Below are 141460 nucleotides of genomic sequence, written 5' to 3' on the forward strand. Positions count from 1 at the left end.
ATTTAGAACACCAGAAATGTAATTCATCCCAAAAACTACATAACATCAAAAAACAAATGGTCAATTGTTTCAATGTTTTCAACACGGGCCTGGGTGCATCCGGGACCACCACTGGAACAGGCTGTGGTGCGTCCAGGACCATCTCCGGAACAGGAACGGGGCGTTGAAGGGGACGGCGGCGGGAACGACAACCCCCCTTCATGGCGAGACGACTCCCCTCTAAGCAGGAGCGGAGAACTGGAGTAGGTCAAAATCCCAATATGGCCTGGTCCTCTCTGCTTCCAGGCACTAGGTCTCCAGCAACTGCATGTTCCGCTCTGCTGGGTCCAGGAAAAAGTATGGCTGGTCCATTCTGTCAGGTGGGAAGGGCTGGTCCATACCGTCTCTTCCCTTCTGCCATGTGTTCATGTTTTGCCCACAATAAGTTTATCTTTGTTTTCCTGCTCTGCAGCGCTTTTTGTTAGGTTAATGAACCCCTTGCCCTGGAACCGTGTGCCTCCCGTCTCTGCATTTTGGGTCCTTCATGGTCACGAGCCCTCCCAACCTGACACCCTCCCTTGGCATTCCATCATCCACCTCAGCAGAGCATAAACACCCATCTGAGCACAGGTGTCATCTTTGCACAAATATGTGTGACAGAATGAAATACTTTACATGTACTGGTTTGTACTGTATGCATACGTGTTTGTGAACTGTAGTTGTGCTGAGGACATGATGACATGACTGTAAGTGAAGTTTTTTGGAGCCAACAGGTATGTTTGTAACACTTGAGTATACAGTGGTGGACAAAATAGTTGGTACCCCTCAGTTAAAGAAAGAAAGTCCACAATGCTCACTGAAATGACTTGAAACTTTCAAAAGTAACAATAAATTAAAATTTATTGAAAATTAAATAATTAAAATCAGCCATTACTTTTGAGTTGTTGATTAACAGAATGATTTAAAAAAACAAACTAATGAAATAGGGCTGGACAAAAATGATGGTACCTCCATAAAAAACTGTGAACTAATTGCCCAGGGGGTCATGATGAACTCAGGTATGTCCTTTCATTGACATCACAGCTGTTTTCAAACCCATAATCAGTCAGTCTGACTATATAAAGGGAGTCAAATAGTCACGTTGTTCGGTGAAAAGGTGTGAACCACACTGAACATGGACAACAGAAAGCAAAGGAGAGAATTCTCCCAGGACATTAGAAACAAAATTATAGACGAACATCGTAAAGATAAAGGCTATTAAACCATCTCAAAGCAGCTTGAAGTTCCTGTGACTACAGTGGTACGTATTATTCAGAAGTTTAAGACCCACGGGACAGTAGCCAACCTCCCTGGACGAAGAGGAAGAGGAACATAGATGACAAATTGAGGAGACGAATAGTTGGAACTGTATCCAAAGAGCCCAGAACAACCTCCAAAGACATTAAAGGTGAACTCCTAGATCAAGGTACATCAGTGTCAGATCGCATCATTCGTGGTTGTTTGAGCCAGAGTGGAATTCATGGGAGACGACCAAGGAGAACACCACTGTTGAGACTGGAATTTGCGAAAGTGCATGTTGACAAGCCGCAAAGCTTCTGGGAAAATGTCCTTTGGACAGATGAGACAAAGCTGGAGCATTTTGGTAAGGCACATCAGCTCTATGTTGGTAGACTCCAAAATGAAGCATACAACCAAAAGAACACTGTCCCTACTGTGAAACATGGAGGAGGCTCAGTTCTGTTTTGGGGCTGCTTTGCTGCATCTGGCAAAGGGTGTCTTGAAGTTGTGCAAGGTCAAATGAAATCTCAAGATTATCAAGGCATTCTGGGTAGAAATGTGCTGCCTAGTGTCAGAAAGCTTGGTCTCAGTCGCAGGTCATGGGTCTTCCAACAGGACAAGGATCCAAAACACACAGCCAAAAAACCCCAAGAATGGCTCAGAGAAAAGCGTTGGACTATTCTGAAGTGGCCTCTATGAGCCCAGATCTGAATCCCATTGAACATCAGTGGAAGGAGCTGAAACATTTGGAGAAGACACCCGTAAAACCTGAGACAACTGGAGCAGTTTCTCATGAGGAGTGGGCCAAAAATACCCGTGGACAGGTGCAGAAGGCTCATTGACAAATACAGAAACCGTTTATTGCAGTGATTGCTTCAAAAGGTTGTACAACAAAATATTAAGTTATGGGTACCAACAATTTTGTCCACAACTGTGTGTGGAGAGGCCCCGCCCCTATTGACTAACATTTACACCAGACAGTAATGATGATATTCATCCAGCATCTTGTTGCCTCATGATTGTACCCCCTCCTCCCACCACCTCTGTAACCACCCTCCAGATTTCCTTAACTCCCCTGTTCCCCCTTTCTTCTGTACCCTTGCCCCCCATCTCCAACTCCCCTCCCTTCTTTCCTCTTCCTCCTTTCCGTCCAGTCCAACAACAAAAAAATTACAAAAGGGAGTTTATACAAATACACACCTTGTGTGACTGAAGATCCAGAACTCCCTGTTGTAAAAGTGAAATATGTCCAACACGAGAGGCCTTCAGCTCTTATCTGTCTGTTCAGCTGTTGGACAGGACAAGTAAAAAAAAATAAAAAATAAAAAAACAAGCTTTTTTCTGCTCTGGAACATCAAAAACGTGTTAATTCAAAAGAAAAAGTGTCTTTACACTTCCTTTTTTTTAAATTACTGAATTCCTTTGACCTTAATCCCAGCTCAGCATCTCTCATGTTTGCAGCTTGTTGATAAACTGAATGCTTCCACACAGAAAGACCACATCAGCCTCATCCCTGCATCTGACCTAGACATTAAAAACTTAATTGTGCATTTTTTGTTGTTGTTTTTAAACTCTTACTTCATTTGGCTCTTTTATGCACTGGGTTTTAGAGACTGTCTATTCATCTTGGTCTGCTAACTAAAAGTTCCTGATTAGTTCAAGGATCAGACTAAAGCTTGTGAGTTTTTGTCAGTTTGCTTCTCCCAAGCAGCAGACTGTCATCCCTTTTTCTGTTCCATCAAATTAGATTCTAAAAACTGAACTTAAACACTATGGTCCTTTAGTTAATGTGTTTTTATTGCTTCCTCTGTAAGTTGTAAAGCATCTGGTTATCATCGATTGGGTTCAGATGTCAGGTAAAAAGTACATATTGACTTGACTGCCAGTGCAGTATGCCTGTGGAAAATATGTGATCCAGATCATGTTATTCTGATCTTTAAAGGTTGATCTAGATTCCAGATCTAGATTCCAGATCAACCAATGCAGCATTTCTCTGAGTTTGGGTTTTACACGAGGTACTTCAAATGGCTCTAAAATGAGAACAAAAGCCAGTTTTGAAATAAAAACTCAAGCATGTTCTGTTTTAAAATCTATATATTCATTTTCAATCAAAACGTTTTCGTCCAGATTCACTGTTACTTCTTTCTCTTATTAGGTGGATTCCCAAAACACTCCACACATCTGCTCCTGGTTCAGCCCTTCAATCAAATTTTAGAACCCTTTGTGGCCCACAAGTCGAAAAGTTTGCCCACCGCTGATGGCTGTTTCAAGCTATTTTTATGAGGTGTGGTAACGCAAACAGATGTCAACAATCCATCGATGATCACTAGTTTCCTAAATTTCAGCCCACTGTTGCATTTCCACATCCCATTAATCCAAAGGGAACATTCTTAGAACATTCCAGCACATTGTGTGATCACGTCTTTGCTAAATTCAAAGTGTTTCCACACATTGGACTGGGATGACGGACTGATCTTTTTTTTTTTGCTGCCATTGTCATCACGTGTCGTCATCGTCTGTGATGCACTTGGTTATTTTTACAGTAAAATAAACCTACAGTGTCTCAATCCGAATGGTATTTTCCAATTTCAGTTATAATCGGTTCATTTCATTTTGACATTATTTTATAATGGTATAGTCGGATTTGATTCAACTAACAACTTGCATCAGACAGATCAATCTGGTTGGATTAATTAATTAATTGATTAATATTTAAACCTCTAATCTGCCTTTACTGTATTAGAAAGATTTACGTTTAAGTAATTTATCGTAACGTCATAGACAAAAATCTATTTTCACCCCTGAGTTTAGCCGATGAAGTATTACAGGAATCAGTTTTCTATTCCTTATTTTTACAGATTGCCTATGGCATCACTGGTGCTGCAAGTTCAACAAAAAATTACCTTTAATAATAAATAATAATAATACATTTTATTTATATGGCGCCATTCTGGACACTCAAGGTCGCCTCACAGTACAAAAGATAAGTAAAACCATAAAAACACAACAACAATAAACACAAATAAGTTAACAGTTGATGGAAAAGGTGAGCTTCGAGATGTTTGGAGAGCTGAGAAAGTCCACATTTTGTAGATCAGAGGGGAGGGAGTTCCAGAGCTGCTGAATGCTCTGCCCCCCCATGGAAATGATACGTGATCGTTGAGCAGCCAGTCGAAGGGAGGAAGAGGATCTGAGGGAACGAGTGGGGGCAGCAACAGTTAAGAGCTCTACGTCAGACATGTAACAGAAGAGCCGTTTACTCTCTTGGCTGTTGCTTCTCCTCACCTACTGCAGTTCAATCCAGTAGAAGACGAGAAACCTTGCAGAGTGGGTTTAATGTGATGCATTGATGATAACAGAGAAGACAGTTAACACCACTTTCTCCTCTGAGGTAATGTGTCTTTGTTTCAAAATGGAGTGGTTTAAAATTCTCAAAGACTTTATTGGAAATTTAATGAACTGAAACTTGACAACTGCAGATATTTGTGCCACAGATGGATGTGGACTGAATTTAGGATGGATTGGTTTGACCTGGTTTCACTGCTAACTTGTTTCATTATTCCTTTTCTGAATATTTTACTATTCTGAATTTTAACTCACAAAATTTACTCCAACATTAACTCTACATAAAAAAATTACAGGTATTTGAATTCTTGAATGATATTTTTCTGAATCTTTACTTTTTATGGTTCTGGTATGAAGCAGGTTGTTATAAAACCCCCTTTTTCTGGGAAAAGGGCTCCAAAACAGACGAACAGAGTTTGTTTCAATCTAACCCGATGCTGTTGCTCCTGTTTGCACACATGCTGACTCATACTCCACCCTGGGGACCTCAATGTTTAGAAGACGGACCACCTCAGGATCAGGTCTGGACTGCAGGTCTTTGTCATAAACACTCCTGCATGGATTATCTGGCATGTGACTCATGGACTCACTAAGCCAGAACATAAGTTCCAGACTTTTTGAACCTGGTCTAATGTTGTAGCTCACAGTCAAGGAGCAGCTCAGGGTTCTAGCTTTGCTTCGTAACGAACTTCTTGGCACAGACGTACTTGCAGGTAACAGACCACAGTCCGAGTTCTGCATCTTCACATCTCGGTGTGAGATTCTCCTGACGGTTCCATCAGGTGCAGGCCCTCGTTGAAATGTCTCACTGCCTTCGGTACAGGATGTCCCAGCTGTCCCTCCACTTTAACCTCTGCAGCTGACTGGCTGACAGCTCCGGGGTGCCGTAGGTCAGAGGGCAGAAGGTCCAGAAGCACAAGAAGACGTACAGGAGCACACCTATCACGCACACATGAAGCAGGCGGCGGTGTGTGGGGCTGCTGCAGGAGGAGAAAGAATCACAAGTTTGGCACAGATTGCACAGTAGGAATGATTGTAATTTCACATTTGTTAAAAAGTAGTAACACCGCTTGTTTGCTTATATTTGTCGAGAAAACTAAGATCCGTGTTGGGAAGTTGCTCTAAAGACTGGACTAGATTCTGATCATCTTTTAGTAGAAGTTGTGTAACTGTGAAAGTTTCCTGCAGTATGTACAGACCAATGGTTGTAATGCGTGTATACGGCTTTACTATCCCCACACACTGATATACCGTATTTTCACGACCATAGGGAGCACTTAAAAGTCTTACATTTTCACCAAAATGTACGGAGCGCCCTATGGGGCGCCTAATGTGCTGTTGTTTGATTTCTGTTAAGTATGGAAGTTTTTCTGGAGCATAATTAAAAATAAAAGTCAAAACCAGAAATGCCTTATTTATTTTCAAAATGAAGCTGCATTTTTTGACTCAAAATAAAAATAAAAAAGCAAGCAGCCAAACCGCTTTTTCTTTTTAAACATCGCTTATTCTGTCACTTAATTAAAATGATAAAGAAAATGATATTTGACATTTCATTTCAAAAAGTTCTCTAGTAAATGTTTAGCAAAATTCATTTAGAAATATCTAATTTGATCATTAAAATTGATTAATAAAAATGCTTTTTCATTTTCACAATGTAACTGCATTAAATGACTCAAAAATAAAATTATCATTTCATTTTGAAAATGAAAAAGCATTTCTGGTATTGACTTTTATTTTTAATTATGCTCCAGAAAAACGTCCAAAGTAAATAGGACGTAGGAGAGGACAGCATGAAAACGGTTTGGAGGGAAGTGTGGAAGTGAAAGAAGACACACCCACTGTGAAACAACAAGTGAAGCAAATTAACTTGGAGCTTGCTGTCATTCCGGGAGGCTTGATGAAGGAACTCCAACCGATGGACATCGGTGGGAACAGGGCGTTCAAAGTAAGGTTGCGAGCGGCGTGGGAGCAATGAATGACGGATAGCGAGTTATGCCAAAATTTGTGAATGGATTGTAGATGCTTGGGCTAAGGTGTATGCTTGCACTGTTCTTCGAGCTTTTGGCAAAGCCGGCATCTTTCACGAGGAGCCGCACGGCAACGAGACGGACTCCGACGATGACGAAAGAGAACCTGGCAGGTTCGATAGCCCAGCTGCTTATTTCAGATACAGAAGATGAGGACTTTGATGGATTTTTAGATGCTGATCGATGACTGAAAAAATAAATACTTAATCACAACCTACTCAATTTTGCTCCCGCTGCGTTTTTTAAAACACACACCAGCATGCATGTTTTCCTGGTATGTTTTATCTGCCTACGCCTTAAAACCCGGTGCACCTTATGTATTTGTTAAATACAGAAAAAACACCCAAAACTGAAACTGTGCCCTCTTAATCCAGTGCATCTTAGGGTTGTGAAAACACAGCAGTATATAAAGAAGCCAAAAGTTGCTCAAAGATTCAAACAGTGGTTGAGGGGGTTAAAATTTCAGAGTACCTGTAGTAACTTTATTTCAAAGTCCCACTCTGATCATCTTCTGATTTATTGTCAAGGTTTTCCCAGCGGTCATTTAAGCAAGATTATGCTTTTTTTAGACAAATTCAAAAAACCTGTGTCGTTTTCCAGGACATAGCCTCTGCAGAGCGGCAGGACTTCATTAGAAATTCGCCTCTGTACCTGAGCAGGTGAGTGTGCACATGCTCCAGCAGGGTGGGGGTCAGCAGGTGGAGGTAGCACAGGGCAGGCAGGTAGTGATACAGGAAAATCGTTTTTTCCATCAGCAGGAAGGGCACGAAGTTCACCAGCCAGCTGCCGACACACACACAGCCAAGACGCACAAACTGCTCCCACGCACCTGAGAACACCCCCCACGCACATGGAAATAACACCATCAGTACCACTTCAGGGGGAGACACCTGGACATTGACTCATCACCACATACCATCAGAAATGTCTTTGAAGCCCCGCCTCCTTCTCAGCAGGTAAATCACAGCCAGAAGCTGATAGGCCAGCATGCTCAGGTGGGCCACGCCCCAGGACACCAGGTTTCCAATAAGATGGATTTGAGCCTGAAAAGTGACAGCCATTCACTGAGAAAAGCAACAAACAGTGTTTTTGTGTTGGTGTGCTAGAGTGTGTGTTACATTGGTGGAAGTGTGCAGCCAGTATGCAATGTTCGTCTTCATGGTGATCCACTCCACAGGGCTGGAGCTGTATTTGTGCTCGGACTCCTCTTGTTTCAGAGTCAGCATCTTCCACTGCAACCCAATCACAGCAGGAGTTCATGAGTGTGAGCGTCCAGGACGCGTTACGTCAATCCTATTGGGCTTTGACGGAACCACCTTCACTCTAAACGCACCTGCAGCTCCACAAACTTTGCCCAGAAAGAAATTTTTCTGTCAACATCAATGTGAGTGGGAGAGTGAAGCTCTACTTCCCGGTCCTTCTGCTCCTGACCTGAGAAAATGAAGCATCATGGGAACATAAAACTTTAGCAGTTGATTGCCGCGATGCGTTTTTCTCTGGGTGAGGCCACCAAACTGTCATGGCTACATCTTCTAGGTGTGAGGGTGTATGTGTGAAGGTGTGGGACCCCTCAGAAGGGACAAAGTCACTCAGAGTTAAACCTTTCCAGTGTGTGATGTCTGTAATTTTTCTGTGCACTCGAGCACACACTTGCGTCACTCCAGTTTCAGATGAGATTCCTCAAACCAGGTATGATTCCGGTTCTGACATGACAGAAAAGACAAGAAGACGGCGGCGATCAGAGTCGTACTGGTTCCATATCTGTGTTCCTCCACCGTCCATCCCAAACTGCTGCTGTGAACTTTAAACGCTTTCTCTGCCACCACCTCCAACTGTCGGAAGCCCCACTCAGGAAGAGACACGCCACTCAGCTGCACACATGCAAACACACGTTAACATGGAAGCACGAGGATGAGGTCAGATGAGCGATGTCTCTTTCTGTGAGCACCTTGAGAACAGCAGACGTGTTGACATGGACCAGTCGCACATCAGACACGATCGTCTTCCACACTTCGGACTTTGCCTCTCTGTTAGTGATGTCCTGAGTTCACAGAAACAAACATGGTACAAAAATGGTAGCTTGTAAACAATGATTTCATTGATTAAGATAAAAGGGTGTCCAAACCTGCTTGCCTTTATTTCAATCAACATCAAACCAAAAAATAATCTTCACATCTACAACATTATTTCTGGGTGTTCAGGAACAACCTCTCCTGGTTTACTTGAGCTACCATCACAGAAAAAAAAGGTTAGCTAATTTTGTGAATATTACTGACGGAACCAAGAGCAGTGTGAGTGTGTCCACAGCGATGTCATAGTCACATAATAATAATACTAATAATAATAATAATAATCCATTTCATTTAAAGCACCTTTCACAACACCCAAGGACACTTTTCAAAACAAAGGTTAAAAACAAACATTAAAAGCACAATAAATATGGAAAAAAAAAAAAAAAAGTGAATCAGGATGGGAAGGCAGAAATAATCAGATGAGTTTTGAGTTTAGATTTGAAAGTTGGTAGAGAGTCTGTGTTATGGAGGTAGGAGGGAGGAATTCCAGAGTTTGGGAGCTGAGCAGCTGAAGGCTCGGCTCCCCATGGTGACGAGTCGGGCCGAAGGAACAGAGAGCTGAACAGAGGAGGAGAACCGAAGAGAACGAGAGGAGGTTTTAATATGGAAGAGGTCGGAGAGATAAGGAGGAGCCAGGTTATGGAGAGCCTTAAAGGTGAACAGGAGGAGTTTGAATTTAATTCTGGAGATTATGGGAAGCCAGTGCAGCTGGTGGAGAACCGGGGTGATATGACTGAAGGAGGGGTTCTGGAGATGATGCGGGGAGCTGAGTTCTGGAGCAGTTGGAGTTGGACATAAAGACATAGTGACTGATCTAATCGGGTGTAAACGAAGACAGACAGGCCTGTACAGCTCCCATGAAACGTGGGAAGTGTTCGTCCACCTTTCACAGGTAAACCTTTAGAAACCAGATGGACTCACCACCCTCCACAGGTTCTGAGCAGGCATGGAGACGTTGAAGTCGATGTACCCGGACACCTCCTGGGCGTGAGGGCTCATGGGAGCTGCCACATCATGACTGAAACAAACAGCAGGATGACTGATTACCTTGTAAATACAACAGCACAAGGAGGATGCACTGCTAACTCCACACAGAAAAGGTCCCAGCTGAGACGCAAAGCAGGGCCTTCTCCCTGTGGGGCAGGAGTGCTATCCACTGTGCCACCCTGCATCGTGCTGTAGACGACAACATTAGAAGTGGTGGATTGCAGTGTGATTACTTCAAATCCTGCAGAGAAATGAATACTGCTGAGTGGCATCTTTGAAAACTGAAGTTTCTCCATTAAGTCAGACACAAAAGAGGATGATTCTTGCTAATTCTGGGTTCGATTGCTTTGCAGGCCAACAGATGAAGGTGTTGAAGCCATTTGACTACCTCTGTGCTAACACCTCACCATCTGACCGGAGGAAAAAAACAAAAACCTCATCATGAAGAACACGCAGCCAACACACATTTGGTGGAATGCCAGGTGATCAACTTACCTGTTGAGGAAGCGAGACGTCATCCCGTGAACTAGCTGGATGACATCACCATGATGGACAGGTTTAGGAGGTGTGTCAACCACCAAGTCTTGTCTACAAAGGAGAGACATCTGTTAGGCAGAGATGGCGTCCCAGCAGGTCACGGATCAGGCAGGAGACAAACCTGTTGGGGTCTTTGATGATCCACCAGTTGTTGACATCCTTAAAAGGATAACAGGTCACCTGCTGCTGGTGAGAGCTGCCCCTCCCATTTTCGTACCTGAACGCAGCAACAAACAGACTTCAAGTCCATAAAGTTAAAGTCTAAACCTCAAAGTTTCAGATTTGGAGTGAGCGGACAGCACCTGACTGGATAGTTAGCTTTGTGTGAGTGGAGCCAACATGGGACTGGATGGGAGGCGGAGCTTCTCAAAGTAACTTGACTCCCAAAAGCCACTTCCAAAGGCTGACCCTTCGTGATTCTAGAGAGACCACCCTGACACACACAATCCATGAACAGATTCATCAGAAATCAATCGGTTCAGCCCAGCTTAAACTCATATTTATATATCATGAGAGAAATTAAAAACACGATTCAATGTGAATGTGACCAGAAAAAAATACCTCAACCAAAATGAACTTTATGATCTATTTATCTGCAATACCATTTAGATTTATAGATTGTTTTATTTCAAAATAACAGATTTCAGATTTTAAGACGTCAAAATATTGTATCAAAAAAAGAGTCAATAGTAACTTTGTCACCAAGTTACTGTAGAAAGCCAACAAGCACATTTAAGAGCGTCTAACTTGGATGGTGGGCGTGGTTATGTTAGGTCAATAAAGCCGTTCAACCCTGTAACAAACTCAGTGTTTTAAGCTGTTCTAGACTTAATTCTAATGTTAATTCTGGGTTTTTGCTGAACAGGATTTGGACATTGAAGGCGTTCAGTTCCAACCCCAGTAAAGATAGAGTGATGCTATATATCATAGCTAAAAATACTAGTGATTCGAGTGACCAGTGCAGCACCATTTGCTAATGGCAGTGAATTTTGGGCATAAATTCAACCTGGCCTCCTGACCTCGGGGCAAATATTTGTATGAACCAACCAGGAGGATGAGCTTGGCAAGCGACATGTTGATGATCAGTGGCTGGATCCCAAATCCACCATGGAGGAAAGAAGGCAAGGTGATTTTTACTTACTTTCCAGAAAGACTCTACACAATTCATATGCTAACTAGGTCATGATGTCATACAGCAACTCCTAGGTCAGTCAATAGCTACTGTTCTTACTGAAAAGTAAGCTAAACTGGTTGGTGTGTGGTTATGAAAGCACTAATGGATAGGCGAGTGAAAACCAGAGGCAGAGGAGGTTAATTTGACTCATGAATCACATGAATCGCCAACCAAAAACCCTCTAGATACCTTCATCATGACCTTTTAGCCTGCTGGCTGAATACTTGTATCTACAGATGGAAATTTTTGTTGCCAACAAACCCAGAACTGTTACGGTTTACGTTTCTTTGCTTTTGTGTTTTGTTCTGTCATGTTTTGAGTTTCGGTTTCCTGTTTTATTTTGAAAGGTTTCCTGTTTTGTTGTTGTATCGAGTTTTACTTTGGTCCCCATCTGCCCTCATTGTTGTCACCCGTGTCTCGTTTGTCTGCATTTAAGTCCTGTCCTTCCCCTTCCTCCTGTGCTGCTCCATAGTCTGTTGTAGGCTGATGTAGTCTCGTGTTAGTTTGATGTTCCCCAGTTCTTGTGTTTTTCGAGTTTCTAGTTTGTCTTGTCTGCTCAGCAGTGGTTATTTGGTTTTTAGTAGGGATGGGAATAGAAGCCTCATGAAGCCTCATTGGGGTTCTTGTAATTGTGTCGGAAAAATGAACCACCTATTCAGGGCTTTGAAACCACACAGTACAGCGGCATCTGGTGGCGGACTGGACGTATATCGACATGTGTTTCAAACAACACAGCATTTGATGTTTTCTGTGAGAGGTGCTTGACACTGCAAAATACACATCACATGAAGAAAATAAACGCAAAAGAAAAAAATAAGAATTGTAAAAGACAGGTCTTGAACTCAGGACCTCTGGATGCAAACCCCACAGACTGTTCCACTGAGCTGTCTTTACTGATACTTATTTGCCATGCCATCATAGATTCATTGAAGTATTTATTTATACACAACATTCATAGTGTAATGTTTTATTCGGAGAAATCGAATTGAAACGATCCTGAGCCACAGTACTTTTTTTTTTTTTACAAGGAGTCATGGTAAAGTGCAAAGAACTGACGCTGATTACAATTCTTGGGGAAACAACAGAACTGGTCGGGAAACGTTCGGATTCATTTCGTATTTCTGGAGAACAGCGCTCCCAACTGTATAAAACACAAGTGACATCTGAACTGTGGTTCGACCAAACGATGCATTCGGCGCGTCATACGTCATCAACCACGTGATCTGCGCTAGTTGACACACGCCCCGAAACATTGTGCCGAACCACTCTATTTCATGAAGGTGAACCGCGCGCCGAATCGTCCGTGTCAAACGGCCCATCCCTAGTTTTTAGTTTTTGTTTATTAAAGTTCTTGTTCACCTGGAACCTCTCGCCTCCTTTCCCTCCTGGGTACTCCCTCCCTCAACACAAGACAAGAACACAAATCAGACATTTTTTTTTTAGGCGGACAGGAGGTTGTGGGTTCTCCGCTTCATCAGAGCAAGAAACGCCTGTGGCAGGTATAAATACCTGGCTACTGACCCCTGAGAGACTGCGACTGGAAGATGTTCTGTTGTTTTTGCTTCCGTCTTCAACAAATAGTATGTTCAAACACAATAAGGCAAAGCAACTCATACTTCTAAAGTTCACTAAGAGGGTGTGGTTACCTTCAGACTGGCCTGAAAGGCGGAGCTCATCAGCTGGTCATGTGGTCCACTGTGATTCAGGACACTCAGGTGAATGTAGAACCAGAAGATGTAAAGCAGTGCAGGAACAACCAGGAGGCACATGAATCTACAAAAACACTGCACGCACACACTCAGCTACACAAGACACACACATTCAGACCACGCTGTAGTTAGACGTTCATGAGCGCAGTCAGCCTGATGAGGACAAACACACATGCTGAGAGGTCCCTGAATGCACCAACAGACACACCTTCACGGGTAAATACTGGTCGTCTACTGGCTAAAACTGGATAAATCCTCAATAAACCAGTTTTCAGTGTTTTGTGGAACTTACATGACTAGCAGCTCGATCTCCAATCACATTCCATGTGTCCACAGAAGCCACACCCAGCAGCAGCAGATAAGAGACCAGTCCCATGTACTTCACCCTAGTGACACACGTCAAACAGCTGAGGCTTCCGCCAGACAACACGCACAGACAGGGAGCCTGAGATTAGGGCTCACCCGACAGCGGCAGCACAGGAGACGCCACAGAGGAGCAGCCAGCCATATCTGGACCAGGAGCTGAAGAGGGGGAAACGGAGGGGAGGTGCAGACGAGAGCTTGATCTCCTCGCATTATCATGAATTTTTGGCGTAGTAAATAACCCCGACCCAATTATTGATGACATCACAGTAGGAGAAACCGTCAGAAAATGGAATCGGTCCAAAATCTCTTACGATACTCAAAATCAATATTTTGATTCCTGGCCATTTAGTGGCAAAGTGTGAAATTTGGCAATCTTTGCAGAATTTTGGGAAGGTAAACCTTTGTTCGAGCGATCTTCATGTAGTTTCACACACACGCTACCAGGTTAAGTCTACAACCACAATTGACCTTTGACCTCGGGAAGAGGCCACCAAAAAAACACTATTAGGCCCAGCTACATATATAAACCCTTTCCAAGGATTTCAACCCCCGAGATTCATTCGAAAGAGACTTAAGAAAAATGTTGCTTTTAGATTTTAAAAGGCGTTAGCGTGGCGAGCTAGCAAAAGTGGGGTTTTTTTCTGTTGCTGAAACATTTTTACTGGAATATTCAAAAAATGTAACACATGAAATCTTGGCTCAAGCCTAAGAAAACCATATAACATACTTATGCACATATTATGAAGGTGGGCGTGGTTATCAGAAATCCTCTGTTGCTAAATCGAAAAGGTTACTTGAGCCGATTCTTCTAAATGTTAAATAGACCTGATTGTCACCCCTAGGTGATGAAAACCAAAAATGGTTGCTATAGATAAAATAAAATAAAATAGCCGCCATTTTCAGGGCAAAGTGAGGAGCGTGTGGTAGCCGCTCAGACACTGAGGACAGGTCAACAGAGGTCGGCAAGAGCGAGGTTGGGTAGCGCCTGCGGGGAATACAACACCGCTTCCTGTTTTAATCTATGTCGACTTAAAAAAAAAAACTATTGCAGTGAAATGGAAATCATGTGCTAGTTGTGTTTTTTCCCCACTACTTGTTCATGTATTGTATAAACAATGCATGCAATATTGATCACTATCATCGCACATCTCAAGTTTTCCTTATATCGCACAGCTCTAGTCAGGAATCTTTGTTTGATTAAGTTCTTCTCACGGAACATTTTGTTCAGAAATGCTTCACAAAATAAATGATCACATTTTCAAACAGATGTGCTTTTTTTAAGCGCGCCACAACAAACTCAAAGAGCCTCACCTGCTGGTGGAGTTCTGGAAACGCAGGTATGACAGGAGAGCCAACAGCACAAAGAAGATGAGGACCGACTCCAGCAACAGGAACCGGGACTGGACGATCAAGGAGTTTTCTGAAGTCAAACACAGAAGAAACAAAAAACCCTCAAGTAGTGCGAGTTCTCCAGAACCACAGGCTCACTGGTTCTGTTGGTTCAAGCAGCAAACACTCTCTCTAAAATCTTAGGCTTGATTTTAAAACAGAACATTAAATTGCCCCACACTCAAACGAGTCCTTGAATGCTCCAAATCCCAGGTTTATTCATGCTGGTGTTTTTGTCTCACCTAGCAGGAGCAGCACTGCGGCTCCGAGAGCCGAAACATGAGAGAACTTCAGCTCCAGAGCCAGCAGGTAACCCAGAGGAACACAGAGCGCCCCGCAGAGAGCTGGCAGCAGCCGCAAACTCCACACGTTCATGCCCATGGGATACTCTGCACAGAAAAACACAGACTGGCATTCATTCAATTAACAACTGTTAAATTTCAAGCTATTCTTAACCATCAAAACTCAACGGTCTCACTGGTGTTCACACATAGATCTATGTTGATCTGAAAGAGACGGATCGGATACCTGCTCCGATTCGGTTCCACACAAAGTTGCCGTCGAATCCTCCCAGGTAGGCTGGAAGAGTCAGAACACAGCAGATGAAGGAACAAGCCAGCTGGAGAGTCAGAAAAGATGTCGCTCGATTCACCTCCAAGAGCCAGAATGATGTGTCCGAGGGGGGGACCGCTGTCATCGATGAAAAAGATCCTTTTCATGTACAGAGACACGAACTGGCCATAATACACTTCATCGAACCTGCACGGACAGTTTGGACAGAAGCAGTCAGAACCTGGTGGAGTCTGCTGCAGCACGGCTCAAAGAAAACAAACACTCACACCACCGCGTTGGGGTAGCTCAGGCAGCTGAGTCGGGTCAGGAAGGCCAGCGAGCTGATCAGAACCAGAACCAGGTCCACCTGAACTGTGACCACAAGGGGGAGCTGCAGCATCTCTGGAAGCGGCTGAGAGAGAAAACAACAAGGAAGAACACAACACAGCAAATAAAGATGGACTCCAACCAAAACATGTTTGCTTTGGTCTGTATTTGTATAGTCTTTGCCTAAATGCTGTGATTATTTTCCTAAGTACAATTAGTGAAGTTGAGACGACTGAGCTGTAATGTTGGACTTAGGGGTGTGACGACAACCGCATCACCGTGGTGATGAGGTCATCACCGCAAGTTTTTTTTTCTTTAAAGTTCTGCACATGGTGCGTGATCGGAACTATAATAAACACATTAAACACATTCATCTTTGCTGATAATTTACTTTTCCTGCAAGTCCTATGTTCAGACTTCAAGGGCTTCTGGGGGAAACCTTTTATTACTGTTCTCCTTCACTCCCTCCTGCGCTGCGCGCGCTCCCTCTTCTTACACACACGCGCACGGTTCTAGCAGCACACACACATCCTCATTCTACAACAGAAGTTTCCGTCTCGCTAGGAAATACACAAATTTACTGCGTTGTAATTATTCATTTCCATTGTATTCATTTCCATTACAAGCTGCGTGCGTTCTTCAGTGCGCGACGCAACAGAGAATTTTGTGTTGCGGGGGGGAGGTCGGAAGAGTCCTGACACCACGACTCTTGCTGCTTCATCAGAATCACACACCGTCACAGCTCTACTCCAGAACGGTTTAATAAAGAATCAGTCAGTGTTATTCTGGGGGAAACCTTTTATTACTGTTCTCCTTCACTCTGTAACACCAAACATGAACGCGCACTGTTGGAGTGCAATGAATATCACTACATGTTTTGTTTGGGAACTATTTTGTGCAGCGCAAAGTTACGTGTCTGTATAGACAAAGGCGGAGCCTCCTTCCCCGTGTTCTTCATGGGTGTCAGGCTTCATCGCTACCGGAAAGGTGACAAAGTGTCTGCAGTCTGTTTATTACTGGGCAAAATATAATATTCTGAGAAGATGTCTGTGCTAGAGAGCACAGGTGAAGGCTCGTGTGCAGCTTGAGAGCTGATCAACAATCCCACACCGTCACAGCTGTAGTTGGACTACACAAATAAAACTGGATTGAATTGAGTCTGAAAGCAGTAACGTTTGTCTCGGTTGAGCAGAGATTTTTTCCTCTCCTGCGACTGCTGCAGGCTGTGTGGACACGTGGTTGGACGGAAGCTTCCTCTTCTTAAAGCGAGCTTTACACTAACTGCAGTTTGAAGGAAAAACTTATTCCCCAGAAAACACAGTACTAACAGCTCCTCTGCAAAAAGTGACCAATCGGATCTGAAGGACCTAGCTTAATGCTCTTGTTGTCAAAGGTAGTATTTTCCGGACTATAAGTCACTGCGGAGTATAAGTTGCACCAGCCCAAAAATGCCCAAAAATTATAAAGTAGACACGGATAAGTCGCACTGGACTATAAGTCGCATTTTGACGGGAAATTTATTTGACAAAATCTGAGACCAAGATATAATAACTTGCACGAACTGATATGACACAATCATAGCAGACTGTTTATCTCATAATTTCACAGTAATTCTTTCTCAAACTTATTTATTTATTCCTTTCATGAAGCATCATTGGCCAACTAATACTCTGCTTTCATCCTGTATTTGTAGAAACAGTTGTCATTTTTATTGCATTTCTGAATCTATGAAATCATTGGAATATAGAATATTATGTTGTTAGCCTTCAAGATCTTACTGTAAAAAAAAGTTTGCTGATTCTCTGAGTCACTTAACATACTCTTAACACTTAACATACCTCATACATCAAATTGACCCAGGAACATCATCTCTGTTCCTCACAAATGAACATAACAGGAGGGTTAACAATGTATTTATTTCAATTTATTTCTAATTTAAGTCGCTGCGGAGTATAAGTCGCACCCCTTGCCAAACTATGAAAAAAAGGGCGACTTATGGTCCGGAAAATACGGTATTAAATATTTTAATGACCTCATGGGGCAGCATGGTGGCGGTGTGGTTAGCGCTCTTACCTCACCTGGTTCAGATCCTGGCTGGGACCTGTTATGTGTAGAGTTTGCATGTTCTCCCCTTACATGTGTGGGTTTCTTTTCCAGGCACTCTGGCTTCCCCCCACAGTCCAAAAACATGCTTCACAGGTTAACTGGTCACTCTAAAATGTCCCTACTTGAGCATGTGTGAGAGTGTGTGCATGTGTGGCCCTGCGACAGACTGGCGACCTGTCCAGGGTGTAGCACGCCTTTGCCCAACAGTAGCAGTAACTGTAACAGGTTCCTGCAACCCACCAACTCCAAAAATGATACAATAAGCTATGAAAATGAATGACAGGATGGATATTATCTCAACCCAGAAAACCTAGCATTTCTTTAAGGAATCAATGCATCCATCAACTGACCAAAATGGAGAGTTATCTCATTGTTCCTCTTGTGTCCCATCAGATGTTGTGTTGTACTTCCACAAGAATTATAAAGACATTAATTTAGAACAGGATTTATGTAATGCATCATAGTTCTAAGACAGTAATATTGTAAAGCAGGGATTACTTCCAAATAACAACTACAAGTAATCTGTAATGTATTCTGGAGTTAGTTATTCAGCAGGCACTTTTATTTAAAAATATCAAACAAAACAAGCTCACAAAAAAACAGGTCACAAACTACGCTGAAGTGCTTTTAGAAAAATGTCTTGGTCATCGCAGACAGAGCTTGTCTTTTAATGTCTGGGAGGATAAACAAATGATTTCGTTTTCTGTCTTTTCTTGATAATTGAGGCTGCTGTGTGCAGGGAGATGGGCAGGTTATTCCACTAATATGACTGGAGTCACGTGACCCCCCATATGAATGTTTAATCAGGAGCTGTCAGCTAAATCTATCATTTAATATTTCACATAGATTTCATCCATCAAATTCATTCATGCAACGGTTTAAAAGATCTCAATAAAAACGATATGTTAGTGGATATATTTTGGACCTGTAAGCTTGCTGAATTAGTTTGGACCAAATTGTCATAATGGTAACCACATTTCTTTTGGACGTTAAATAAACACCCAATTTGGTTTAATTGGTTATGGAAATAAGTTATATTCACAATTCTATTTATAATAATAGTTATTATTATTTTTGATAAATATCCTGATCTTATTAAAAAAATATCATATTCATTAAACATTTAGAAATAAAAATCAGACCACATCAGACATTATTTATCCAGAGTATAAATAAATAATGCAACAGACCTGTTTAATCAAGTACTAATAAAAAAAAAACAGTTAAAATCTCTTTTTTTTTTTAGCTTCTATGGATTAACATAATTTCCTTGTATCTATTTATTTTATATCATGTAAAATTGATGAACAGTTTATTGTTCTGTTCCTTACTTTGTCTTTTTTGTTTTAAATAAAGATTTACTTTAAGAAATTCTTGTAATGAGTTGGGAATACCTTCACAGCAAAAACGGACCTGCAGCAGTACGCATACCTGTCCGCGTGACATCTGTGCATGCTCGCTGTTTGTTTTGTTCTGGAAGCCGTTTACATAAAGTTCTACAGAACACAGGAGTATTTCTGCATGCTACGACACACCTGCTGTGTTGTTTCTCGATCCGCCCAGTTCCATTCGGTTCCCCCCTTCAAGTTTAGTGGGAGGGTACCGCCACGTACCGTACCGGAGAGTAAAATCTCTCGTCACAAATGATTTATGCCCAATATGATGATTGTTTCCTGAATGTGTTGCTCGGTTCCGAAATTCTCCCACTTTTTTTCCTTTCGTTTCTTCTTTTGCTATTTTTTTTTACATCTGCAGCTTCAATTCAAATTCTTTATAACAGTGCCCTCCTCTGGAGTTCCGAGGTACTACAGTTGGGTGTCACGTTCAATTTCTGAGTTGACTTTAATTGTGCTATCTTAGATGACCCCACCCTTACAGTGACGTGTTCTCCCTACCATGACAAATGTGGATAAAGGTTGAAAGATTTAATGTAATCCATGGACACCAGTGAAGATCACAAATCATTGAAGAAAAAAGGTTCAGTGCACTGTCTAGTGGGTCTAGATGACCCAACTCCCAATGTTAAAGTGCCTAGGATAGCACAAGGGTTAAATACATTCCTGCATTCCTGACGCTATAAATATATATTCTGCCTCAAAAGTTTTCTATAAAAATCTGATTGTTTTCCCCTGTGAGATTTATTTATTTGTCTGTAATTTGATCCCTAGTCTGCATCCCTGAGCACCTTGAGTCAGGCTTACTGAAATATTCTGCTTTGTGACAGGTAAAAAGTTCTCAGTAATGGGGAGGACTCCACGCCGAAAAGACCTGCCAACAACTCAGAAGTAAATTTATAATGAACTCCTGCCGCTTTGCAGAAACTGTGTCTTCTGGAAAATGACCACTGGGAACGATTTTAAAATAGATCCAAAGATTTATCTTAGTGGGACTTTAAAAATGTCATTTTTCTTTTAGGCCATTCTCTTTGAAACATCTTCTAGTTGCTTTACAAAGACAGATGACTGTTTCTATTTATTTTACGTCTTGTTTTGCACACTTTTCATAATAAAGGCACATTATGCAAAAACCTGTCGAACACCACCTGGCTCCTCGATATTTCTGGCTAGCTTTAAGCTAACCTGTGATTTCTATTAAATACAAATAATAATCATGATATTGCACCATTAAAAAATACACACATCAGAAGTCACAATATTTTTTGCTCTCATTTTCTTTGTGTCAGATTTTGACCAGTTTGAGCCTTAGTCACATGCACCCACACCTAACCTGTACGGCTAGTGCAGGTTTTTGGGTTGTCTGGGTCCATGACTGCCAGATGAGCACCCATAGTACCACATATTGTCTAATTTCCTCATCTCTAACAGTCAGGCTGCACTTATGAGATGAACAGCACTAACGGGCTCCTTGTGCAGTCCGCAAGATTTGAAAAAATGATAAATTCGTATGGCGTGCCTGCGTCATCTCTACTTCATATATGCTAAACACAGCGGGCATGTAATGCGCCTTCAAAAATGCACTGAACACGGGTTATTTAAGCATTCGGTGTTCACACTTGACTGTTGCTACCCCATAGTGCACAAACTCACAGCTGGAAAAGGCTTGGTGCAAAATGTCAAAACAGTGCAAATCTGATGAATCATGCCCGCAGGCTTTTTCCTTCACAGCTCTACTATGATATATAAAAGACTTGGTGTCGTAAAATTCCAGCCGGCTTCAAAACACATAATTAATTTCTCCTCCATGATCAATTTTCAAACAGTTGGCACTTCCGTGACTTGAATAGGACATCATCCATACATCCCTACCAAGCCCGAGTCCCTGACTGGTCAAAGTTCAGCCTGGTTTAACTTTCAACATGTATTCAATGGTCGCACATTTTGCATGTAGAACCTGAAAGCGATTGTAAAAACTTGCATAGCTACAAGGGAAAATGAGAGTTCTGAGTGCGGAAGCCTGAAACGTGCACATACGTGCGTTGCCGAGGACCGTGTGAAGGTAGCTTTACCTTACACTTGCTTGGTGTTTAAATGTTTGCTTCTACTTGATACCCGCAGCATGCTCGTGGAAAAAAATGTGGATGCCGATTTTGCTCACTGAGCAGTCTACAACCTTGATGTTTTGTGCAGGCCACCTGTGTGACTTGTACAGATTTGCTCATTTTTTCACCCGCAGAAAGCCATTTTCCACCCCTGGGGGCACTTGTGACTAAGGCTTTAGTCAGGAGCAAGTAGAGTTCAGGGTGGCACGAGGCAGAATTCTAACTTTTTTTTTTACAAGCTGTTGTTTTCTATGATGACTGTCCGTGTAAACCAGTTTGACAGTGTGGTCAATTCCCGCTTCCCCTTGGATTGGCCGATAGCAGAACATCAGCGTTCCACATCACGACCACTCATCTCTGGTTGGTCCGAGGAGCATTTCTGGGGCGGATCCTGAGGGACAGCTCCCACAGAGCCTCCTCTGCCAGGTGGTCATTAAAGTCATTGAAAAATGAAATGATGTCATTGTCAGGCTGCAGAGAGTAGGCCCTGGAGAGGAAGATACACATTCAGCACACAGGAAAACTCCAAACAAGCATAAAAGTACGACTCCAACAGGAATCTTACACTTGCTGGTAGCTTCTGAGAGTGTCGAGGATGTTAAACTGCTGCCAGCGTTTACAAAAGTTCACTTTTGAACCTTGAGATGTCATCACATTATCAGGGTTCCCCAGGTGAACGAAGGTCAAGTCCTGAAGAATCAGCCCTCTGCACACAGAGACAGGTGAGGTGACAGCACCACACCCATACAGGCTTTGAAGTTAAAGAATTTCTCAAAAAAAAAAAGAAAAAGCACACTAAAAAGAGGGGTATAGACCTACAGGTATGGTATGCAGGGAGGTTCCACCTCAGCTAGAGCTGCTCGGTAGACCCTAAAAGAAGACGAGCTGTCAATCAAGGAGCTCAACTCCTCCAGGCTCTGGGGCAAAACAAACAAAAAAAAAATGATGAAAAGTCATTTGGAGAACAACAACAAAAAAAAAATAGAAAATGATAACATTCTTGAATGGACCTCTGTGGTATTTTTCTGCCAGTCAAGACGTCTCAGGGGAGCAGAGTCCAGCGCGGATAAGATGGCCAGGTATGAGTTGAAATTATTCAGTTTCCTCAAGTGCTGAAGGAAGACATACGATTTAACAGCCGTAAGTAAGCAATTCAAACAGCTCTAATTCATTGTCACATTAGAAGAAATTAGGGAGGAAATGATTGAACAACTTAATTCATACATTTGTTATTTTTCTACATTTCAACCAGATCGAACTGTTTGTGGCAAGTTGTTAATCGAATCGAGTTAAACCACTAGGAAATTGTTTCAAAATGAAATCAATTGATTGTATCGATATTGGGAAATACCATCTGAATGGAGCTTACCTTCATGATCTTCAGGAACTTTAGCAGCAGCTTCTCTCTGTCCTGAGGTTTTTCTTGAAGGATGATGACTGAACGAACCCTGAAAGTCACACATCATTTAACATCAATGTACATCAATAACCAGATTACTTCAAATTTAAATCATATGCTTCTTGTCTGAAAACAGGTTTTATAACTGATAGTGTAGAACAGGGGTCTGCTACCTGCAACCGCATGTGGCTCTTTTACCACTCCATTGAGGCTCTTTGGTTAAAGAAAAATACAAATGTTTTCAATAAAAAAAAAAAGAGATGTGCTTTTTGGACTAAAAGCCACATCAAGGTAAACAAATCAGCCAGGTCACTTTATTCAACTCTTTTGCAAACAGTTGAAGGATAGAACTTATCACTTCGTGAAGCTCCTGACTGCAGTACCCATCAACCGGTGCAGCATTGTAATTTACCAAACTCATAATAAAACATGTGTACCACTGAAAATCAATTGGAGATCAGTAAGCACAGGCAGAATTACTGCACAAGATGCACCAGGATAATAAGGCAGATTGTTGGAAAAATTCAAGGGTTTAAATGTGTCTCACTGTCTGAAAAATACTGTAAGGGTCACTTAATTAGTTCTGATTTATGAATTTTTAGCTAAGATGCACCAACAACAGTAAAACTAATTGTGCGTATTGTTTTTTCACTGCTGACTTCAAACTACCTATTGCTAAATTTGCTGCATTGAGATGATGCTATGTAGCACAGGGTGTCTTTTATTTTGAAAGGAAGTCATGTAAACTATTTCATATTTAAAAATAAGAGCTATTTTGTTTTTAAGTTTTCTTCATGTCAAAACATAGTTCATTTATATTTATCATAATAGTAACAGTAACATAAATACAAATCAGTTTCTTTTTTTTTTTTCAAAGGGTGAAGTAAGACTTCAAGGCTCTTAGTAGGTTATAGTCAGTAAGAAATCAACTCGAGTGGCGCTTCAGATGTCAAAGGTTGCAGACCCCTGGATCAGAGTTCGGTGGTTAAAAGCAGAAGAAAATAGTGGACTTGTCCTTGTTTTTTTTACCAGAAGGAGACATTGTTGAAGTGTTGAGTAAACTTCGTCAAGTTGGGACTCTTCTCCTCATTCTGCTCTTTGGACCACAACAATACCTCTGGAAGCTGGACAGAAGAGGCAAGCATGTGACGGGCAGGTGACAATCATAGAGGTGAGACAGACAAAGAATGGTGTAAACCTCGATCCTGAAGAAGAGCTGAGAGTCCAGCAGAGTCAGCTGCTCGGCTAAATCCTGACTCCTGTAATCCAACAGCGTTCCTGGTCTGTGGAACATGAACATGGACGAGGTGATGTGACCAATGACAGCCCAACATTTGCTACTGACATCCAATCAGGAGAGACTTCTTACCTGGCAGCAACACCTTTGGAAGCGAGGGGGCAGAAGGAACGAGGAGAACCGGTTAGCTTCCAACGCTTGTCTATTATGGACAGGAATTTGGAGTGCAGGAGGTGAGCCAAGTCCAGCTTTCCATCCGTCAGAAGACTGAACACCAGGTCCACCAAGAGAAGCAGCAAATCAGGCTCGAGCTCTACAGGACTGGACAGACACAGCGTTATTTATGAAACCAAAGCTCCAACAGCTTCAATTTTATTGTTCTTTTGTCTTCTCTTGGCATTAAACCTGACAGTCAAGAGCAGACGTCTGAATGGAGGGAGATTTAGCCGTCTGCTCTTTTGGTGTTTGAGTATTGACTTTTTCCAAAATGTTTATTTAAATTTGTCTTTTAAGCATTTCTTTTTTAATCTGACTTCTATGTTCCAAATATGTACAACTGGTCTCATGAAAGTTTTGGATTTCACCAATTATTCAAAATGGAATTTGGTTCCCCTTTAATGCTCTTACCTCATACTGTATAAGTAGTTGTCCAGAAGGTTCACTTTTTTTCATTAGTCTAGTTGTCATAGCAACTGGATTTAAATTTCCAATTTGAAAAATTTGGCAAGATTTTAAGTCCAGTCCACAATGCAACTTTAATATAAACTTCACATGGATGAATGAGAACCTTCACTGACCTTAGAATAATTGTAAAAGGTAAATATCCACGCTCATCTTCTGATTCTACATTTACATTTACTACATTTTCGTCGCCCTAGACAACATGCTTTTAAGCGACCACTTCCAACGAAAAGTCTATGTAAATGCAAGTAAATGCACGTTTTGGGCTTCTGCGTTCAAAACTCCTGTGTTCACATGTGACTACACACATTTTAGGACAGTTTTTGGGCTCTAGGAACAAAACGTCCATAGAACGCACATTGAAAATAAACCAGGTTGAATTTTGACCAATCAGGGAATTGGATTTGGTAGTAATGAAAAGTTGCATCCCATAGCGCCGAGAAAGGAAAAACCTCACAAGATTAGCACCGCTTTGACATTTCGCATAAAGGCTCTTCCAATTATAGGTACAGTAGATGCAATAGTATCTGTTAGTGACAGTCCGGTGTGAACACCATGCTAAACACTCAGGAATGGGCATTCGGCACATGCCTGATGTGAAAGTAGCATGGCTGGTATTTAAAGCCCTTTTACACTCTTTTCTTTTTAATCGATTTACACACTGATAGAGGAGTTGCCATGCCACCCAACGTAACCCTCATTAAGGTAAGGGTTCAGGGTTTTGTCCAAAGACACTTCCACATGAGACAATTGAAGCCAGGAATAAACCTGGGAGATGACTATTCCAAGCCACAGCCACCCACTGTCTCGCTGTAATCAACAAGCTAACGAAACAAAAGCTTCTGATGAGTTCAGAGGTGCATGTGAGTGTCTCACCTGAGTTCATCTACCACTCTGACCAGGAGATGGAAAGTGTTTTTAGCCGCCTCCCCGTTTCCAGGCTCCTCTTCCTGACAAAGGTGATTGTATGTGCTTCAAGTTAAGAGTTCATAGCAATTCATTCAGACTGAAACTGTAGTTTCAAAATGCAAAAACAAACACAAGTTCTCAGATTGGTGTGTAAAGTAACAGAAGAGTGTGAGTCACTGCTTAAGGATATCTGTGCTGCAGTTTGCGGATGACTTTGTCAGGACTGATGAAGCTTCGGTATGTGCAGAGGAAGGCCTCGCAAAACAGCTCGTCCTCTGAAAACACATATATGTTTAGAAGCATTTTATCAGGTTATTATGGGCTGGTCACAGAAAAAAAGTCCAGGATCGATCTTCAAGGAGCTGTTTTTTCCTTACTGCCCTCAGAATTCTGACCCGTTCTGTTTGTTCATAGTTCTGTTCTTGCATAACCATTTCAGTCTTACAAGAAACTACAGTGCTTTGCAAATCACACTTCCTTCACCCTCTTCACACACACAGCTCCTTGCTGCAATGCAAGGCACCAAACAGGCCCCAGGAAGCTGTGCGGGCAGCGTCTTGCCCAAGGACACAAATAGGCAGACAGAACGAAATTACAAACCTGCACATCAGAAGTTGACTGCAGAGGTAGAGCCAGTTGGTGCTGATCAAGGCCAAATTTTGTATAAATTTAGAAGTGGAGACTTGAACTTGAGACATAAGCTGTTTCCCCATCTACCAATAAATTATAGCCTGGGACTATCTAGTGACCTGGATTTTAAAAACAATTCGGACACCACGCTCACTTCCTTTTTTTTTTTAAATGCTAAAAATGACACCATTGATTTCTCTTAGTAAAATCCTTATAAATATGAACATTTCATGAAGACTATTTATGAATCCACTGGGTTCTGATGATGAAAAGTTGGATAAATTATTGAGGGGGGAAAAAAAGAAAATTATTTAAATGCATTTTTTTCTGACGTAATGCATTGTTGTCTATATTTCCCAATCTAGTGAGCATCAATGCACACTTGTTTTTTGCAGAGACTTGTGGGAAATTATCAGGCCACTGGACTTGTAGATTTGGACAGCTCTACAAAATAGTGTAGCCTATGCCCTATAAAGTGGACTAAGGAATTTGGACACAAACTTAAACTTGTTCTCCACCATTATTTGAGACTTGATTTCCAACCCAACCTCAACAACTTAAGTCTTGGGACTCCAGAGATGTTAAGTTCTTCTTGTTGAATTTTACCAAAGGACACGCCTGTCAGAGCTAATAAAGCTATTTCTTTCTAGTATTTCCCATTCCACCGACAAACTGGACTGTTTGAAAGCACCAAAGCCAGATTTGTGACACTACTCTGTCTGTAGCTCCACATTCTCTCTGCTGGGTGCCAGTAATAATGTTTGTGTTGGTTCAAAAGCAGCTTTTTTTTCTCCAAGCAGAAAAAGTTCCAACTGATGGTACCAGGACTTTTTTAGTCATTCATTCATATTCTTCTGTTTATCCTTTTCGGGGAGAACATGCAGGACTGTTTAAACGGTGTATTTCCCTGATATTGTGGAGTAGAGGTCATTAGGGGTGTAGGAAAGTATTAAAAATGATTGTATTGTTTAATTCAGAAACAAAGTCTTTTATAATTTGACTTTTGACCATGATTGACCCCTTTATGCCTGATGTTGTTTCCAATGATATACCATTAATGTACATCTTCAGTGTTCAATGCATGAGGGGAACCGAGCAGTATATCTGGACCTAAGCTTCCTTCTGTCTTCTGACCCTGTTTGACTGCTGCAAGCGTCGCCTGTATTTTGACCATGCTGTCTCTCCTCTGATGGACTTATGCCTGTTATCGACTCTTGCCTGCCTGACCCTGATTTAGCTTTGTGGACTTTTAACTGAGCTAATAAACCTGCTTCACTCAGATCCAGCCATCTGCCTATTATTGTTAAAGAGACTGGATTTCTGAGACACTGGCATTTGCTCTTTGTGGGTGCCGCTTGCAGCGCAGACTCTTCCTGGAAGGGGCTGTTCCTCACTTATCTTTGTCACAATGTGAGGAACAACTTGTTTTTGTGGATTGGAAGAGGGTTTTTTTGTGGTTTTCTTTGCATGATATAGGTCCTTTAATGAAACATTGCAAATTTGCAACATGCAGCAAAAGGACGTTAAAGTTCATGCACAACATTACAGAAATATATTTAAGTCTGCTTCTTGTGTTCTTAATGTCTGCATGATCTTTCATTTACAATCTAGCTAAACAATGATAGTCTTCGGTAAAAACCCTGAGATAGTGGTAATTTGTTGTTGTAACTGACCGCTGCTGCTGAGCTCTGAGGCATAGACCAACAATATTTCAGGAGAGGCAGCCTTCACCTCTGGTCCATCTTCATCCTGAAGAGGTGGAAAATACAGTCAGGCCACAACAAGGTTTATAAAACAAGAGAAATACAAAAAGGGTTCAAATTTACCTCAGTTTTCATTGTGATCCTACAGTAGATCTTTTCCTGGTTGGTCAGGAGCATCTCCTCCACCTGTTCTCCCTCACTGCTCTGGGGGCGGAGCTCAATCTCCTGCATTACACTTTCTTTACTGTAAAGCAAAGAGAAGGTTTGAGGCTCTGAGCATCAACAACTCCAGTGTTGTAGCCTAGCTAAGGATAATTAGATCTGTGTGGGTGTTTGTACACGCGTGAAGCATCTCACATGTGTCTGCTCCTATTGTCGTCACTCTCTGTATCAGAAGAATCCTGGAAATGAAAACATAGACGTGATCGATACATGTGGCCAAAGAGCATGAGCGCACAGAACATGTTGCTTTACCCCCTGCTGCTTCTTCTTTGGTGGTAGTGCAGGAGCAGGGAGGGGTTGGACTTGGGGTGTAAAGTCATTGCACAGCTGTTGGGTAGTGTCCATGTCTGGCTGCCTGCTGTTGTGTCTCTGATAGAACATGGCCGCAGAGTCATCGTTGTACGGTAGACAGAGCTGCAGGTACTGATGGACTGAAAGCACAAAAAGACACATAGATGAATAGATGACTTCTTAAAATAAATGAAACTACACCAGCTTTGTCTCTATACTCACTATGATGTTTCTTTTCAGGAAGGGGCGGAGGTGTCTTGGTGGAGGACAGAGGTGAAGACTCAAGCTCCTCAGGACCTGGAACAGGGTTACAGGGTGTGCAGTCAAATCCAGAAGAGAACCAAGGACCAAAGACAGAAGCAGATTAGAAGAACTAACAGGTGTTTTCTCACCTGTGCTGCTCTGATGCCTCTTTTCTGGAAGGGCGGGACACAAAGTAGCCAGAGGAAGATTGGGAAGTTGCTCAGAGAGGGACAGGTCCGTGTGGAGAAACTCGTAATCAGGGTCGTCATCTGAAGTCAAGACAGTGAAGGTCAAGGCCTGGTTTGAGCTATAGACTGAATCAGACACCTGAACCCACTACAGTCAAAACTCAATTTCAGTGTTTGAGAAGCTCCAACGTGGATATGTTAAATTTAACACTTAAACTCTCTAAATTCCCCATGGATGAGTGTAAGACGGCTTTAGCTATGAGGAACAGCCTGACTGGAATGATGAGGCTGTCCTCACATCTAGCTCTTAGTGCAGGGGTCCCCAAATCCAGGCCTCGAGGGCCGGTGTCCTACATGTTTTCCCATCAACATGCCATTAAAGCTCCTTATTGGCCAAACACACCTGATCAAGGTAATCAGCAGCAAATAAGGCAGGGTTTCTGGAAAACCAGCAGGACACCGGCCCTCGAGGCCTGGATTTGGGGACCCCTGTCTTAGTGTCTTCTTGTGAGTGTGAAGATGTGTGTGAAAGGCAGTCCAGCAGGGGGAACCTATGAGCAACATCTTGAAGCAGACAGGAAGTTGGAGCAGGAAATGACCTCACTCCTCCCCTGCTGCTAACATGTAGGTCTTTTTGTGTGCCTGTGAGTGAGTGTGTGTTACCACAGTAAGTTCCACACACCAGAGTTTGCAGAGGAAGAGAGGCGTTTCAGGCAGCTGTCATCCTGCAACACATGTCAGATCAGAGCTGATTATCATCATGGCCTCTGGATTTTGTTTTCGTTGTTAAACGATGCTTCTATTTTCTTCTCTTGTTTCTGTTTTGTACAATGATTTCGACATTACCTCAATGTTTTGCTTTATAGACTGCAAAAACAGGATTCCTTAAAATAAGCTGAAAATTCTTAAAATTTGAAGAACTTTCTTCAAATAAGAAAAAAAAAATGCCAGGGGGGTAAGAACTGAGAATTCTTCTTTAAGAAAAACATTTAGGCTACTAAGAAATGTTTTCTCAAACTAAAATTATTTTGGTATAGAAAAACCTTTGTATTCAATTCGTTTTAGTGAAGGGCAGAAAACAAGACAATTTTTCTTGAAATAAGAGTCTTCTTACTTTCTAAAGATTGTGTTTATGCAGAGTATTAAACAACTGTGCTCAAGCAAGTGCACCATTTGTTATGAACATGTTTCTGTTGAATTCATAAGCCTTAAGCTTCGTCCACAGCGCCATCGGCAACGCATAAGCAACCACCTCTAACGAAAAGTCTATGTAAACATGTGTAGACGCGCGTTTCAAGCTTCTGCGTTTAAATTCGTCATGCTAACAAGTCGCCACACACGTTTCCACTACAGTTTTTGGGCTCTATACAAAATGCGAGTCAAACCATTTGAACTTTGACCAATCAGGGACTCGGATTTTGTAGAGGCGCATGGATGGCGTCCCTTTCAGTTCACGGAAGGGCCAACCGTTTGAAAATTGATGAAGGACAAATTAATAATTGTGGTTTTGCTCCTAGTGGGAATTCTATGACACCAAGTCTTTCATATATCGGAATGGAGCTGTGAAATAAAAAGCCTGAAGCCAGATTTATACATTTCCCACCAAACCTCTTCTAACTGTAAGAGGCAGACATACGGTTTTAGTCCGTTCTTAAATGCGTGTCACATGCCCGGCGTGAACGTAGCATTATTGGGCATGTTTTGCCTTTTTGAGCGTTTTTGAAAAGGGCGGGCTTTGAGCCTTAGCTATCTTAAAATTTGAAGATCGTGGAGCCAATACCCTGGTTCCAAAGTAGCTCAGCAGAAACCAGTGAGTCATGTGACCACTTGTTTTGTCCAAATCTTTTAATACTTATCAGACTGATGTATTTGCAGACCAGTTTAAGAATAAGTCTGTTGGATAGGCCACACTTCCTAACCCTGATCACTTGTGTGCCTAAATGTAAATCAATGACCTTATCAAATTTGTCTCATTTGTCAAGAAAAGTACTTTTTACAAAAAGAGTAATGAAGGTTCCCAAAATTAAACTGAGGACAGGCTGATGGAAACTCACGGCACCCAAACTGTGAGCAAAAATTAACTTCTATCTAAAAATGTGCTGATCTGTCACACTCACAAAGAGGGCAATAAATACATCTTTAATGAAAATTTTCCATTTCTGAATAATCACAGTATAATCCCCAAAAAAGTTAAGCTTAATCAAACCCCAGTCTATGAAAATGTTTAAATATAAATAGAAGGTTTCCTGTCAATGTGGTGTTTTTTTTGTTGCTTCAAGTTACTATTTTCCACATCTGGGATGTTAAAGTAGCTTTCCAACATTCTTCTATCTTTGCAGAACCATTTCCTTGTGCTGCTTCCTCAAAAGTATAAATAGGTGCAGTAATTGCAGCAGACGGCCCATATTGACAGGATCTGCCAATCTTCTCCATTTTACAAATCTGATGACTCTCATAATCGTGTACTATACATTCACAGGCATCCTTTCAGGTAATGTCATGACAGATTGCTCATTGGTCAATGAGAGAACCGATGAGTCAGAAGATTTTTACAAAACAACTGTGGTTTTTCTGTGCGCTGGGAAAGAGAAAACAACAAAAAGTTTTACATCGATACATAGAAATTTAATTTATGTTTTACCTTTATCACTCATTTAACATTTTAACAAACCCATTGCATTTTACTTTTAAAAACATTTGATAATAATCACAATCACATTACCTTTAAATGTTTCTAGAATTTTGAATTTTAAAAACGTTTGTATACATTGTTTTGATTTTGGCTGCACCTCCAAAGCCGAATGCACCACTCCACCTGCCTGTAAAAAGAGATTTTGGCCTCTCTCAGTCAGTGCTGTTCACTGCAAAAGCAGGCCATCTGGAAATAAGTCAAAAATTCTTACATTTTGAAAAAATTACTTTGCGTAAGCAAAAGAACAAATCTGCCAATTGGGTATGAAAAATGGTCTTACTAATCTCATTTTAAGAAAAGTTTTCTACTCACTAAGGTTCTTGATATGACTTTTTTTTCCTGTAATACAGAAAATGAAACATTTTCATTGTCTTAGGATTCAGTGTTTGCAGTGGCACTGTTCCTACGCGATCTGGACGGATCTCTTTTAACTCATTGGCCTGAGGAGCATCATTTGGGTCTGCTGAACCCTGAAGGACGTCCAACTCAAACCGACTTTCGAGTCACCTTTGTGGAAAGAATCTTTCAGCCTGCAAACACTAGCTTCACTGTTGTGAAGAGGATAAGAAACCTCCATGTTTTTGCTCTAACATACGTGCTGCTCCAAGTCAGTCTTCTTTGCCGTCCATTTTTTATGTCTTAATTTCAAGCCAAGTTTTTAATGTACTTCACTTTTGTTGCAATTTTATGTACTTTTTACGTACTGTGTGCATTTATTTTGATTCTGTAATTGTACAGGCTTTTGGGTTTACGTAAAATGATGCTAAAAACTGAGAGTGTGTTGTGCAGGTGATCATACCAAGTCCTGGTCTGCGTGTTTGGCTTTTCTGTTATTATTTTTATGCTATCGCCGTGTGTTTTGTTTCTTCCTCATGGCTGAACTCTATGTTTATTGTAGTGTCCAGAGTATTAAGATCAGAATATTTCATGACTTAATAGACACTGACTTTAAAATGTTATATGTGGTTTAGTTTAATACTGCATTTCTTTTTGTTTGCTTATCTTTAGTTCTTCCTCTTAGAATCTGTTTTGTTTTTTTATTACATCAACCTGCTATAGGGGACCGCAGATGGAAATTAGCTAATAGCTCAAATCTGGCATATTTACATTGGTTGTTAATGTTCAGGGATATGTCCCTGTCTTTATAAATAAATTTTCAAATGTTAAGATGACCAATGAGTTCCTGTGTCCTTGTTTTTTTTCTTTTATTGTCCCACATATCTTTTCCACAGTGTGAGCCTGCATTGTGTTGGTGCTGTTCTGGTCGTGCTTGTTTCAGGTTTTTCTAGAGAAGCTCCTCATTACAGCTCAGAGAGGATTGTGAAGCTTTCTTATTGTCTCTAGATGTTGTTTTTTTTGTGGGGGATTTTGAAACAGCCCTTAAAACAAAGATTATGCCATCTACTGTGAGGTTAGTGTTGTTTTTGGTTTTTTTGTGACTTGTCCTTTTGAGGTTTTTTCTGAGCAATCTGCAGTGTGAAGACAGCTGAGGTTTTAGTAAATGGTGTGAAAATAGGATTTCATCTTTTTCAGCTGTTGTGGGTTTGGGTTCTTGCAGTTGTTCGAAGGTTCTGTTTCTCCAAATATTGTTTTTATCAAACAGATAATTAAATCAGATACAGAATTGCAGAATTTCTTGAAAAGAAATATAAAAATCCAACAAAAACATGGCAAAATAAGTTAAGTTAAAAAAATAAAATAAAATATTAAAAATCTTATTTCATAGTTTTACCTCATGCTTCTACATAGATTTACTCCCTGCTCCGCTCCATTCTCATGCATCTACTTGCAGACAAATAGATCCGTGTTTGTCTTTGTTTTCCTTGTCTGAGCTGGCATCTGTACAGCTGGATAGCTCCAATTCAGATGTCAAAGTATGGGAATGGGGTCAAAGTAATTCAGCTGTGTCCGCTCTGATAATTGCTGCGATACAATGAAAAAAGCGCTGAAGTAAAACCAGATTTTGTACCTGCTCCAATGCTGCATCAGTCTCTCGTCTCATTGGTGCCACTACAGCTACCCTGCATGGAGATGGGCAAGGCACTGTCGGTGTTTGACGCTTTTTAGGCGGGAGAGCTGGTGGACTATGGAAGACAAAAAATACACAAAACTGAGTTTTTTCTGTTTAAAAAAAAAGGCATTGAGATATATCCAAGCTAAGCACTAAAGCTTCTCTTAAAACACTCAGGAGCATTTTTTTTCTTTTGTTATAAAATACCTCTAAAGACCTCTGTAGAATCTAAAGCAGATAAATATGTCACATTGCTCTATAAAAAAAAGCTCAGTCTTACATTATTTGCAGTTTCACAACCTGAATTAGGTGAAATTTTGTTTTCATGTCAGCAGCTGGTAAACAGATCATCATTCACAAGGCTGCTGACGAAACAAGCTCTAAAAAGAAATGCTGATAATGACCGAAACCTTCTGTTGTTTTCTGTCTATTTTCTTCTCTCCCACTTCTTCTTGTGCTTCTTCAGTTGCAACAGTTTTAGAGGCAGGAAATTGTGGCCGTTGTGATGTGTTCTTCTTTCTGTTTCACATGTTGTTCTGTGCGTGGTCACATTTATTCTCATAATTCTCCTAAGGATGTTTTTGTCTGACAGTAAATCCCAAAGAAGATCATAAATGGGTCAGACTGAAACCTGGTCTAAAACCAGACTTTTTTGGGGGCCAGACTGGTCAAAGTTGATGTGGAAAACCTTGGCTGACCCAACTTTTAAACCAGACTGGCCCAGAGAATTCTTTATTGGATGGACTAGAGTGGTCAAACTGACTCAGAGCAGTTTAGAGACACTGATAGTGGCCATCTCTGTAGCAGAATTATACAAACTCAGACAAATCAAGCTGATTGATCTACACATCCCACAATAACATTTATATTACACCTCTCAGCTCAGTTAGTCAAAAAAACTCACCTCTGTAGTTCTGGTGTAACTGCATGGAGGACAGGCATGGGTGGTTTAGGAGGAGCTAAAGCAAGATGCTCCTCCTCCTTTCTTATTTTCATTTTAGATATCCCATCATGCTCTGCAGGATTCTTGCAGGTCAACTTGAGGTCTGATTTGTCCTTATCATCCAGCCATTTTGATTCGGATTGGACTGGGGAGATTGGGGCAGAACCTTCTAATCTTACTGTAGCCAATTTGACCAGTTCCTAGAAATTGCACAGAGGTTAAATACCAACATAGCAGAAGACATGAATAATGTTCAAGAAGGACATCATTAAATCACATCTTTAACTCATCAAAGGTTATGATTGTGTTGGAGTACACAGTGGGGTTGCATATGTAGGTTCTTATATTATTAATGACAGTATTCCTATTTTCCAAAGCAACAAGACTTATGGGAGAACAGAAGGTTGAATATAAAACAAAACACTGAAACACCATTTATAAACATAACAAAAAGAAGATAAAACACCTCAATAGGGCAGCACCATTGACTGTATATGAGAACTGGACTGAGTGAATGTGACGTCACCCATAGAAAATGACTAGCTTCCGGTTCTAACCAAATGAAATCAATTCAGTTGCCATTGTTTTGCGATACAGATCCATGTTGGAGCCAGACAACATGTTACAGAAATCAAATTCATAGGGGTTATCAATGACAGACTAAATTGAAAGCAACACATCAGACACATACAAACTAAAGTCTCAAAAAGTATTTCAATCATCTAAACTTATATTAGAATACAACAGTAGATATTTATTGTACTGCTCCTTAATATTACCATATTTCACCTACTGTATAGAAATTTGGGGGTATAATTATAAAAGTTCACTACATCCTCTCTTTTCACTTCAAAAACGAGCCGTCAGAATTGTACATACAGCCGGTTATCTTGATCATACAAGTAATTTATTTGATCAATCTAGACTTTTTAAACTGTATGACCTTGTGGATTTTTACACTGCGCAACTTTTATACAGAGTCAGTGGAAAATCGTTACCATTCAACTTCCAAAAACAGTTCTTAGAAAATGAAGGAGGAAGAAACTGAGGGGATGTAGGAACTTCAAGATCCAACTTATAAGAATCACAAAGAAAAGTTTCTGTGTGTCGGTGTGTGGCACTAAGCTTTGGAATGGGTTAAGTAATGAGCTCAAACAATGTTCAAATAAAAAATATAAAAAAATAAAATAAAAAAAGGGTGTAAAGAAACTCTGATTTCACAATATGAAGATGAGACGAGTTAAGGATCAACAGATGTTTAAATAATTCCAAATACATGTATGAACTTGATTGTGGTGAAATAATCAAAGCTCTTTGAATTACAATCAATGAGTATTAAACTGTAATATGCAATAATGAGTATTGAAATGTTTAAATTACAATTAATAAGCTATTGATTTTCTTTACTTGATCTGCAATATGTAGCAATAATTACTGGTTTATTGTGGTAATGTGTTCTAATAATAATCAACGTCCAACGCGGGGGTCACCACATGCTTTTATTAAGGCATCTGATTGTTTATCTTCTTCCTCTTTCGGCTTTTCCCATCAGGGGTCGCCACAGCGAACAAGTCGCATGGTAAACTTGGCAATGTTTTACGCTGGATGCCCTTCCTGACGCAACCTTCTCAAAGCAACCGGCCTCAGGACCGGCACAGACGTAGAGAAGGGAACAGGGAGCCGCCCGGATTTGAACCCTGGTTTCACGGACGGAAGGCGCCGCAAACAAGCATGAGCTAAACCGGCTCCCCAAGGCATCTGATTTTTTATAATTTAAATAATTTGCACTACAAAAAACACATTTCATAAAATAATTTGATTTGCACGAATGTGTTTTAAAAAAGGTAGCAGAACCAGAAGGGTTATTTTGACGAATGGAATGACTGAGTAATAGCGGTTTCTCTATTGAAGTCAGTGTTAATTTGGCTTCTTGGAGCCAGCAGGTACTTCCTGTTTGTAACGCCAGGGGGGAGGTGTCACACAGTCCAGTTGTCATATACAGTCACAAGGGCAGCAATATGAAGTAAACAGCTCGTACGCTTGCTAATTGTTTGTGCTTTCTGCTGTCAGTGTCATCTCAACAAGGTTGGAAGTAATCATTTACCCTCACCTTTACACTGTCCAGCACAGCCCTGATCACAGTGGTAACACTCTCTGTGGAGTCTTTGTTGTTGCAGGAGAAACTCTGCAACATCACCTGATCCACCCATTGAATCAGCTTAGCAAGAGAGTGATTGAGACGAGTGAGACAGCCAGAGATGGACTTACTGCAGAAAACAGTCAAGAAATGAGGCCACAGCAGACACGGGCATTAAAAATGACTAGCAACGTAGTTGGACATACTTATCGTGCAGATGTGGGTCCAGCTGGGCCAGAACTTGAACTGCCTCCAGGACTCGACTAGATGCCCCCCCCAGGAGGCCACCCACTACCGAATGGTCCAGACACCTTTTGTCCCCTCCAGATTTTTCCACACCCAGTTTGTCCACCAGAGCTTTGAAATACTGCAGAGAGCTGATGACAGCCTGCTGTTGGCCTGCTAACATACCAACAGACTCAACACACAAACACACGCATTCCCATGAGCCTGTACACCGATGATGATGTCACACTACACCCAGCACTTCATAGAAGTCCCACTGCAATTATCTTTTGATCTATTCTAAATGCATTCCCAGTGGTATTTTAATTATGATTGTGTTGTTTCAACTTAATTTAAAAAAAAAACTCCTTTGTTTTCTAGGACATAGTTTCTGCAGAGCGGCAGTAGTTCATTAGAAATTCGACTGAATTGTGGGCGGAACTGGATTAAGCCAGCCCTCTTATCTCCCACCAGCTTACAGACCCTCATAAACTCAACCTAACATTAGGGGTTCAAACAAATGGTGAGAAGTACTGGAACTCTCCAGATGTACAGTTTTGGGCCGGATGCCTGCTTAGACAAGGAAAATAAAGACTTACATGGATATATTTGTCTACAAGTGGAAGTTTCAGAATAGAGCAGAGCAGGGAGCGTGTGGCTGGTAGATTGTAGTTTTTATGCAAATACAACAACAACAAACTTTTTCAACTAGCATTTTTTTCTCTACTCCTGATTAAAGCAATACTGAGAAGCACAGTTTTAGTCCTAATCTTCTTTATATATGTGTCAATGAGAAAATGCTGCAAGAACATGTTAAGAACACCAAAAACACAATTTGTATCAGAGTGGGTCTTTAAAGATCTGGTAAGGTAAAGTCATCTCATCAGATGTTTACATGGGTAACCGATCTTTGAGTTAGATAAGCTCTTTGGTTGGAGATGACCCAAACCACAGGCCATAACATTTCAGAGGTTTAGTTTAATTCCATGATGCCAAAAAATATGCCAATGGACAAACCAAGCAGCCAATCCTGACCAACTTTTCTGCCCATGACACTAAGATTTGCATCCATCTCTAACCAACAGATCTTGAGCCATATTTGCTATTGTGGGCTCAAAACTTCCAAAAAGTAAATACAGGCAGTGCTATGGTGCAAGGAGTAGATGGTTCCTGTTTCTGTCCCTCTGGACTAAAAATGGTCGGTTCCGTTTCATCTTTGAATTGCTCGGTAAGGACTCAGAGCTGCTTTCTTGTTCAAAGAGAACCTGGCTTAAAGTCAGAGCCCTGGTGTAACACCAGAGATAAAACCACCTATACCAAAGTCCTATATTGACTCAACTACAGTTCTAAAGACCAGTAAGTACTGTATGACAATAAAGTAAGGGAGGTCAAATGTCCTGAGAAGGGCAAACCAATTAAAAACATGTAGTGTTTGTATAAATGTTTGTGTATCGGTACCTGGTTCTGATGTAAGTCATCTTCCGACGGTTTTATACTTTCAGATGAAATGTGTTTGATGTGCTCTGGCCGCTTTATCCACTGAGTATGGAGTCTCCCCATCAACTTAGTAGTTAGATTCACAAACTGTGAGGCTGTATTTGAAAACATTTTTGATGTGTTTGTCAGAAATTAGGAAAAGAAATCCTAACTAAAAAAGTAAGGTTATTAAACTCAGTAAGGAGACAAAGCCAGATATTTTGAAAAAGTGGTGGATTAGATTTGTCAGGACATTGACAGAGAAAAAAGCAGTCTCACCTGGTCTGCTGTCGGAGCGGGAGGACATGTCCACAGGTAGACAGCCGACAAATTAGATGAAATTCAAGGTTTTAGCACAACTCTTCCAATTTCAATCGTTTTGGCCTCTCTGCCTTCTGCCTTCCTTCCTCCTTCTCTTCTTCCTTTTTCTGTCTCAATGTGCTCAGACTCACAATGCACTAAAGTTACAATGACGGAATGCAGCGACACCTGCTCGCAGACAGGAAGCATCACATACAGCGGGGTGAAACGTTTTTGGCATTCAATGATTCTACAAGCTGTCCCACCTAAACAGATGAGTTTGCTCTGTACTGTTTACCATAGATACACTTCAACTGTGAGAGACAGAATGTCAAAAAAAGAATCCAGGAAATCCCATTGTTTGATTTATTAAAGTATTTATTATCAAATCAAACTTTATTTATATAGCACTTTGCATTTAGAACATAACACAAAGTGCTTAACACCAGAACAAAAACATAAAACAAGCATAACAGTATAAACATTAAAATAAAGCCCCCATTCCCATCCCCACCCCCTACCCACAAGGAACCCCTGATCCCATTCATGCCTCCCACACTTTAAATGATGGAAATACACATTTGGGAAAGAGGCTCGGAAAAAGTTTGTTAGTGTAAAAAATGGATATTTGGAACCCCCCTCTCTGTGAAAAGCTGCATAGACAGCCAGATGCAGCATCACAGGCAGGGGACCCAGCGACACCACAGCAAGGTGGCAATGCAGGTTCCCATCTAGAGCCGCAGCGACTGAACAGCAGCTGACCCAGAGGGAAAGGATCCAACTGAAGAAGCACCAGAAATAAAAATGAAAATAAAAGTGACAATAAAATTAAACATAATTGGTAAAAGACATAAATAATTAAAAATAAAATTTGAAATGAAAAACGTTAAAGAAATTATTAATAGTCCCGTGTAAAATCACAAAATATGTTAAGGTGGGTAAATAATTAAATAAATAAAAACTATTTAAAATGGTAAAATTAGTTAAAACCCCGGTTAAAACGATGGGTCTTGAGTCTTTTCTCAAAGGCAACCATGCTCTCCAGGGCTCTCTGTCAGACTGTTCAACAAACGAGGGCCATGGTGCTGAAAAGATGCCTCTCCGTAAGAGGATCTCAGGGTCCGCGATGGTTCATATTTGAATAAGAGATCTGATAAATAAGAAGGCATAAGACCATTAAGACATTTAAAAACCATTAAAAGTATCTTAAAACGTATAATAGAGCAACAAACAAACATTTATCGCAAACAAACGAGCAAAAATTCTGTTCTTTGTAGGCCTGTTACTTCCTTTTTAGGAAGCTTTTCCATCCTCCAGTGATTACTTCTTTAACCCTTGTGCTATCCTATGACCCCACCCTTACTTTGACGTGTTCTCCCTACCAGGACAAAGGTGGATAAAGGTGGAAAGATTTCATGTAATCCATGGACACCAGTGAAGATCACAAATCATTGAAGAAAAAAGACAGCGCACTGTCTAGTGGGTCTAGATGACCCAACTCCCAATGGTGAAGTGCCTAGGAAAGCACAAGGGTTACATCAGTGGATACATGTGTAACCCTTGTGCTATCCTAGGCGCTTTAACATTGGGAGTTGGGTCATCTAGACCCACAGTGCTCTGAACCTTTCTTCAATGATTTGTGATCTTCACTGGTGTCCATGGATTACATGAAATCTTTCCACCATTATCCGCCTTTGTCATGGTAGGGAGAACACGTCAAAGTAAGGGTGGGGTCATCCAAGATAGCACAAGGGTTAAACTGGTTACCTCTATAATCTCTAATGTCATTTGTAATGCACTACTGCAGCTCTGCAGAAATTATGTCCTAGGTTGTGTCCGAATTGCTTCACTACTCACTACATAGTGCACTATATAGTGCGTTTGCCACTTTTTAGTGCTGTCTGAATCTACAATTCCAAAATTGAGTGCCCTAGAACCAGAAGTCTCTGCGGGAAACCAGTGTGCATCGATGCTCACTAGATCGGAGAATATAGACCACAATGTCTGAACAATGTTTTTCAAAAAATGTATTTAAAATTAATTTTAATTCGATTTTAAATTCATTAAAATCAATGACGTCATATCTGGCGTTAAAAATAAAAGTTGTGAGAATGGTGTCCAACTTGCTTTTTCCAGGGCACTAAATAGTTAGGGGTTAGGGTGGGAATTTGGACACAGCCCTAGAAAAAGACAGATTGGGACTTTACAATCAGGGTTACATTAGATGTATTTGCAATGATAGCAGAAAATGCAACATCGCATTGATGTGTTGTTGTAAAGCTGAGCTAAAAAGCAAAGCTCATAATTTACTGGTGAGTTTTAACAGATTTAGCCCTGGATCATGACCAAATTGACAAGATCCTGAATTCAAAAGGATCAAAAGAACAATACATTTTTATAAGCAAAACTTTCGGAATGGCTAATGAACTTCTAGACCAATAAACAAACTGACTAAAGTTTTTTGCTAGCAAAATTAAAGAAGAGTTGGCCAATAAGGGAATGAATTGAGAGAGGGCCACCAAATTAATGATATGTCCACCCAAAAAATATGTTTTTAACCCTTGTGCTATCCTAGGCACTTTAACATTGGGAGTTGGGTCATTTAGACCCACTGGACAGTGCTCTGAACCTTTTTTCTTCAATGATTTGTGATCTTCACTGGTGTCCATGGATTACATGAAATCTTTCCACCTTTATCCACCTTTGTCATGGTAGGGAGAACACGTCAATGTAAGGGTGGGGTCATCTAAGATAGCACAAGGGTTAAAGAAGGCGCCAAGAGTGTTGTCCAAATCCATTGACTGGATAAGAGAACTGGACTGAGTGACCTCACCCCCTTGCAATCTAAAAAGGCAGTACCCGCTGACTCATAGAAGGTAGAATCTCATAGACTTCCATTGAGAAATAAACAGCTAAAAGTCAGTATATTTGCCAGAATACCCATTCTTGCTCTGATACTTTTTTATCATGTTTTGGATAATCCTAATTTTTGTATGATATTTCTTCTGTAGTTATTCAAGTTATACACTGACTTATCAGATGCCTCAACAAAAGTATGTAGTCTCACGTCATGTTTTTATGATTGACAGATTCTACATAGCCCGCTTTTATTGGTCTTCCAACAAGTTCACTCTTGACTGGCGAGAGTGGCTGCCATAGAAATGTCGACTCAGACTGACTGGGACCTATCACTGCTTACCGACATCATCTGGCTCCAACATGGTGTTTTGTGAAAAAATGGTGACTGAATTTACCTCAATTTGCTGCGGAACCAGAAATAACCAATTTTCTATGTGTGACGTCACACTCACTCAGTCCAGTTGTCATATACAGTCTTTGGTGTGGTCTACAAGCTGGATCTTTCAAGGATCAGTTCTGCTTTATGGAGCGTGCCTTGTTGCATTTTGTTGAAGAATACCATTCCCATCCATGTGAATATATGTAGACTTTATGTATGCATAAGAAGACTTTCTTTCTTATTTGTTTTACCTCTGCTTCTACCTTTCAAGGTGAGAGGGAGGGATATTGTCATGTTACGCTGATATACAGTAAATAGTTCATGAATGAATGTAAGTCGATACCAAGATATGTGAAGAGAAGAGGGAGGTGAAAAAAGGTAGGGTTTATAGAGAGATGGGGGGAGTACCAGGGGGTGGAAGGAGATGACTTACATTGAGGATTCAGTTAAGTTTCAGCTGTCAGGACATTTCTCTCTAATTCGCTGAGAAGAGGAGGAGTGAGCGGATTAAAAGTAGATGGAGATTAGAGGGAGAAAGAAACGGAGGACAACAGAAGCGATAAAAGCTGGAGAAGAAGGCAAACAAAAGAAGAAAGAGTGTTTAATTAACCTTTATTCAGGACTCTACGGGGGACAAGCAAGGGAGTAGATGAGACCTGGATGAGACAGAGACTGATGCAAAGGTCAGCATAAATTTGTGTGTCCTTTAGCATTAAGTAGTTCACTTAAGGTTTATTTTATTAAGTATACGCATGGCAAGTATACTATACACAAATTATGTGTAGAAAGTATACTGACTAAATACTTCTTCAGACTTAATTGCAGTAGATGTTTTATGAAAAGTAAACTTCAAGTATACTGCCTCACTTTTTGTAAAGTACACTTAAATTGACTACCTTTTAATTAGTGTCGATTGCAAAACTGAATAACAGTAGAACAGCAAACTCTTGTTAATTCTCAGCAAAGCTGACATTTAATTATCTTTATCAATATTTTTAACCAATAATTTATTGAAATTCTTAATTTTTTCCAGATATAGATACAACAATGGTAGTTTAAAAAAAAGAAATACTCAATTTATGTGGTAAACAAATAATGGAAGGCATTAAAAGTATTTTAAGCTGTCCCCATGCCTAAATTTTAGTCAACCAATGGTTCAGGATTTACTTTCTTGACAGTTTTAAAGTTTTTTCTAACTTTTTAACTTGACTTTGAAGAATTATTTAGTTATTATTTGCAGGAGAAAAAGCTCAGAAGTGCCATCAGAATATTTAAAAGAGAACAAAGTAACTGCAGCTCTAAGCAAATACAGAAAAAAACATTGGTATATTCTTGTGCCTTGGTCGGAAAGGTCTAAAACAAAAATGTATTTCGTAGACCACGTCGTCACCAAACATGTAGGGAACTGATACAAACAGCTGATTTGGTCTGTGCAGTAGTGTAGTGATCTGGCTCTGCTGTGATTTTCTGCCGACTGCTAAGTCCGATTTTTCTTTTTTCTTTTTTACAGATTGGAAGTGGGCAGGACATTTCACAGATTTACACCTGGTTGTCATGACAACCACCCACATAAAATTAGTAACCATGGCAGCCACTTGTTTGCAGTAGGTTTGGTGAGAGTAAAAGTGAGATGAAGGAGACGTCTGAATGTCTAAAATGACTCTTCGCTGCGAGTCCCACCCTCTCCTAGCCCTCATTCTCGTCCTCTCGTCTCCGCTGAGTCGGTCTCAGTTCAGTGGCCAGTATGACGTGTGTCGCTCCAACTTGGGAGCAGTGCCCGGATGGGAGCTATATCCATGTCAGCCCCCCCCAATGAACATGAAAGAGTTCATGCAGATCAGAGTTGACCCGCCAGGGATCACCTGTGGAAACCCACCAGAGAGGTTTTGCACTCTGGTGAGTAAACAACCAACAAGTAAACAAGCAAAATCTCTCTAATGTGCATTTGACAAATAATATTCCTGCTGATTTTAGACTTTTCATGTTTCTTATTTATAATATTTATTTTTTTCTTGTTTTTGACAAAACTCTTGGACTGTTAAATGTTGATTCTGTTGTGTAGTTGAACGACTTTACTGGAGTCCACCAGAACCCAACAGAGTTAGGAATGTTTCCACTGTTTATACAGAAAGTGCATCAACTTATGCTGCGTTAAAATACAAGGTTATGGCTTCTAAAACTTAGGATAACAACATCTAAACACTAAACATGAATAATTATGTGAAACTCTGAAAGAGAATAACCGTACAGCTGACTACTGCCCTTACAGGTGGATAGGGGCTACCCTGGTGGTGGCCCCGCAGCAAAATTTTAAGATCGCAGACCAGTCGGTGAACCCATAGGACAAAAATGTTCATGCACATTTTTCTCTATGGACATGCTGCAGGTTACACGTCATGGTAAACACTTAAACAATACATAAGGGTGAGTTAAGGTTAAGTAGATGCAGACACGTGGTTCGGATTTTTCAATTTTTTTCAACCCCTCTGAAACCTGTGTAAATGGTAAATGATAAATACTTTTATAACCCTTCTTCTACCTTCCTCGAACCTCTAAAATGCTTTACAGTCACAGTCCTATTTACTCATTCACACACATTCACACACTTATGCCGAACACTGGCGCCAACCTACCACCAGAGTCATGGTGGGGTTTAATGTCTTTCCCAAGGACACTTCAACACATAGGAAGGCAAGGCGGGAATTGAACCTGCAATTTTCTAATCAGAGGTCAATTCCCCTACTGCCCGTGGTCTGCAAGGAGCCTGGTAATGCTGTCCAAGTGTTCAGTGCATGCTCCACACTTGCAGCCAGACAGAAATGAGCAAATTAGTCGATCACAGTATAGCTTGTGTGGACATCCTACGGGATCTTAAATATCACCTGCTAACCCTGTGTGTGCAGCATTTGCATGCAGACAGTAAAAAGTCGGTATATGTATCTTAATAATAACCAGAGTGTGCATAAGGACACCGCATGACAGGATCACTTGATGTCATGGGTTACTTACCATTCACACAACATTGGGATTTCCCATTTGCACGACGTCCCTTAAGGTGGCCCCACAAGCCCCAAGGAAACTGTAAGACACATCTGAGTTCATCTCAAGATGCGATTGCACCTGTCTAAAACCCTCCATTGGCCTGGGCAACCCAAAAACTCGCAGCACTGGAGCATTTGACTAAGGCATGACAGGCAGAAAGGCTGAACAGCACGTTTACAAAATGTAAACGGCAAACCCAATAATGAAAAAAAGCTTCATATGTAACACATATCTGTGCCTCATGACCATTATAGATGGCTGCTACTATGGAACACCAGGGTGGATCATCTGTCTACATGGAGTCTATCTTCTCTTGTCACATGTTTATGCATCAGGTCCTCTTTCATTGAAATCATAACTTTCTCTGGTTCTGTTCCTCTTCTTCTGTCTTGAAGCTCCATTTTCAGTGAAAAAGCAAAATGCTGTCAGTCACCTGGTGACCTTCTGCGCGGCCACAGATAGTGAGTCCCAACCAGCACTTAATGAGTGACAGTGTCCTGCTGCCAGTCTAATTGCTCCTTTGAGAAAGCCCATTGAATCCTGAATTATTGATTAGTGAAATTGATAATGAAGCAAAACAAAACTGACATAAATAATTGATTTGTTTCTTAAATATACTGAAGGTCCAAAACAGCAAGAGATGCCTGACCTACAATAACAAGCACACAACAGTTCGTCCCTGTGGACCCATTCATGATGAGGCTTAGCTCCATCAGACCGTTAATATTGCTAGGAAATTGTGAGGATGTGGATCTTGGCTCTTAGAGACACAGACTGTCAGCCGAGTAATCAGATTACATTGATGCTGAACAGAGGTCGCTCCACAAAACTGTCGGCAGAGTAATCAGATTAGCGTGGAGGTCTCCGGCAGCACAGGTGTGAACAGCTACAAAGGGGCCACATTAAAGCATGGTATTGTGAAGTGACAATATTTAACTTCATTAACAGGTACAAGCATGAGGTCTGCTTTAGAATTAGCTTGGACTGTGTCCAGTCCTCATTGGATGAAGACTGCTGATTTAAAAGTTGGTAGGTTGACCGCGGGTAAACTGTGTGGCTGTGATGTGACAGTTGGCAGGGGCAGATGAACTTACGGGATAAACCTCCAACACTCAGAATGGATTAGCGCCAGCAATACTTCATCACTTTGTCGCAGGGGCTGCATGAGATCCTGCTCCACAGTCTTAGAGCAGTTACCACCTGACAAAAATTCTTACAGGTCTGCTTTAGTCTCACAATTAAAACCAAATTTTGGGCAATTGTCAACTAAAGTAATGATGAAAGTTCTTTTAACTATGAGTAATGTAAAAAATAAACACTAAAAGAAACGTGACTATGAGACTATGGCTAAAGAAAATCCATACGATTATAATCTTTTTTTTTTTTTTTTTTTTTAACTTGTCCTGTCCAACAGCTAGGCAAACAGATGAGAGCTGAGGGCATCTTGTGTTGGACATATTTTATTTTAACAAGAGGGGTTATTCATCTTCAGACAAACCAAAGGTATGTCTGAATAAACCCCTTTTGTAATTGAGGCCAAACTTTATTAATTTCAATCATGTTTGAAAATCTTTGGTGTTGGACCGGACGGAAAAGGAAAGAGGGGAAGAAGAGAGAGGGACGTTAGAGAGAGGGGGGGTAGGGGGGTGATAATAGGAGGGGAAGGGGGGTAAGACCATGAAGCAGCATAGAGCAGACAGGTTTACTGGTTGTTTATCGTTACGGTACGGTTCAAATGTAGTACAAAAAGGGCGGAGCCTGTTCACACACACTCAAATATTATCAACACACCTGCTAGCCGCAAAAATGTCCACATGTCAACATGCACACAAAACAGATAGTGTTCACGAACGCATACCTATGCCTTTAAACCAACTAGTGTGAAATCTTTCATTCATTCAATCATGCAAACTATTAGTGCAAAGGTGAGCTAACACCTGTGCTCAGGTGAGTGTTTATGTTCTTCTAAAATGGATGGTGGAATGTGAAAAGAAGGAGGAGGAGCGCCCAGCCACCCCCACACCCATACCCCCGCCGCAGCAGCAGCGGCAGCCGGAATTCCCCCAACGCCACACGGGAACAGGCAGGGAACAACCGCCCCCCGGGCGACCAAGACCGCCACCCATGCCAGGGCCAGCAGGACCGCCGCGAGGCCCCCAGAGCCAGAGAGCAGGGAGGCGCAGAGGGAAAGAGAGCGCCGCCCCAGCCCAGCCAGGAAAGCAGCCCCCCGCCGCGCCGGAAGAGCCCAACGCAGGGCCCCACCGGAGAGGGACGCCCACAGCCCCAGACGAGCACCCCACCACCACCCAGGAGTTCCGGGCATCCCCCCGCCCCGACCCCAGGTACGAGCCAGGACCCCCCAAGGGAGACCCGCTCCGCACTCCAGGCAGCCACCCACCCGGCCCACGGTTGGTCCAGGTAGGAGCAAGGCAGGGGCCCGCCGCCCCCGCCCAGGAGGGGGGAACCCCGGGGAAAAAAGGGTGGCCCACAAGGGATGTTATAAATATGGCCCGACCAGGCTCGGCCATGTTGGAAGTTTGGCGGGGCCCAGCGCCCAGGGGCAAGGACCAGGACCCACCCCCCAGGGACACGAACACCCCCGGCTCAGGTGTAATATGAACCCCCCCACCGTGCGGAGAGAGCACCGCCGGGCCCAAGGAGCCGGCACCCAAGGGACACGGCCGCCATCGCCAAGGGGCCCGCACCCCCCACCAGGGAAGGGGTAGGGGACAGATGGACCCAGGTCCCACCTTCCTTGTAAAATGTGTGTGCGTGTATGGGTGTTTGAGAGGGTGTTTGTGTGCATGTGTGTGTGTTTATGTTTGAATGTATATATTGAAGGGGGAGGGGTGTGTGTACTAAGGGGGGTGCAGTTAAAATTGGCGAGTAGGGAACTAAGGGGACATCTCCTGATTACTCACAGTGATGTCCCCTCACCGTCCACACCAAGGGGCCCTAAATGTCTAAGGTGCGGTTAAAATTGGCGGGTAGGGTGCCAGGAGGACATCTGCTGCTTGCTTGCAGTGATGTCCAAGCACCCCCCCTACCAAGGACCCTACATGTCTAAGGTGCAAATAAAACCGAAAGAGGGGGGGCCCACTCCATACGGCAACCATAGGAGGGGGGCCACTCCCAAGTAGCCCCCCCCCAAGGCGCATCGCAGGCTAGACCCCCCACCCCCTCACCCTAATATGAGGTTATATAAGGAAGGGGGTAAGTTGGGGACAGCTGGTAGACTGTCCCCCGGTGGTCAAACAGCCGTCCCCCCATACGATTATAATCTAATAAAATGAGGGTTACTTGGTTTGCATTGTCCTAATTGTAATTAGACTCATCGATTTATCACTGAGGTGATTTTATCCTGCAAAGAAAGGAGGGAAATAAAGTGTTGTACATAGCTGACATCCCACTTAATCACGGTGTCTTGATCTACCATTCCTTGTGAGTGCTCCTTAATTTGCTTGAACTGTCTGTGACTGTGACAAAGGGACAGCTCAGAACAGAACTTGACTAAAGCCAAGAAACCCATCACAGAAAAAAGCAAACTAAGGTGCACAGCCCTCACTTATCTATACAGAATGAACACATTTCAAATACTGAACTACACGGAATTTTGGTAAAAAGTCTGATCTTGTAAAAGCTCTGATTATTATTAAAGATAAAAACTCAAAGCACATGTAATCTTGTGTGGCACAACAATATTTAGCTGTTGTTCAGAGGAGTGGGGCTAAAGATGATATATTTATACTTTATTTGCTCTTTCTATAGGATCATAGACAATACTGTTCATACTGGGCTAACAGCATAAGTAAGTATAAACCTACAAAAGCAGACTTTTGCTGCAGCAGAATGATCTTTGTTTGACAGGATGCCTCATTTCAATGGGTACTCGTATATGCTATATCAAAGATAAAACCCAATATCAAAAATAGAAAAAAACAAAATATCTTTCTACTTTTTTTTTATTCACGCAAAAAATAGCTAATTTATATATTTCATATTAGTAATGACGGAAATACAAAGCAGTGTTTTAGGTGTTGTGGCTCCTACTGGGTTTTGGTTGCAGAGAAACAAGACAGAATTGTTTTTTTTATTGTTGAAGGTTGCAGATACTGGATCTGGTGGATAAAATATGATAGTTTTCTTCGTCTTCCTACTTTTAATTTTCTGGTCAGCTCTTGTTTGCTGCCCCCAAGTAAGCTGTTGTTAGGACTCCCGCATTTTTCAAATGGTCCTAGAGGTGAAGTCTTTCAATTAGATTCTAGAGCAGGCATGTCCAAAGTTCAAATGTGGACCGCATTCAGGAGTCCGCCGAGCCACAGGCTCCTTTCCTAAAATTAATAATATGCGGCCTTCAGCATCAGTGTATACAATTTCTTTATTGTGTTTGGCTAAATTACGTCTTAAGTCATGGTAAACCGGTGGCAACAATGTTGTGCGATCCTTCTGTGACGCTTTCTAGTTCATCTCTATAATGTCAACTCAAAATAAAAAAGAAACATTGACAGTGAGGGCCATCACGTTCTGGATAAGTGGAAATCTTTTTCAGATATATAAGTCAAAGGACTGCCTAATATGTCAAGAGACTGTGGCTGTTTTCAATTTCAGTTCAATTTGAGAGACTACCAGCCAAGACGTGCTTTCTACGACAAGCTAACTGGGAATGAACGGTGCGAAAAATTGACAGTAATTTTGGTAAAGATGTATTTAGATGTATTTGTTTTCAATGTGAAGACATGATAGTGGCCCGTGTCATTGCAATAAAATGTTTAACAAATAGTTGATTGTAGTTTAATGTTATTAAAATAGTTCGAAGAATGTAAGACCAAATACTTGGTCCTCATACATTTTCCTCCCTCCACACTCTTTACCTCTCACCTGGCCCTGTTTGCTAAAGGTTTGGATTCCCCTGTCTTAGAGCAAACGCAACCTTTCAAATATGGTACACATCATGGTCCGGTGGCTTCCAGCCCTAATAAACCCTTTAGCTAAACCTATTTTTGTTATGTCGTCATCTCCACAAATGTTGCAGAACAATATTCGTCCTAAAACACCACCAAACATTCAGAGAAGTGCAGTAATTATGTGATATTTGGTTGGGACAACCTCTAACTCTCTTTGTTTAAATTCAATGTGAGTATTTGTGAAGGTCTTTCAAAATAAAACTAACGTTTTTTCCGAATAAAGTTTATAACATATTATTGACAAAGGAGTGTATGTATTTAAAACTTTGCATATTTGCTAAAATAAGGGACAGAGCATTCATTTAGGGCAGAGGTCTGCAACCTATAACATTAAAAGAGCCATTTAGGTCAGTTTTTTACGGACTGAAACCCAGCTAGAGCCAAAAACTCCCACGTTATTATTTAGAAAAATACACTCAACTTGTGCTATTTACAATAGTATATCAATGTTATATTTTTCCTAACTATAAATATTTTATTTGACTCTTAACGGCAAGTTCCTTTCAAAATAAAATACACCCTGTGTCAAAAATCTGCTGCAGCAGATTTACTTGAATTAAGAATGCAGGAAAGTCAAAGATAGCATTTTCTATCATTATAACTTTGTTGGATCTTCATCCTTATTCTCCTTTTATTATTAAATATAAGCAGGTCAAAATTAAGTTAAAATTCCACTTTTAGAAACAAATCTAAATAAATATAAATCCCATTCTACACTTCAAGTACAGCAACTATACTGTTGTGCTGCAGAACATCCTGTGTGTTTTAAGCATATTCTAATAATATTCCACCACAAAAACTACAAAAAAATAATGTATTTAATATTTGTCTTCAAAGCCAAAGAGCCACAGTGGAGGAATAAAAGAGCCATGTGTGGCTCCCGAGCCTCAGGTTGCAGACCCCTGATTTAGGGGATGTGTCAAAAGTATTACAACAGCAGGCTCGCTGGTCATCCATTAGTCACATTTATTGTAGTTCTGTAGGAAGGTAGCAACCAAAATGATGAGACACAGCAAGGATTATAATTATTTTAATTTATTTATTAATTTACATTACTTCTTATAATGTTTTCTCGACAATCTATACGTCATAAACACTCATCAGCATACCTTCTTAGCCATCGTTTCCTCAGTAACTGGCTTGCAGCATGCCTCCAAAGTAGCAAGTGAAAAGTGTGACGTGGATACAGACGTTCCAAATTGGTTAGCGAAATATAAAGTTGGAAAAAGGGAACTATCTCAACAAGAATTGCTAAGTGGAGGACTTCAATTATTCTTTCTCTTGTTGCTTTCCCCCGCCCTCGCAATTCCTGGCTAATGAGAGAAAAGATCTTAATTCACGTAGTTTAGTTTGCAATCTTTGATCCAAAACAGAACAGTCCTGTTCAAAGGAAGTCTGAATACAGACTGAGCGTAAGGTTCAGGACTTGATCCGGACCAAATTCAGCAGACTCCATCTTGACCAACTGACTTTTTCAGTCTGAATAAACCTTCAGTCAAAGATGATTACAGGAAACATTTCCAATACTCTGTTTGAGGAGTTACCTACTGCAGCCAACAACACAATAATTCAGTCATGGTTTTTTGTTTTTTACAGGAGAATCCATACATGTGCAGCGATGAGTGTGATGCATCCAGCCCTGACCTATCTCACCCTCCTCAGCTAATGGGAGACAAAGAAAGGGGCGGTCTTATTACCTACTGGCAGACGGTCACTTGGTCTCGGTATCCTGAACCACTACAGGCCAATGTCACTCTGTCCTGGAACAAAAGTCTGGAGGTGGTCGATGACATTGTTATCACCTTTGAGTATGGCCGACCAACAAGTATGGTTTTGGAGAAGTCACTGGACAAAGGTAAAGATGGCAAAGACTAGTTGAAAGGGGCAGATCGAACAGTCTGCCATAAGTGATTAAATTGCCAGCACTTGTACTTGAAGATAAATTTTGTGTGGTTGAAAAAAGCATTGGCAGAGTGGCTGAGGTACACTATAGAGGTACTCTGTAGAGGTACACTACATTTGATCTAGAATACAATCACCCATCCATACATCAGTCCATCTTCCATTGCTAATTTGGAGTCAAGTCAGTGGACAACAGCCTAAGCAGAGATGCTCAGACATCCTTCTCCATTTGTGCCCTGGGTTTTCCTTGGGGGCCTCATCCCAGTGGGACATGCCCAAAATACCTGCTCTGGGACTTTTCCAAAAGACAAAGCTCTCAGTTTACTTTTCATGTTGTCAAGTAAGAAGTTTTGAGGAGGAAGGTTTTGGGTTTTTTAGGAGTTGGGCTGGACGTGGCAGTTCCAGTAAAATTAACTAATTTTTTACGCATACTAAGATATTTTAGACTTTAATCTTTGGGTAAATAGTCTGGTGATGGCATCTTTTTGTTCCAACATGACTCCTGAACAGTGCTCAAAGCAACGTTCATAAAGATATGAATGAATGAGTTTTGTCTGGAGTAATTTGGCTGACCTACACATTAATCCCACCCAAGACAGACATTCGTGTCCTTTTGCCAAGAGGAAACACAACATTGTAAAAAATGTAAATTGTAAATTAAAAATTGTAACTAACGGGTAGGTTGCTTTAGATTATTAAAAAAAAAAACTTTGATAAACTACTACTAATTGAACACCAGATAAAATGAGGAGCACTTTCACCTACTTACTTTACTTTGTCAATGGAATTTATGAACATAAAATATTAAAGGCAACAGCATCTCCACAAAAGTGTCACTTGAGCTCTGTGTGTGTTTCTGGAACAGCTTTGGAGTCAATGAGTTGTAAAACAATGGTATCACTTTGCTTTTATGTTGCAGGTGTGACTTGGCAACCATATCAATACTATGCTGACGACTGTTTAGAGACCTTTGGCATGTCGCCAAAACGAGTGTCTGAATTAGCGCCAAGTAACTTAACACGTGTAATCTGCACAGAGCAGTACTCCCGATGGGTCGGAGCCAAAGTGAGTATCTGGTCCCCGCAAGGGTTTTTCTGGAAACCTGTAACATTCTTATGCTTTCCTAAATGTTTTTTTTTTAGATTTTTTATACTGCCTCTAATTCAACTTTTGTTGCCTTTTAGGAGGAAAAGAATGTAGTGTTTGAAGTGCGCGCTCGTTTTGGTGTGTTTGCTGGTGCAAAGCTCATTAACATGGATGCTCTGTACACCCGCATGGAGACCATGATGGGGCTTCGGGACTTCTTCACTTTCACTAACCTTCGTCTGCGACTTCTCCGCCCAGCATTGGGAGGAACCTATGTTCAGAGAGATAACTTGCTTAAGTACTTCTATGCTATTTCTAACATCGACATACCAGCCAGGTAACGACTACATCCAACTACACTAACTGACACATTTACACATACACAAAAAGACAAACCTGAAAATGATTTGCTTTTCTTATCAAAATTTCTGGTGGATATTTAACTATGACATTCTGCATTCTGCATTACCCAAATAACTAAAACCATCAAGCACTATAAAAGTCTCCTGGTGTCTTTCTACTCTCTTAACTCTTAGCCAATTCATAGTTTGTGTTACAAATAAGGACATATTCCACAGGGGGAAAAATACAATCACTTTAAACTCTAGCAATCTTTAAACCACACAAAACTAAACAAAAACCTAACAACACTTTGGTCAAATTCTGTCTTAAAACCTTTATTAACAAAACTGAAGTTCAGCAAAATGTTTGAAACTTTCAGTTAGATTACTTCTACTGTAAGTAGCTGGGTTGGCTTCAAAACCCGGTGACCACATAAGGCATATAGTGGATTCTGAAAATGAATGATTGAGGTTTGGGACAACACTGATTTTTAGAACAGGTTGTGTACAAGCGATCAGTTGTACTACAGGTGGGCATGTCATTAAAGATCAGTCAAATTGCTCATTATGTGCGTTTGTGCGTTTCTTTCCTCAGGTGTAAGTGTAATTTACATGCATCTCAGTGTGTGCTTCGTGATGCAACACTGCAGTGTGAATGTGACCACAATACAACAGGCCAGGACTGTGAACGCTGCAGAGGAGGTTTCACATCCAACAGCTGGAGACCAGGATCATACCTGCCCCTGCCCTGGGGCTCTGCCAATATCTGTACGCATCGACATACATTCACAAGGCACACACAAATAAAAACTCACGTTTGTAACCATGCATGTTTTTCCAGGTAATCAAGCTGAAACTGGAGTCAGTAAGTCATGTTAAGCTATTTATTTGTCTGTTTAGTATCCATCTACCTGTGTGAACCCTCCACCCCCACCCCCACCCCCCCAGTGTTGCATAATGGGACAAATTTTAATTGCCTTAGATTCTTTACCCACACTTATTTACTTTTGGTTCCTTTAGGTGTTATTCTCTGTGCGTCATAGCTTTTCTTCTGTCAAGTTAAATTAGTTTGGCTCTTCACAATTGATTTGGTGAACATTTCCAAACAGTGAGTGGTATTAGCATCACAACTTTTCAGATAGTTTCCAGAATATGTCATTTGATCGGTTGCCTGGCATCAAAACGTGCTTACTGTGCTGTGGGAGAGTGGTGTGGACATCACTCTCACCATTCCATCACATGGTGTGCTGCTGAGTCTGACATTATTTGCTTGTTATGCATCTAAAGCAAGCTTTTACAAAAATCCTTCCTCTAAACAATTTATCCTAAACTGAATCTCAAAATCCCAAACCATGTTCTTAAAAACCTTTAAACATTTAAGATACTTATAGAATAAATGTTTTGGGGGCTTTAGAATATACATTTCAGCTAAACAAAGAAAATATGAGGCTACAGAGAACTCTAGCTAGATGCAACCATAGCAAAAACTCATTGAAATAAAAGAGTAGAAATCCAATATTTTTGGCTGATAAGTACTTGTGTTGTGCAAGTGTGACAACAGCTGAATACCCACAACTTGCTGGACACAGATCCCGTCAAAGTGTTGGGATTTGTCTACAAGTGTGTGGCTTCAGCTGGAAGTAGACCTATGTTGGATTCCACCGAAGGCCTCTGTAGAGCACAGACTGGGGGTTTTACTCAATTTTGATTGGATAATTTGGCTCCTAAATATTATTTAAAAGTGATGGGTTACTCATATCACTCATCACAAAAGTTTAGAACACAAATCCTGCTATTTCATTTCTAGCCTGCCTCTTTCTTGTCTGCCATTGAATAACCGGCCACTAAGAATTTATTGCACAATATCACAACAAAACAGTTGTTGATACTGTATGTTTTGAAAAACCTAAGCTGCTGTCATTGTTTGAGTTCATAATTGTAATACTAGCAAACTAGGATAATCACAACATGAATTCATAAGTAGTTATTTGTTAACTTTAAATTAAAACAAAAGAAAAAGGGTGTGAAAACCAGACCTTTTCATTTAACAGGGCATGACAAAGGAAAGCTACAGCCAGGTGGTGCTGACCAATTTCATAAACTAATCAGCATTTGGTGTGTAGATGTCTGTAAACAAAAAACACGGTCAGTGAGCAGAAAATATGTGTGTGTGTACGCTACCACAGTGCCAGGATGGAAGAACAGCAGTATTGACTTTTAGTAAAGCACCTCTCACTGCACCAGAGTCTGGGAAGTGCAACACATACAGTACATCAACAAACAGTTTCCATAAGTCTACCATGAGAAATGAGATAGTGACAAAGCACGGGCAAACTGTTACAAAACTACTTCTGAATGAACCAAGAGTTCAACAACAGTTTCAATGAATGAGATATAGCACAACGTGAATGGTTTTAAAAACTAAAAACAGCCTAATAATGCAGCTGTCAAGCTCATGTGTGGACAATGACTATCTTAAACCATGTTCACACCAAATTTGATTCACGCAACAGGGATGCTAAGTTTCTATTTTCAGTCAATGTACAGATGCGATCAGAGGTGTAGCCCTTTATGGGTGTCGCCATGCAATGTTTCCATATTTCAAATATTTGAACTTTGGCAAAGATTTTGTGCTGCATAAACCAACTAGGGATTCAGCTTTGACGTGTTGATAATGTACCAGTGGATAGAGTCCTAAACCAACATGGAGGAGAATCTGATTGTTCTCCTCTTGAACTTTATGATATTTTATTTATTTGTATCGCGACAATTATAAAAAGGCCTTCTAATTTTATTTCTATTTTTATATTTTCACCCTCTGACTAATGTGGAACAGCAAGACGTCAAGCTTGGTCATAAGGAGAAGGAAGTATTGGTGAAAGCAGCCATCATTTAGATGCAGCTCCTGCAGTGGATGGTGAACCTCACTGTACTGGGACAGTCTCTAAATGATCTCATGAACCTAGACATTGGAGACATTTTTATCAATGTTTTTGTATAGATCTTGAAAAAAATAACTGATCTCTCAACATTATCTGTGATTTTCATGCATTGTCTGTATATAAGATGCAGATATACAGTCAAGTTTACGAACAACAGAGGCGGCAGTTGCAAATTTGTCATGTGAATCATCTTTGGTGTGAATGCAAAATTTGTCTTTATTTGTCATTATAGGACTAATACATTTTGCTGTCATTGAGTCAAGTATAACTCCTCTGCATATAAAGTGCGGCAAAAAAGAGTATTTGCATGTCACTGATCCTACAAGATGTCCCACTTGAAAAAATGATCTGTAAAGTTTGTCATATGCACACTTCCACTGTGAGAGAAAGAATTTAAAAAATGAAACCTGGAATCCCATTGTAAACAATCTATTCAAATAATTTCTCTAGAAAACAGATTATTTTACCAGTTGAGGTTAAAGAGTACACTAAATTCAATGGAGTCAGGGAATTACAACTTAACATGACTGATAACAGCTGCCCACTGTAGCGTTCTCTTTTTGTATTATTTTATTTTTTTTTGTAGAAGAGGTACTTCTCTACAATAATTAAATAAGATGTATGATGCAGTAAAGTGTCTTGCAATATATAAAAAAATCCATATAAAAATGTTGCCAGCCAAACAGATGGTATGTAAGACGATGATAAAATATATTAAGCTGAAAAGCCCCCATTTTTGTGCTCTACACAGCTCTGTCAGTATATGAAGAGAAGATTAACTAAAGAGACCTAACTCTTCTTCTCTGACAGCGGCTGATGACTCTAACTCAGCAGCATCTGATGGACCTTCTGCCTCATCAGATGGAATGACTGACTCTACTCCCACCACCACTGACTTTATTAGGTCACCTTCATCTGTAACTGATGGCAATACCCCAATGACTGACGCAGACACTGCTGCTGGGCCCATCACTGCAGTAACTGACAGTACAACTACTTCCCCCTCACGAACTACAGATAGTGTTTCAGCTATTTCTATGTATGCAATGACTACTGATACAAACCAAGCAGGCTCTTCTACAGAATTAGCCAGTACTTTTACCATGACTGACCTGTGGAGTACTGATGCTGCAGAAACAAAAAGTCCCCTTGATGACATTGACATGTCTAACACTGAGGATAGTAGGGATACCGGTACATCCACACCTGTTTATAGTTCCACTAAATATTTAAGTAGTACTACTGCTGAAGATCAAATTTCTGACAATGGCTTATCCCCAGACTCTTTTACAAGTTCTGATAGTGGCAATGCAGCCTCTACTAGTATCAGCAGTACTTTAAGTGTTGAAAATTCCACTCCATTTCCCGATCCAAGCAATGAAAACAGACCTTCATTGAACCCAGTTACATCAAGTAGTCCAACTCTGGGTACTGGGAACACCCTTGATCCCAGTCTTACCACTAGTATCTCCACCTTAGTAATAAAAATCCCCCAAATCCCAGGAAGTAGCATAGATGAGGGGGCACCCATGTCTGATCCAGTGACACTGGCCAATTCTGACCTTGCCTTCTCTGGGACTGAAAAAGCCATTCTGGTGATAACTGTCACTCCACCTTCTGTTGATTTAGTATCAACAGCTACTATTCCAGATCAATTAAAAACTCTAGTAGCTACCACAACTGGTATCAAGGTTTCATCTGAAGATATTCCCCTCACTGGAACTGTTTCAACTAGTCAAGTAGAAGATGCTCCACCTACAGCAGGAGCTGACCCCACTTCTGTTCTTGTTGACTTTGGCATCGATATACCTCGTACAGATTTACCACTGGGAGAACCATCCCTGGAATTACCTCCTCTGGATGGATCAACTCCTGATGTATCATCTTCAGATGCACCTTCTGATATACCTCCTCTTAGTACATTACCTCCAGACACAGCATTTCTAGACACATCTCGTCCAGGTGTTGTATTGACAGAACCAGCTCTGGATATGATTTCTCCTGATGTACCATCAATTGTTGTACCATTCCCTGATGAACCACCACCAGAGATGCCGTTGCCTGATGTTCCACTGGAAGTACAATCTACTGATACACCAGCTTTTAGTTCACCGTCTCCAAAAGAATCTGGGACAAATGTCACTTTGGTAGACAAGCTTCCATCTGAGTCATCTTCTGTTATTCCAAATCCTTCAGTGGACCTTTCTTTATTGGAAGTCCCTCAAGAGGGGCTACAGCCAAAGACAGAAGACACTTCAACAAATGCACCTTTTTCCAGTGACCCTGTTTCTGAGGCACCCCCATTGGATGTACTTCCACAGCTACCACCCTCCAGAATTCCAGAAACTTTAGCCGCCGTTCCTGAATCTGATGTGTCGGTTCTCAATGCGCCCCCTCCTGTCAAGTCTTCTCTTGATGCAGAGTTGTCCTCTAGAGCCCTTGATGCCTCAACAGATTCTGATTTACTTCCTGTCGCTGGGGTTCCTCCAGTAGTAGCCTCCCCTGACAGTGTCCCTAAAGCCCCAATGGAAACGGAAGAGCCTTTATTACCTCCCTCTGGAGTTGATGATGTGGCAACAGGTACAGTTCCTGCCATGACAGAGCCTTCTAACCCTGCGAAAAAACCTGAACAGATATCAGAATCAAAAAATTCCGAACAAGTGCCTGATGGCAATCTAGAACCTGATAGGAAAGGAGATTCTTCTAAGGAGGAATTAGCTGGAGAAGCAACAAAAGAAAAGCCTGAAGAAAAGAAAGATTCCAGTGAAAAGAGAACAGGAGAGCAAAAGAAGGAAAAAGGTACTGAAAAATGTTTTAAAGTAAAAGACTCAGCCGTTTTGAAAAGTTTTATGATGGAAATACATTCTAAACCTGATGAACTAAACTGTCAATGTTTCTGAAGAGAAAACTAAGGAGAAAAAGGAAGAAAAAAGCAAGACGAAGGAAGACAAGGACTTAGAGAAAAAAGGTACAAAAGTTAGCAACAAAAAATGGCTATACTCCACTGAGAATAGTGTTTATTTGGTTCTAGCTGTGGTAAGAATATTAGTTAGCAGTGGTAAGTCACATGAATTAGTTATAGTATAGTTCTTTTTAACATTTTTGCCCTTATGCCTTGTTACTTTTACGACTACCCAACTTGCTTTGTGTCTAAAGCAACCCAGAAGATTCTGATTCCAGGAGGACCAAAGTTTAGTCAGCTTTCAAAAATCATTTATGTCAACTTTCAGGGTAAGTCATCCCACACTCTAGCTCCAGTATACCAGAGCCCCCCTATTAAAGACCTCTAAAGAAAATAGGCTTCAAATTGAGAACATGTTCATTTTCTTTACTCAGTTAATCATACCCAACAGAAACAGTTTCCTGCTTTGTCTGAATTGAAACCTTGCCTCCCATCCTTTAGAATACTCTATAGCCCGCAGTAACACAAACATAACAGCATTAACAGGTTTAGAATAAAAAGAAAAACAGTTAAGTAAGTTGCTTTTCACTTCAGTGTTTATGTTGTTTTTTGTAAGGTGGAGCCTAGTTATTATACAGGAGTACTTTGGGATCTGTTATAGCTTCTAATTGTGTGTTTATTTGTGACAGATTGTGAGTGTAATGGTCACTCAAACCGATGCAGCTACATTGACTTTGTCAACGTGGTCACATGTGTGAGCTGTAAGCACAACACGCGAGGGCAGAACTGTCAGTTTTGTCGCCTTGGTTACTACAGAAACATAGAATTGCCGTTGGAGGATGAAAACATCTGTCTGGGTTAGTACTGCTCATGCTACACACAAACCCACTCTTCAGTGTTGGAATATAATCTGTGTAGATCTTATGGAAAAAAAGGAAAAAAACAGATTGGAAAAAACAAATCATTAACATTAGGTCAAGAACTAATGCCACTTTTTGTCTTTTGTTAAGGTTTGCCAATTTGAGGAAGCAGCAGATAATCATAGAATCCCTTAGATCTGGTTTGTGGATGATTCTTGTTCACTTTGTCTCTGAAACCACAAAATGCTTCATAAATCATTAAGACAGCCAAGTACATTTATTGTTTTGCTCTTTTAAAAGATAGAATCTAATGTGTTTCAACTGCAAAATGTTTTACATGGTTATCAATTTTTTTTTTTCAGTTTAATACATACAGACCTTAAAGTCCCACTCCAATCATCTTTTTGACAATTTGTAAAAGTATTCCTAGTGGACTTTTAATCATGAGTCCTTTTAATCATAGCCAAAATTGAAAAAAATCTGTGTCGTTTTCCAGGACATAGTTTCTGCAGAGCGGCAGTAGTTAACTAGAAATTCACCCCCTGAGTTGTGGGCGGTACTGTTGCCGCAAAGTAAGCCAGCCTCCCCTTCCCATCACCCTTTTTTTAAATCCTTTTCCATTTGTCTACAGCTCTCACAATCCCAACCTGACATTAAAGCTGCAACACAATGGCGAGCAATATTAAAGTTATCCAGCCGTAGAGTTTTGACCCAGATGTCAGCTCAGAAAAGGAAAACAAAGACAAACATGAATCTATTTGTCTACAAGCGGATGCGTCAGAATGGAGCAGAGCAGGGAGCTTGTGCCCTGCCAAATGTAGCACCTACTGTATGTCATTGCAATGGGCTTTTTCTAACAGCATTTTTTCGTCTGCTCCTGATTTATGTTTTGAAAAAAGACAAACTCAGAAATCTCATTTTAGGCTTAATTTTCTGTATTAATGTCCTCCATCATAGTAAAAAAGCTACAAGAACATGTTGAAAACACCAAAAACACAATTTTCATTGCTTTAAGGCAAAGCAGGTTCTGAGGAAATCACATAAGCAGGTTTAAATTGGTCAGAAAGGCTTAGAATGTTTTTGGGAGGAAGTAGAAAGCCTTGGTTAAAGTTCTGCACAGAATTAATATGTCAAGGTGGAGAGGGATCTGATAAAAACAACTTCCATTATATTGGTGACGAACCATACCACCAAAACACACTGCAAAGAGCAGAAATCCTAAAAGTTTACATCACTTAATGAAACTTGACCTATTTCACATTTCATTTTAATACATATAAAAGCAACTTACTACCATTGCATTTACAAAAAACTTATAGTACATTATGAAATTTAAAAAGTTAAAAGTGTGCAAAGACAAGGTACAGCCTCTGTGTTTGCATTGCATTTTGATTTTGGCTCATGTGTTTTTACGAAATGTATTTGTCATACATTATATTATATTTATTTTTTTAAAGATTTTTAAACATTTTACTTTCCTGCAGATTCATTTCTGATTCACAAAACCCTAAAAAAACAATAATGATTTTCCGTTATGGATGAAATATTGAGGTTCTGATGATAATTTGGTTACAATTTAATTTCCCTTGAACAACGCTTTCATTGAGGTTGAAATAAATCTGGGACCAAATAATTTCTTTGTGAATATATTATATTACTAAAAGTAAAAGTAAACAACATTGTGCCGGCAGTGCCGTAAGAAGCCGTTTGATCGACAATGCTCTTCAAAAGGAGTGAAATCTCCTCCTCTTTTCCCACACCTGTTGAAGATGATGGAGAAACAGACGTGTGTGTTTGTTCTCAGAATGCGAGTGCAGCACAGTGGGCAGCACGTCTCCATACTGCTCAGAGTCCGGTCTCTGCAGCTGTAAGAGTGGAACCACAGGGAGGAGCTGTGACTCCTGTTTATCTGGCTACACCTGGAGAGGAGACGGAGCTGGATGCACAGGTAAGAAAGTGGGAGGAGCAGAACTCCTTAAAAGAACAATTGTTAGCTACCACTATGACAAATCTGAATACAATTTCTAACTGTCTTCCTTCCCTCAGAGAACTTGTGTGACTCAGAACAGTTGATTTGTCAGAACGGTGGGACCTGCATAGACTTCCAGCGCTGCGTCTGTCCAGAAAAGTTCACAGGTAAAAAGGATGTGTGGATGATGATGTGGGAAATGTTAGTTGTCATGGTGATGCTTTGTGTCTGCAGGTCCGTTCTGTGAGCGCAGCGTCTGTCTGAAGAACAACAAATGCCAAGAAAATGCTAAAGGCTCCTCTTCCTCACTGACATCACAGCTATACCTGCTAAGTCTTGGTCTGATCACCTGCCTCCGTTGATCCTCTGCCTTTGACTTTAAGTCACACCTACTGGTTGGATCACAGATTAATAAAATTCTAGACAGAATGAACCTGAAAAGAGTTTCTGATTTATTTTCTACATTCTAAACTCTTCCTATAATAAAAAAAAAAAAATCCTAATAATAGTTTTTCATTTACACCACCAGTCAGGTGCTCTCCATAACAAAGATTTGGTCTTAATCTGTTTGATTTGCTACAAAAAGCATGAATAAAAGTCATAAATGTGCAAAGCAGAATTGTTATATGGAAGTGAACGTAAAGAGACAAAGATAATAAACGTTTGACCAGGTGTTTGGTAAATGGCGAAAGAAAAGAAGCTATAACTGAACGGAGCAAAAATTGAGCAAATTGAGCAAATGAGTGCGTTCAAATATTCTGTTTTCCTACTATTTCCACAACTAAGGCAACCATGAAGGAGATGATGTAAAGATGATGCTGCAGAACGGTTAGTTTTATACAAGTTTTATTCAGTTTTTTACAGGTCCACAAATGTAAAATAAAATAGGTTGAAGTGCAACTTGAAAGAAATAAGATACATTGAATCAAATGCAGCTGAATGACAGAATATAAGTCATTTGTTCCTTTTTTTTTGTTTGTTTTTTAACTTGTCCTGTCCAACAGCTAGGCAGACAGATGAGAGCTGAGGGCCTCTTGGGTTGGACATATTTTACTTTAACAAGAGGGGTTATTAATCTTCAGACAAACCAAAGGTATGTCTGAATAAACCACTTTTGTAATTGAGGCCAAACTTTATTAATTTCAAACATGTCTGAAAATCTTTGGTGTTGGACCGGACGGAAAAGGAAAGAGGGGAAGAAGAGGGAGGGACGTTAGAGAGAGGGGGGGTAGGGGGTGATAATAGGAGGGGAAGGGGGATAAGACCATGAAGCAGCATAAAGCAACAAGTTTACTGGTTGTTAATCATTATGGTAAGGTTTAAATGTAAAAAAAAACAAACAAAAAAAAAAAGGGCGTCCACACACACACTCAAATGTTATAAACACACCTGTTAGTTGCAAAAATGTCCACCTGTCGACATGTACACAAAAGAGATAGTGTTCACACGCATACTTATCCTTAAAACCAACTAGTGTGAAATATTTCAGTCATTCAGTCTGTTGAGCTAACACCTGTGCTCAGGTGAGTGTTTATGTTCTTCTAAAATGGATGGTGGAACGTGAAAAGAAGGAGGGAGAGTGCCCAGCCATCCCCACCCCAAGACCCCCACCGCACCAGCAGCGGCAGCCGGAATCCCCCCAACGCCACACGGGAACCGGCAGGGAACAACCGCCGCCCGGGCGACCAAGCCCGCCACCCAGGCCAGGGCCAGCAGGGCCGCCGCAAGGCCCCCAGAGCCAGAGAGCAGGGAGGCACGGAGGGAAAGAGGGCGCCGCCCCAGCCCAACCAGGAGAGCAGCCCCCCCGCCGCGCCGGGAGAACCCAACGCAGGGCCCCACCGGAGAAGGACGCCCACAGCCCCAGACGAGCACCCCACCACCACCCAGGAGTTCCGGGCATCCCCCCGCCCCAACCCCAGGTACGAGCCAGGACCCCCCAAGGGAGACCCACTCCGCACTCCAGGCAGCCATCCGCCCGGCCCACGGTTGGTCCAGGGAGGAGCGAGGCAGGGGCCCGCCGCCCCCGCCCAGGAAGGGGGAACCCCGGGGAAAAGAGGGCCCACAAGGGGTGTTGTAAATATGGCCCGACCAGGCTCGGCCACAGTTGGAAATTTGGCGGGGCCCAGCACTCAGGAGCAAGGACCAGAACCCACCCCCCAGGGACACGAACACCCCCGGCTCAGATGTAATGTGAACCCCCCCACCGCGCGGAGAGAGCACCGCCGGGCCCAGGAAGCCGGCACCCCGGGGACACAGCCGCCGTTGCAAAGGGGCCCGTACCCCCCACCAGGGAAGAGGCAGGGGACAGATGGACCCAGGTCCCACCTTCCTTGCAAAATGTGTGTGCGTGTATGTGTGTTTGAGAGAGTGTGTGTGTGCATGTGTGTGTGTTTATGTTGGGATGTATATATTGAGGGGGGAGGGGTGTGTGTACTAAGGGGGGTGCGGTTAAAATTGGCAGGTAGGGCACTAAGGGGACATCTCCTGATTACTCACAGTGACGTCCCCTCACCCTCCCCACCAAGGGGCCCTAAATGTCTAAGGTGCGGTTAAAATTGGCGGGTAGGGTGCTAGGAGGACATCTGCTGCTTGCTGGCAGTGATGTCCAAGCACCCCCCCTACCAAGGGCCCTACATGTCTAAGGTGCAAATAAAACCGAAAGAGGGGGGGCCCACTCCATACGGCAACCACAGGAGGGGGGCCACTGCCTAGTAAACCCCCCCCCCCAAGGCTCATCGCAGGCTAAGCCCCCCACCCCCTCACCCTATTATGAGGTTATATGAGGAAGGGGGTAAGTTGGGGACAGATGATAGACTGTCCCCCGGTGGTCAAACAGCCCCCCCCCGCCCCCCCCCCCCCCAGCAAGGGGGCCAGGCCCACCCAGCCCCGGGGCCCCACCCCCGGAGGCGCAGACACCCCAGGCCCAGCACCACCACCCCCACACAGAGAGAGGGGAGCCAGAAAGCGCCGCCCCCCCCCGGAGCAAGCCCAGGCCCCCACCCCCAAACGCCGGCCCTAGAAGAGCTCTGGTCAGGCCTCGACGGGACCGAGGCAGCCAACCGGCCGGGGAAACCGCCGACGGCCTCAGGGGAGACCGCGACCCGTCAACCCCCCCTGCCCCGTACCAATAGTGCCCCCCCCCCTCCCCCAGAATGCCCCCCCACAAGACAGGGCCGACAAGACCCCCACCCCACCCCACCCCCAGACCCTGCAGCCGAAGCGGATGACACCCAGAGCGACCGGGGGCCCCAAGAGGGTTGTCCCGTCCCGCCCCAGAGCCAGGGAAGGGCCGATCCCAGCCCCAGGTGTAGACGGGAAGCCCATCCAGCGCCGCTGGGCCCCCCCCTCGAGCAGCGCCCTCCGCCAACCCCCCCCCAGCACAGGCAAAGGGACCACCCCCCCAAGCCAAGCCAGACCACCACCCCGCCCCACCCAGGCGCCGGACCCGACCCCCCGACCAACGGAGCCCCCACCACCCCCGGCCAGGCACCGGAGGCCCCGACCCCCACCCCGGCCCATGGCAGAAGGGCAAGGAGCAGCGACGACCATGTCCCCCCCACCCCCTAAGTCACGGAGTTAGCTATGGGAGACCAGAGAGACCGAATTCTTTCAAAGTTACTTGAACTTTGGGCTGACATTTTTTCCAAGCTGATATGATCAAGCAGCAGATTTCTGTGTTGACTTATATTTATATTTTTTTTGCTTTTCCAATTTATTAAAATAGTTTTTTTAGCAATGCAAAGAGTTATGAAAATGATAGAGCCTAAAGGCCTGTTCACACCGGGACGAATTTCGCCGGCGATTTTCGCCGACGTTTAACGCCTCGTGACTAAACAAAGGGCACCAACGAGAGTGTGCACGCCGACGCGAAAAAACGCCACGCGTTAAAGCGTCAAAAAAAAAAAACGCCTCGGGTTCGTTTTTTTTTTTCGACGCGTCGCATCGAAATCTACTCGACCAATGAGAATGGCGCTTTTGCTCACGTGTCTGGAGCTTCTGAAGTTACAGTAAAACACAACTTGGGGGCGCTCAAACACAAAACTGCCTTGCTGAGCACACATACCAGCGAAGAAGATAGACGCCAAGTAGCGTCTACACAGCCGCGAAGCAATAATGACGGATATTCTAAAATATGCCCGAACCAAGCACCAGTTGGAGCTACTTGTGCTTGAAATATTCATGTTTTCTTTGTTTGATTATGACAAGCGTGTAAATACTTGCTCTCTTCTTCTGAGTGAAAAGCGACTTTAAGAAGTGTAAAGTTGCGCAGCGCCACCTTGTGTACAGGAGTATTTCTGTTTTACATTAAGCGCCATCTAATGTCAGGGAATGAAATTGCATGTTCACTCCACTCATCGTCAGCGAAAATCGCCTGGGTGTGAACACAAAAAACGTGGCGAAAAACGCTGGCGAATAACGCCTGGCGAATATTCGTCCCGGTGTGTATGGGCCTTAATCCTCCTTCTACATCGATGGAATTCATGTCAGCAAGCACACAAAGTGACGGTGAAGCTGTGATTGAAACCTTAAGCCAGACTGATAGATCGGCACATACCTGCTGCCAGAGAGCCTGGACAGGCGTGCAGAACCATAGTGCATGCATGTAATTGTCGGGTAGATTACTGTCACAGTGCTGACAAATGTCTGAGTTACTGAGACCCATCTTGAACATCCTCTGTCCAGTGTAGTAAATTCTGTGAAGAGTTTTGAAATGGATTAGCTGCAGATTTGGACTTTTTGTCATTTTAAAGGTGTTTAGACAAAGTTCTGACCAAAAACTTTCATCTGTGCTGATGCTCAAATCCGCATCCCATTTTGTTGTCGGAAGTGAAATATTGTTATCTAAATTACATAAAAGTTTGTATATTTTGGAGAGAGTTTTATTCATTGAGAAATTGATCAGAGTGGTAACTACATCTGGTAGCTTTAAATCGTTGTCTCTGTATTTAAACTTTTTAGTAATAATTGATTTAAGTTGCTGATATTCCAAGAAGTTATATATTCCATGTTTGTCTTGAAGTTCCTGGGGAGTTATGAATCTTCTATCAATAATTATGTGCTCTAGTTGTTTTATGCCCCCTGCTTGCCAAGCTGGGAAGTGGATAATTTTTTTGTTTATGAGGATGTCTGGGTTGTTCCAGATGGGTGTCATTTTGCACGGTTGAATTGATGATTTTGATATTTTGAGAAATTCCCACCAGGCTGTTAAAGTGGCATTTATATTAATACTTTTGAAACAATCCTGTTTTATTAACTATTTGACTAATAAATGGAAGATCTGACAGGTTGATCTTTCCACATAACGCCTGTTCCAAGTCTAACCATGAGTTGGTTTCTGGATTATTTTTTAACCATTTTAAGATGTGTTGTAATCTATTTGCAAGAAAGTAATTGTGGAAGTTAGGTAATTCTAATCCTCCACAGCTTTTTGCAGATTTTAAAGTTTTTAGACTAATTCTTGCAGGTTTATTGTTCCATAGAAAGCTTGATATGGATGAGTCTAATATTTTGAACCATTTTAATGGCGGTTGTGTGGGAATCATTGAGAAGAGATAATTAACTTTGGGTAAGATTTTCATTTTAACCGTGGCTACCTTGCCCATAAGGGACAAAGGCAGGTTGGTCCAGCGTGTTAGATCGTCCTGTATGTTTTTCAGTAATGGGGTGTAGTTTAGCTGCACCAGTTCTGATATTTTGGGGGAAAAATAAATACCTAGATATTTTATATTGCCTGATTTAACTGGTATTGTGAGTCCTTGCTCCGCATTACTGTTCAGTGGTAATAAAACAGATTTATTCCAATTAATGGAATAGTCTGATATAGAAGAGAATTCATTAATGATTGTTGCCGTTTCATTTACAGAATGTATATTACTTAAAAACAGTAATATGTCATCTGCATAGAGACTAATTTTATGATGGCTGTGTTTGGTTTTAATTCCTTTAATACTCTCATTCTGTCTTATTGCTGCAGCTAGAGGCTCAATAAATATTGCAAAAAGAGAGGGGGAGAGTGGGCAACCCTGTCTAGTTCCTCTTCCAAGAAAAAACCTGTTGGAAGTCTGTTTATTAGTTCTAACTGATGCATTGGGGTTGTGATATAATATTTTGATCCAATTGATGAATGATTCTCCAAACCCAAACTTATGGAGGGCAGCAATGAGGAACTTCCAATTTACTCTATCAAAGGCTTTTTCAGCATCCAGTGATAGTATAGTCATTTCCTGGTTTTTGATGGTGGCAAAGTCTATTATGTTAACGAGTCTGCGGACATTGTCATCCGAGTGTCTGCCTTTGATGAATCCAGTTTGATCAAAGTCAATTATGTGAGGAGTGACTTTTTCTATTCTCTGTGCTAGTGCTTTGCAGATAATTTTTACATCTGCATTAATTAAAGAAATGGGGCGATAGCTTGATGGACTCGTGGGGTCTTTGTCTGGTTTTAGAAGAAGGATAATGTTGGCAGAGTTCATGTTAGGTGGTAGAGATTGGCTTTCATTGATAAATTTTACCGTTTTATAAAACGTTGGTGCCAGTTGTTCCCAGAATTCCTTATAAAACTCTGCCGGAAAGCCGTCAGGCCCTGGTGCTTTACCATTAGGCATAAGTAACAGAGCTTCATGAAGCTCAGACAACGAGAGCGGAGAGTCTAAATTTGTGATTTGATCTTCGTTTAACTTGGGCAGGTTTATATTGTTGAGAAATGAGTTGATGCTTTGTTCTGATGGATTGATCTGTGGAGTGTATAAGTTTTGATAAAAGTCTTTAAACGCATTATTAATTTTTACCGGGTCATGGGTGACATTCCCTGTTTGGTCCATAATCGAAGTGATTGTTGATTTTTCTTTATTAATTTTAAGCTGATTAGCTAGAAATTTGCCAGATTTATTTGAGTTTTCATATCTTTCCAGTCGAAGCCTTTGTATCTGGAATTGTGTTTGTTTATTGATGATGTCATTTAACTGCAGCTTTAAATTTTTCAGGTCCCCCAGTATGTGTTCCTGTCCAGAAGCAGCATAAGCAGTCTCCAGAGTTTTTATTTTATTTTCTAATTCTAATAAATCTGCTTTCTCTTTGCGTTTTTTATGCGTTGAATAAGAAATGATTTTCCCTCTCATGACTGCCTTTGCTGCTTCCCAAAGAATACTTGGTGATATTTCAGAAGTATCGTTGAATTCTAAGAAGGTTGCCCACTCTTTTTTAAAGAATTCAATAAATTCCTGGTCTTTTAACAGAGACGTATTAAACCTCCAGGTTGAACCCGAGGGTCTGGGTACTTCCCTTGAAATAGTAACAGAAACTGGTGCATGGTCACTGATAATAATTGGATGAATGTTGGAACTTTTAATTTCTTTCAAAAGGGAGTTACTGACTAATAAATAATCTAAACGAGATTGTGAATGGTGAACTGGAGAAAAAAAGGTGAACCCCTTAGTGCTTGGATGACATGAGCGCCACGCGTCGCAGAGACCCAGATCATTCATGTACTGCTTTAGAATACTTGCAGACTGCCATGTACGCTGGTTTGCTGCTGTGCTGAGTCTGTCAAGTTCGGGGTCCAAAACAAGGTTGACGTCTCCTCCTATAATGATTGTGGAGTCAGAGTGAACTGAGAGTGAGGTGAAGAATCTGTGAAAGAAGGAAGAGTCGTCAAAATTAGGACCGTATACACTCGCTATACAAAAGTCCTTGTTCTGAATGGATATATTAATGATTACAAATCTGCCTTCTGGGTCAGTAACTGTATCCTTATGAGTAAATGTAACATTTTTATTAATCAAAACTGCAACCCCTCTTTGTTTGGAGTTGAAACTGGCAGAATACATAGCTGGATACTGGGAACAGCACAGGAGATGACCAGCTGATAAAGATAAATGGGTCTCCTGCAGCAGAGCTATATCTGCTTTAAGATCATTCAGGTGATTTAACACTTTCAATCTCTTTGGCCCAGAACCAAGTCCACGCACATTCCAGCTAACGATGTTAAGACTGTTCATAGCTGTTCTAACCGGGAGAGTGCAAGGCTAAATAGTGCGTGTGCCCGTCCGTGTGCGCGTGCACGCTGTGCGTTCCTGCTACACTGACAAGCGCTGTGCGTTGTGGGTGAACGTGTCTTGGCTATGAGCTGCATGTTACGTGCGTCCTGTGTGAGCCTAAGTGAGGTTTTTGCAGTTTATCAACGTGTGTGTGCGGGATCGCGTGTGCATGCTCTTATGCGCGCTAGTATGCGCGCGCGCCCGTTCCGTGCATAAATAAATACTCACCGTGGTTGCGTTGACTTTACCTGATTCACATATGAGGACATGGGAAGGGGGGGGGACAAGAGAAAAGAGAGAGGGAAAGAGAAAGAACAAAAAACAAAAAGAACGAAACAACAGAAACATGAATGTGAGAGAAAGAAAAAACACTTTTCCTGAGAGGTCTGGATTATTGATGATCCGATTATTTCCTATTTAATTAAATAAGTTTGCGGGTTTCTTCTGGGCAGCGCAGATGTCAGTGCGCCTCTGAAAGCCTTCAGCACAGCCAGGGTGTTACCTCTGGGTCCCGGAACAGCTTGCCATTCACAAAAAGTTTATCAACGGCAACCACCGCACGGGCTCCAGCAGACAGGTGCTTCCTCCTCAGCGGGAAGAGGATTTTCCGCCGGCGGAGGATCTCGCCTGGAAACTGATCATTCACGCTGTAATGTGTGTCTTTCAGCTCTCGCCCTCTGCTTTTTACCTGCTCCTTTTGTTTATAATGTTCAAATTTAGCAACAATAGGACGGGGACGCTGATTGTCCGGCCTTTTTCCTCCGAGCCGGTGAACCCTGTGGAAGGAGATCTTCTGGACTTCTTCCTTGGGGAGTTTCAGGTGGACCTCTATAAAGGACTTAACAATGTTCTCCGGGACTTCCCCTGCCTCTTCTGGAATCCCTGCGAACACTAGATTGTCCCTCATGCTCCTCGCCTGAAGATCCAGGAGGGTTTCCTTGATGGATCCGTTTTCCTCAGAGAGACGGGCGGTGTCGTGGCCCAAGGTCTTCACGGTCTCTCTGAGGGCCTGGTTCTCCGCTGCGAGCTCCTGCACCTGCTGTTGGCTGAACTCCAGAGACTCTCGCAGACCTTGGAATTCCTTATGGAGGATCTCCAGCAGATTTAAACGGCAATCAAGGCTGGAGAGCCTTTTATCAATTGAATCCAGGATATCACTCATGTTGCTGCCTGGGGAGGAGGCAGCCCCCGGGGAGTCTTCGGGACGGTTGCGTTTGGTGGACGGAGTGGCGGTGTTGGATTTCTTCATGAGGCAGGTATTGAAACACTCGTCGATGTAATTCTCCAGATCCTCCAGGTCCTCCAGGTCATCCAGGCTGGCAAATGCTTGACAAACTTTTTCAGATTTTTATTTTTTAAACTTTCTGGATTATTTAAATATGGCGGTGTAATTAAATAAATCAAAAATGTTTGTTCACAACTTACGCGCCGCCAAGTAAACTCACCACACTCCTCTCGTCGGCTCTCGCGATACTACAGCATCACGTGCTCTACCACCTCCTACCCTGCTACTGTTGGCTGAAGGCAGGGTACACCCTGGACAGTTTGCCAATCCATCTAAGTCATTTGTTCCTGTTAGGAGCAGAAAACACAAAATAAACTGGACAGCACTTGTCATGGATAAGAAGAAGATGAAGAAGAAGAAGAGAAGAAGAAGGTGAAGAAGAGCGCTAACCACTGAACCACCGTGCAGCCATATTCAGTTCCGTTTTATTTATATAGCCAAATATTACAATAGTTGCCTCCAGCTAGTTTGACGCCATGACGCACTGGATGGTGTCCAGCCACACCCTCAATAACTCAAAGCCTGCATACATACAAACACAAGGACAGAATATCATTTATTTTACTTTTACTTAATCATAAGTAAAATACAATTTTAGAGTTGAATTCACAATTAAGATATGTACGTAATTTTACACTTAACACGCATGAGTTTGTGTTTTCTTTGTGAAGGCTGGCTTCTGGTAAAAATTCCCACATTTTTCTGTTTTTTTCTTGAGCTGAATACAACCCTGTCATGAATTATGAACTAATATTCTGGTCGTTTCCGTTGGCTTCATGAATAAACATCAATGGAAACTAAAGAACATATTCTTCTGTTTTTGTGCTTAAGTGTCATAAAACTGAACAAAAAAAGACAAACAATTGTGGACTCACAAACACACGTGTTTCACACATGCAAACTAAATGTTTCACACATACACAATGTTTCTCACAACTGTGCACACTGTCCTTCACAAAAACACCAATAAATGTTTAAGAAATTTACAATAAATGTTTCAGAAATTCACAACAGATGCTTCTCAAACATAATTTTTAGGTGCACTTGTAATGTGAACTCACAGATGATGCAAATTGCAGAATGTGCATTGACAAACCCCCCCTCATTTGTGAATGTCCCCACATTTCTGAGGGAAATTCCTGCGGTCAATTTTGAGACTCTCCTGATGCTGCAGACCAACTAATGTCATCATTGGCTAATGAATCTGTTAATCAAACTCATCAGCAAAGCAGGCGTTTTCGCTTTCAGCCAATGGAACTATGGGCAGCACACAGATGGGTTTAGACTATTATTTCAGACATTAAATAAGTTTACTTTAAATCGTCAAAAATTTAATTTGGCAAGGACCCACAGTCAGAATTATTTTTAATTATTTCAATTTTACTGGATGAATATTAAGAAAGGACGATTAAGCCAGACAATGCTTTGATCTGCCAAAAAGTTTATTTTTTATCTTCTTTACCATGTACATCAGATTTTATTAGCTCTTTCAACGCTTGGAGACAGGCAGTCCTGCATTTTCCTAAATTCCTAAAGTTTTAAACTGAGTAAGTTTGTCAAATTAAGTTAATTAAATTCAGCTTTTTTTTTTAAATTAACCTTCGGGGGGCTTAACTATGTGTGCTAACATAAGTTAATAATATTTGATCGAATAAAAATTTAAATAAAACGTTTTTTAGAATATAGCTCGCCATAAATAAAGAAGCAGCATTAAACAAGTTACCAATAGATTATAGAACTATAGAACCAATATATTATCCAGTAAAAAGATCATGATGATTTTTCCCTGACTGCTAAGTGCTCTTTCTGTTAAGCAGATGGAGAAAGAACCAAATATATTTTTGTTTTTTTGTCTTCATATTTTGGAATGATTTACAAACAAATCTCACAGGCATGAATAGAAAAAAGTATTATATTGTGCAAACATGAAATATTATGTATCATTGTTGACTTTGAGGTTAGTTGATTCTTTTCACCCCACATGCGTATGGTTAACTACTTTGTGTTTCCAAACTATTATTTAATACATTTCATAAAGAAATCTGCTTATATTTCAAATCGCAGAAATTAAATTAAAAAAAATGCCATAAAACTGTCCATTTTCATAGAAGATCACTTGTTGTATGACAATCCCTAGCATTGTAGACTACAATTCTAATTTCATTTTATTGAACTTATTTCATTCTTTTTTTCTGTTATATTTATGTGAACGTGTGTCTCTTCTTTTGAAGTTATGATGAAAAAATAAAATAAAAAAATAAAACAGAAAAGGTTTGTGTTTCCCGTCTTCGGGTGACAAAGCTGACGACAACCCCAACCCTGGAAACCATACACGCATAGCAACACATATTATTAATTGTTGTCAAACAAGAATTTTTAGGAAAAAGTGTTTACAGTTTATAAAAAAAAAAAAAAAATTCATCCCCACTTTAATTTGAAATTTGAACAGATAAGTTTGGGCTTTCATAATAAAAATTTGGACTCGATTAAAAAAAACCTCATAATTAATCTTATTATTATATTTGGCAAAAATTATATTCATAAATGCAAATTCTCTTCGTATTCGATTTCCCCCCCATAATAATCAAACAAATTTAAATGTATCTCAGTACCATCTCTGAAAGCCTTGATCAGAAAGCTGTCTGTTTTATATGAGAGTTGAAGCACCTTGAAAGTTTTTCTGTAAAATACATGTAAAATATGTGCTCCCCTGGCATATTTTAAGTTTATTTTGTGAAGTTGTGATTTGTACCGTACTTACGTTGTGTACAATAAAGTTTTTTTTTTTTTTGAAACAGGGTAACATAGCAACCGAGAAGTAAACTGGTTTGTCATCGGCCTGTCTGTCGCGCGCAGCACGGCTGTAGCGGGGAAACTCTTTCTCTTTCATCCTGCCACATTCATCTCGATTCAAACGCAGATTTGAACTTTTAAAACGGTAAGTTTAAAAGCGGAAGTGCAATTCAGGAAAAGGTTAGGTAGTATTAATTTGACGTTTTTGTTATTTATGCGACGTGCAACAATCAATGACGGGTTACAAGGATTTCTGCTGTTACAACTATGTAATAATTTTGAAAGTTGTAGAACCTTTAATGTTTTTGTGTAAAATACACGTAATATGTATGCTCCCCTAGCATATTTGAGTTTTATTTTGTAAAATTGTGTTTTGTACTGTACTTCCGTTTTGTACAATAAAGTTAACAAAAACTATGTTATAATTCGGTTCGATGATAATTATTTTTGATAAATTGTCGGCACTTAGATTTATGAAGTACAGATAACTTTAAATAGTTGTTAGGAACTGAATTATGGAGAATTAAGTAAAGTTAAGAAATTTTCTCTAAATTCACTTATTCCCACTATTTTTAAGCAATTATTCCAATTTAATATTTAATGGATTCAGTGTGTCATGTGGGTGTACTGTAAGTACAAATATGAGCAAATATATTGTTAAAAGGATGACAACCTTTTGTTTTATTTAATTTCTATTGAATGTATAAATTCATATCCTAACTTTATTTAATATTTTTTTGTTGTTGTCTTGACTGCTTATAATTAACAACAAAATCAGGTAATCAAACATTCATTAGTCTGTTTACATCTGACAGTGTCTGAGCGGTCGTACTTTGCTTCTTTTGACCACATAAAACAAAACAAAAAATACAAACAAACAGACAATTTCAGAAATTCAAAGTTATACAGTTTTTTTAGAAGTAAATCTTCTGGTCTTTGCCATGATTTAAACCTCTTGTATAAATTTTCACTCTTTCCTGCAGCTCTAACATTCAGTATGTTTAAATCTAAGTTAAAGAAGGCGGTATCAGCATCCACACATTGCAGAATTATAACAACCAGGACTAGGTTTACAACCTTTTTGTCTTAAGCAAGTATGTGTTTGTGGCTCTTAAAGTGATGCATTCATGGTCCCTCAGGGAAACATTTGATGGATGAAACGGTGAAACCTTTGAGGATTCCTCCTCAGATGAGGAACTATGCAGAAAAGCACGAGTTGACCCATCTGGCCCAGGTAAAAGAGAGCAGAACAGGGGGAGTGTGCAGCCCATAAAGCTCTAATAATAATGCTGTGTGTGTTCCAGGGCTTGGTGTCCAACCTGCTGATTGATCAGCCCGATGATCCCATCTCCTACCTAATCGATCTGCTGCAGGGGAGCAGCCTGGACAGTAAGTCTGCAGGAGTCGGTTCTGATTAGGTTTGGCACAATTCTCGGTTTAAAACCAAATCGTATGTGACACCATTGAACCGAAACGTGGGGAAAGTGAGCCGTCGCACCCCTGCAGATTTTTGATTTTTATTATTTTATTCTTATCCTTAGAACACTGATCACAATGGGGCAGGCCTTTCCTGATGATGCCATTGGTTTCCCAGTCCCTTGGGCCCAGTGCAACTCTATATTCAAATCATCCAAACACACCAGTATGTTTGCGTTAAAAGTGTCAAACGCATGTTAGGCTAAATTGAATAGATTTAATATTTTTTTATTACATTACACCAGACTTAGTATACGTTAACTGAAAGCTGTTTCTTTGTTGTTACGTCCTTATTAGTAGATTAAAAAAAGGATTTTCAGAATTTTTATTTTTTTGTTGTTGTTTTATAATACACAAATAATATGTTGAACCAAAACAAAACCGTGATCCAAGAATGGAGGGTTGAACAGAATCAGGAGGAAAGTGAATCATGTCATCCCTAGTTCTAATGAATAGTTCTGTCTGTAGAACTGCTGTAGATGTGCAGCGATACACCTGTACTTGCAGCTGCCACACGATGGCGCTGTGACTCCACACAATCACTGTGGGGAACGGGATGGCGGCACTGTAGAACCGCCATGTAGAACCGTATGGTCTATTTGTTGGTGTGTGTATGTGAGAACTAATTTACTGGAATTTACTTATGACACTCATGTTATGACTCTGTATTATCCTCTCCTCATCTTAACCCCTTATCCCCCATGTCGAACATCCCACTCGCTTTCTCTTTTCTTTTTTTGATCCAACAAGTAATCCATATAAATATTATTATTATAAATAAAGCTTAGCGTTAAATACAAAAGGGGTTTATACAAATATGCACTGTCTGAAGCATAAACCCCTAACAGTAAAATCCATCCAACACAAGAGGCCTTCAGCTCTGATCTGCTTGCTCAACTTTTGGACAGGACAATTAAAAAAAAACACACAAATTCAAACCTAATTGATCATTTTTATTTTAAAAAGCAAATCTATGACCCCTTTGACTTAAGCAGGTGGACTCTTCCAGGTACTCGTCTGTCTGTATTTACATTTTGTGTTTTTTATTTTGCGATGAAATTGAAGTCTATACACTAATTTTTTCTCATGATTTAGAATGCTAAATATCATGTATTCTTAAAACTTCCAAAAAGAAAATGCATAGAATTTGAAAGACGATGATTATAAAGTATGCTCCAGCAAAAGATTTTAACATAAAATAAAAATGTTATTGATAAATCCTAAATCAATTACTGAGAGTTTAGGACCATCAAAGAAAAATGTGATATAACTACCGTATTTTCCGGACTATAAGTCGCACCGGAGTATAAGTCGCACCAGCCCAAAAATGCATTATAAAGTAGAAAAAAACACAGATAAGTCGCACTGGACTATAAGTCGCATTTTAACTTTCACAACCTCATATGACACAATCATAGCAGACTGTTTATCTCATAATTTCACAGTAATTCTTTCTCAAACTTATTTATTTATTCTTTTCATGAAGCATCATTGGCCAAATAATACTCTGTTTTCATCCTGTATTTGTAGAAACAGTTGTCATTTTTATTGCATTTCTGAATCTGTGAAATCATTGGAAAATAGAATATTATGTTGTTAGCCTTCAAGATCTTACTGTAAAAAAAGTTTGCTGATTCTCTGAGTCACTTAACATACTCTTAACACTTAACATACCTCATACATCAAATTGACCCAGGAACATCATCTCTGTTCCTCACAAATGAACATAACAGGAGGGTTAACAATGTATTTATTTCAATTTATTTCTAATATAAGTCGCTGAAGAGTATAAGTCGAACCCCTTGGCAAACTATGAAAAAAAGGGCGACTTATAGTCCGGAAAATACGGTAAATGAAATAAGAATGACGGCTAAATAATCGTAAAAAGTAAAGGCGGGTGACAGAAGCCTAGTTATGTTATTTATTGTAACAAATACTCACTGCATTATGGCTTATTAAAATAACACAAAAATAATATCTATAAAAAACAGAATTTAACAATGCTAAAGAGGCTTTCTAACATCCAAGATTACGCAATTATGAGCAAAGTACCAGATTAAATAAAAGTGCAAAAAATCAGAAAACTATTAGATGTTCATCATGTCTTGACTGATGTAGTGACTCTTTAACCTGTGATCAGCGCCCAGGGTGATGGTGCTCGGACCTCCTGCCGTCGGCAAATACACTCTGGTGAGTTGAAAGTGAGAACTGACCTTCTGCGGCGCCTGCCTTTCACTTCTTTGCGTTCTTATGTGGTTTCGTTTTTGTAGTGCAAACGGCTAAGCGCAGAGCTGCAGGCTGTCCACGTGACCACAGAGAGTTTGCTGCAGGGCCAATCAGAGCTGAGCGCGCTCAGTGAGAAGGTAACCTTCTTGTTACACTCCAACTTTGTGTGTCGGCCTCCTCAATGTGACATGGCTGTCCTGTTCGCTGCTTTCTCGTGAGATCAAGTCTTCAAATGCTAATCAAGTTTGATCAGAAAATGACAATAAACAATGATTTTTAGAAACCTAAAGATCAGAGTTCCCATGAATTCCTGGTCAGCTCTCCAGTCTTAGTGGATTTGCTTTACCTTGTATGACTGTTGGTTTTTTTATTTCAGGATCTTCCCTCTGAGCTGCTGGTCCGAATACTTCAACAGAGACTCAAAGAGGTGGACTGCTTGAAAAAGGTGAGTGCATTGAGACTTCAGCCAGCAGATTGTAGTTCAATCTCTTAGTGCACTTCGACCATTGACTGTATATGAACACTGGAGCGAGCGAGTGTGACGTCACCCACAGAAAAAGGTTAACTTCCAATTCTAACTAAATGTGGTCGATCCTGTCGCCATGGACACCACCATGTTCAAAACAGAAATCATTAGTGAGCAGTGATTTGTCCGAGTCGGTCTGAGTCAACGTTTCTATGGCAACCTCTCTCACCAATCTGGGGTGAGCTTGTTGGACGGCCACACCCCTACCGCTTGACACAATATCCGTCAATCAAGGCTGTGTCCGAATTCCCACCCTAATCTCTAACTACCAAAAAACTATATAGTGTGGGACCATGTGGTTTTGTTTTGTTTTTAAACGGCGGATATGACATAATCGATTTCACAAAGTTAAAATCTAATTGATATGGGCGTTTTGTGACAATTATTTATGAGTCCTTTCTTTGAAGACCAAAACGTTGATGCTTTGTTAAAAAAATACATTTATATACATTTTTTTCACAAAGAATTTCCCCTCGCAATGCATTGTGGTCTATATTTACCGACTTAGTGAGCATCGATGCACACTGGTTTTTTGCAGAGACTTCTGGGAAATTTCTAGGGCACTACTTTTTTTAAATTGTAGATTCGGATAGCACTACAAAATGGCGAACGCGCTATATAGTGCACTATGTGAGTAGGGAAGGAATTCGGACTCGACCCAATTGTTTCGAATGTTGTACGTGAAACCACATGCTTTTATTGAGGCATCTGATTGGTCAATTCATAACTTGAATTACGTTTACTTAAGAAAAAAACATTAAAAAAATTACAATGAACAAAAACATGTTAAAAAAGGTAGCAGAGCAAGAATGGTTATTCTGACCAATAGAATGACAAAGTAACATTTGTTTATTACTCCATAGACGTCTATGGGATTTTGGTTTCTTGGAGCCAGAAGTTACTTCCTGTTTAGAACACTTGGGGGGAGGGGTCACTGTGTCCAGTTATCTTACACAGTCAATGGCTTCAGCACCAGATGGAAGGATGTTTCTTTCCAGGTTTAAGGAGCCAAAGGTTTCTTAATCCTTTAACAAGAAAGAAGAACAAGAAACAAACCATGAAAATTTTTTATGTGTAACATCTTTGATGAGAAATACACACAATCATCCATCTTCCTGACCCACTGATTCCCTTTTGGGGTCATGGCGTTGCTGGAACCAACAGCTCGCCAGTTTGATGCAGGGCCACATAACCACACATACAGTACCTAAAGACAATTTAGAGACACCAGTTAACCGATGAAGCATGTTTTTGGACTGTGGGAGGAAACCCAGACATACACCAGGAGAACATGCAAACTCCAGCTGGGATTTGAACCAGGGTTTTCTCACTGTAAGGCTCGAGTGCTAACTGCTACACCGGCATGCAGCCCCACACAATGAATGTTTTTTAAATGTTCTCTGCTGTTTGTTTGAACAGGCATTTAAAGGGTTAAAGAGTCACATTTTAGGATTAAGTTGTCAGTCTGGTGTTTGATGAAGAATCAGATAAGGGAACATCGCAGGGGAGGCTGACCTCTCTGATGGAGTGTTTCTACTGTCTGTCTCTGAGTGTTTGCTCTTCTCTGACGCACAGTTCTGATGATTATAATGAGTTGCCGCCGTGTCATACTACGATTCCCAGCAGGCCGAGCAGCATGCAGGCACGCTTCCCCTGGGGATCAGCTGATCAAAGCGAGTGCCTGCTGTCACATCAGGAGAACCGCTTTCAGTCGGACGCCGCTTCTCTTTAGCATCATGTCCCGCTTACAGAGAGCTGCTCTGTGATCACTTTCAAACAGTCAAAGCTGAGAAGTTTCTGTCACAAAAAACAACAACAACAACAACAACAGCACAAACGCCCGAGTGCACTCCAACACAAAGCTGTGTGCTTGAACGTTTGACCTCCGATTGAGCTGCTTCACCCACAAAGTTCTGCACTTGGACGACAAATGCATGCAGACAGCTGACACTTGAGATGAACATCAGACTCATCGAAATGACTGTTCAACAAAATTTCACGGAGGAATGTTTGTCTTCAATAGTTTCTGCAGCAGGTCTTTGTTGTAACCTTGAGACCAGAGCTGCTCCACACTGGACCGCCATCATCCTCCCTACTCTCCACTGGTTATGTGTTGTTCTGACTGAACAGGTAACCCGTAGGACAAACCAAACATGTTGGTAAAGGTGAAGATTCAGATCCTGCATTTCACCACCAGAGGGCTTCTACATCTCTCACTGACTGCAGCTCTATGTGGTGAGCCGCCTCTATTCCAGGTTGTTGGTCAGGGGTTCATGTCGCAAACAGGGTGGAATCTTCCAGACCAGGACTCCCCAGAACTGCTGCTCTGAAATGAAATGAACTCCATTAAAGGTTCCATCTGGAATCCTCCTCTCTGCTTGTCTGAGTACGATCCAGGCTCATCTTCCTTCCAAACTCCACAAACCAGCGCTTCCTCAAAGCTTTAGCGCCCAGCTTCTCTGTGTGTGTCACTAACAGTTACTTTGACTTGCTAATAGCTGCTTTTGGCCTGGGGCTAAACTCATCACACACATCAGGGACTGTCAAACGTCCGCGTGTTTGCTTGAGATGTTTTCATCTGCTGGGATTGACAGCTCCTGTCAGGCCGCCTCCTGCTCCCGTCACATCAAACACAGGGCCCATCTGTCTGTCTCCATCCATCTCACTTCCACTCTGCCTTCCTCCTCTTCCTAATCAGAGTCCTGACAAAACACTTCAGCACACATCTGAAAAGAAGCAGAAGAGGAGCTGAGGAAACCGGAGGGCCTGTTGTCACCTGAGCTCCTCTGTATGAAAGCTTTACGGTTCATTTGGTGACCGAAATCAAAACATTGAACGAGCATTTCATTGAGAGTACTGTCTTTAAAGACCCACTCTGACAAAAAACTGGTGTTTTTGGTGTTTTAAGCTTATTCTCGTTTGCCATTTTTCTCAAGATGGAGGACATATTTAAAGAAAATTAAGTTTAAAATGGCATTTTTTGCACATTTTTTTATTCAAAGTGCGATTAATCTGGAGCAGACAAAAAATTGCTGTTGAAAAAAGAGCTTCTTTGTGACGAAGTTAAAAGCTTTATTCGGAGGGGCCACAAGCTTCCTGCTCCGCTCCATTCTGATGCATCCACCTGCAGACAAATAGATCCACGAACGCCTTTGTTTTCCTCTTCTGAGTTGGATCTAAACTGTACGTCTGTATAGCTCCAATGTTGCTCATCATTTTGGTTGCATCGCTAATGTTAGGTTGGGTGTGTAAGGGGCTGTTAGCTAGCAGGAGAGAGTGTAAACAGAGAGCTCTCAGCAACAGTGAGGGGAATGGGGGGCGGAGTTACTCTCCACCAATAGTCCCGCCTGCAACACAGAGGTGAATTTCTAATGAAGTACTACTGCTCTGCAGAAACTACGTTCTAGAAAACAACAGGATTTTTTATTCTTGTTAAAAATGGCATAATCATAATTAAAAACCACTGAAAACGCTTTGCAATGAATCCATAAAAAGATGATCAGAATGGGTATTTAACCAACCTGAATTGCAGCCCTGCTACTCTCCAGATCATCCCTGGTGTAACTGATGATGCCTTTTAGGATTTGGGATCAGATTAGATCCACTTTTGGCTTGGTAATGAATAAAATGCATCTGAAAATGAGTAATTCAAATATTTATACCAAAAGTAAACTTCCTGGATGTCCTGACTGCTGGTTTTGATGGGCATTTTTTCAGAGGAGAAACAGACATTATTCCACCTTTTGTTTTGAAAGAGTCGCTGGTGCATTCTGGGTGGAGGTTAAGCTGTTCTTTGTTGTGTTTGTGTGGCAGGGCTGGGTGTTGCAAGGAATCCCTAAAACTCGTCTGCAGGCTCTGAACCTGCAGCAGGTTGGAGTCCTCCCCAAGCACGTTGGTAAGAGTGCACGCACACGCTTCCTGTTCTCTCTCTGCACGCACACACTCCGTGTTCACCTCTGCAGTGATGCTGGAGGCCCCAGACGACGTGCTACAGGAAAGGAACCAAGGACGGATGGTTGACCCACAGACAAAAGGTGAGTTCTGCTCGTCTCCACAGTGCCTGCTGCTTAAACGGGGGGCACGTTAACATTCAGTCACCTTAACCAGGTGTCTGATTTACTGGAAGAAGCAGATTGTAGCCAGCTCACTCAAACACACCAGCTGACTGGTCATGACCTCACTTCCTGTCAGCAGATACCTACCACCAGATCCTCAACTGGCCGAGCGACGACACCATTGCTGGGCGTCTGCAGAAGGGGCGGAGCCTGTCAAACGAGCAGCTGTCGGAGGAGCTGCAGCATCACAGCTGTGAGGTCTCAGGGCTGAGATCGGCCTATCAGCACGTCCTAAAGGTCATCAGTGGTGACCAATCACACGCTGACATTTACCAGCAAGGTACAGACACACCAGGAAGCAGCATCTGTCAGGGGGGCATGATGAGCACATAAACCAGCTGACATAAATATGGACCAATAAACAAGCCTCAGTGACTGAGAACACACAAAAACCGTAACACATCAAGTGTTTGGAAGAATTTCTGAACTCTCACAGGCGTTTGCTTTTAAAACACGTAATAAAAATGAGATGAAAAACTACTCGACTCTTGAAACTCTTATTTCTAAATAGGACATATTTGGTTTTTTGTCATTTTTAAATCATAAAATATAAATTTCAATGCCAGGTATTTGCTGTCCGGATTGTTCAACACATTTGTGAATAAAACCTTAATAAAGTCTCACTCTAATCATCTTTAGATGTATTATAAAAGGGTTCCCAGTGCTCTTGTCATTTCGCTTATGCTGTTTTTAGCCAAATTTAAAAACCTGTGTCATTTTCTAGAACCTAGTCTCTGCAGAGCAGCAGTAGTTCATTAGAAATTCACCTCTGAGTTCAGGGAGGGACAGTTGGCGTGGAGTAAGCCTGTCTCCGTTTCTTCTCACCCATCTGTTTACATACTCTCCTGCTAGCTTACAGCCCCTCACACCCCCAACCTAACAATATTGGTGCAAAAGGAATGGTGAGCAACATTGGAGCTATTCAGTCGTACAGTTTTGAGCCAGATACCAACTCAGACGAGGAAAACAAAGACGTACATGGATCTTGTTGTCTGAATGGAGATCACGAAGATTCATCAGTATGGAGCGCAGCAGGAACCTTGTGGCCTGTCCAGCTACACTATATTACCAAAAGTACTGGCTCACCTGCCTTGACCCACATATTAACTAAAGTACCATCCTATTCCGAGAATTCAATATAATGCTGGTCCACCTTTTGCAGCAATTACAACTTTAACTCTTTTTGGAAGGCTGTCCACAAGGTTGAGGACTGCGTTTCTAGGAATTTTGACCATTTTCCCAAAAGCACATTGGAGAAGTCACACTGATGTTGATGGAGAAGGCCTGGATGTCCTTCATCCCAAAGGTGTTCTATGGGGTTCGGGTCAGGACTCTGTGCAGACCAGTCCAGTTCATCCACACCAGACTCTGTCATCCATGTCTTTATGGACCTCGCTTTCTGCACAGTCATGTTGGAAGAGGAAGGGTCCGCTCCAAACTGTTCCCACAAGGTTGGGAGCATGGAATTGTCCAAAATGTTTTGGTATCCTGGAGCATTCAGAGCTCTGTTCACTGGAACTAAGGGGCCAAGCCCGAGTCCTAAAAAACAACCCCACACCATAATTCCTCCTCAACCAAATTTCACAGTTGGCACAATTTAGTCTGAAATATTCTGTTCTCCTGGCAAACCCAGACTCGTCCATCAGATTGCCAGATGGAAAAGCGTGATTCTTCCCTTCAGAGAAGGCGTCTCCACTGCTCTAGAGTCCAGTGGGGTCAGGTTTTACACCACTGCGTCCAACGCCTTGCCATACTTGGTGATGCGTGGCTTGGATGCAGCTGCTCGGCCATGGAAACCCATTCCATGAAGCCCTCTGTGTGCTGGACTTGGACTAATCTGAAGGTCACATGACGTTTGGAGCTCTGGAGCAATTGACTGAGCAGAAAGTTAGTGACCTCTTTCCACTATGGGCTTCAGCATTCGCTGAAGCACAGTTTATGTGACCTACCATTTGGTGGCTGAGTTGCTGTTGTTCCCAAACTCTTCCATTTTGTTCTGATAGAGCTTACAGTTGACTGTGGAAAATTTAGAAGCCAGGAAATTTCAGGACTGGATTTGTTGCACAGGTGGCGTCAGTTCCAGGCTGGAATTCACTGAGCTCCTGAGAGCGGCTTATTCTTTCACAAATGTTTGTAAAAACAGTCTGCATGCCTGAAAGCTATTTTTTTTACACCTGTAAAAAAAGTAATTAAGACACTGGATTCTGATCATTTGGATGGGTGAGCCAATACTTATGATAATATAGTGTACGTCACAAATAAGCACAGTTTTCATTGGAGTGTGTCTTTAAGGCTTTCTGTAAAAACCCATTTTTACCTCAGTAATGGCTCTGGAGAGGGTTCACAGTCCATCTCTCCTGTCTGTGTCTCCTCAGCCTTGGCTTTTGTTCAAACCCGTCACCGCTCAAGACCTCAGAGAATCGTCCTCCTGGGTCCACCAGGGTCTGGGAAGAGCCTTCAGGCCCAGCTGCTGGCAGAGACGTACAAGATGGTGGATGGTACGGTGTCACTTCTTCCTGTCTCCAGCTGAACAGGGCCTCACGAGTGTTAAAAACAAGTCAACACATTAACAACAGCCTGGTCTCTTCTAAAATCACGTGAGGACGTTGATGTGGACCTAACCTGTCTGTATCAACTGGCTCTTCCTGGATCTCACTGACTGATGAGAAAGATGTAGCAGTTTGAATGTTGAGCGTTTTATTTTATTTTTTTTTAATTGTCTTGTGTCTGTCAGTGAGCTGTGGGCGACTGTTAAGGTCTATAGCTGCTGGTGGCTCGGCTCTGGGAGAAGACATCCAGCTGTACCTGGATGGTGGACTTCCAGGTGAGTGAACAGAGGGCTCCAGGTAAAGCCAATCTGTGCTGATGATTGGACCTTCACCTGTCAGTTGAAAGATTACATCCTTATTTTGAGTGTAGTTTTAATTTAACAAAATAAAACAAAAAAGTTTATAAAAATTGAATCCCAGTACAGTAACATGTTTATTTTTAATTATGTATTTTTTATTGCACATTATGGACTGATTTGTTTGCTTCACAACAGCATCCTTCAGTTGATTTTTTTTAATGATTACACTTTATGCAGTTTTGTGCTAAACTGTGCTGAAGGATGACTGTTGGTCAGGACCAGGGGTCTGCAACCTTCAGCACTTAAAGAGACATTCGGGTCGGTTTCTTACTGATTACAACCCAGTAGGAGCCACAAAGTCTCACCTCACCTTTTAGAAAAATAAAACACTACCGGTAATGTGTATTTCGGTTATTGTTTCTATTATGATCAATACAAACGGGATATTGTTTTTTTTGTGCAAAAAATAAAACATGAAGAGAAAAAAAGCACCTTCTTTTATGTTGTGTATGACCCTTACTATATTTTTCAGACCATAAGGCGCATTTAAAACGTTTTAACCCAAAACAAATTTGCTTTTTAATTTAGGCCACATATGTTTGAATTCTGCCTGTGCTTACTGACCTCCAGTTGATTTCCTTTGGCACACAGCGCACAAAACTCTAAACAACAAAACTGCACCACCTGATGGATGGTTGGAGCATTATGGGTAGTGTAGTCAGGAGTCGCCCGTAGTGAACCGTAAATGCTTTTGTTTCACTTGATTGACATGTTGTCCCAAAGAAATGTTACATTTTAAAATTAACAATTTTTCTTTTAAAAGAAACTTCAGAACCTCAGGTTGCAGACAGACTTATTTATTTGTATTTGTATCTGAGCATCAAACATAAAGGTAGCGCCAACCAAATGAACCTCACTTAAAGGGGTCAGATGTGCTCAGACACAGTATGGACTGCTTGAAGAAATCCTGAAGTCAAAGCATCAGCATCAGCCAGCTGAGTGTGAAAATCACCTTTTTGGAGGGGGCTCCTAAACAGAACCATATCTACCACACTCTCTGTTGGTCTTTCTGCCATTGGAGACTCTTGTACGTGATTTTTAACATTATGGATCATTACGGATACTACTGATAGAACCTTAGGAGTCTTCTTCACAACACAAACTTCATCAACCATCTGCAGCCCTCTGAACGTCACAGTTAATTTCAGCCAGAAAGAATACTGCACTTACAAGCTCTGGTGTTGCTCTGCTGTCTGTCAGCTGATCTTGGGAGCATTGGTTCGTCTACAGTTCCAGATTCCAAGGTGCTGCAGGTCCTGGAGGAACGTCTGAGCCAGGAGGACTGCAGCTCCAGAGGCTGGGTGCTGCATGGCTTTCCAAAGAATCTGCTGCAGGCCAGGAGCCTGCAGGAGTCTCAGCACGAGCCAAATAGGTATATGGCAGTCACTGCAATGCTCCAAGAATTATTTTGAAAGGGGAAGGACCACTTCAAATCAGCCAGCCTCCTCTGAATCTAAATATACAGCTTTTTGTCAGTCTTCCTCTACAAATCACTTCTATCAAAAGAAGTGACTATTGTTTTTTTTGTAAGCAATCCAAGCTTCATTTCCTCCTTTTTGTCAGAGTTTTTTTCTTGGAAGCAACAGATGAAGTTTGTCTGGAAAGAATCACACTTCAAGCGACAGATCCAGTCAGTGGGCAGAGGTGAGTTCAGAGGTGGCGAGCTAAGGCAGACTTCCATCCCTCCGTCTGCATTAACTTGAGCACACATCCTCTGCAGGTTCCACGCCGTGTCCAATCCGGCTCCGACCTCCGAGTTTCATAGCAGACTTCAGACAAGACCTCAGGATGGCACAGAGGAGGTGTTGCGGAGACTAAGAGAGTACCGGGAGCTCAGTGATGCCCTGAAGGTGACTGCGCTGACATACAAATGCACTCTATGGGGACAAAAAGGTTTCATGTAAAGTAAAATTGTCTGTTCAGTCTGTTTATCCAGATGCAGCTCATGTTGATGCTGATCCACAGCCACGGTCCGTGTTTGAGGCCCTGCAGAGCCGTCTGACCACAAACTGACACCTCGACTCAACTGAAGCCGACTCGATCTGCTGGACTCGCCTGTTCAGGAAGATCCTGGATGTTTTTATTGACTTTAGTGAGTTTAATGCAAAAAAAAAAAAGTTTTCTTCCATGTTGGTCATCCTCAGCGACACGAGATTCTGTACTTCAGTCATGTTGTCATAGGAACCTAAACTTTAGGATTTATCCATCCTGTCCTGACAGCAGATAAAGCCTTCATTCTTGCCCAACTCCTTTTTCTGAAAAGCTCCTGACTGTTGGTCCTTGTGAGAGCTACAAATGTGTCACCTAAAAGCCTCAGTTTCTTACTTTGGATAAATGAGCTTTTATTAAATCCCAATCTTAAAAATACAACATTCAAATCCCAAAAACTTTTATACAAACTTTCTTAGAAATTAAAAAGTGACTGAGCCTGCTTTTTCCTTAAAAAAAACAAACATAGTAATTAAAGCCGCAATCCGCAATCTGTGCTGTATGGGCCGCAGTTGCTACCTGCCCCTTTTAGAGCGGCTCTACGCTCCTCGCCCCTCGCTTTGCTTATGCCACCCTGGTCAGAGCTGCATGTGGCAAATTCTTTAAAAAATAAAAACTTTTTTCCCCCAAAATCGTGGCTTTTCTTTTGGTTTTACTGTATCTCCATAGCAACCATTTTATTCGCCTGTGGGTGACGACTAGGTCTGTGTAATTTCAACAAGAATTGGTATAAGTTAATTTTTGGATTTCCATGGTAACAGAGGTTTTTGTTGTGTGTAAATATGATTAAATCCATTAAATAAAATGAAATACATAAAATAATATATTATAAAACTAATGAATACGCAGATAAAAGTATCCCAAGCAATATCTTGAGCCTCTTTTTAAAAACCTCTACAGCCTCTGCGGCCCTGAGGCTTTCTGGGAGGCTGTTCTGCAGGCGAGGACAGTAATGGCAGAAGCCTCACCACTTTATGGACAACTAATAGGCCAGCACCGGAGGACCTTAGGACTGCAAGGATTCATACTTTAAAAGCAGATAATTTAAATAAGAAGGCCCAAGACCATTAAAACATTTATAAACCATTAAAAGAATCTTAAAATCAATTCGAAAACGCACAGAAAGCCAGTCCAGCAATTTAAAAATGAGTGTAATGTGTTCCCGCCCCCTGGTCCTTGTCAGAAACTGTGCTGCAGAGTTAAAAGATGTAAATTTGAAAGAGACTTTTTAGGTAAACCAGAGAGCGGGGCATTACAATAATCTAAATGACTAAAAATAAAAGCACGCATCTGCACCTCTGTGTTGGCAAGAAAGAAGAATGGGCGGACTCTGGCAATGTATTTGAGATGATAAAATCCTCTTAGCTGCATTTTTAATATAAACGCCATTATAATGTAATAAAGCTCTAAGGATTTGGTAAAATTATCTCTCTTCTCTTCAGGACAGATAATTAGAAGTTCCGTTTTGTCCTGGCTGAGCTGTAAGAAGTTATCTGCCATCCACGAATTCATATCTAAAATAGAATTTAACAGAGTGTTTATAGGTTCAAGGTCATCAGACAGGGCGATGTAAAGCTGTGTATCATTAGCGTAGCTGTGAAAGTGAACGCAGTGCCTCCTGATAACATCCCCAAAAGGAAACATATATAAGTTAAAAAGTATGGGACCTAAAATCGACCCTTGGGGAACACCACAAGTTATTTCATGGGTTCTTGAAGAGCATGTATCCATACTAACATAAAAGTGTTGATCTGTAAGACAGGAATAAAACCACTTAAGAAACTTTCCAGGGGCCCAATAGACTCCTAAGTCTAACCAATAAAATCTGGAGATTTACTGTATCAAAAGCGGCACTAAGATCCAGCAGCACCAGAACAGAAACTTTCTATGAGTCAAAATTTATTCTAACGATATTTAAAAGAGCCGTCTCTGTACTGTGGTTTGTCCTAAAACCAGATTGACATTTTTCTAAAATCTTTTGGTTATTTAAAAACTCATGTGGTTGATTAGCAACACTTTCTCTATAATTTTGCTTAGAAACGGTAAATTGGATACAGTTCTATAATTATCCTGGGTATTTGGACACTACTTTGGACATGACTCGTCTTCAGAAGGGGCCTCGCCAGCGCTGTTTTACCAGCAGAGAGGAAGACACCTGTCTGAAGAGAGCAGTTTACAATGTTTAAAAGCTCTGACTGAAAGATAAATAACTTTCAAATCCATAAAATGTTTTAAAAAGTAAAAAACACTCTGTTGTGTTGTGGGGTCCCTCAGGGTTCTGTTCTGGACCCTCTACTCTTTTTGTTTTCTGTAGGTCCAATAATAAACAGCTTTTTTCCCCTTTATCCCCGATGATGTTTTTTTTCTCTTTTTCATGAACAACTAGTGGTTTACTAATGAATGAATTACTTAATTTCAGACCGACTTGATTAGCTGGTCAATCGGAAGCACATATTTCACATTTGTTGCTGATATTTGATTTAGTTTTATTACCACTAACATGTTCTTTGGGCTACCAACTAGAACCGCCATGGGACAGTTCCAAGATGTTGGTAGTCGTCTTCAGTTTGGTGGAGATGACTATGGCTTCATCCTTTTATGAAGTTACAAGGTGAAAGAGCTGAGTTCTGCAGAGCTGCATCTTCTCATTACAGATCCGCCTGGGTTTCTGGTGAAAGCTGATGAAGATGAATTGACAGCATCTTTTCCTTTTGTTTTATTTAAAAAGTCTCCTCACACTTAAAATGTCTTGTTTTCATCAGTGATTAAATTTTGACTCAGACACTCAGCGGCGGTTCAAAGACACAGTTCTGTTACATGACTATAATTAATCCTCCAAAGCAGCGCCTAGAGTCCCGCAGGGACCATACTTGCCTCTTGATTGACAGCTCTATTTTTACCGCTGTCAGCAGGAAGTGCTGTGTGTGTGTTTTTTAGGGAAAGGGGAAGTTTGCCGTCATGCACTCAGTCCATTCTTTCTGACTCAGATCTGGACCAGAGCTATTGTCAGTCTTCTGGGATCTGAGCAGACTGAGGGTGCTCCATTAAAAAACACCTGAGCAGAACTGATTCTGCTGAGGTTCTGCTCAGCCCACAGGGAAGGGTGTACTGATTATTTGCAACTCTGATTGATGAACGTTACTGGAACGCCTGGAGAACCCAAGAACAATTTTCTTCTGGGCTTTTAATTTGACATTTTTGTTTGTTCGTTTTGGATTGCAGCAATTAATAGAGACCAAAAAAATAATAAAAAAATGCAAAAATGAATCAAATTAAATGGATAAATTTATTGAATTAAATTGGCATCTGTAAACTGCAGAAAAATGGGTTTAAAAATTGGATAAAGTAAAAAAAATACGTACTTGAGTAGTAATATGAATTTTAGTATCATAAATATTCTTCAAATTTTAATTTGGTTAACATTGACTGTTTGCTAAACTCTCCCTTACGGTTTAAGAAAAACAACCTTCAAAACAAAATTGATGGCAACAGAAATTTACTGCGCATGCTCGCCGCTACGTGGAGGTGTGGCTTCATGACGCAACCGGAAAAGATTTCCACGTGTGACCGTGTTTGAGGGCTCTCACACCGAAAGTTTACATTTCAGGTGGTTTTTCGTAATTGTATGTGTTTATTTGTAATAATTATATATTTTATCAACCAGGAACAGTCTATTGTGATCTTCCGCTACTGTTGTATGTGCAGCTGCATTATAGTTTGACTTTTAGCGTTAGCATCATCGATCATGATCGATTCATTAGGCTTAGCCGAACGTTACTTCGTCGATAAATGATCTATTACTATTAATGTTTTGAACGAACAACGTTTGAGTTTTCGGTGAAACAGCAGTTTGTGGACTCTGAATGCATTCACGACCCTGGTCCTTTCGCCTTGAGACAGTTGGTCATGACATGTATGAGTTTATAATGTTTAAGTTAAACTAAAAATTTCTCTGTCGTGTGTCTGCAGTGTCTGGAGACGGGAGCTGCCATTGGTGCGGAGCAGCGGTTGAATGATGTCACCTGCAGACGAGCAGCTGTCTCTGAACCTCTGCACAGATGTTTCTTCACCGCGTCCACCTTCCAGCAGGAGGAAACATCTGACCACTCAGCAGAGATGGGCATCAGTGAGTGATCGCTTTGCTTTCTGCAAGCCTGATTTGTCTCCTAAATTTTCTAGTTTCTGTCAATCAGAACCATCAACCACCTTCCTATACACTCATGCATCTGCTTTTTTTAGGAGCTATTCTATTAGTCTGGTTCCTGCAGTTCTGGTGTTATTTGCAAAGTTCTGCACCTCAGCTGGAATTCCACTGATTCAGCTGCTATAAAAGATTAATTCATTCATTTTATAAACCTGTTTTTGTCCCTTTCGGGGTCACAGGGCTGCCGGAGCCTAGCCCAGCCACTCGTGGGTGAGGGCAGGGTTCACCCTGGACAGGTCGCAGGGCCAACCCACATCCACACCTACAGAATATTTAGAGTAACCAGATAACCTATGAGGCATGTTTTCGGCTGGTGGGAGGGAGCCGGAGTCCCCCGAGAAAGCCCACGGATGCACGGGGAGAACATGCAAACTCCACACAAAGATCCGGCATTGGTGGTTCTGTTTTAGGTCTCCCAGCCGGGTCAGGCAAGAGCGCTAATCACCGCACTACCGTACAGCCCACTTAAAACATGAAAAAAAGTAATTCGATAAAAGTCCTATAGATCAGTGATTCACAACCTTTCTCAGGTCTCAAACTGGTTTTATTTTAACCTTTCAGTTTCCCTTAACTTTTGAGGGTAATCTTCATTTCAAACTTATTTATCCACTAGATTTTATGAAGGAACCATTCCAATGTAATATAGATTTTCTCTTAACCCATAAATCAGACGCCTGAAGTCGGCCTCGTCTGACTTTCAAGATGTGACGGGTAAATTAAAAGAATGTTCTAAATATAATGATAAATATGAATCCACTGCTCTGCAACAGACTGGCGACCTGTCCAGGGCGTCCCCTGCCTTCGCCCATGAGTGGCCGGGATGGGCTCCGGCAGTCCTGTGCCCCGAGAGGGACAGATCGGGTTTTGAAGATGAATGAATGAATGAATCCACTGTTTGAGCAACTTTATCCTCGTAACATTAGACAGCTGGATGCTGATTTTTTTTCTTTTTTCTACTTTCATTGGAACTGCCAGAAAAAGAGAGGAGACAAGAAGAGCTTCACATCCTCAGAGGATCAGACCAGGTTCTCCTTCAAACAGAGGAAACAGAAGCTGCCTTCCACAGAGGAGGGAGCAGCTGCACCTTCTGCAGACTTCCAGGTGACTGGACCAACTGCTAAAGAATTTGTAGGCTTGTCACATCATCACCACAGAAGACTAGGGCATCTTTGGTTGATTTGAGGATTCAGACCGGAGCTTTAGATTATATATAAATGAGTTTATGTCAAATCCTCCTGTTAGGTCTCCAAGGATCTGTCATTTTCTGTTATTTCCCTTAACCAAGTCGTATCATCGGGAGAATTTCTTTAATGTGTTTTTGGTTTAATGACTGTTGCTGTCCAGTTGACTGGATGAGTTAAATAATATTAAGCTGAAGTTAAAAATCTCAAATTACATTAGTAAAAGATCTGGTTCTGCTCTTGGGCGAGCCATTTGGCTTTCTGTCCAGTAAATCCTGAAACATTGATGTGAATCTTTGGGCGAAGGTGTACCCCACCTTTGCCCAGCAGTAGCCGGGACGGGCTCCAGCAACCCTGTGACCCCAAAGGGAAACAGCGGGTTAAGAAAACGGACATATGGATGGATAATTGGAGATCCTTTTTCTTCTACTTGGAGCTGAAGCTCAATCTCTCTTCTTAACTTTTATCTTGACTTTCAGAAGAAACCGAAAGCAGAGAAGAAGAGGAAGTTCAGCTCCGTCGAACACAAGAGTCAAGACTTTGCTCCTGCAGAGGAAGAGAAGGAAGGAGCTGTTTCATCTGAAGACCTTCAGGTATCGCCGTTAACAGTCCATTTTATTGATATATTAGTGCAACACATCAGAACTCATGTTAGTGTCTCATGCAGGCTCCGCCCCGAAAAGTGAGAGAAAAGTCACCACAAAAAAAGGAGAGGAAAATCGAAGGAAAGAAGAAAGAGAAGGATGGAGGGAAGGAAGCAGGACATGGCTCCTTCAAGACCTCCTCTCTGTTCAAACACAACCCAGACATCCCGGACATCCACAGGTACAGCTCTGATCCGATTGGCTCAGCTGAGTTACAGCTTATTGGTTGGATTGGTAGGAGCACAGATGATGGTTAGGAAGTTCCAGACGGATGTTTTGAAGAAAGAATTCAGAGGAATCAAAAAGATGAGGGTCAGTTGTGTATAATACACCAAATAAAAAGAGTTTGTTCTGTTATAGACCTACTCAGATGAAAATAATGTTTCTGTTCTCATGGTATTTTCCTGATGATGGACGACATCTATGTAGAAAATTAAACTTAGAATAGCATTTCATAGAAAACAACGCATCATTATAATTAAAAGACCACCGGGAACACTTTGAAAACAGATGATTGGAGTGGGACTTTGAGGTTGAAACAGTGGCCTTCAGGCAAACATCTGGATTACTGTTCACCAGCGAGAAGTTGAACTGGAAAATAATATTTTTAGCCACGGTTCTCCACAGTTTACGTGCTTTGAGTACTCCTTTAGGAGTACACCAGCATAAATGTTTACCCTTTGGGTTCTGCTCTTCTCAAAGACAGCTGCACACATCAGCCTGATACTTCTGTATCTGGACGTCGTCAGATTCCTTCCAGTGGAGTCACTAGCATTAACAAAGTACAGGTGACAAGCGTCAGCCTTGTCCCGTTAGCCTGGGTTTTCTAGGAGAGGGTTTCAGAACCCAGCAGCTGCACATCATGGCACCCATGCAGCTGTTGACTGTAGACAGATGTTTGAACACCTGCTGCAAGCTGGGTGGACTTTATTGAAGGTTAAGCTGAAGAGCAGGTGAAGCTCAGGAGGTTCAGCCAGACGCTTTAAAATGAGGAAGATCTGCAGGACGACGACACGGCTCGTCAGACAATGTCCAGAGGCTAATGTTGTCCGGTCATTGCTTTGTCAGACGTCTTGTTTTTCCGGTCCTTGTACATTCTTGTAGCGGGAAAGGAGGAGGTGGAGTGACCCTCTCTTCCTCCTGCACAGACACCGTCCCTTACAGCTGTGAAGAACCATTTGCACATGTAGACGTTGTCAGGGAATCACCGTCGTCATGAAGCAAACCTGTGTCCACAAGAAGCACTCTACCCGACTACGGATGGTATTTGGACTCAGAGGGGGCTGAGAAAATGGGTGTGGTTCATCCTCCACCCATGGAACCATCTTTAGACGGTTATCTTTCATCCTCCTGTAACCGCAGTGTGAGCGGCTATACCCAGCGTCTTTCTGTTCCTGGCAGAGCATGGTGCACAGCTACCTGCCGGCAGCTCATTGGACTCTACTGAATGACTGGCCACAGATTACGTCCTTCATAAATCACACTGTGGGGCTGCATGGTGGTGTAGTGGTTAGCATTCTTGCCTAATAGTGAAGAGGCCCTGGTTCAAATCCTAGCTGGAAATGCAAATTTCTGTTTGAAATGTTCTTGTTCTCCATCCTCATGAGGCTTTTCTCAGTCCAAGAACACTTTTCAAAGGTTAATTGGTGACTGAATTGTCCCACGGTGTGAGTGTGTGGTCCTGCAAGAGACTGGTAACCTGTTTAGGGTGAGCCTCGCTGGTTAGGCTCCAGCAACCCTGTGACCCCAAAAGGGAATTGGTGGGTTTTATGGATGGATGGATGGATGGATGGATGGATGGATGGATGGATGGATGGATGGATGGATGGATTTAACCCACTCTGCAGTTCTTTGGGAAGAAGATAGGCTTCCATGGTGGTGGCTCAAAGACAGCTGACACTTTTTGACGTTCTGGACTCAGACTATTTAGATAATCTGGCTAATCCGAACACCTTGTTCCTCGTTCGTCGTCCCAATGGCAACAGAAACCGTTTACATGGCCTTTTGTTTTCAGATCCTTGTTTCAAGGGGCTGAATCCCTCTCATTTTTCTTTCTTTGTTTTCTCCTTTAGAGCAGCGGTTTGCCAATTAAAAGAGAAGATCTTCACTTCAGACTCATTTTCAGAGCTTGACCTGCATCCACACCTGGTGACAAACTGTCTCTTCAGTTCATTCCATTCGATTTCAGTCAGTTCTTCTGTATTCACTTACAGTCTTTTCCCACTAGGTGGCAACACTGAACAAAGTCCTGAATGTTTCCACTCTGACCAGGTCAGTGTGGCACCCAGTGCACAGATTTATTCTTCCATAAGATGCAGCGACACAGCAGATTCTTTATCCTATTATTGACTGAACTACCATTTAAGGAATTTTTAAAAACTTTTTTTTCCCCTGCAAGCCTTTCTTTTGTCCAGGCGAACCTTCACGTCTCTGACTGAGAAACGTGTTCGTGCTGCATGTTTTTGATGGTTGTCCTTTTTCCCCGTCTTACTGCCATATTGATATGCCGCATTTTAAAAAAGATAACATTTATGTTACATTAATAATTTATGTTTCAAAAAGCATGTAAAGTGAAATAAAATCCTACGTCCAAATGTTTTTCTAAAGTTAAAAAATAAAATTTCATAAAAGGGGATTTCCGGAAACATGAAAAATTACGTTTTTTTTGTTCCTGTTTGAATCAAACCTGACAAACATTAAGATGATGGTCTTAAGTTAAAGAAAATCTCTTTCAGCCGGATGATCTCATTAGCAGCAACAATAACTCTAAGATGTGAAACTGTACTTGGAAAGCTGGACTCACGGTTACTTCTGTGCTCAGTGTTCAGAAACAGACCATCCCTGTTCTGCAGTCCGGGCGAGATGCTTTGGTCCGATCTCAAACAGGATCAGGTGAGTCTCACTAATGAGCCCTCTTCATCTCATACAGACCCTTTCCACAAAAATAATAGGAAAAGTGTTTTCATTTCCATAATTTCATGGAGAAAATTAAACATTTACTGTATATGTAACAGATTCAGGGCCCACTGTTTGATTGATTTCACGTTTATTTTTACATGGTTTTCAGGATTTCAGAAAATTAGAATGAATAAATGAAAGTGAGACTTTGTCTGCAGGCAAGACTCTGTCGTATGCCGTCCCGCTGGTTCAGAGTCTGCAGTCCATCCAGCCCAAGGTCAGCAGGTCCGATGGTCCTCTGGCTCTGGTCATTGTCCCCACCAGAGAGGTTCGTCTGTGGAACACGTCAGAACATGGCGATCCTTCAGAGTGAAGCTTCCTTTTACTGTTAGAACTGATCCTCTCTGCTTTATGTCAGCTCGCAGTGCAGACCTTCCAGATATTCCAGAAACTTCTGAAGGTAAAATCAGTTGGATTTTATTTACAAGTTTGCAGTGTAACCCTTGTGCTATCCTAGGCACTTTAACATTGGGAGTTGGGTCATCTAGACCCACTAGACAGTGCTCTGAACCTTTTTTCTTCAATGATTTGTGATCTTCACTGGTGTCCATGGATTACATGAAATCTTTCCACCTTTATCCACCTTTGTCATGGAAGGGAGAACACGTCAATGTAAGGGTGGGGTCATCTAAGATAGCACAAGGGTTACAATCCGTTTTTAACTAGATTATTAATTTGCTACATTTTCATTCTATTAACTTCCATGTTTGCTTGTAGAAAACTGATCAAAAGAACAACAAGAAGCGGCTTTAATGGGAAACTGTTGGTGCTCTTTTAACATTTTTCTTATGATGGAAGACATATATAAAGAGGATTAAGCTTAAAATTGCATTCCTGAGTATATCTTTGGGAAATCAGGAGCAGATGAAAAACAATGCAGTTTGAAAAAGGCCTATGTATGATGTAGAAAATGCCCAAGTCAGGCCTCAAGCTCTCTGCTCCATTCTGATGCATCCACTTGCAGACAAATAGCTCCGTGTACGTCTTTGTTTTCCCCGTCTGGAATCTGGATCTAAACTGTACGGCTGGACAGCTCTGATATTGCTCACCATTTTTGTTGCAACAGTGATGTTAGGCTGGGGTTGTGAGGAGCTGTAAGCTAACGGGAGAATGTGTAAACAAAAGGATAATGGGAAAGGAAGGAAGACTCACTCTGCGCCAACGGTCCCACCCACAATTCAGAGGTGAATTTCTAATGAACTACTGCTGCCCTGCAGAAACTATGTCCTAGAAAAAGACACAGGTTTTTGGATTTTGCCTAAAATGGCATCATCATGATTAAACGACCACTGGGAAGGCTTTTACAATAGATCAGTGCCCTCCTTTTCTCAAAGCTTTTACAGGGCGTGTGGGATGGGAGTTGTCTGAGGACTCACCGTGGGAGCTGCGCCTCTTGGCAGCAGCCACGGTTGTCTGTTTCTTCTACTAAAACCTCAAACTTTGGGAGTTCGTCCAACAGAAGTGGAAATTTTTTTGATAGGATCAAACTTTCCTGTCTCAAAATGATTCATGAATATGGATTCTCTTTAGAAGGAGTTTGAAAAAGTCTGACCCAGAACAAAATATCTGTGGAAGATGGGATAAGTTTCCCTGCACTGATGCTGTGAAAGACTTCTTCATAACCTAACCTAACCTATACTTTTGTGTAAGAACCTTATGTTTTTGGTTCCTTTATTAAAACCAGTCACTGAGCTTCAGTAGAAGGAATGAGAACTGCTGGTATCTGCATTTTGGATGAAGAAACGCCAAAGCAGATTTGACGCTCACAGCAAATGTAGAACTACAGTGAAATATTCATTTCTTGTTCTCAGTGAAGCAAATATGGAGGCAAAACCCTCCAATCTGAGTCTGACTGATGTGTTTCTGATGGTTGTTCTGGGTCCCAGTTATGGATCCTTCAGCTACTCACAGATTTGTTTCATGGCTGGGAGTCAAACTGGTACCTTTGGTTCTTCACAGCCATTTACCTGGATTGTCCCAGGGGTGCTGATGGGAGGAGAGAAGAGGAAAGCAGAGAAGGCCAGGTATCATCTCAAAGCATCACTTTTTAATCAGTTTAATAGTTTTTTTTATTTAAAAATGTGTTTGTTTATTTAAACTGAAAAGCTTGCCATTAATCTGTGAAAAAACAGCTTTACGTGCTGATTTACAGGAAAAAAGCAAAGGTTATACATTATATTTATAATTTTTGTATATATATGATATATTTTAAATCCAGTTCATATTATGTTTGCCTTATAACCTAGTTGTTGGAGAAACTTGATTACTGGGGAGCTCAGCTTATAAATTTACACACTCTAGATAGGAATCTGCAGCCTTTAAAACCAAAAGAGCCATTTGGTCTAGTTTCTAACTGACTAAAGTCCCTGTTCACCATTTGGAAAAATGTAAGGTCAGGCTAGGAGAGATCTACGCCTCCCCGTGGTTGGGTTGAGATCGCTGAACATGTCTCCAGTAAGGAGTGATGAGATCTTTGAAATGTTTCTCCTCCCTCAGGATTCGTAAAGGGATCAACATCTTGGTCTCCACTCCTGGCCGTCTGGTGGATCATATCAAACACACCCTGAGCATCGCCTTCAGCGCCGTCCGCTGGCTGGTTCTGGATGAGGCTGACAGGTGGCTCACACGTGAACATCGCGGGCATCAAACTGGAGTCACGTTTGTCCTGAAGAATGTAGTCCCAGATCAAGTGTAGGAATCCATGAATGCCGTTTGTGTCTTGAACTCAGGACTTTGGACCTGGGCTTCGACAAAGACCTCACGGTCATATTGAACAGCCTGAACTCGACCGGACCGGCCCGACAGAACGTCTTGCTCTCTGCGACGCTGACACTCGGTAAACTGAACGCTCCTTACACTGTTATGCAGAGGAAACTGAACAGCTGCTCAAATCTGAGACTCTGAGTCTGCCAATGCGATTTTAGCACAAGAAGCTACAGCTAGTTATTTTCCTCTTTATTAGAATTTAAGAATACAATGAAAAGTTACCTTTTATTAATCTCATTGTGTGGAGATTAACTTGCAAAAATAGCACAAGAACATAACTGAGAGATGGCTTCTGATCTTCCCAGTGTTGGAGGAAGCAAAATCTGCATGCAGCAGAAAAGTATACTGTAGGGTAAAGCTGCTCGTCAATGATGAGATATTTATGTGGAAGATCATTGAAGATGAAAAGTTGACGCCGGTGTTTTAAGTCGTCAAAATGTTGCTTTTGGAGCATAATAGATTCTAGTAGTCGGGCACCAACCACATATTACAGAAGCTAGAGAGCAACTCTTCAAGTGTCGGGTGGTTATGGTAAAATAAAAATGCAAAGTATTTGCAGAGCAGGGAGCTTGTGGCCTGCCCATTGTAACTTTCCACATCACACCTGCAAACCTTTTCCAGCTGCCTTGTTTCTTCTGCTCTTGATTTCTAACAATTTGAATAAAGTACTACTCAGAAATGCAAATTCAAGCTTAATTTTTTTTTTACATATGTTCTCCATCATGAGAAAAATGCAACAATTACACGTTAAAAACACCATTTTCATCATCAGTGGGGCTTTAAAGCAGGTCTGCTGTGAAAATGTGTTCTGTGTTTACATCGTCTAATGTGTTTGTGTTAATCACAACATGAATGTCATTAAAGTGCTTTTGCAAGTCTAAAAAAGAAAAAACAAAGCTTGGCTTTTATGATTCACTAATGACTATTTAAATGAACCAAAAATGACCCATTGTAGACCTGGAGGCCACTTCTAACTGTAGTCTGTTTTCCTTTTACGCTGGTATTGTTACTGTATTTTATAGACCGTTTCTGGCAGGAGTGTTGTTCTGTCTCCTAGCTTTGCTTCCTGCTGCCTCTCCTGCTTTATTCTGCTAGTTTCCTGTTCATTTCATGGAGCTGACATGATTTTACCTCAGTATTTTAGGAGGTAATGCCTACATCAGTCCAAAGATGCTGTGTTGTCTCTTTGCTCGCGTTCGTTTACAATTGGTCTCTGTTTTTGCCGCCATTTTGGATTCTCCCTCACATCACAAACTCTGACTGGACAAAGACGGAAAGCTGTCTCTGTTTGATTCTTCCAAACAGCAGAGTACATCCTTCAACACTTTGGCTCTCCGTGTGTTTCAGGAGTGAGCCGGTTGGCTGATGTCTGTTTAAAGGACCCCGTCAGCATCCAGGTTTCTGGCCCCTCCTCCTCCTCTGACCACACTGGCTCCTCCCATGTGACCTCTGACACTGAAGCCGCCAACACTTCAGAGAGCTTTGCAGTGCCAGAGGCTCTGAGGCAGTTTGCGGTGGTGGTTCCCAGTAAGATCCGGCTGGTGTGCCTCGCCGCGTTTGTTCTGGACAAATGCAAGGTCAGCTCACCAAGAGAATCATGCTAGACCCGAAACCGGTTGCCATGGTGATCTAACAGCCCGTTTGTTGGTGTTCTTAGGACAACAAAGTCATCGTGTTTGTCTCCAGCTGCGAGGCCGTTGAGTTCCTACACTCTCTGTTCACCTCCGTCCTCACCCGTCCAGCGGCCTATCCCCGGCTCAGTTTTCAGCGTCTCCATGGTAACATGAAGCAGGAGGTAACATGTCGTGAAGCTAACGTATCTCTGCTCGCGATCTCATATCATGTAAAGCCTCGCTCTTCATCTTCAGGAGCGGTCAGAGGTCTTCCAGCTGTTCTCAGCGTCTCAGTCTGGAGTTCTGCTATGCACGGTCAGTAAGACGAGCTGGACTCTCTGGACTTCATGTTAGCTCGACTTTGCCCATCATGCCTTTTATGTTTGTTTTTTTTCCATAGGATGTCGCAGCGAGAGGTCTAGACCTCCCTCTGGTCACCTGGATAGTTCAGGTGAACGTGAAACTGTGTTTGAGCTCAATAGAAAACGGTCATAGAGCATCATTTTCACTTTTCTCTCTATTTGTGCGTGCAGTACACTCCTCCATCGTCTGCAGCAGAGTACGTTCATCGCGTCGGCCGCACAGCTCGGATAGGAGGAAGAGGAAGCAGCCTCCTCTTCCTCACACCTGCTGAGACGGCCTTCATCAGTGAGCTGGCAAATCACAACATCAGGTTTGTTGACTGAAGGCTGGACCTACTGTGTGCTTTGACCATTAACTGTATATGACAACTGGACTGAGCGACCCCTCCCCCACAGCGTCCCAAACAGGAAGTAGCCGCTAGTTTCAAGAAGCCAAAACCCCATAGACTCCCATAGAGAAGTAAACTGCTGTTAGTCATTCTATTGGTCAGAACAGCCGTTCTTGCTATGCTACCTTATCTTTCACATTGATTTTCTTTATTATTTAACGGACCAATCAGATGCCGAAATGAAAACTCCAGTTCTCGTATACAGACAATGGTTCAAATCCAAGACACTACAGTTCCTCAGGAATGTGTCTTTTACTGCTTTGTGTGTTTCAGCCTATCAGAGATGAAGCTGCAGGAGATTCTTTCCTGTCTGATGCTAGACGATACCTATAGGGGGCGGGGCAAATACTACAGCAAGGTACGCCACCCACCCTCATCCATCAGAGGGTTCAGAGTGGTTTTATTGACTTTACCAAAAAAGATTATCGGAGTATACAAATATTTTTCAAAATGTTGATTGTTCTTTGTATTTTGGTCATGTTAGACTGTTCTAATGCTAAAACATTTGGATTTTCAAGGACTTTAACAAAATGTTTAAAAATAACAAAAAACATTTCTACTATTTATGACCCATTAGAATTAATGGAACTGTCTACTGACTGTATTTTTAAGGAAAAAAGTTCCTAATTTGCTCTTGAAATGCTGACTTTTCACACTTTGGTCTTGTAAACTCGGTTTTAGGCACAACATTTTAAAAAAAATTCTGCCGAACAAACATTTTTTGTGTCGTGTTAACTTAAATTTTCCACAAAAGTATGTCATTTTGGTCAAAAATGTTCATTTTATCACCAAACTATGATTTTTCTTGTTTGTTTTGCTTAACTGAAATAAGAATATAATCTTAGATTCATCCTTTATGCCAAAGATCCTAAAATTTTCAGTTTTAGCTTCAATATTGAAGAATATTGAACCCTCTTTTTTTCCTCTGAGACTTGAACTAACCAAAAGTTTTCAGAAGTCTGAAAGTGTTTGCATTGTAACGATTGCTGCTCTGGAATCAGCTTTTAGACTCAGGTTTAATGTCCAGAAGTGTAGGATCTGTGACCTGAGGAGTCTTTGTCTCCAGACTTCATCCAAAGCTCTGGAACAGGAGGTCCGTGAACGTGCCACCGTCCTCCAGACCGAGTTTGAGAACTTTGTTCACTCTGATGCTCAGTCTCTGCAGGCTGCAAAGAAAGGTGAGGTAGCCGCCGCCTTCAGGGCAAATATGCTGGCCTTTTTGAGTTTACTGTTTTCGTAGCAACTTTCCTTGTGCCTATTGTATTTTTATAAGAATTGGCTTTGTTTATTTGTCTCTTAACTTCCATTTCTCTTCCTCTGTAAAGCCCTAAACCTTGTTGAGTGAGAATCTTGCTTTACAAATACGCTGACTGTTCTTTGGAATGTCTCCAGCACTGCAGTCTTACCTGCGGGCCTACACCACCTACCCCGCTCACCTGAAGCACATCTTTCACATCCGCTTCCTGCACCTGGGACACGCTGCCAAGAGCTTCGGACTGAGAGACGCCCCAGGGGGGCTGAGCTCTGCCCTCGGCTCTAAGGGCCCCGGAACCAAAGGAAAGAACAAGAATGTGGCGAGGAAGCAGGGAAAGAGTCCGGTCCCAAACAGAGTCCAGAAGCAGATCACTGGAAAGAAAAGGTGGATGTGTGCTGAGTGACGCTGATGATGCTCTATTAAATTCTTCCTACTTAACTAGTCTGAGAGAAATGTAAGAAGACTAAAGGAAATACAGCTGAGCCAGGCCAAAATGCTAAACATAATGTCAGCAGTTTGAACTGAAGATGCTAGGATATTGTACAGCTTTAACATCTTCTACATTAATCTTTTAACTCCAGAAACTTTAAAGAATAGAATCCAATGAAAACAACCTAAATGACTGACACACAAACAGGCTAAACAGATCCGAAGCTAAGCTAACTAAATAATGACTATCGTCATAAAACCTCGCAGCAAAGGTTTGACGCTAAAAAAGCTCAAAATGGTTAAATACAAGTGATAAAAAGTCATTGTTATAAATGCTTAGATGTTCTGTGAGTGCATCAATACCAAACGTGTGTTGGAAAATGAACAGCAGATAAAAGGCAGGAACTGTTCAGGGCTACTTCCATCTGTACTCTGTCTTCAGGAAACATCTGTTTTTGATGATTTTCAGGTTTTTTTCTGGTCAGAGGGAAGCAGGGATGCTGCGCTCAGAGTTTTCAAATGGGCTGGAGGGAGGAGACTCCTCAAAGAAAAGGAAGAAGAAGAGGAAAAAGGAGGAGTTAAGCGGGTCTCAAGAGGAGGAGTGAGCAGGAACGGTAATATCCAGGCGTTCCAAAAAGTGGGAAAATCAAGGAAAAAACACCAAAGCCTAATAAACATGAGATTCTCATAAAGAACGGTCAGTGAAGAACCTTTTGAAACTTCTGTCTCAGTAGGTGGAAATGATGAAGCAGGAGAGGAGCAGGAACTGAAAGCAGATTCTCTAAAAAGCGAGCCTTCTCTGTTGGCTTGTTCTCTAATGACGTGAGGCTTTCAGGGCTTTCAGAGGTTACAACAGTGGACCTGATATTGTGGAAACAAAGTGCTGAAGCTCACCTCAGAACGTCTTTGCGAAGAAGATTTTGGACCTGCAGCTGATGGTCAGAGAAGAGGATAATCCTCAGAGGTTCGACAACGAGGGAAGCAGAGGGAACCTCCATCTGTCTTTTCAACATGGTGTCTGAAGGTTTCACTGATGATATCGTCGCTCATTAGAGGAGACATTGAAGAACTGTCGACTTTAGTGATTTTATGTTGTACAGATGTAGATAAAATCAACACCTATTTTGAATAATTTACTATGATCTTACATTAAAGCTGTAAACCTGCTTCAAACTGACAATAAAATCAAATTTGGTTCTGAATTGTGATCAGTTTTTTTCTTTTTACTGAGGAAGAGCAACCTCATTTTCAGAAAAAATACTTAATGAAATGCTAAAGGGCACGCTTTACACTGAAATGCTTTTTGTGTTGTTTTTAACTTGACCAACTATTTACCTTCATTTTCTTTCTCACATCTTGTAGCCTAAGCACATGAGAAAAGTAAAAAAGTAGAACAGGAATACAGTTAAAGGAAGTTTTCTGCATGCAAAAAACTCGGATTCACCTTCACTTTGTGCCATTTTCAGTCAGTTTGATGTCTTATCCTTTTAACCTTTTATAACCTTGCATGTGTTTGGTTCCATCTTCCTCAGACTGTAAAGCGTTTTAGTTCCTCTGCGTCTCAGCAAAAGCTCATGCGCCAGAAAAATACTTTAAAAAAAAAAAAGTGTTTCACAAAACTGTCCTAAAAGCTGTATTTTCTGCAGCACTTTCCTCACTCTGCTGTGTAATACCCTCTCTGGCCGGCATCCATTTTTCATTCCACGGTTAATATTTCAGGAGTTAATAGCTACGTAAATGTTTGAACCTGCTGTCCAGCCACCTGGTTAGACAGATTTACAAGCACAGCAAACAGATTGGTGATCAATTCATTATTTATCAGAGCAGAGGCTTGGAGATGGAGGCCACTGAACAAGCCTAAACTGCTGTCTGTTGGAGAGAAAAGCCCACCAGAAGATGTCCACGGTGATCAGTTCAATGTCGTTTAGGACAAACGAGTGACCGCATTAGAAAACAGACGAAGCAGATAAAACCAGCAGCTCCTCCAATTCAGTCAGAGTGAAACCAACCAGAAAAGCGAGAACCTGAAACGCGTCCCAGTAATCATGCTGAGTTCAGAGCGGATGATGGACTGGATCAGTGATCCTAACACCTCAGACCTCTGAGCTGTTTCTGGACTCTTCTGAACCAGGATTTTGGTGACATGCCCACATCATCAGCTCTCCACCACTGTGTATGAAAGGTTATTTCCTCCAAACAGGATCAGAAGACTTTCTGCTTCAGTCGTTGCCTCAAAGGTTTTGAGGTTTCTTTGCTCTTCTCTTCTGCAGTCATCTTCTCAGTCTGCTGTCACAGATTGAACTGAGACCTAATACATTTGTGATGTTGCTCTTCTTGGATTAGAAATTCTAGATAATTTCAAAATTTTTGACTGTGTCAGAGAACTGGACCGAGTGACCCAGGGATTGGCCAAGAATTACGAAGGCGGGGCAAAGCAACGGCCCAAAGGAATCCTGCACTTTGCAGTCCTTGTTGGGATAGTTCACTTATTCAAACTTTATAGTTCGCTGACCAATTTTGATCGTCTGTCTCAACACTTTTGAATTTTTTGTATGGTGGAGGCATGATGCAGGGCGGTTACTGAGGAAATGGCTAAGAAGGTACGCTGAGAAGTGTTTGACAGCTTGTCAGGAAAGCAGCGAGAAGCAATGTGGGTCACATTAAAAGTTATTAGAATGAGCCGGCATTCATCCGATCACATTTTAATAAGTTGCTGTGTCTCAGCTACCGTGTTTACATCCCATAATGCCCGGCTACAGTGACCGCTTTGGTCCAGTTGTTCTGCTCCGACCATGGAGCCTATTCAGACTGAGGAAACTCAGAGTGAACTAAAGCTTAGTGCGATTGGAAACAAACCGAGATAGAAAGATGGGTCTGAGATTGGTTCCTGGTCCCAGACCAGGGTCCGCTTGGGTGCATTCAGATTCTTTTAGAGGTAACGATCTCTGGCTCACTCTAAGTGAGTCAAATATGTCCAGTGTGAGTCTGAATACACCCATAAAGACATAGAGGTGAGTGAAAGATTTGGACCCAATAGAACCATTAAAAATCAAACAACTGTTTGTTGATCTCCGTTTTTTTTTAAATAAATTCTTCAAACAACCTCAGTTATTCATTTATAAAAAAACAGGATGAATGAAAAAAAACTGAACCTCACACAGAACAAGTGCATCACAAGTTTATGTGGAACCAGCACTAAGTTGAAACAGAACCAACCTGTTAGCAAAAAACATCCAGCAGAGCTACAAATATGAAAGAAAAAAAATGTCTTGATATGTGACGATCTAAATAAGGACTTATTAGGTTTTAATGAGATGTAAAGATCCAGATGAGAACCAAAATTTCAGGCTGAAGAGATTGATTGAAACCAAAAAATGTTTAAATTCTCAGTTTGAAGTGAGAATGAGATTGGATAATTTAATCTTTCTACTTGCAGGACTTCTGGTTGGGGATTGAACCCTCAGCTCTGACTCATCTTCAGAGCTCCACCTTTTAATCCTTCACTTTAATCCTTCTGAAGATTGACAAGAATCTGTTGAAAACAGTCCTCCATCATTCTGCTGTCAGTGGGGGTCCATGTGGGTGAATACATGGGGGAGGAGAGGGAGCGCTGTGGGGTGGCAGTAGTGGTGGGCGGGGCTTCTGTACAGGTAGGAGTCCACGATGGGTGAGGTAGGAGGACACAGGAAGTGTGTGGGCAGGAACATCTTGTCGGTTGAAGCCAAAAGCTCCAGGCCTGCGGCGGACTGACGCTTCCACTTTGTCCTGCAGAGAAAAGCAACAAAATGTCACACAACAAGCCGGAAAAGCAGCAAAAAGCAGGGTTGTTTAACTGCGTAATTCCATTGTGTAAAGCAGTGTCACTCAGTTCTGAAAACTTCATCAGCAGCAGTGAGGGTTGGTTCCTCACCTACTTCCATTCACTTAACAGATTAATGGAGGATGCCATGTCCACATGACCTTCTCTCGTCCTGAACATCCAGAATTTTCAACTTTAGCAAACCAACACACAACAGGGAGTTAATCCGGCCATTGAAGCTCCTTATTCACCAACACCCACTTGATCCAGGTATTCAGCAGCAGACAAGGCAGGATTTCTGGATAACCAAAAGGGGACCAGCTTTTGAGGCCTAGAGTTTGACACCCCTGGTGTAGGGTTGAAGTCCAGAAGCTGGTGGGCTGGTAACGACTTGGTCCTCTGAGACCAAAGACATCATCTCAGCTCTTAGAGCAGGAGTGGGCAAACTACGGCCCAGGGGCCACATGTGGCCCATCAAGCTATTTTATCTGGCTAGCCAAACTGGAATAAATCATATTGATTATCCTTATTAATGTTTGATTTTTCCCTGTAATTTTAGTGTCTACCCATAGATGGTGCACTACAAGTAAATTGACCTTTGTATGGGTGCAGAAAGATATTCTACATTCATGTGGTGTTGGAAGATTTATTGAGTTGGAAAATCCTTTATTCGATTATTCCAACACCACATGAATGCAGCATTTCTCTAAGTTTGCATTTTTTCCTGAAGGACATAGACTTATGGACGCAATTGGAAAAAACATTTAAAAAAAAGCCAATGAAACAAAAACTCCAAAATGTTCTGTTTTAATATATATCAGTTTTCAATCAAAACCAAAGCATGTTGTCATCCAGATTTCAGATGTCTTTCTCTTATGGGGTAGATTACTAAAACACACCACGCCTCTGGTTCGGCTCTTTTTATTTTAGAACCCTTTGTGGCCCAAGAGTCAAAAGGTTTGTCCACCCTTGTCTTAGAAGTAAGAAGCCAAACCACCTGCATCTACTGGAATGTGTTGAGAGGGTGGCAATCTTTGTCAGGGTTTGGGGTTTTTTGCCTTGGCTTTTGCTCCTGTTTTTGTTCTGTCGTGATTTGAGTTCTGTTTCCTGTTTTATTTTGAAGGTTTCCTGTATCTGTTAGTTTTTTGTTTTACTTCCCTGGGTCTGGTTTGGGGACCACAGGATTTCCTCTCTGCCTTTTTGCAGATGATGTTGTCCTGTTGGCTTCATTGAGCCGGGACCTCCAGCGTGCATTGAGGCGGTTAGCGGGTGAGTGTGAAGCAGCTGGGATGAGGGTCAGCACCGCTAAATCTGAGGCCTTGGAGCCAGACCGGACCGGAGAAAGGTAGTTTGCCATCTCTCGGTGGGTGGAGTGTCCCTGCCCCAGGTGGAGGAGTTTAAGTATCTTGGGGTCTTCTTCACGAGTGAGGGAAGACCAGAGCGTGAGATTGACAGACGGATCGGAACGGCATTCGTAGTTATGCGGTTGCTGTATCGGTCCGTTGTGGTGAAGGGAGAGCTGAGCCAAAAAGAAATGCTCTCAATCTACTGGTCGATCTTGGTTCCAATGCTCACCTATGGTCATGAGCTCTGGGTCATGACCCAAAGAACAAGGTCCTGAATACAAGCGGCTGAAATGCGCTTCCTCCGCAGGGTGGCTGGACACTCCCTTAGAGACAGGGTGAGAAGCTCGGTCACCCGCGGAGAGCTTCTCCTCCACATCGAAAGGAGCCAGTTGAGGTGGCTCAGGCATCTAGTCCGGATGCCTCCTGGACGCCTCCCTGGAGAGGTGTTCCGGGCATGTCCCACTGGACGGAGGCCCCGGGGAAGACCCAGGACACGTTGGAGAGACTATGTCTGTCGGCTGGCCTGGGAACGCCTCGGGGTCCCCTCAGAGGAGCTAGAGGAAGTGGCTGGGGCGAGGAAAGTCTGGGCATCTCTGCTTAGACTGCAACCTCCGCCACCCAGTCCCGGATAAGCAGAGGAAGATGGGTGGATGGATGGACTTCCCTGGTCCCAATCTCTCCTGATCATTTTCACCTGTGTCTAGTCAGTTCTGTCTGTATTTAAGTCTTGTCTCTGCCTTCCTCTTGTGCCGGTCATTTTTTACGTGACCGGCTGATTCCCTGTGTTCCTGGTTGCCCAGACAGTTGGTTTTGTTTGTTCACCCTAATAGATAAAATGATTCCTCACGTTTGACCCAGTGGAAAAGTTGGTAGATTAATTGTATTTCTGTGATGTTGTCATAACTTATAGATTCATCTAATGTTACACTGAAGCTCTAAATAAATGTTTGCACAAAAGCTGAAGTGTGTGAGCTTGGAGGTCTTGAAACAAGTTTACGAATAAAATTGGATGTAAAATATGCTTTGTAATTTCAAAAACTGTCTCACTAATTGTATATATCTTATATCAAAACAACAATCTCAAAATAAAATATCTAAGCAAGAAATCAAAGACATACAATCTCAAAACAATATTTATATTCTTATGCGTTCCATTCTTTCTGAGTCTATTGCTCTTAAAACAAGATCAAACTGTTTTGGCACGTTATTAGTTTTTCTGTTGTGGTTAGCCTGTTTTGCAGTGGATGGAGCACTAACACCTTGGAAAATCCTCAACACTGGTTTTTGCAGATGCTTCATTAAAAAGGTTCCTGACAGTGACGTGCAGTCAGATGAGGCGAGTGAGGCTTGGCCTCACCTGTCATTGGGATAAAATAGAAAAACGTACATTTAGCAAATATTATTTTCCACTGATCCGTGTTAAAGATACATTTTCACTTGACACGTTTTCCACAGTTTCGCTGAATATGAGTGCTGCACTATCACATACGGAGCGAAAACTCTGGGTGAGGCTCCGGAGCTGTTCGAATCATGTCTGACTGCTGGACTCAATTTTAACAGTGACGTGAAGCCAGAGTGCTGCTGTGAGCGCGCAGAAAAGGCTACCGGTGAGGCGAGCCTTGCCAGCATGGGGCAGACGTGAGCTGACAGCTGCTTAGCTAAACTGGTGCAGTAGAAACAGAACAGACAGAGGACGTCTGTCTCCATTGAGAGGAAGATACTCATTAATCTACAGGATAATAAGAAAGACATAACAGATCATAGAGCCTTTTGAGGAGAAGGATCGAGGCATGGACTCAAAAAGTAAGGCCAAACATGGTTTTCAATCTTTGTTTTTTAAGTGGAAAAAAATGTATCTGAAAACAAAATTTTAGATTTAAAATAATTATTTTTATGATCATTTTCACAGACAACATTGGATAACACTGATTAAAGCACCAGAATTTGAAGTTGGAAAACTACCAGAAATAGTTACTGAGGGTCAAAATTGAATCTGTGCTGAACATATCTACAGTATATTATGAGGGGCCGTATAAGACATTATTTATTCTGAACCATTCACATTCATACATTCTTGCTCTCACAGTCATATATACTCTCTTTCGCATACATATATTCTCTTACGCATACATATATTCTCACTTGCACATACATGTAATCTCACTTGCGCATCCATATATTCTCTCTCTCGCATGCATATATATTACCTTACACATACATACATTCTCACTCTCATTGTCACTCTTAAAAAAGAATACATGTATGTGAAAGACAAGTATATATGTGCGTGTGAGGAAAAGTATATATGTGCGTGTGAGAGAGGAGTATGCATGAAACGGAAATGACTTTGCATGAAAAGGAAGGCACTTTGCATGAACCGGAAGGCAGATGATTTCCCGTGCTCTGATTGGACAAGAGGCCGCCACCTCCCTTTTTTTTTTTTTTACGAGCTCTTTTTTATTTTTATTTTTTTTATTGAACAATTGCAACATACAGAACCACAAAATGAAAAATTAACAACAATTACACTTCCGAATACAGACTTAACGTGTTACATTCTTAGAAAGATTCTAAATATTAGCAACACATACAAAAAAAATATATATATAAAAATAAAACTAAATAAAGAAAAAAAATAGATAAAATAAAAAGAGAAAATGCGAGAGTAAACTTATGTTATCATTCCAAAAGAAATACAAATGTTAATTGTTTTGTGAGCTTTTGTATTTTTTGAAGCTGAAATCAAGTTTAAATATTGCTGCAGTTCCAGTTTGAACACAAAGAAATCAGGTTTTTTATTAGAAAATTTGCTTTTGTGAATGTGAAATTTAGCCATAAACAGACGCTAACATGAACCAGCAAAAAGGAGCCACGGGGGTCCTGCAGCAGGCCATCGGAACCTTAAGAAATATTTTATCTTCACCTCAAGTGGTCACAAATCTGTCTGCATCTCTAGAGACACAAAGGAATGTCTCAAATACCAATAATGGTAATAGAAGCGCCACCGAAACAGAAAACCCGTATCCACCTTATTCCTAGCCCCCATGAGCCTTTGCGTGAATTATGGGCGACACTTCCTGTAGACGCCGGAACACGCATTTACATTAAAACAAATTCCTCTTGTTTTCCATAACTACATATAAATGTGGGAAAACCAGCTGTCATGTCTTAAAAAAGGCAACGGTGAGGTGAAGATAAAACATTTCTTAAGGTTCCGATGGCCTGCTGCAGGACCCCCGTGGCTCCTTCTTGCTGGTTCATGTTAGCGTCTGTTCAAAATGTTGCCTATTATTTCATTTTTATTTCTTTTTTTCTATATGTGCATTTATAACGTTTGTTCACCCTAACTTGGTTTGTATATGAGCATCTATAAAAAACAAAAAAACAAAGAGGTACACACATTGTTAAAAATATTACTGTTTTTTGTTTTTTCGGTCTTATATGTGTGTTTGATATTACCAATTGTTTATTGTGCAAGTGACTGTCAATGTCTGTAAATTGAAAAATGTACAATAAAGTTTGTAAAAAAAAAAGTCTGTTCAAAATGGGAGGTGGCGGCCTCTCGTCCAATCAGAGCACGAGAAATCATCTGCCTTCCGGTTCATGCAAAGTGGCTTCCTTTTCATGCAAAGTGGCTTCCTTTTCATGCAAAGTGGCTTTCTTTTCATGCAAAGTGGCTTCCTTTTCATGCAAAGTGCCTTCCTTTTCATGCAAAGTCACTTCCGTTTCATGCATACTCCTCTCTCACACGCACACATATACTTTTCCTAACACGCACATATATACTTGTCTTTCACATACATATATTCTTTTTTAAGAGTGACAATGAGAGTGAGAATGTATGTATGTGTAAAGTAATATATGTGCATGCGAGAGAGAGAATATATGGATGCGCAAGTGAGAATACATGTATGTACAAGTGAGAATATGTGTATGTGCAAGTGAGAATATATGTATGCGTAAGAGAATATATATGTATGCGTAAGAGAATATATATGACTGTGAGAGCAAGAATGTATGAATGTGAATGGTTCAGAATAAATAATGTCTTATACGGCCCCTCATAGTATATACTTTAATTTGTTTACAGTATATATGACTAATGTATATACAAGAAGAGTGTTCTATCCATGTCTACAAAAGAAATATGCTCTGTAGGACAAATATCTTCTTGTGTGCACCTTATATGCTGTTACCTGCTGTTAGATGAATGGTGAAATATTCAGTTCTTGCAATTGTAAATCTGACTCCAGAGGAGTCGGTGCCTCACCAGCCATCAACCTCACTGCATGTCACTGTTCCTGACCCTCTGTCCTCTCTATGTGTGGTTCTCGAGCTGCACCATGGAGCACAGAAAAGAGCTTCAAAGGGTCACTTACATAAACTGGCCACCTTCTTCCCCTCCTGAAGCAGCTCTACATGGTGTACAACCACAATACTTGAGCAGTTTAAATAGCCCCATGTGTAAAAAATAAAAAAGCCAGGTTAAAAAAAATCTTCTAACTCTGAGAACATCAGATGGAAAGCTAGATCTTTTCATTTCATTTTTCACTTTGCATTGAAAACTTCAAATTTGCTTTCTCATAAATTACTCAACATGGATTGCATCACATGCTGCTAAATTATTGATTCTATTTGTATTATTAATCTGTAAAAATGCTTCTCCTGTAAACTCAGAAAACCAGTTCAGTCTAGATTTAAACTAGCAGATCTGGCTACTGGTTCACTCATTTCCCTCACCTGGTTCTTCATGGGTTCTAGCTGAGCTGGCTTACCTTCGGTTTTGGTACCAGGTCTTTACTTGGGTGTCACTGAGCTGCAGAGAGGCGGCCAGCTCGATCCGGTCCTGCACACTCAGGTACTTCTGCTTCTGGAAGCTTCTCTCCAGCCTCGACAGCTGCTGGTCACTGAACGCTGTCCGAGCTTTACGGGGTTTCTTGAGGCGTACTCCAACCGGATCAAAGCTCCTGCCGCCTTCAGGGGAAACGTGTTGGGACCATTCATCCGAATTTAGTCCAGCCCCTGTAAAATCCCCCCAAAAAGGTCTATTTTCTAACCTGAATGTTTAATTCATTTACCTTTGATAAGTTAACAGATAACTTGAGTTCTTGCAACGTAACATTTTTACTACTTTTAAACAATAATCAGCATAAACCAAAAAGGACAGAACCGAAGCATCAAGCTTATCGAAGCCCATCCAAAAAGAACAAGGACAGAACTCAAAACAAAACTAAACATTATTATTAAAATACTTAACTATATACATATATACACATACAGTACATATACATATGCACTGCTCAAAAAAATAAAGGGAACACCTACAGTAAACTCAATGTTACTCCAAGTCAAGTACATCTCTGTGTAATCGAACTGCTCAATTAGGAAGCAACACTGACTGACAATCAATTCCACATGTATTTGAGGAGGTGGAACCGACACCAGGTGGAAATAATGGGCTATCAGCCAGACACCTCCAATACTGGAATGGTTTTGCAAGTGGTGAGCTCAGACGACATCTTCGTCCCGATGTGGCTGATGTTGACTTATGAATGCAGACAGTTTTGTCTCTCTAGTGGTACAATGAGACAGTGTCTACAACCCACACAAGTGACCAAGGTAGTGCAACTCATCCAGGACAGCACATTAATGTGAGCTGTGGCAAGAAGGTTTTGCTGTGTCTGTCAGTGTAGTGTCCAGAGCATGGAAGCACTACCAGGAGACAGGCCAGTGCATCAGGAGATGAAGGACAGCAACAACCCTGCATCAGGAGCACTACTTTCTCCTTTGAGCAAGGAGAAACAGGAGGAACACTGCCAGAGCCCTGCAAAATGACCTCCAGCAAGCCAAAAAAATGCAGGTGTCTGTCCAAACTGTTAGAAACACACTTCATGAGGGTGGTACGAGGGCCCAACGTCCACAGGTGGGAGTTGTACTTACAACCCGACACCGTGCAAGACGTTTGGCATTTACTAGAGAACACCAAGAACACCACTGGCGCCCTGTGCTCTTCACAGATAAAAGCAGGATCACGTCTGTCACTGAGCACACGTGAAAGAGTCTGGAGACGGCGTGGAGAACGCTCTACTGCCTGCAACATCGACAAACATGACCCGTTTGGCAGTGGATCAGTAATGGTTGAGGGGGGGGGGTCTTTGGAGGGCTGCACAGATCTCTGGGTACTTACCAGAGGTTGCCTTACTGCCGTTAGGCATCGAGATTTATGCTAAATGCCAAAAACATCGAAAATACGGACAAAAAAAGGTCAAAGCCATCTCGTGCCCAATTTAGAAAGAAAAGAAAAGAAAAAGAGAAAAGAGATAAAGAAAAGGGTATGTCCTCATAGCTAGACGCATGTTTTCTAATGCTTCCTGGCCATGCAACAACAACGTTGTGGATGAAAACTTTTTTTTTGTCGATGACCAAAACTGAAGTAGGCCCAAATGTTGCAAATAACATCATTATTTATTTTTTAAGATTTTCTTCTTAAACGTTTGCTCTGCCTTAACTTGTAACATTAGTTATGATTCGTGTGTCTGTCTGCTTTGCTGTAAAAAGAAGGTTTTGTTGTGTTTTGTTGTTATATTAGTTCCTAAATGTTAAATGAGCTGTGATGGTAGCATGCTGCTGCCATAACATGCTAATGGCGTGTAGGTACCATAACCGTTGGGCCTGGAACTTCCGTTCGGGGTCCTGGGACTAATGCTGACGTCACATTATGTGATTGGCTGTACGTTGGTCTGATGACGTGTCAGATAGTGATTGGTCTGGACAAATTACGATACTACCATAGAAGAAGATATTATGAAGTCTGTTGTAAACAAACAGAGCTCCGACATGGAGCGAGATTATCTTCTATCTTTATTATTGTTATGATTATTATTGAATGGTCTCTTGTAGTTTTTTTAATCCATGCACCCAGTGCTTTATTATTGGCCGAACGGACCCGGAAGAACAACATGTAGCCGTGCTAACAACATTTTTAGCCACGGCTGAACTTAAACTAGAATAACAAGCGGATTGTGGCAAAATCTCTTTATAAAAATTGCAAAGAATAATGTCAGACACAATTTATGAGGGAAAATAACTTTAGGTTACAAAAGAGAACGTGAAATGAAAATTTGTAGAGCCCGAGAAGATGTCGACGCTACGAAGTTTGTCCAAGTGGGGTTACCATAGTGTGACGTTACCTTCAGTCTTAAGGACCCCGAATGGAAGTTCCAGGCTAAACGGTTATGGCACCTACAGGGGCAAATAACTTCAGATTGGCCATTACTTAATAATCATTTGTGGCAGCCTAAACGTTTTCACAATGTTTTTTTTACCAGTTAACTGGGGATTTAGGGGTTAATTTTGAGCCTGCATGTATGAAGTTTATTTTTAATTCATTTACAAATGTTGGGTTATATTATTAGTCAATAGAATTTTCATAAATCTGCAGGTAGTTTTAAAGATGAATATTTACCCTTTACTACAACTCTATGGTGACAAAACATAATTTAACAGGTCATAACTAGAAATCTGCCAAAGGATTGAAGACAGCAAACACCAGCCAATTTTCCCTTCTCTGAAGTACAGATTCAGATAGAGCATGACAACTTAAATTTTGCAATTCATAAATATTTTTTATAAGACCTATATTGCAGACGAGGAGCTAACAGAGCAATGCGAGGCACTAGACGACATACTGCATTTTGAAGGGAACTGTGATTTGGACAGTAGAGAGCTTGTTCAGGAAATCAAGAACTTGCCTAGCTTGCCATCAACGACTCCAAGTCTCCTTGACCTTATGACTTTCATGCACTCACCTTGCCAGTCACTGTGGCTCAAGCAGAGAGGAGCTTTTCAAAACTCAAGTTGATCAAGTCATTCCTAAGGTCAACAATGTCTCAGGAGCGACTCACTAACCTTGCCGTTGTTAGTATCAATCATTCAGTAGGGGAGCAGATTTCAAACGATGAGGTTATTGCTGAGTTTGCATCAAGGAAGGCTAGAAAGGTTAGGTTTTAGTTAGTATTTTCTGTTCTTAGTGCAATGGTGCAGCAGTTATATTTTATTTTAGCGTGTTACTTGTGCGATAAAAGATTTGTGCTTTAAAATATTTATTTCATATTATTTATGGATAACTGTTATAACGCGGTGCAGAATTCTGATAAACGCCTTTTGTATCAACTTCTTAATTTCAATGACAATAAAACTCGTCAGTTGACATGGACAAAGTGACTCTATTGGGGGGGGGCTGGGGAGGGTCTCGCCCGGGGAGTAATTCAGGGTAGAACCGCCACTGTGGATCGTCCACGAATTGAATCATTAAAGCGAATCTTTACACCTAACTATCTGTCCCTAAGTTTCTGTATTTGGCTTTATGTCATTTTGACCTCTTCAGTGCCTTAGTGCTGAGAAGTGCCAAACAATTGAAGGTCGATTTAAGCCTGTTATTTTCTTCAGTTTTACTTTAGTTTTTATGCCTTTTAATTCTTTTGTTTGTCCAATGTTCTGTCCCGTTTGTTTGTTTTTCTTTCTTCAGATGTGTTCATTTCATCTACATTTATCTGTCTTTTATTTGATTTTGTTGTTTTTACATAAATGTCATTTTACACAGAAACTGAGATCATTTTTGATCATTTATGCCTGAAAACATTGAATTTAAATGCAGCAAGTTTTAAAACATTGGGACCTCAAATTTTAAAAGGTAAATATTTTCCTTGACAAACTCGATAAAGGTTTGAAAAACCACTTCGACCGCTTATTCACCCTTTGGTTTAAAATGTACTTGCGTTTATAATTGTAATCCTCTCACCTTTGTTGTCGCTAGCGGGAGAAACGCTCATTTTATCCCAATAATCTTCATCGGATCTGCAGTCACACGGTTGGACTCGTGGTCCGGGCCGGACAGTGTCAGAAAAAGTCCGGGACTCCGCTAAAATGTCCTGGATTAGAAAGGAGGAGCTGATGGGGCGGCGCTGTTGCAGCCGGAACGCGGACTCCTGGGGCGGGGAGGATGGCTCCGAGCAGCCGCCCGGGAGGAACTCCTGGGGCTTTGGCCGGGAGGGAGCCGCGCCGGGCGGCGGCGATGGGAGGAAAGAGCCGGCGAGGAGCCCGGAGCTGCTGGAGGCAGAGAGCTGCATGCCGGCCGGGAGGCGGTGCAGTTCTGTCAGAAGTTAGTCAGAAACATCCAGGAATGGACTCAAGTAAATAAATAAAAAATACATACATCTAGCGGATACCTTATCAAAAGGTGGGAAGCAAAGGTTTTTGATCAAAGTTAAAAGAGTTGGAAACAGAATTTCAGCACCACGGACAGAGACACAAGGATCGAACTTCCCTCCTTACCTACATTTTTCTTCTTCCTCCTCACGGTCCTCCTCCTCCTCCTCCTCCTCCTCCTCCTCCTCCCCCTCCTGTCTAAAGGGAGTCCTTCTCTGAGTCCATTTCTGGACCAATCAAACTCAGATCAAGTTCACTAAAAGTCCCTTTGATTTATTGGATATGAAGAAATGCTGGAAGCATTTTTCCTCACTTCAACGTTAATCACAGTTGTTGGAATGACTTTTATTATTATTTCACAGCAAACCTGCGAATAGAACATTTAAAAAGCGTTATTCTGTAAAGCAGAACTTTCTTTATCTGACATAAGATAAAAAAATAAAGCTTTAATTAAAAAAAAAAAGTTGCTAAACTCTTTAATGTTTTTTATTGAAGATTTACTCCTTACGGTGGCCGAGAGGTGCAAGACACGCTTACATTTAAGATACAACAAAAAATCCCAGTACAAATGAACAAATGCTGAAATACAACAGCAAAGCATGAAAAAAATGACAGAGTCCTGAAACAGAAAAGCAAATACGGGTACAAATACCAAATTACAAAAAAACCACCCCATTACAAATGACCAAAACCAGAAACACAACAACAAAAGCAGAGACACAGCTTCTAACGGAAAGGGACGTATTTTAAAACCAATAGTGTACGTGTGTATTTTTAAAGTTTTTAATTACTGTTTTCTTTATGTGGACATCATAAAACGTGAGACTGTGCAAAAGCATTATTTATTGTATTACTACAATAAAAATTACAACAATGTTTAGCAATACCTTGTACTAGCTACTTTAATTACATCAAAAATAATACGATTTATTACTTTTGTAAAGAATAACACCCAACACTTTAAGTAAGTGCTTTAAGTAAGTAAGTAAATTTTATTTGTATAGCACTTTTCACAGACAGGAGTCACAAGGTGCTTAATATACATATTTGTGTGTGTGTATAAAAAAAATAAAAGACAAAAAGCATATACTGTCATGAATCTCAGAGCGTGGCGAAACCAGATCCTGGAACCCAGAATAAAGACAGGTAAGTGGCAGGTAAGAAATGATTCATTTCTTCCAGGATGGTTTAGGCTTTGATCAGAAGAGGTCCGGACTGGACAGTGGCTTGAGGCGTGGCTGGAGGTGTTAGCGCGGTTAGCGTAGGCCGAGAGGTCTTCAGGTTTTCCAAAAGGCTTGGGAGGGGATCCAACTGACGTCACTCGTGAAGTGGTTTTCCTGAGGCAGGAGAATTTGGTTAGAGCCAGAACGAGAGCAGGACAATATTCAACCATTGATTGACAAGACCAGGCTTAGTCACCATAAGGGACAACGAACATGCGTTGAATACTTGAGCTGGGTCTCCTTTTGAGCAGCAGAGGGTGATGAGCTGAGTGACGACAGCAGGCGGTGATCAGGAGCAGAGCAGAGCTGGAGGGGAAGGAGTCTGACAGAGGCACCATGACATTTACCACATTAAAAAAAACAGTTTCAGTAAAAAAAAAAAGCAAAATAAAAAGTTTTCAATTGACTTTTTAAAGAATTTATAAAGTCCAGGAATGTTTAGGAGCAACAGCCTGGAAGGATCCGTCTCCTCTGGTCCAGAACTGTGTGCGAGGGACCTTCAACAAGTTCTGATCCACAAAGTTTAGTGCACAAGATGGTCTGTTGGGACCGATCAAATCACAAACATATGGAGGAGCTTGACCATGGAGGGCTCTAAAAGTCAACCTTTAAGATTTTATATTGAAAGCGGTAAGCAACCGGGAGCCAATGAAGAGCTTTAAGGATAGGTGAGATGGGATCTCTTCTCTTAGTGCGGGTCAAGATCCTTGCAGCAAAGTTCTGGATCAACTGTAGACGAGACTGCTCCTTCTTATTCAGACAGGAAAACAGACTGTTACAGTAGTCTAACCATGTAGATAAAAAGGCATGAATAAGAAGTTCAAGATCTTCATTTGACACATTTTTCCTGAGCTTAGAAACTGGAAGAAACAGTTCTTGGTCAGCTGTTTGGAGTGCTGCCCCAGTGACATATCTTTGTCAAAAATGACACCCAAAAGGCTGGGTTTGACAGCCTGGCCAAGAGAACCCAAGTGCTGCTTAATCACTGGTATAGCATCATCAGGGGCAATATCTAGCGTTTCTGTTTTCTCTGAGTTTAGCTGCAGAGAGTTTTTTTACAGAGCCATTGTTTTATCTGAATCAGGCAGTTCATCAGTGAGTCCAGCTTTATGTCTCAGAGAGCTTAAAAGAGCAATATAGCTGGATACAATCAGCAAAAAAGTGATAGGAGACATCGCTGAACTCCTGAATGATCTTTCCAAGGAGCATCATGTGCAATAGAACTAGAACAAGGCCCAGAACAGAGCCCTGAGGAACACCACACGCTAAGTCTGCTGACTGAGACATTATGGGGTTTGCCATGACACTGAAATTCCCACCAGCTAAGTAAGAGGGAAACCAGTGGAGAACTGACCCTGACAAACCAATCAGGTCCCTCAATCTTTCCAATAAGATCTGGTGGTCAACCGTATCAAAGTCTGATGAAAGATCTAGTAAAACTAGGACAATGTATTTGCCAGAATCAGCAGACATCAAAATGTCACTGGACACTTTCAGCAGGGTTGTCTCTGTGGAGGGATGTTTACAAAAGCCTGACTAAAACGTGTCAAAGATTTAACACTTATTCAGAAGTGAAGCTGATGCAGCTAAAACTGTGAACCAGGCCGCACTTTGTCTCATCATTTTAGCGTCTCTGTGGTTTTTAGTGTCTTGTCATCACTACAAAATGTGATTTACGTCCCTTTCTATCCTCACATTATCCGCGAATTCTGTCGCTTCCCTTAACAACAGTTAAGGACTTGGTCGCGAAGGAAACAACACTGGAAATACAGCAAAATCTGGAAGCGTTTCACTTTTATTTATACCATGGTCCGGGTGAATACTCGATTCTGATTGGCTGCTGGGTGTGCATTAAAACCTGATAACCGCACATGGAAAAAAAAAAGTTCCGGTCGCCTAGCTTAAAGGTTTCATATCACTGCGCCGGCTTCTTTAAAACAACCTTTTGCTTCATCATTTGGACAAAAACATCGGTAAGAGGTGAACTTTCTCTTTGAACTGATGCTTTTATTCAACCCATCGGAAAGATCAGCATATATATATATATTGCCGAATCTTGACTGCAGTGGTGGTGCGGCGCGACGTGGACTATTCTCACAAGTCATCCAATTTTTGTGTGAAAAGCGATCCAAATCGGAAAAAAACAAGAATTAAAAACTGGTTAATATGTATTGCTTTTGTAAGTGACCATGGTATAAGCGGGTTAATGGCCTTCGAAGTATGCATTATTACTTTTTAACGCACTTCGCGGAAGCAACCGTCTGACGCTTCCACGGCGTGCATTAAAAAGTAATAACGCACACTTTGTCGGCCATTAACCCTTACACATAATACAAAGGAAGAGTGTAGAGTCTGCAGAACAAAATAATTCCATCTAGAACCGGCTCCACAACCAACCTGTACAGGAACCTGAGAGAACCTTCTCCAGAACACAGCAGATCAATACTGACAGAAGTTGTAAATAATCTGAAGCACATAACCTACACGTTTATATTTGCTATAGATTATTTTATTGGCACAGATATGGTGACAGATTTTAATCTCATATTACATGTGGACCATGACATAAAGACATGTCTTATCTCTTATTTTTTTAAATGATTAGCAAACAGCGGGTGTTGAATTTAACACAACCCATCCATCAAATTTTGATTAGATCTTGTCGTGCATTATCCCTTGTGCTATCTTAGATGACCCCACCCTTACTTTGACATGTTCTCCCTACCATGACAAAGGTGGATGAAGGTGGAAAGATTTCATGTAATCCATGGACACCAGTGAGGTTCAAAAATGATTGATGAAAAAAGGTTCAGTGCACTGTCTAGTGGGTCTAGATGACCCAACTCCCAATGTTAAAGTGCCTAGGATAGCACAAGGGTTACACCTTTAATGCACAGCTACTGTCAAAGCTTTTCTATATCTCATGTATAGGTATCCAGAGAGGGTATCAGCACCTCAAACTTTATTCTTCAAACGATGAAGAGGATCTTCCTCCTCTGCATCCTCTTCCTATGTTTTCCACGGTTGTCCTTTGCAACCAGAGTCCAGTTATCCCAGGTCTGACAGTCATTCCTCTGTCAGGACTTTCCACCTTTCACCTGGTGGGTTTTATTTCCCCTTATCTTAGCCTTGTGTTGGACTCATGTCAGGGCGCCATGAGAGCAGTGGAGTAGAGATGCAGTGGATCTGTGATGGGTGGAGCTTTGGGGTGTGCAAGGCCTTGGACATCTGGGATGCAAACGGCCCCTGCTGGGGTCAGGTTCTGGTCTCTGGAAATGGGGGCTCTTGTGGTCTGCAGCTGCATACTGACTCTTTTTCAGTATGCTTTTGGACTGTAAGATGAAGCTGGAGAAACGCTGCACATGCATGAGGAGATCATGCAAACTCCACACAGAAGGGCCAAGCTGGGATTTGAACATTCTTAATGTGAGTTGAGAGTGCCAACCACTACACCACTGCGTAGCCCCTATGTTAAAAAAAAGAAAAAAACGGCGATGCTTTTAATTTGACTTTATGAACCTGAATATTTTTGTTTGTTTTGCTGATGTCTCTGCTTTTAGTGATTTGTCATTCTTGAAGCCTCATCCTGCATTTTCTCTTCTCTTCTTCCACGTCCATCCATTTCTTCTGTTTAGTGTCGGGAATGATGTATAAAATTTTCTCTCAAAAGTAAAACAGGAAATTTCTTTCAAATAATGATCTAAATAAAAGTAGACTCAATCAGGCTTCTCCAACCCTGTTCCTTCTAAGCTACTTGCTAGTTTTGCAGCTAACCCTGCTTCAGTCATTACTGGTCACCTGGATCAGGTGTCTTCTCCTGGTCAATCAAAACTGGCCTCACTCAAGCCAGCTAATCAGAAATGACTGAAGCCGCAAAACCAGCAGGGCAGCAGTTTATGAGGAACAAGGTTGGAGACGCCTGCAAAAGTAAAATGAAAGAGAAAAATGCCTGAATACAGATGCATGAGGACATGCTGGTCTGATTCTTGAAGGTGAAGGGAGATAAACAGAGGAGGAGATGGATTTTTGTTCCGTTTCATGCTCTCAGCACCGTTCTGAATGCATGCAGACATGATGAAGTCAGACTCATGCTGGTCCAGAATGCACCTGAAAGTTTTTTGTTTTCTTTTCCACCTTTGCAGGATTCGGATCATAAACTGGAGCGGCTGCTGACAGAAACCGATGTTGAGCCGTCTGCAGGTGAGTCGGTCACATGACTCACCTTGATGAGCAGCACATCAAGCTTTGAGACCAAAACCCCTCGCCCTGCTGACGCCATGCTCCCCCACTGAACTGCAGATGAAGAGAAAGACGGAGCTCCACTGATCGATGACAGCTGCTGCTGCTGATGTTGGAACGTGTTTGGGGGGGGGGGGGGGGGTGAAGCCGTCAGGCGTCCAGTCAGATTATCTGTCTGTTTGTGAAAGCGTTTCCACGGTGACATCAGGTCAGACTCCCAGAACAACAGTGGGAAAAAAACACTCAGGAAACATTAAATTCACTCGTGCTACAACTTGAGGATCAAATGATTCCTGAATGTTTCTTTAAACGTCAGGCTTGATTTTTTTTAGTTTGGCGTGAGCCGTCAAATATAATTAGTCCCCTTTAGATAACCTTTGAGAAAAGGGATAATTTCAGGAAAAGTTATAAACGAAAACTTTTATCAAAATCATTTTAAAGCGTGTTAGATAACAGCAGAGGGGCAGGAACACAAAGACAAGTTATCCTGTCTGCTTTATTAAAGGAATCTTGAGTTCATTTCTTCTTTTTCAAACCTCAGAGTTTGGAGGGTCAGCTTTCTGTCACAGTGGTTTGGCTTTGTATTTGTTATTGTGCTCATTTTTTAAACTTGTTGTGTTTGGTCTCATTTCTGTTTAGTTCTTTGATTTTTCTGTTAGTGCGTGTCCCTCACAGCCAGAGGCCATGGCTATGTCCACATTCACTCACTCCTTTCTAACTCAGGGGCCTGTAGTCCGAGGCCCCGGAGCTGCATGTGGCTCTTTAACCTCTCCATTGTTGCTCTTTGGTTAAAGAAAAATCAAAATACTTTTACATTCATTCATCTTCTAAACCCGTTTTGTCCCTTTCGGGGCTGCTGGAGCCTATCCCGGCCACTCAGGGGCATCCTGGACAGGTCCCCAGTCTGTCACAGGACAATAAAAATACTTTTCATTTTAAAAAGTTATGCATATTAATGTCATAAACAAACAGTTGAAGCGCATCGCTCCACCAGACTCCTGACTACAGTACCCATCATGCTCCCACAATCCATCAAGTGGTGTGGCTTTCTGGCTTACCAAATGTGTATTAAAACCTGAGACAAATATTTGATCCCTGTGTGCCACAGACAATCTATTTGAGGTCAGTCAGTACAACCAGAATTCATACAAAATGTACGTTGAATTTTGAAGCAGATTTTCTATTTTTTAACAAATTTAAGGTTTTCAGTGGTTCGAAAAAATATGTTTAGTTAGTCTGTTGTTACGGTGGTTTTGTTATATATTTGTTATGTATTTGTTTCATGAACTGGCTCTGACTTTATTTTAATTGGAGAGGTTTGAAAATGTCTGGCTTGGCTTCTGCAACTACGATGGATGGAGGGAGGGAGGGAGGGAGGGAGGGATGGATGCTTTCTGAATCACCTGAAGATAAAGAGCATCCCTTTGTTTCTGGAGGGAATTTTCTGTCTTTCTTTCTTGAAATCTTTCAGATTATTTCCTCGTTAACAACAAATATAACCTGCAGCTTTTCATAAATTCCATCCATCCATCCACAGACCGCGCTGATTCAGTTTCAGGGTCATGGGGCTGCTGGAGCCTATCCCAGCTACTGTTGGGTAGATCCTGAACAGGTCCTTTACAAAAAAGTCTTTGCAGTTTATTTTTCTTCTTTTTTATTTTTGTTTTATGCTGCTTTGAATTTGGTTAGGGTTAGCTTTGGCTGAGCAGAAGGAGTTTGCCTGTGTATTTTCACAGTCTTTAGAGTTGATGTTTCCTTTTTTTAAAGGAAACTTAGATATCAACAGAAAAATCAATCACAGAGGTGCAGAATTCATTATAATTTTAGTGTTAAACTTGAGACTCGTTCATGCTGCACTCTGCTGCCACCTTATGGATTTTCTTCAGTACTGCAGATTCCAGTAAGCATGTTTCAAAACTTTGTGAACCTCTGCAGAAATTTCGACTATTACTAAGTGACAAAACGTTTGTTTGCATGATCTAAAAATTAATTTAGGAGCATGGTGGCTTCTCCCACAATCCCTGATGTTGCGTTAATACAAAAAACTATGACAATTTTAGCAACACTGAAAAAACTGATTTGAAAATGCAGGAAAATAAATAAGGAAAAGATAAGAACTTTTAAGAAACTAAGAATCTATTTGTTTTTGGAAAATTTGGGATTGTTTAAAAAATCATGTACAAATCCTTTTTCAATTTACTATCAATTTATAATGAGAAATGCAGTTTCACACACTTTAAAAAGTGGAATTAAAAACACTTTGATTACACTAATTGTTGGATTAGAAATTACATTTAGAAATCTTCATTTTTGTTCCTTTAATCTTTATTTTTCCTTCACTATTGAGCATCATAAAACAGTATTAGTGTGTAAAGACCCTCTGTCTCCTGCCAGGGGAACAAGGAGGAAGACCATCAGGAAGAAGAGAATCTTTTGTACTACAATGATGCTGAAGAGGTTTACTCTACATGTTCCATGTGTCAGCTGGCCAGAGTCTATTTGTCAGACAATGAACACACTTTTGCAGCAGGGAAGGAATTAATACTGCAACTTTTGTAAATTTAGTTTTTCTCCATGTTGTTGAAAATATTTGACAGCAACCCTGCAGGAACAGAAAGACTAATAAGAGCTTAGACTCAGAACATGTTGATGTTTGTCAGAAAAACAGAAAAACCTGAATAAATCAGAGTTATGCTGGAAGTTTTCAACTGTTTTAGAAGCGAGTGTGTGGAGGTTGTAGCAGACGTTGAGGAGACACGAGAAAGTGATCAAGATAACTTTTATTTCAAGTGGTTTTAAAGAAATAACTTCAGCAAAGACATAGTGAATTATAGAATCAGTCATGATGGCTCTATTGTTCACCATGTGAACCAAAGTCCTGCCCAGCATGTCCCTATAGAACCTGTACTGAACAGTGAAGCCTCCAGAGGAAATTTTAAGTACCAGATTTTATTCCACAAAAATCAACAATGATCTGAAAAGATGTACCTGTGTGGAAGAAAGTACATTTTGATTGTTGCTAAGTCCACCTCTTTAAAAAAGCAAGCTCTTCGTTGTGCACAAACTATAGTTTTAACGAAATTTTGGACAGATTATAAAACAGTCGCTCCTCCACCACAATATGAATTCTTACATTATTATTGCGACTTATGAAACCAGACTTTACATAAGTTTATATTTATATAAAATGTAACTTTTTTACATTCAAACATAAGATTCTAAGTAGATGTACCTTTTTTATTTGAAGGTAGATTTCCGAGTTTACCCAAACGCAGCTCAGTTTGCACGTCGTTAACTAATACGTCACGGAGTTAAAACTTGAATGTGAAAGAGCACAAGATCGTCTATTATAACAGGATGATTACATAAATAAATTTTAAAAATCCTTATTAATTTAGTCTTTGAGGGTTACATAAATGATTTATCAGATAGATAGATAGATAGATAGATAGATAGATAGATAGATAGATAGATAGATAGATAGATAGATAGATAGATAGATAGATAGATAGATAGATAGATAGATAGATAGATAGATAGATAGATAGATAGATAGATAGATAGATAGATAGATAGATAGATAGATAGATAGATAGATAGATAGGTCATTAAGAAAATTACGACATTAGGCGTTGCTTGAGGAATTGTGTGTGTGTTGTCCCTGCGCTTGTGATTTTTCCGTCATGGAAACTGGGTCAGAGTGAGACGTCTCTCTGCTGTGCTATTCTAACTGGAACCCGTTCGGAAGCAGAGGGGTATCGCGCTCATGTCTCCTCGGCCCCTCAAGCTCTGGTTTGAAAGGAATAACTTTTATCTCTGACAACCCGCTGTCGCTGTGTTGCTGCACAGCAGGCAGGATGTCTCGTTTGTGGTTTCATGCGGCGGGCGTCCTCTGGTTTGTCTCGGGGAGCCTGGGCGGCGCGTCCCGGCTGTACACGGAGGATGACCCGCTGGTGATCCTGGGCAGCAGCAGCCTGAAGCCCACCATCAGTAACTCGTCCTCGGCCTGGCTGGTTCAGTTCTACTCCTCTTGGTGCGGACACTGTATCCATTACTCCAGCACATGGAAGGTGCTGGCCCAGGACGTGAAAGGTACCGCTGCAGACTCGCATATGTTCTTGTCCGGCATGGTGCGTTCAGAGTCCGAGTCTCCACTCAAAAGCTTATTGCGGTTAAACAGTGAAACTGTGATCATTCTTGGAGTTTTTGTTGTACTGGCTGATTTTGTTGGGTGGCTGCGGCCATTCGGCTGAAACAAAAGTGAAAATGTAATCATTCGTTATTTGTTTTAGTAGACAACAAATGAATCAATGTAGCTTAGTTGTTTCGCTTCAGTGTAGACGAAGAGCTTTAAAAATCGCGTTTTTGTCTACGGAGTTCTGACTGGTTCAGATTAGTGGTTCTAATTAGCTAATAGAGGCGGAAAATAGACCTTATTACAAACATTTCACCCCAGTAAGAGTTTAATATACCAGCTACGTAATGACGGGAACCAACATGAATGATGGAGTTGGTTAATTAAACTAGTTTCTTTATTTTTAGGTGTAAAAAAGGAATCGTGTTGTTAGCAGCACAAGTTAGCTTAGCATAACAGCTCAGCTAACAGGTGGTTCGTTTCAGGACCCAAACAGGTGGATTCAGAGTTTTTAACTGAACAGTCACTATCAGACTGGAGCCGGTAAACACAACCGGGTCAGAACTGTTACTCTCATGGCGTCTGACAGGTTCAACCAGGAGATAACAGGAACAGGATCACGTGACATCGAAGTTTCAGTTTTAAATCAAAGGTTAACGCGCCTGACTTCACAGAAAAACTACTCCAACAGCATTTTGGAGCAAAATATGTCAGATCAAAGAAATTAGAGAAAACTCCGATTTAAGTTTAAAAAGATATCAACTCAAACAAAAATGATTCTTCAAAAGCACCATAAATAATGAATGGTGCCAAGTTTTGATTTCTAAATCTGATTCAATAAATAATAGTAGTCGAGATTCTTTGCTGGTGAGTTTAAAAAATGATATAATTATATAATAAATGTGCAGTGTTTTAATCAAAAATAAAAACCAAGACTAGTAAGCTAGTGAGGCAGACTGTAAACAGAGAGCTCTCAGCAAAGGGATGGCGGCATTATCAGCGCCAAGAAACTCAGGTGAATTTTTAATGAACTACTGCTCTGCAGAAACTATGTTCTAGAAAATAACACTATTTTTTTTATTACATTTTGGCTAAAAATGGCATGATCCTACTTAGGGCTGCACGAAATGAGGAAAACCCGCGATATAAGTGGTTAATATTACGATGACGATACAACTTGCGGTACATGAACAGATAGCAAAACAACCAAAAACATAAATTCCATCTCACTGAAACAGTTTAAAAATTATACTCCAAATGCCCCAAGTCCATAAAAGAGCTTCATCTGATTGGTCAACAACGTGAATGTGTGCATCTGATTGGTCAAATGCATGAATGGATTTATTTGATTTGTTAAATACTTCAAGCTGCCATAAGATTGTTTCAGCACATTTAAGGAAACCATTTATTGCAATTTTTTGCCGTCTTTGCAGTATGCATAATTGCACAGCTTGATATCGCGACAACGATAAATTTGATATATATGGTGCAGGCCTAACCCTATTAAAAAAAAAAGTAATGGAAACGCTTTTAAAAAACACTTAAAAGATGACCACGCTCAGACTTTTATGTGTCACCATGTGAAATTATTAATAATTTTGCTTTTTTTTTTTAGCCCTCTGGTTTGTGAACATGAATATCTTGGTGTTTTTTCCTGCTTGACTGTAGCAGATATTTCATCAATATTTCATGATATCTTCTAACAGTTGAAACACAGTAAACAACATACAGGAAGAACTTTTAGAGTCTGGGGCTCATCTTTTTTTTTTTTTTTTATTATTTTGATTTCGTATTGAAATAAAATGTCACAAAATATGTTTTATTAGTTTTCTTTGCATTTATAAACAAAAACTTAAACAGTTGTCTTTTTTTACGTTTTTATTTAGGATTTAAAATCAAATAAAAAATCAAATTATACACTGATCCACACATCTGAGGACAGGTTTAAAATCTGCCTTTTTTTATTTGCTGGTAGGTTTGGTCTATAGCTATTTTGGGATTCCACTGTGTAGCATGTTACATGTGTTGAACATTTACACTGTATTTGTAATTACTCTTTAGTCATTTATACCTCATGCCGTGAAGTGGACGTCTCATCTGAGGCTTTTACTCAGGGATCTTCCGTCACGCTGAACAAATTCACTGCTTTTATTTGTTTTGCTGCCTGGAAACAGAACCGGGCTGCAACAGCTGCTCACCTGCGGTTGAAATCACCTGGAAGTCAGCTTTCCCCCCTTCCAAACAAAGCAGATTATCCCGGGAAACAGACTTGCCGTACCTTGAGAAGCTTTGTCATAATAGCGCCATTTAATTCCCTGAAATGTGATCAAATAAATTCACAAGATTGGGCAGCTGTTAGTCAGCCTATCCCATGATTCCAGTTTGCTGCATGGAGCTTCAATGTGTCTGATTGATCCACAATTTTCACATTATTATAATACTTTTACTATATTTAAAAAAAGAAAAAAAAAAAGAAATGGTGAACCATGCAGTACATGGAGTGGCCACCAGAGGCAGCAACGCACACTCCTGAAAAAAATGCACTACAACCTAATTCTTATGATAGCTAAGCAATCCTGTACTGGAAGATATACATTATTATCATTTAAACTGTGTCACTATAAAAGGTTAAAAACTAGAGAGCTCTTGGCTGTTTTGTAGTCCTAAAACCACCTCATGTCTTTGTTTGTGGATGGTTGCGTGAGAACGGGCTCAAACACATCCACCTGTTTGCGTCTCACAAACATCACGTCCACAGCAAGCCTGGAATTCATTCAAAGCAAAGGCGTCCTTGAGATTCCCTGAAACTTTGTGTCAATACATGGAAATAAGAGCCTTTCCTGCAAAATTATTATTATATTATTATTAGTCATTTATTAAATAATAGACACAACAGAATACATTTGAATGTTTTTAATACAGATTCTGCTAAATCAAAGCCACATTTGCAAAAGAACAGCCCAGCCATGCATGTATGTAACAACTAAGCCTGCTATTAAAAAAAAAAAAAACTATTCATGATCCTTTCTAAAAGCCTTTTCATCTCTCACGACAAAATATAAATGTTTTTGATCAACAGACAGCTCCATGTTTTAAAAAGCAATAAGTGGAGAAAAACGCAGGATAAGCAGAACTGTCCTGAAGGAGCCTCATGTTCTGATGAGGGTTGTGTATCTTTTTCTCTGACTTTAATTTATCCATCCTGATGCGTCTCCCATGAATCGATGTGTACAAGAGTTAACCAGCTTTGTGGGGATACGATGCGTCCTTTTGCCTAAATGATTTAATTTAAAATCCATTTGGCTTTTAAAACTTACAACAGAGTTTTAGGGAAACCCCCAAAAAAACCCATAAAATTACGAGATTTAAAGTTGTAAATTTACAAGAAAAAACATGCAAACTTGCTAGTAAAAATACGTAATTTTATTAGATATTCCTTGTTTTTGAAACTTATCTGGCAATATTTTTTTTTATAAATAAATAAAGCTTCACAAAATGCTCCGCATCTTTCATCTTCAAGCAGACAACTTTGGTGTTTTTTTCTTGTGACATTTTTTCTCATAAGTTTACAAGATTTAAAGTCTTAAATTTATGACTTTAAAGTTGTAAATAAAAAAAATCTTTGTAAACTGGCCCTAAAACTCTGTTGTACAAACTATAAATGAAAAATGTCTTTTTGTTGTTTTCTTACTTACTTTAAGCAAGTAAACCAACATTTTTTTTTGCAAAACAGCCTCAAACATAAAAACGTGACATTTTAGGTTTTTTAGACCAGGGGTCCCCAACTCCCGGGCTGCGAACCGGCACCGGTCCGTAGGACAGTTGGTACCGGGCTGCAGAAAGAAAGAAAAAACTTAAATTTTTTCCGTTTTCTTTATAATCTGATTTTGAAGGAAGTTTTATTTTGGAAAACTACTGGATTCTCTCCACCACATCCAACTCATTGTTGAGGCATGTTAAATCGTTCAGTCACGTGTTGAAAATCCACCTAAAGCTCACCAGCATGCAGCCTCAAGCTTTTCACAAAGAAAACAAGGATTTTTATTTCAACTTCCATCTCAGGCTGAGGATCAGGGGCTTGAGGGATTTCTCAGGGAATTCTGGGTAGAGTAGAGGTTTGGTGTTAAACAAAGACGGACCTGCAGTCCTTAAGGTCCATCTGCTCCCTTTCTGGGCCTCTGGGGAATCATCTAGCAGAGACCAGCTGCCACATTAACACGCACTCACACGCTCCATCTGCTGCAGAGGTCAGAGGTTGCTGGTCGGACAAAGACCTCCTCCTCCTGAACCCAGAGAGACGGCTGGAATCAAAGAAAATCAGCGGCGTTCACAAATTCTTCTGGGAAAGTTTGGACGTTTATCGGAATGAATGACTTAAACGTTCTGTCTTCCAGTCTCCCTAGACTCACAAAGGTTCTGGTTCAGAAAACCTGTCTCTTCTCAAAGGATGGGACGTTTTTTCAGTTTAACGTAAAACTTTCTGATGTTTTCACGTTTTCTGCTGTAAAGACCCACCCCAATAAAAGTTGTTTTTGGTGTTTCTATTCTAACATGTTCTTGTGGCATTTTTCTGATGGTGGAGGACATGGATAAAGAAAAATTAAGATTGCATTTCTGAGTATTTCTTCAATAAAATCCTTGTAATCCAGGAGCAGACAAAACAAAAGCCATAGAAAGTGACATAGAAAATACGCTGGGCGGGCCACAAGCTCCCTGCTCTGCTCCATTCTGATGCATCCACTTGTGGACGAATAGATCCATGAACGTCTTTGTTTTCCTCGTGTGAGCTGTCTAAACTGTACGGCCTGATGGCTCCAATGTTGCTCCTGTTGCTCCTTGTTGCTTCTGAAATATTGGCTTGGGATTTTGAGGTGCTGTAAGCTAGTGTTAGAGCATGTTAACAGAGAACTCTCAGCAAAGGGGAGGGGAAGCGGTGGTGTGACATGACTTTAAATGTAGGTTGTGTTCTCAGACGAGCTTTCATTTCTGTGAAACGGATAAGTTTTTCTGTGAAACGTTGTTCTTGTTTGAGCTCCTTCCTGTTTGTCCCCTCTCTTCAATCTCTCCTCATACCTGCACCAGATCAGTGAGAACTTCTCCAGGTGTTGGTGAGAGTTGGGTCCAGTTGTTTTTGTGACTCTAGATGGTTTTTTTTACTGCAATCACCCTGGAGAAGTCTGACTATGTCTGTCTGTCAGACTGGCAGGACGCCATCGGTGTTGCCGTGTTGGACTGCGCTCAGGAGGAAAACTTTGACGTCTGCAGAGACTACAACATCCAGTTCTACCCGACCTTCAAAGTGAGTGTGAGGCCAGCAGCACGTCTGCTAAATTCCCACGCTGTTCCTCTGCAGGAGCAGGTATGGAAATAACCAGCTGCTGTTTTTCTTCCACAGTACTTTCGGGCTCACAGTTCTCCCGGAGAAAAAGGGACGGCATACAGAGGTCAGACATCCATTCAGCTTTTTGCTCTTTAATCATAAACACAGTGCCATAAAAAAAAGTATTTGTTGTTTTTTTGTTGCATATGAATCACTCACAAAGGTCTCAAATCTTCAAACCAGTTTTAATATCTCTCAGAGACAACCTAAGGAAATACAAAATGCAATTTATAAATGGTTAATTTATTTTCCAAGAGGCAAAACATTACATTCCTATCCTGCTCTGTGTGAAGAAGTAGTTGCCCACCCCTAAATCACAAAATAAGGTTTATTTCACAAGCCAACCTAAATACCACCATACTTGTTCAATCAAGAAATCCCTCAAACAGAATCAGACTGAGAAAGGGAAGTAGGCTTCACGATCTCAAGAACCTTCGCATCACGATCCAAAGACATTCCAGAAGACAAAATGAGAAAAAAGCAACTGAGATCCATCAGTCTGTGTTGTGTATTGGTGCAAAGCCAATATGAAAAGCTGCTTTTCTCCGCATCAGAATCCGCTCCTTCACGTTCATCGCGTAAATGGTCGAAGTGTTGTCAAAGAGCCTCATCAGTCACTTCTCTGGTGTTAAAGGGATAAAGAGATGGCTCCAAAAATGACTAGTGGTTTTCCCATGGTGCACTGCATAGATAGGAAGTCACCAAGCAGAGTTTCTGGTCTCCACGCCAGTAGCCTTGATGTTGTCAACAGTGCTGCTTGCTAACTCAAAAGACTTGATTTACACAGATCCATAACAAAGTTATCTGCAGACGTAGATAGATGCAGTTTGTTTAGCTTTTGAGGGAGATCGACTAAGAATGACGGTGGAAGGTAAAGCTGACCCAGTCAGCAGTAGGGATAAGTCTATATGTTCTCTGGTTTATATCAAATCAACACAATGGAGAGTAGACGATGAATGCAAATGAAACAGGAGCAAACAAAGGCCAATGCTGGGCGTCCGTGACCGCCTCCAGACAGGGATAAGGTGCAGTAAAGGCTCCCAATGCTGGCAGTGCCAGGACACAGGAAGCAGGGCCTAGTGAGGAAGATGAACGCTGTCCTGGAACAGAGGAGCCGACATGAACTCCTCTACAAACTCAAACATTCAGTCTCTGGATCTATTTCAAGAGTATCTGTCTTTAAGAGTCTCCACATAAGCGAGAAACCTCTCTTAGTTCCGTGTCTTCCTCAAAACAATGACTGCGGCCATGTTGGCTATGAAACGGACTTTAAAATAACAGACTTTTAGCTTAATCCTTTAACACTGGAGATGTTGCTGGCAACGGCAAAATAACACGCGCTCTTGAATTAACGTAACTTTCTGACAGTTTACGCAACGAAGAAATCTCAACGGATACCGATACGGAGAAAAGCTCATTTTTTCAGAGTTCACTGATTTACGCTGATTGAGTAAGCTCTACACTACTGCAGGATGGTGCATATTGGCCGTGGTGTAGCAGTACGGCGGTCAACCTCTGATCGGAAGATTGCTGGTTCAATTTCAGCTTCATGTGTCGAAAAGCGTCCTTGGGCAAGACACTGAACCCCGCCTTGCCTCTGGTGGAAGGTTGGCGCCAGTGTTTGGCAGCGGAGCCGCCATCAGTGTGTGAATTTGTGTGTAAATGCGTTTGTGCTTTGGGCCTTCGAGGAAGGTATAAAGTGCTATACAAGTATACACTATTTACCATATCAGCGCAAGGTTGCTTTTCTCCGCTTCAAATTATACTGGATTTACGATAAATCCATAATTGGTTGAAGTCCATAATCGTCAACACTGCAGCTAACTCTCTGGTGTAAAATAGTTAAAATAAAAGAAATGTTCTGATTTCAGTAACATCAGGAGAAACAGAGTTTTTGTGTTTGTTCAGGTGCAGACAGGGAGGTCCAGTCCATGCGTCGGCTGATGGTGAACATCCTGCAGAACCACACCAGACAGGAGTGGCCCCAACGCTGCCCTTCACTAGAGCCGTACAGGTACCAGCACCAGAACCAGACGTCCCCCTCAGGACTCGACTCTGTACTTAAACTTTGCGGATGTTTGCCTGCAGCTCTGCTGAACTCCTCCCCCTCCTCGGTCAAAAGTCAGACCACTACACCGCCGTATTCGTGGAGGAGCCGGATTCGTACGTCGGACGGGAGGTGAGACTATAAACGTGACCCAAATGTAGAACAGGATCCAAACTGGATTTTTTAAAGCTCCAAAACATTAAATAGTTCATGCTGTGACTCCAAAGGTAGCATGAGCAACACCCATGTTCTCTCTAAGATATGGAAACGGGTTTGTGTGTGTGTATTCCTATTTTAGTACCTCATCCGGACCATCCGTGTTCTCATCACAGACACTTGGGAGTTCTGTGTGTAACAGTTAAAACATTAAGATTAAACAAGGAGCCCGGACAAGAATCGACAAAAATACAACGCTTGTTAAGCAATTAGAACAGAGTTACAATGGTTAAAGTTAAGGTTTTAATCATAAACCTCCTGAAACCTCTGTGCTTATTGTGTGTCAGGTGATCCTGGACCTGCTGCTTTACTCAGGTGTGCAAGTAAAAAGAGCTCTGAGCTCTGATCTCCCCCTACTGGACGCTTTGAAGGTCACATCTTTCCCCTCCGTCTACCTGCTGCACCCCAACGGGACGCATGCACACCTGCACAGGTGAGTCCCAGCAGGTCAGAGGAACTATCAGACCTGCAGACACACAGCAGAGCATTATTATTTAACCTGTCTTCCTTAGGTTGTTGTAACTGTTTCTTCCAAATAGACATTTAACAGAACAGATGTTGACGCCAGTAAAACAGTTTGGTAGCTGCAGTGTTTTTCTGTCTGTTTCTTCTGGGCTTCACATCGGGATAAATAGAGACGGACTTGTCTGCATAACAAACCCTACCTGGAAAACTCATCTGGCTCCACCCACTTTTGTTGTCAGACGCTGTGCCCGTCAAGCTCCACTGACTAATGTCCTTTGGTCTCTTCCTTCTGAAGCGAGAAGAAGCTCCGCTTCTTCTTCTCTTCCCTCCTGAGGACGCTGCCTGGAGTTCAGCGCCGCAGCAGTTCAGCAGTTGCCCATGTGGGGGCGCCGTCGGGCAAACAGGACTCCGAACCCTGGAGGGATTTTAACAGGTCAGAGTCTGGACTTTCGTTTGGTTTATTTTCGAAGCACAGCGTCTCCGTGTCCTACACACTGAGTGAAGGAAACATCAAACCACAAACACAGAAACTGAATTCACTGCTGCTTCATTAAACAGATACTACAAAAGTTAATTAAATCCACTCCTAATGATTCCAGATTATTAGAATCTACTGTAAATTATGTGATCTATAGTTAAAAACAGTGAGCGAACCGATTTAGTGGAAGAATTGAATCTGTAGTTTGCCGTGCTGAGCCCATAAATAGATGCATGTGGAGAGTCAGTGTTTGTGTGTCTGCAGGTTCCAGGTGTACACAGCTGATCTGGAGTCAGCGCTTCACTACCTGCTGAGGGTGGAACTCGCCTCTCACAGCATGTTGGAGGGAGAGAAGCTAAAAGTCTTCAAGGACTTGGTCACTTTGGTTTCCAAGGTAGCTAAGCATGAATTCATGTTTTGACTGGCGAAGGCCCTCACGTGCATGTCTGCAGGATTCAGTCGATTAAAGGCTGAGCAGTTGCATTAGATTGTGTGAGGATCAAGTCAGGGTCAATTTAGTGGATGAAAAACCAGTACCTAAATAAAGAAGAAACTTAAAATCAGTTTTAAACTTAAGGGTACAAACTGTAAACTTGAGGGAAATGTTCAAAAATGTGAAACATAAACATTTGTAAACAGTATATTTTTAACCGGAAAGAAATATTGAAAAATTGATAAAATAAAATGTTTAATATGAAACTTAAATTGAAAAAAACTAAATAACCTAAGTTTATTATTTGTAACAGCTGCTGTCTTGTGGTTTCAACTATTGCTTCTTGACGTTTAGTTCTCAATATACAGTTTAAATTTGACCTTAAACCCTTTGGCTCCCGGATGAGGGGGGTCATGGTGATGTCATTTCTGCCGCCACCATAACTTATATCGCCCGATGTCAATCATGTCCTGGTAGCCAACAGGTTCAAATCTCTGCCCTCGCTTAAATTTCTCCAAAAGCAAAAATTCTGAATTGAAACTATAAATTGAGATTTGATTTTGATTTGTTTTTATTTATTTAAGTGTCACGCACTAATGTGCCCAGCCCACACGGGCTTATATGACGCTGAAAGACAAGATACAGAAAACGTATAGAAACATGTCCATCACAAAAATACAATAACCCCCCCTAGTCAGAGTCTAACAGAGTACAAAGTGTCCATTCTTTTTGCCCATGCCTTTGACACAAAATTTGCCAAACAAAAAATTTCATTTTCAAAAACCCAACATAAAGTTTTATCTTCAGATAACCAAAACATATCAGGACATTTCTTTTCTATGACCTCATACAAGCAAAGTCTCTGTTTTTCGGACAATGAACTGAAAATGAGAGTGAGAGACACGAAATAGCAAAAGCTGAAAAAATGTCTTTTTTTTATTTAGCAAACAGTTTTAGGTTTATAGTTTTGTTCAAATTTACAAATGTATTTTTCAATAATTTTACCAAATTTTAATTAATTTTTCCCTAATTTCCAAATTTATCTTTCTAATGTTCAATGTTTCCTTTAAGTTTACAATTTTTAATTTGAAACCTGTTGTCATATTTTTTTTTAATTTTCAATTTGTTTTTTATTTTAATTTACTTTAAGTTGATCCTAATTTGACCCATAACATGACCCCTGTTGAAAAAAACTTGCTCATAGTTTCCTACTTGTGCTGTTGTTGACCTGATCTTCAGCCTCTTTTATGCTCAGAGCTCCCTCTGGTGGCAGAGGGCTGCATTACATCACGTGAATCAATAGATGAGAATCTCCATTAAAAAAAAAAAAAAGAACACAAATTTGTTTTTGTTTGTTACTAAGGAAAACTTGTTCTGTAGTCAAGATGAGATGGGGTTCTGGAAACTTCTGCTATCAGTGGTATCCTTGAACATGATGAAGTTTACAGAATATTATGTGCAACTTAAAAAAAAACTCCCACAATTTAAGACACAATTAACTGTGAGGAAGGGATGTGTTAGAAAGCAGCACATTTTTATGGATCTACAATATTGCACCAACATGTGATGAAGTTACACAGACTGAATTCTGGGATTTTGGGGCGGGGGGGATGTTCAAAGGAGGGGTGTCTTGGGTTTGGGCTGCAGAACCTTTTTTCTTTGTTATCAGAGTTATTTGTGTCTCCTTCGGTAATAATCAGGTTTGTTTTTATACTTGGACAACAACTTAAAATCTAAAAGCTCTAGAGGTTTCAATCTTTCTTTATTTGTCTTTCTGGAAGTTAAACGTGCAGTTTAGTTTCCATGGTAACCCTGTAGTTCAGCTGCAAGTTGCTAGAATGGAGAAAAACCTTTATTGACACAGAATTGTTGCGGTGAACCACAGAAATGTTCCTCTTTGCTTCTGAAAATGAAAAAACTGAAGCGGGTTTCTGCCTGTGCAGCTGTACCCAGGTGGAGGCTCAGTGGTGAAGCTGATGGAGACGCTTTCTGATTGGCTGCTCAGTCTGCCATTACAGCGAATCCCCTACCAGGCCGTTCTGGACCTGGTGAACAACAAGATGAGGGTGAGACGCACAAACGGGTTTACACTCAGATACAGGGAGCAGCAGCCCACCTCCTGTCTCCTACGCAGATTGCGGGCGTGTTTTTGGGGGAGGAGCTACGCTGGGTTGGCTGCCAGGGCAGCAGGCCGGGTCTCAGAGGTTACCCGTGTTCCCTCTGGACTCTGTTTCACGTTCTGACCGTGCAGCACGACGCCATGCCCAACGCGCTGGACAACACAGGTACGCACAGTCCCAGAAAATCCTAGACCTTCAGAATACAGCAGAGATTTCTCTGTTTTTTGGGAATACAGCAATAAATTCCTCGTGCCTCCTAATGTCCAATCAAAGGGCATAACGGGTAAAAGAGTCAGAGGTCAGTAGTTTGCAGGTCTACAGGTTCTGTGGTCTATTTGACTTCTTCTCTTCTAACTTCTACTGTGAGGATTCTCTTTTGAGTTTCTGCTTTTTGTTGCAAATCAAGTGTGTTAAGTAATCTGATTACTGGCCCGTGCGGGCTTTGAATGTAATTCTGTATAGAGGCCGGTGACTTACAAACGTTTGCATCTATGATCGCCCCTTACTGTTATGCTACAGCAATGTTTCCCAACCCTAGACCTCGAGGCCCCTCAGTCCTGCATGTTTTCCACGTTGCCCTGCTTAAGCACACCTGATTCAGCTCATCATCCGGTTCTGCATAAGCCGGACAGTGACAGTCATCAAAGGCAGGTGTGCTTGAGCATGGTTGAATTGAAGAAATGCAGGACTGAGCTTAAACTGGTTCTCTTGTCTTTAAATCTTAATGTTAAGTTGATTGGCTTTAAAAATGGAAAACAAGGGCTTTAAAAGTGCATTTTTTAAAAATATTTTATGTTTATTTCTCAGCTGAAATGCAGCAGTTTAGTTGTTTAAGTTGGCATTAACACTCCACAAACAAATCTTGTCAGAGTAATATCATACTTTAAAGACCCGCTCTGAGGAAAAATGGTGTTTCTGGTGTTTTTAACATGTTCTTCTCATGATGGAGGTCATATGTGAAGAAAATTATGCTTAAAACTGCATTTCTGAGTTTATTCAAATTGTTGTGAATCAGGAGCAGACTTATAGAAAACTTATAGTTGTGACATAGAAGCTACGATCGGCGGGCCACAACCCCCCCACTCAGACCAACAGATCCATGCGCTTCTTTGTTTTCCTCCTCTGAGCCGTTATCTGGTTTTAAACTGGATGGTTGGATAGCTCCAGTATTGCTTGCCATTTTTGTTGCACCGATAATGTTAGCTTGGGGATGTGAAGGGCTGTAAGCTAGCAGGAGAGAGTGTAAACAGAGAGCTCTCAGTAACGGGGAGGGGAAATAGGAACTGGCTTACTCTGCACCAACAGTCCCGCCCGCAACTGGTGAATTTCTAAGGAACTCCTGCATCTCTGCAGAAACTGACGGATTGTGTGTTCCCCGCAGGTCTGGAGGTCGAGGCTGCGCCGGTGCTCCAGGTGATGCGCAGTTACATCCGGACTTTCTTTGGCTGCCAGGAGTGCAGTCGCCACTTTGAGCAGGCAGTGGCCGCCGGCATTCACGAGGTGAAGAGTGCAGAGCAGCAGATCGTGTGGCTGTGGAACCAGCACAACCGGGTCAACGCGCGGCTGGCAGGTCTGCACAGACGCACACAACCACAGGAACAGACTACGGTCTGGTCCATGAATCGGAGATATGAAAGTGTGCTTCTCCTCTTCCTCAGGCTCCTTGAGCGATGATCCCCTCTTTCCTAAAGCTCAGTGGCCGAGCCCCTCCCTCTGCGCCTCCTGCCACGAAGAGAGAAACGGGGTCCACGAGTGGAACCTGGACAATGTTCTTCACTTTCTCCGACACCACTACAGTGCCTCCAACCTGTCCCCCAAGTACTCCCTGACTCCCCCGCGTGTCCCCGCTCCTTCTTTTGATCTCCTTCCCACCAGCGAGTCAAAGGTGGAAGACCGCGGAGGAGAAGGGGGGGGAATGAAAGCCGAGGAGCAGCCAGAGCCTCAACCAGCACAGCACAGCCCGAGGCCGGCGCTGAAGGCTTTAGAGATGGGGGAGGCGGAAGGCCGGGGGGTGTGGATTCTGGGCATGGGCTTCAACAGCGTGGACATGAGTCTGTGCGTGGTGCTCTACGTCTGCTCCTGCCTCTTCCTCATGCTGCTCTTCTTCTTCTTCAAGGTTCGTTCCAGGAGGTGGAAGCTCCGACATTCCCGCTTCCATGTGTGACCCAGTCCAGATCGTTTGCCTGACCCGGTTCTGAACGAAGCTAGCAGAGCCACCATGGATGCTCAGCGTTCAAAAGCAAAGGAATCTCAGTGCTTTTTCACAAAAGTGAAAAATCTGGACCAGACTGCACTCTGAATCAGAACCAGGACTTTTTTCATTTTTTAGATTCAAACGGGACGCTCTGATCCGGCCTAGGAAGAGTCACGAGTTGAACTCTTTAAACTGGACTGCATATCCCAGAATCCCTCTGGAGGGACGTGAAGGGGTAACTGGCAGGAAAATAAACTGGATCCGAGAGCCCGAGGTCACTTTGTGCCAAACCTGCTGACACACCTGTCGTCTCATGCCCCGCCCCCTTCTGCACAAAAACAGTGTTTGTGTTTACAACTGTGTGAGGAACCACATTGAGCAAATTAAGAAACTCAGATCAGGAAAGATTATTTTTAATCCAGGCTCGGATGAAAAGATGGGTTACTCTAGATTAAAAGTAAAGTTGAAGTCATAGGTTAATTGTGTTGGGCTGGTGGTGATTATAGATGAATCCATCCCAGCGTCTGAAAAGGACGAGGGGGAGGATACCCCTCCTCTTCTTTTCAGAAAAAAGATGAAGTACAAATATTTTTCTATCAGGTACAGTTGCAGGATTTAAGAGAGACAACAGCAGGAGTGAGTTCAAAAATACAAGGAAAATAGGCTAAAACAATGTGAAAGTAATTACTATTTTTTATCTTTGAAATTTATTTATTAAATAAAAATGCGACCAAGATGTGCCGGTAGTTTTGATATTTATTTTTTACCTTAGCTTTAGTTCTTTGTGGATTTCCCACCTGGGTCAAACTGTTTTATTTTCCCTTTTATCAATCACTCAATAGGACTCTTCCTGTACTTTTGTGTTTCATTAATGCTGTTCTGTTTGGAGGAACGGTTTCAAACCTGTAAATGTGTGTGAATAAATCCTGTTGCCGGAGTGCTGGTTTGGTGTTTTATTTTTATTTTTTGTGGATTGATGGTTGAGATCTCAAAGCAATTTCTGTTTTGCTGCCATTTAAACTCAAATTCAAGCTGCGAGCGGTGTGGTATGTCTTGCAGTGGCGATCCCTCACCCCATCTCCCCCGGTATACCTGCCTCTCCTTCCACTTCTATCAGCCTGGTCAGAGCTGTTCATGAAAAAT

At 41.4% G+C, this 141460-nt stretch overlaps 7 protein-coding genes across 18 annotated transcripts; 4 read left to right on the plus strand and 3 right to left on the minus strand.

The window, feature by feature from the left end:
* Window positions 1–3531: 3531 nt before the first annotated feature.
* pomt1 (protein O-mannosyltransferase 1) lies at window positions 3532–19736 on the minus strand. 2 transcript variants are annotated; one of them, XM_011479614.3, is made up of 20 exons: window positions 19384–19736; window positions 15703–15827; window positions 15516–15622; window positions 15392–15442; window positions 15106–15252; window positions 14786–14894; window positions 13571–13630; window positions 13401–13494; window positions 13046–13201; window positions 10528–10658; window positions 10347–10442; window positions 10184–10276; window positions 9623–9719; window positions 8578–8670; window positions 8380–8500; window positions 7963–8060; window positions 7748–7861; window positions 7546–7672; window positions 7281–7458; window positions 3532–5582 (listed from the first exon to the last, which is right to left on the minus strand). In XM_011479614.3, the coding sequence occupies exons 2-20, from the start codon at window positions 15813–15815 to the stop codon at window positions 5408–5410; spliced, it is 2160 nt and encodes a 719-aa protein (XP_011477916.1). In that variant the 5' UTR covers window positions 15816–15827; window positions 19384–19736; the 3' UTR covers window positions 3532–5407. The 2 variants fall into 2 exon arrangements, with proteins under 2 accessions (XP_011477916.1, XP_011477915.1); XM_011479613.3 differs by lacking the exon at window positions 19384–19736 and adding an exon at window positions 19280–19309.
* A 553-nt stretch (window positions 19737–20289) lies between these two features.
* Window positions 20290–38754, minus strand: rapgef1 (Rap guanine nucleotide exchange factor 1). 2 transcript variants are annotated; one of them, XM_011479615.3, is made up of 23 exons: window positions 38614–38754; window positions 38317–38450; window positions 36840–37051; window positions 36607–36763; window positions 34458–34696; window positions 33512–33626; window positions 29533–29575; window positions 28812–28931; window positions 28642–28716; window positions 28381–28559; window positions 28264–28307; window positions 28030–28150; window positions 27877–27952; window positions 25764–25848; window positions 25541–25633; window positions 24116–24304; window positions 23945–24029; window positions 23776–23870; window positions 22717–22795; window positions 22358–22459; window positions 22167–22264; window positions 21913–22053; window positions 20290–21834 (listed from the first exon to the last, which is right to left on the minus strand). In XM_011479615.3, exons 1-23 carry the CDS (start codon window positions 38639–38641, stop codon window positions 21699–21701), a joined length of 2646 nt encoding a protein of 881 aa, XP_011477917.1. In that variant the 5' UTR covers window positions 38642–38754; the 3' UTR covers window positions 20290–21698. The 2 variants fall into 2 exon arrangements, with proteins under 2 accessions (XP_011477917.1, XP_011477918.1); XM_011479616.3 differs by having other exon boundaries at window positions 34458–34641; window positions 38614–38712.
* Window positions 38755–42349: 3595 nt separating this feature from the next.
* Window positions 42350–62313, plus strand: ntng2 (netrin G2). Of its 3 annotated transcripts, XR_002873893.1 has the most exons (14): window positions 42350–42555; window positions 43383–43768; window positions 51475–51733; window positions 52700–52845; window positions 52965–53203; window positions 53803–53975; window positions 54049–54072; window positions 56960–59117; window positions 59306–59380; window positions 59741–59908; window positions 60062–60111; window positions 61716–61859; window positions 61958–62047; window positions 62115–62313. XR_002873893.1 is itself a non-coding variant. In XM_020705618.2 (5 exons), the coding sequence occupies exons 1-5, from the start codon at window positions 59260–59262 to the stop codon at window positions 62240–62242; spliced, it is 651 nt and encodes a 216-aa protein (XP_020561277.2). In that variant the 5' UTR covers window positions 59077–59259; the 3' UTR covers window positions 62243–62313. The 3 variants fall into 3 exon arrangements, 1 of the variants encoding a protein (XP_020561277.2); XR_002873892.1 differs by lacking the exon at window positions 60062–60111; XM_020705618.2 differs by lacking the exons at window positions 42350–42555; window positions 43383–43768; window positions 51475–51733; ... (3 more) ...; window positions 54049–54072; window positions 60062–60111 and having other exon boundaries at window positions 59077–59380.
* Window positions 62314–73995: 11682 nt separating this feature from the next.
* Window positions 73996–89021, plus strand: ak8 (adenylate kinase 8). Of its 4 annotated transcripts, none has more exons than XM_023958761.1 (15): window positions 73996–74139; window positions 75134–75228; window positions 75299–75383; window positions 77611–77660; window positions 77741–77833; window positions 78073–78141; window positions 82036–82117; window positions 82185–82256; window positions 82414–82617; window positions 84713–84835; window positions 85072–85161; window positions 86446–86617; window positions 86809–86889; window positions 86966–87095; window positions 87169–89021. In XM_023958761.1, exons 2-15 carry the CDS (start codon window positions 75145–75147, stop codon window positions 87256–87258), a joined length of 1425 nt encoding a protein of 474 aa, XP_023814529.1. In that variant the 5' UTR covers window positions 73996–74139; window positions 75134–75144; the 3' UTR covers window positions 87259–89021. The 4 variants fall into 4 exon arrangements, with proteins under 4 accessions (XP_023814529.1, XP_023814531.1, XP_023814530.1 ...); XM_023958763.1 differs by having other exon boundaries at window positions 86476–86617; XM_023958762.1 differs by having other exon boundaries at window positions 82417–82617.
* A 1733-nt stretch (window positions 89022–90754) lies between these two features.
* On the plus strand, window positions 90755–104237 carry ddx31 (DEAD-box helicase 31). Of its 5 annotated transcripts, XM_011479619.3 has the most exons (23): window positions 90760–90841; window positions 91204–91360; window positions 92414–92539; window positions 93099–93212; window positions 93287–93444; window positions 95336–95411; window positions 95491–95534; window positions 96085–96155; window positions 96380–96489; window positions 96580–96621; window positions 98181–98245; window positions 98718–98837; window positions 98951–99057; window positions 100335–100564; window positions 100645–100782; window positions 100856–100915; window positions 101001–101051; window positions 101134–101273; window positions 101625–101709; window positions 102418–102529; window positions 102744–102990; window positions 103505–103649; window positions 103767–104237. In XM_011479619.3, the coding sequence occupies exons 2-22, from the start codon at window positions 91247–91249 to the stop codon at window positions 103638–103640; spliced, it is 2346 nt and encodes a 781-aa protein (XP_011477921.1). In that variant the 5' UTR covers window positions 90760–90841; window positions 91204–91246; the 3' UTR covers window positions 103641–103649; window positions 103767–104237. The 5 variants fall into 5 exon arrangements, with proteins under 5 accessions (XP_023814533.1, XP_011477921.1, XP_011477920.1 ...); XM_023958765.1 differs by having other exon boundaries at window positions 90755–90824; window positions 103505–104237; XM_011479618.3 differs by having other exon boundaries at window positions 103505–104237.
* A 1960-nt stretch (window positions 104238–106197) lies between these two features.
* On the minus strand, window positions 106198–117470 carry barhl1 (BarH like homeobox 1). Its single transcript, XM_011479794.3, has 3 exons — window positions 116981–117470; window positions 112956–113202; window positions 106198–106800 (listed from the first exon to the last, which is right to left on the minus strand). The coding sequence occupies exons 1-3, from the start codon at window positions 117306–117308 to the stop codon at window positions 106599–106601; spliced, it is 777 nt and encodes a 258-aa protein (XP_011478096.1). The 5' UTR covers window positions 117309–117470; the 3' UTR covers window positions 106198–106598.
* A 9083-nt stretch (window positions 117471–126553) lies between these two features.
* On the plus strand, window positions 126554–141255 carry qsox2 (quiescin sulfhydryl oxidase 2). Its single transcript, XM_004072918.4, has 12 exons — window positions 126554–126941; window positions 132183–132283; window positions 132380–132428; window positions 134273–134378; window positions 134453–134543; window positions 134915–135060; window positions 135388–135525; window positions 135835–135964; window positions 137947–138069; window positions 138138–138288; window positions 139505–139693; window positions 139782–141255. The coding sequence occupies exons 1-12, from the start codon at window positions 126707–126709 to the stop codon at window positions 140285–140287; spliced, it is 1965 nt and encodes a 654-aa protein (XP_004072966.1). The 5' UTR covers window positions 126554–126706; the 3' UTR covers window positions 140288–141255.
* Window positions 141256–141460: the final 205 nt, after the last annotated feature.

This window comes from Oryzias latipes, chromosome 9 (assembly GCF_002234675.1).
Source record: "Oryzias latipes chromosome 9, ASM223467v1".
Taxonomy (NCBI): Eukaryota; Metazoa; Chordata; class Actinopteri; order Beloniformes; family Adrianichthyidae; genus Oryzias; species Oryzias latipes.

Bases quoted from the DNA above. Each gene is read 5' to 3' on its own strand.
- rapgef1 (XM_011479615.3), bottom strand. From the start codon at position 38,641: ATGTCCTCCCGCTCCGACAGCAGACCAG. The intron at 28,308-28,380 runs GTAAAGCAACAT...TTTCATTTCCAG, and splicing joins CAAAGAAGAAGCAGCAGGGG to GATTCTTCTGATACAGAGAG. The intron at 22,460-22,716 runs GTAAGCTCCATT...GTCTTCCTTCAG, and splicing joins AGTTCCTGAAGATCATGAAG to CACTTGAGGAAACTGAATAA.
- pomt1 (XM_011479613.3), bottom strand. The intron at 15,253-15,391 runs GTATCCGATCCG...TTTTCTGTGCAG, and splicing joins GTGGAACCGAATCGGAGCAG to AGTATCCCATGGGCATGAAC. The intron at 10,443-10,527 runs GTGCTGTCCGCT...TGCTGCGTTCAG, and splicing joins AAAGCTAACTATCCAGTCAG to GTACGAAAATGGGAGGGGCA.
- qsox2 (XM_004072918.4), top strand. From the start codon at position 126,707: ATGTCTCGTTTGTGGTTTCATGCGGCGGGCGTCCTCTGGTTTGTCTCG. The intron at 134,379-134,452 runs GTACCAGCACCA...GTTTGCCTGCAG, and splicing joins CCTTCACTAGAGCCGTACAG to CTCTGCTGAACTCCTCCCCC. The intron at 138,289-139,504 runs GTACGCACAGTC...TGTTCCCCGCAG, and splicing joins CAACGCGCTGGACAACACAG to GTCTGGAGGTCGAGGCTGCG.
- ntng2 (XM_020705618.2), top strand. From the start codon at position 59,260: ATGCCTTGTTACTTTTACGACTACCCAACTTGCTTTGTGTCTAAAGCA. The intron at 59,381-59,740 runs GTAAGTCATCCC...TATTTGTGACAG, and splicing joins CATTTATGTCAACTTTCAGG to ATTGTGAGTGTAATGGTCAC. The intron at 62,048-62,114 runs GTAAAAAGGATG...TTGTGTCTGCAG, and splicing joins CTGTCCAGAAAAGTTCACAG to GTCCGTTCTGTGAGCGCAGC.
- ak8 (XM_023958761.1), top strand. From the start codon at position 75,145: ATGGATGAAACGGTGAAACCTTTGAGGATTCCTCCTCAGATGAGGAAC. The intron at 78,142-82,035 runs GTGAGTGCATTG...TTTGTGTGGCAG, and splicing joins AGGTGGACTGCTTGAAAAAG to GGCTGGGTGTTGCAAGGAAT. The intron at 87,096-87,168 runs GTGACTGCGCTG...TTGTCTGTTCAG, and splicing joins AGCTCAGTGATGCCCTGAAG to TCTGTTTATCCAGATGCAGC.
- ddx31 (XM_023958765.1), top strand. From the start codon at position 91,247: ATGATGTCACCTGCAGACGAGCAGCTGTCTCTGAACCTCTGCACAGAT. The intron at 91,361-92,413 runs GTGAGTGATCGC...TGGAACTGCCAG, and splicing joins CTCAGCAGAGATGGGCATCA to AAAAAGAGAGGAGACAAGAA. The intron at 93,213-93,286 runs GTATCGCCGTTA...TGTCTCATGCAG, and splicing joins TTTCATCTGAAGACCTTCAG to GCTCCGCCCCGAAAAGTGAG.
- barhl1 (XM_011479794.3), bottom strand. From the start codon at position 117,308: ATGCAGCTCTCTGCCTCCAGCAGCTCCGGGCTCCTCGCCGGCTCTTTC. The intron at 113,203-116,980 runs GTGAGAGGATTA...GGGATTTTACAG, and splicing joins TCCCGCTAGCGACAACAAAG to GGGCTGGACTAAATTCGGAT. The intron at 106,801-112,955 runs GTAAGCCAGCTC...TTTTCTCTGCAG, and splicing joins ACCTGGTACCAAAACCGAAG to GACAAAGTGGAAGCGTCAGT.